This window comes from Bos indicus, chromosome 19 (assembly GCF_029378745.1).
Source record: "Bos indicus isolate NIAB-ARS_2022 breed Sahiwal x Tharparkar chromosome 19, NIAB-ARS_B.indTharparkar_mat_pri_1.0, whole genome shotgun sequence".
Taxonomy (NCBI): domain Eukaryota; kingdom Metazoa; phylum Chordata; class Mammalia; order Artiodactyla; family Bovidae; genus Bos; species Bos indicus.
In genome coordinates, this window is record NC_091778.1 from 43,021,411 (window position 1) to 43,161,779 (window position 140,369).

Genomic DNA, 140,369 nt, shown 5'->3' on the forward strand with positions numbered 1-140,369 from the left:
GGTAAAGAATCTACCTGCAATGCAGGAGATGTGGATTTGATCCCTGGGTTGGGAAGATCCCCTGGAGGAGAGCATGACAACCCACTCCAGTATTCTTACCTGGAGAATCCCATGGACAGAGGAGTTTGGTGGGCTACAGCCCACAGGGTCGCTAAGAGTCGGACAGAACTGAATCAACTTAGCTCACATGCATGCACGTGACTATGTCCAGCTCAGTGTCTAATCTCTCTATCTTAAGGCCCAAACAGTAGAGACTTCTCCAAAATCCCTTCCCAGCAGCCCTTAGGTTTGAATTGTTGGTTGAATAACTGGGATCATCTTTAAAATCGGCCAACTGTAAGGGCTATGCTTCGTCCTCTTGAATCTAGGCAAGACTGGGAGCACAGCAGAAGTGACACTGCATGCCTTTCTGTGCTGTGCTCCATCACTCAGTCATGTCTGACTCTTTGCCACCCTGTGGACTATAGCCCGCCAGGCTCCTCTGTCCATGAAATGTTCCAGGCAAGATACTGGAGAGGGTAGCCATTTCCTATTCCAGAGGATCTTCCCAAGCCAGTTTCGAACCCTCATCTCTTGCATCTCCTGCGTGGATTCTTTACAAATAGCACCGCCTGGGAAGCCCAGTCTAGGCAATGAAGCAAAACAGCTTCTTCCTGGTTCTTTCTTGTTTAGGACATATATCTTGGGAGCCCCGAGCCAGTGCATAAGAAGTCTGTCTCCTCTGAGGCTGCTCTGCTCCAGGGATCACACTAGGAGTCTCCATACAGAGATGTCAAGGAGCCTCTGCAGGGCCAGCCCCCAGGTTTGAGTCTTTTCAGCTCAGGGGCCAAACATGAGTGAGCAAGACTTCAGATGCTTCTAGCCCAAACCTGTGAGCCAGGATAATACCCAGCAAAGCAGAAGTATGCTGTTCCCACCAAGTCCCAAATCAACATTGTTCTTTTAAGGCTCTAAGCTTCAGGGAGGTTTGATACACAGCTATAGCATCTGAAACACAGGCTGAGGGGTCTGTCTGTCCCTAGTCAGAACCCTTGGAGAACATTGCCAGCTGCTGTCTTATGGAATAGTCCTCACCTTGCCTTAGAGCACTTGATCTGTGCCTTTATGTTTCACCATCTGTGAAATCTTCTGAAGCAAAACCCACCTCATTTTTGTCTTGTTTCCCTCTGTAACTAACTTATGATCTGCTGAGAGACTGTGGCAGATGGTTTGCAAAAACTTGCCCCAGGGACTTCCTTGGTAGTCCAGTGGGTAAGACTCTGTGTTCCCAAAGCAGGTTCGATCCCTGGTCAGAGAGCTAGACCCCACATGCTGCAACTAAAGATCCTGCATGCCACAATGAAGATTGAAGATCCTGCATGCCACCATTAAGACCCGGTGTGGCCAAAAAAATTAATTAATAAACATTTTTAAAAGCTGGCCCACTATTGCCCTCCCTCTACCCATACTCTTGCCATGTGATTTTCCAGCTTCTCTCATCAAGAGGAGTCTATTTCCCCTGCTTTTGAATCTGTGACTTGCTTTGGCCAACAGCCTAAGTGACCACTCAGAGCCTAAGCCTCAAGAGGCCTTGCACGTGTATCTCTGTGCATTCCCTTCGAACACTTGCTTGAGCCAACTGGCTGGAAGAGGAGAGTCATGTGACCCTTTCACTCCCAACCAGCATGCAGCCAAGCCCCAGAGGCAGAGCTGCCTAGCTGACTTGGGGCTGACCCCAGATGCTTAAAGGAAAACAGAATACCCCAGTCCAAACTGTCAACTGTGAAAGCACAGGCTGAGTAAATGATCGTGATTTTAAGCCACCAAATTACGGATTGCTTTGTTGCAAGTAGAAGGTAGCTGATAGGAAAGCTAACCAATACTCTACAGGTGGATTCCTTTGACTCTCCCTTCACCTCCTTTCTGCCCCTTATCAATCCCAAGGAACAAATGAGTCAAAGTCCAGGTTTTATTTGCAACAGGAAAGCTTTATTGGGAAATTGAGATAAGGCAGGGAATGGGGTCATCGCCAAACCAGACAGAGGGAGAGAGGTCTCCCCAACCCTCCCAGAGGAGGGAGCCAATGGACAGCCAGAGGCACACATGCCCAGTGAGCCCCATCCCAAATGGGTCTTGGGGCTTGTTTCCAGCTGTTCCCAGTGTTACAATGCAATGAGCAGGCTTTATCCAGAGTCTGCCCATCTGGGGGATGTCCAGCTGGAGTGGGGCCAGGAAAGTTTGCAGGGGCTCTAGTATCGTGTTTGGTGGCCTGTGAAGAGACAGAAGAGTGGTGAGAGTGAGAAGAGAGGACTTAAAACAAGAGACAGAGAGACTGGGACTTGGAGGAAAACAGGCAAATGGGGAGCAAAGAGACTGGAGCTCAAAGAGCTGGAGAATCCTGACATGGAGGGATCCTCCAGTCCTAGTGGCCCCCATCCGGTTCCCAAAGCTCTGCTGTAACAGCTGGCGGGTGCTCTCCCATTTCTGAGGATGGTGGCTCAGGAGGCAGCCCCGTCCTCCGTCCAGCAGTTTTTGTTAGTAGATCTCTTGCATGTTGAGGGGAAGATGGCCCCGGCCTCTGCCCGTAGATGCACATCCATGGCCCTGCAGTGCCACCCAACACACAAAACCACCCTCCAGAGAAGGGCGGCTCCCAGGTACCTCTGAGCTGAGCATTGCCAGTCATGTTACCCAGCCTTTTGCTACAATTTCATACTAGATTTTTGTTTTACAAGATTCAACATGTACAAGGGGAATCTCTCTGACCTAGAGACCACTTCATCTGTTTGACTCTTTCTTGCACTTAGACTATTATCTTTGATACATGCTCCTTTGGACAGTGTCATCATATAACTGGCTTGTACAACCCAGCCACTGACTACAACACTTGAGACTCTTTTCTGCCTGAACTGTTGCTGACCCAGGTGTCCCCATCCTCATGATGATGAAAAGTACTGGCTGTGGAGCCCCACAGAGCTGATCTCTCATTTATGAGTTGTTTGACCTTGAGCAAGAGATAAGGAACCTCATTTTCCTTATCTCTAAAACGGGGATAATAACAATACCCTCCACATAGGGTGTGGAGAGAAATAGACAAAATAATACTCCACCTCCAACTCATCTCCTAGGCTATTGAGACTCAAGTCTCATGTAGATGTGATCCCAGCCTCACTTAAGACTCTGTCCAAAATAATGATCAGATCAGAAACAAGGGCAAGTCTATGGCACTCACTGGAGATCTCCCTAAAGTCTCACTCTGTTTAGAATATGTATTCCCTAGAGAGGCTCAAAGATATTTAAAAAGGGTGGTACCTTGACAGCTGACACCTATGCCTCCCCCACCCCACAACCTTAGAGCTGTCCCTACCTTGTGTGTCACAGCCACCGGATTTTGAGGAGTAGGACTGGGACTGGGATGTCCTTCCACTTCCTTCTTCACAGCTGCCACCACTTCCTCCTCCAGAGCTACTTCCTCCACCAGAGCTGCCCCCACTTCCTCCTCCACAACTGCCTCCACTTCCTCCCCTGGATCCTCTTCCATAACTGCTTCCACCTCCACTTCTTTTGCTGTTTCCAAAGCCTGTCTGTCCACCTCCATGAGATTCACTGAGAAGCAAAGAAAGCACAGAGATAAAACAGGTGACCCATGTATATATATACATACACAAGGATGAACCTGGAGAGAAGACCTAAATTGAGTCCTCCTAAGTCTTCCTCCAGCAAGGCAGAGGACAGAGGCTGGGCTGGCACCACACCTGGGAGGGGAGGGACTTCCTCTCCCTGGAGCAGGGAGCGGTCCCTTCTCTCATTGTTACCATCCTCCTTTCTCAAAGCCCAAAGGCCCTGAGGTTCCCTCCTTGGGATGAAGAAATCCTCAGCCCATCAGACCCTTGTGTACAGGAACTTTCCCAACTGCTGTATCCAGAAGAACAGAAGTAGCATCAGGGGTTTAGAACTTCCTAGGAGTGCCACAAAAGCACGGGATACATACAAATCCTCCTGGCCACCCTCAAGGAGGCTGCAGTAGGTCTTGATTTCCTGCTCCAGCCGCATCTTGGTGCTGAGTAGAAGGCTGTATTCCTGATTCTGGCACTCAATCTCTGCCCGAATGTCAGTGAGCTGGCCCTCCAGGATACTGATCTGACCCTGGATCTGCTGCAATTGGCCAGAGTAGCGGTTCTCCGTGTCTTCCAAGGACTTTTCCAGGGCCGATTTCTAGGGGCAGAGAAGCCACTGAGAAGGATGCTACCTCATAGCTGGACTCCCCTTCCTGTCCCTGGGGATCATATGCAGCTTCCTGTGCCCCACCCAGGCAGAGGATCCAGAGCCTGGCTACCAACCATGCTGAACTGAGACTGCAGCTCGATCTCCAACTCTTGGACGGTGTGCCGAAGCTTGGTCACCTCCTTGTTGCTGGACTCCACCTCCTGGCTACAGGTCGTCACTTCTTGCTCAATCTGTCTCATCTGAAACACAAAAGCTCATTCAGCAGCTCACCGAATGGGGAAGGTTCTTCCCCACTGGTCAGCACCTTCACCTCCAGGACCAAGACTGAGCCAAAGCCAAAAACAAGTCATCTTGAGTTCTGGGTCCCTCCAGCCAGCCACGTTGTCAGTTTCTCTCAATTCTCTGTTTCTCAGTTTCTCTGTCAGTATGTCTCAGCAGGCTTTAAGACTCTTCACACTTTGCCCTTAAATCAATTTTTAACTTCATTTCAAAATGCCACCCAAACACATGCATACACATATACACACTACAAATCATGTCCTCATGTGTCACCCTCTACACTAGGTACTGGAGACCCAGGAGGAAGGGAGTCATCGGGAGCTCAGTGTAGTGCTAGGGGCACACTGGGTACCTCCACTAGAGCCTGAAACACACAGCCTTATGTAAGCTCTTCATGCTCTCCCTTTGTGCACACATGTAATAAACTCTGAACTTCTCCAGGGCAGTGATCCTCTGTGGCTCATCTCTGTGACATCAGCACTTCACATGAAACCTGGCACTGGGAAATTACTTGATGATTACACTTGTGGGCAGTAAATGCATGGGAAGGAGGATGACTGAGAAGCGCAAGTAGACTCAGAGATGGAGGGGTGGGTGGAAAGGACATGTAGACGGAGGGAGAGAAGGTTGAATCAGTGTCCCGCTCTGCTCACCTGAGTCTCGTATTGCTGCTCAATGTCGCTTCGGTTCTTAGCACTGAGCTTCTCATAGTCCTCGCGCATTTCATTGAGGATCTTAGTGAGATCCACGCCAGGGGTAGCATTCATCTCCACACTGACATCCCCGGTGCTCTGCCCACACAACTGGCTCATCTCCTACCGGGAAGAAGGGGATATGAGGTCAGGGCGGGATGGGATCCTCTCCATCACCTTTTAGCCCTCTCCTGCTCCTCCTGGGGTGCAAACAATGGGATGGGACACAGTTGAGAAGTCAAAGCCTAACCACCACCATAGGTTGGGCATGCATGTCCTCCTCGAGAGTAACGGAGCGGGTGTCTTCCATGCAATGGCCCAAGCTCCTATCCATCCCCGATTATCCCTGAACTTCTATTCCTCCCTCTCCCCAACGAGCCACAAGTAGCCAAGACCCTACTTCCTCATGATTCTTCTTGAGGGCCACCAGCTCCTCCTGCAGAGATTCACACTGCATCTCCAGGTCAGACTTCTGCATGGTTAGATCATCCAGCACCTTTCGCAGACCATTGATGTCAGCCTCCACTGCTTGTCGCAGGCTCTGCTCCATCTCAAACCTGCAGACCAGTCAGGGGCAGGGCATGAGTCAGAAGTCACCAGCCCCCACAGGGACCTCCAGAGCACTAGGGGCTGGAGGAAGGATGGACGACAGGAGAAGGAGGACAAGTAGGACTCACTTCACCCTGAAGTCATCCATGGTCATGCGACTGTTGTCAATGTCCACTAAAATCTTGTTGTTTTCCACCGTGATCTGCACAATCTAAAAAAGAGGAGATGGCACAGAACCTAGGCACTCCTGCTATGACCCTCTTCTGGGAGGCAAAAGCCTAGGCAAAGCCACAGGAGATGAGGAGCTCATCCAGGAAGATGCTCAAGAGGCAGGAGGGGCTTCCAAAGCTGGTATGTGGCGCAGACCCCTCACAGACTTCAGCAAGGATGTTCAGTGTAGCCTTCATTCATTCATTTAACAAATATTTTAATATCTACTGCAAAGGACACTGTGTAAGTTAGAGATCAATGAGATACAGCTCCTCAAGGAGCTTGGTTGACTGCCAAGACCAGAATATCCTAGAAGAGTTCAAGGAAAAGACAGCTGATTTATGGTTACAGGAGATTAAGAAAGGCTTCAGAGAGGAGGTGGCAATTGAAGTGATCTCTGAAGGATGACTGAGGAAGAGGTTTGGGATAGAATAAACAAGATATCCAGAGGCTGTTCATCAGAAGGTGTGAAGGCAAGGGAAACAGGTGGGAACAGCAAATTAGCTAGATTATGAGCTCCTCAAGGGCAGAGACCACGCCTGAGACATTACTATGCTTGCCCAGAGCAACACTGAGAGTACTCAACCTCTAAGTTGAGTGGATAGACAGACATGTGGCTGGCTGGATGGATGGATGGGTGGATAGATGGATCAATGGATAGATAGATGATGTCTACCCCCAGGTTCTAGAACCTCTCCATGCTTTGACCAGCTAGAATGCATATCTGGGTCCAAGCAAACTGGAAAAATCAAGACAGGTCCCTAGAAGAGCCCAGAAAAAGTAAGAAGGGGGAGAAAAGATGTCTAGTTTTCTTTACTAGAAAGCTCTGAACTCTCAGAGGCTGAGAGAAGAGACAGGCACAGATGGCCCTCTCTCATGCGCCATACGCCCGCCTGTTTTGGACAGCAGCACTCATCTCTTTTGTTTTCCCCAATATTACAGAAATTTTAAACCAACAGGTGCCTCAGAGCTAGTCTTCCCACTGTCTTTATTAAATGGATAGGAGAATAGGCCTAGAGAGGGCATCAGGCTTCCCAAGGTCACACAGTGAATTGGCAGCAGATCCAGGAACAAGTTGCCCCGTTGCTATGCTCCATGCTACCTCTGCTTGCCCCACATGAGCCAGGCCAAGAACTGTTTCTGATAAAAGTTCAAGTTTCCATGGAGTCTAAAATACAATACTATGAAACAGAAACAGGATCACAGACATAGAAAACAGACCCAGTGGTTGCCAAGGGGGGGAGGGGGATGAGGGAGGGATGGAGTGGGAGGCTGGGGTTAGCAGATGTAAGCTTTTATATATAGAAAGGATAAACAAAAAGGTCTTACTGGGTAGCACAAACTATATTCAATAGCCTATGATAAACCATGAAGGAAAAGAATATTTTAAAAAGGAATGTATATATGTATATATAACTGAATCCCTTTGCCATAGAGCAGTAATTAACACAACATTGTAAATCAGCTATATCTCAATTAAAAAATTCTTTTTGAAGTTAAAATTTGCAAAAGATGGATTCTCTGGCTATCATCTAAGTTAGAGTCCAGCATCTTGCCTTCGCAAGGGAAATAAAACATGTGAGTGAGTGAGTGTACATATAGGTGTGAGAGACAGACAGACAGAGTTTTGAGTTTCCCTGGCCTACCTGGTTCTTCAGATCTTCGATGGTGTCATAATAGCAAGAGTAATCCTTCTTGACATTCTTGGGCCCCTGCCTGTCATACCAGTCCCGGATCTTAGTCTCCAGGTCAGTATTTTCCTTCTCTAGTTTCTGCACCTTATCCAAGTAGGAGGCCAGCCGGCTGTTAAGATCCTGCATGGTGGTCTTCTCATCAGCAGGCAGGATGCCAGCGTCTCCGCCTCCAACAGCACCCCCAAAGCCTCCAACAGCACTGCCAATGCCACCCCCAAGGCCTCCAGTAAAACTCCCAACACTAAAACCGCCCCCAGACCCTCTGCCATAACTGGAGCTGAAGCTACCACTGCCTCCCCTCCCACAGGCCCCGGAGCTCCCCACGACATAGCTGCTGGTAGAGCTGAATCGGCTCCCTCCTCCTCCAGCTCCCAAAGAGCTGAAGCGGCTTGAGCTCTTGAAGCTGCCCCCACAACCCCCGCCGCCTCCGCCACTCCTGTGGCTCCTGCTGGACGAAGAGAACTGTCTGCAACTCATGGCGCTGCCCAAGGATGAAAGCAGTCGTAGCAGTGCTGTGGGCTCTGGAGCCAGGATGCAGAGCTGTCACAGAGGCTGCCTACTTATACCTCCAGTGGATGGTGGCACGCCTGGGTGTGCCCGCTGTCCGCCCCAGTCGCCCCCAGACAGACTCCAAAGGAGGTCCGGGATTCGGGAGGTGGCCGGGCTGCCCCAAGCCACCCCAGGCTCAGCGTCCTTTGGTGACTGCCTGAAGGCAGCCCAGCCTCTCTCCATTGTGTGGGGTAATTTGATGACGTTAGGATGTCCAGGGCACCATAAATCAGTTCTGCTGCCAAGTTCTGCTGCCAACCTAGATCCAAGAGTTTGATCTCCACTGCTTAACAGCAGTTCTGAGACTTAGTCCCTCTGTGATAGAAATCCCCAGAACAGTCACCTCTGCTATTGATGATCATCACACTTGGTGCCCACTGTGGGTGAGCTGGTGCCGGGGTACCAAGGAGTTATCATAGAGGATGGGGGAGCTACCTGTGTGGCTAGAAAGTCCCAGGCTTCAAGGAGCCCCAAGTTGATGGGGAGCCCAGTCCTTGCTCTCAAGGTCTCCAGTCTGATGGAAGAGATGAGTGGCATGGCGGAAACACTGAGACAGTGACAGGCAGTGTGCCCCCCAGCACTTGGAAGTGGTGAGCAGAGCTCACACAAAGGACTTGGGAGAACGGACTAAATTAACTAAGCAGTGCTAATACAACCTGACCTTCGAGCAAGAAGGCAAGTGGCTTGAGTGTCCTAGTCCTTTAGCAGGGCCAGCAATGGATAGGAAATTGACCAGTATGGGTGTCTAGCCTGTACTGAGCCCTGGGAAGGATACTGAGATGTGGGACTTATCCTGCCCTCCTGGAATGTACAAGGCCCTGCCCCTGGCAGAAAGTCAGAGCATATTCTGGTCAGCAAGGCCAGACAGAAGAGAGTAGGAGAGAAGGCGGCAGGCTCTGGGACCAGACTATCTGAGCTCAACCCCAGCTCTGCGCTCACTAGCTGTGTGACTCAGGAAAGTTACTTGACTACTCTGTGTCTCCATTCCCTCTTCTATAAAATGATGACATTAATAGTCAGCCCATCTCCTATTAAGAGACACAGGCCTAAAAATGATAGACTGCCTCTTCTCATTCAGCGCCCCCAAGTCCCTATCCACTCCGACCCCACCTGGACCTTTGCCACCAACTCCTGGCTCTTCTCAAACCTTCTGACTCCTTCTCCACACAAGAAGCAGAGTGGACTTTCCAACCCCTGTCTGACCATCACTGACCTCCCTTCACCCCCAAGATAGTGTTCACATTCCTGGTTTTCAAGGCTCGTCCTGATCTTTCATTCTCGCCCCATCTCTCCTGCTTCCCCAGGACTCCTAACTAAACTATACAATGCTCCCACACACCCTGCATGCTTTGGAGAATGCTCAGCTTGCAGATCCCTCCAGCTGAGGTGTTCCTCCCTGTCTTTTCCACCCAGAAAACTCCTGCTCGTCTTTGGTGACCCATCTGTGTGCCCTCTCCTCTGTGAAGCCTTCCTGGGTTCTCTCTCTCCGGTTTGCACTTTGCTCCATTACAGTTTCCACAATGTATCTCTGTGCTCCCCCCATCCCCACCCCACATGGATAATATAAACTCCTCTATGCCTCTGCTGCTTATCTTGAACTTGATCCTGTGCCTAGCACCAGGTCTGGCCCAAGTAGGATCCCAACAAATTGAATGAAGGGAAGATAACCAGCTCCAGGTAGGAGACGCTAAGAGCCTAAAGAAGAGCTAAAGGTAAGGAGATGCTAGCGTCATCAACAATGACCTCTAGAAGAGACAATGACCTCTGCGCTGCAGCTAAAAAGGCTTTCATAAACAACCAGTGTTCCCTGAAATGCTTTTAGGTAATGCATGGAGGCTGTGTTGAATAATAGTAAATCATTTGCTGGAAAAAAAAAAGATTTCCTTTCTCCATTTTCCAAACTTTTGCTCAGTCAAGGAGAAAACCTCAGACCCTAAGCCCTCTTCAATATCCTTCCCCTCTTGACAAGCATGCTGTTTAACAAAACCAAAGCCAGCCTTAGACCCAGAACTTTTAGGAAGCAACAGTATCTAGCTAGACATTAAGTATTTATTTGTATCATCTCCTTGATAAGTGATTCTGATTTTCATTTTTTGGCAGTAATATAGACTTTCCTTCATAATATGCATGCAGGCTAAGTCGCTTCAGTCATGTCTGACTCTTTACAACCCTAGGGACCATAGCCCACCAGGCTCCTCTATCCATGTAATTCTCCAGGCAAGAGTACTGGAGTGGGTAGCCATGCCCTTCTCCAGGGCATCTTCCTGACCAGGGATCAAGCCCAGGTCTCCTGCATTGCAGGTAGATCCCTTACCATCTGAGCCACCAGGGAAGCCCATTCCTTCATAATATATCTTTGTTGAAATGAAAGGTGAGCTTTGATGTACCAAAATGTACTAAATAAATGACTAGGACTAAATATGTTAAATGAAAGTTTAAACAGATAATACAAAAAGTATTGAAGGCATTTTGTGAATGCCTGACACCTGGGAAACTCTTAGACTAAGCTTGGTGGTGAGAGTGTTGGCTGTCAACCTTTCCCCAGGCTCCCACCAAGCTCTGCCAGTGAGCCCACCATCTACCTGCAAAATGACTGAAGACCTGGGAAGGCCGTATCCCAGGCCTGCTTCTATTGTCCTTTCTTCCTCCCCGCCCCCATCCCCATGCTGATGCTGCCACCCCGTGATGGAAGCCTCAGGTTCCAGGTGACCTAGCTGGATGGAGGAGAGTTTGGGCAGAACCAGGGGGAGCAGGCGAGGGGACAGCTGACAGCATAGTGCCTCTGGGGCCCTGCATGTCCATTCTCTGCAAATCCAGTCATGTTGGGGGATCCTAAGGACCCAGGCCTGTCTCTATCAGGGTAGCTGAGACCAGCCTGGCTGACCAGACGCTCCCAGCTGGGACATACCTTCTCAGCTGACTCAGTGAGAAATGGCCTCTTTCCAGCCCTGGTCCCAAGCTCACCAATCCCTGCCCTCAGCCACCACCTCAATTTTCTGTCCTCCAGACTTGCCCTGACTCTCGTTCAACTCAGAGTAGCAGGTCCCCATCCTTAGACTCTCACTGCAGCAGCCCAGGGAGACTGACCCTGGGGACCACTGCATAGCCGGCCCTCTCCCCACAGCCCCCTCCCAGGGCCAGCAAGATGAGGACTTGATGGTTTATTCGCTCTGGACTGCCTGTCTAACCTGAGTGTCCCCTAACTTTTGGATTTACCTGGCAGATTCTCTGCCTGCATGGAGAGAACCCTGGCCACGGCCTGCTCTCCTCTCTTCTTTGAGAGCTAAGAGGACCAGGGCCTTCCTCCCACAACTGGCCATCCCTGCACATCGGCTCCAGCACCTACTTCTCTCCCCCAGCCTGCCTCTGTTCTCAGTCCTGGCCCTCCCAACTGGGGCTCGGAGGGGCAGCGGGGTGGAGAGAGAAGGAGATGCCTCCCAGTCCAGCATGCCTATCCCTGGACCTTAGCCTCAGTTTCCCCATAAGAAGCTGCTCTGAGCAGAGTTGTCGGGGGCCAGAAAGACGGTATGTGTGAGGCCTTTACCTGGAGGGGCCGCTCCGTGAATGTCCCCGTGTGCAACTCTGCTCCTCACATCTGCCAAACCTCTCCACACTGGCCCTACCTCCAGTAAACAAAGAGGAGCTAGCAATGCTGGACAGCTCCTATGGCCCAGAAATGGAGTCCTACTCCTCGGCACCTGGGGACCATCCTTTGCCCTCTCCCGAGCTCTCTGAATGGCCCAAGGAACCAGACAGGGCCAGGTGGGGTCAGGGATAAGGAAGGCTGGCAGAGCCCTGGCCTGAGCGAGCCATTTCTTCCAGGCCATATGACATGGCTCACTCCTCTACCCTCTCAGGGCTCAGGGGCTGCCCTCTGGGTTCACCTCCAACACCTATCGTGGGAAACCTCCAAAGTGTGAACATGGAGCAGCACACAGGCAGCTCAGGACACCCTGGCACCTGAGACCCAGGCAGAGTCGGCTGCCTCTGCAGCCCCGTGGGCAAGGCTGAAGCCAACACCACAGTGCAGCCAGCAGCCACGGTGCCACACGTGCCCTCCGTACTCCAAGCAGAGCGTGGAGAAGAGGGGCTTCGAGGACTCAGGCAGACAAAGCCACAGACAAGGACCACACAGTTCCACCTACGAGGTGTCCCCAAAGGGCAGAGGAGATGGCGACTTAGGGGACAAGGGCAGCCTTCCTCTGACCACAGGGACCCCCCTGCTTGCCTGCGAACCACTGCTCACACCTCCCACTTGCTCCCCCCAACTTGCTGTCTGTCACTGGGCCCAGGTCAGGGCCCAGGAGGGCCCTGAGTCATCAAGTAGCTGGCTCCGGGGTGAAGGAGGGCAGGTGTGGTGCGTGGGTCCGCCCCTCCATTAGCCACCTAAGCAGGGCCAGGGCACCTGCACCTCTGTCAACGCTCAGACTTTACTCACACGTTAGGCACCTGCCACCACTCCACCCAGCCAGACTTCCCCTTCTCCAAGACCAGTGGGCATGGACAAGAACAGAGGATGGGATAGGCTCCTCCCCTGAGCCTGGACACCCCAGGTTTGTATCTGCAAGGACACGCCCAGCAGAAGACTTTTAAGGACACTGGCTTTGGAGCTGGACAGTTCTGAGTCCAAAGCCAGGTTCTTCCACTTACTTGGGGAAGCAGTCTCCCTTCTCCGGACCTCAAGTTCCGCTCTGTAAGTTTGGATTCATCCTTTACTGAGCACCTACTATGTGTCAGGTGTCCTATTGAGTGCTGGGGATGAGGTGATGAAGTCAGACAGAGTCCCTACCTCCATAGGCAGCTATGGGCTAAAGCAGACTCTCAAGAATAAATGTGCCATTCAAAACTGGGCTGAGTGCCGTCAGTAGGAAAATGGGGTGCACATAATGAGAATGTGGCCCAGTTGGGGAGACTGGGGAGCCTCTCCTTGAGGAAGAAACCCTTGAGTGAAGGGTGAGTGCAAGTGAGCCAGCAGAAGCATGTCCTGTGGGTGGGGATGGCCTGCGACGGGGCAGAGCATGTGCAAATGTCCTGAGGTGGGAAGGAGCAATGCGACTGCAGGGACAGAAGGCCAGTGTGGACAAAGAGTGGTGAGTTGTCAAGCAAAGGATTTGGATGGTAAAAATACTTCTGATGTCCCCAGGCTGCTGTGAGGCTCAAAAGCTAATACTGTAAAGCTCTGGGTGTGGATCTAGCACCCAGAGGGACATTCCCTGACTGTCAGTGGCAATGGGTCCACCCCCGACTTCCCCTTGGACTATGTGGATAACTTGAGCTCTCAGTCTTCTGACTCATAAGTCCTAGTCTGTTGAGTCCCCTTTCATCTGTGCTAAGTGGGCCTGGGAGAAGGGCACACAAAGGTTGGAGGAGCGTGGTTTCTTCTATGAAAGCACCTCCAGGCCTCCAGGTAAGGCTCCCGTTGCTTTCTTGCCCTGTTCATATTTAACCGTCAGTGTCATTTTACAAGGTAGGTGCTAATTTTACAGTCATTTTACAAGTGAGCAAACTAAGGTTCAGAGAGGGTATGTAACGTGGCTACAGTCACAAAGCTAAACCCGGAGGTGGAGCAGGTTTGTCCTGCAGTGAGTGGGAGCTAAGATGAGCTAAGATGAGCCCAGGGCTCCCTCTCTCCACCCCCAGCCTCCTCACTTTGTCTCTCTCCTTGTTCAGTCCATCTCAGTCCATCCTTAGGTTTCCCCACACCCAGAACAGTAAGCTTCAGTAAATACGCGTAACTGAGTGAATGAACAAGTGAGCCTCTCTGCCTATTCCTCGCCCAGGGCCTTCACTGTCTTGTCTTTTTCTGTTTTCCTTTTTCCCAGACTCCTCTCGCTCTCTCTTCCCACACACCATGCTTTCTGTCTACGTGAGTGTCTGTTTCTCTCCATCTCTCTGTGTCTTTTCACCCCGCCTTCATCCGAATACCTCAAAGGAAAAGGCTTTCTTTCCCAGTCCTACCCTACAGCTGCTAGCACTGCCCTGGGAAGCCCATCAGGAAAGTGCTGGCCCAGCAAAGGGCAGCTCTCAGGTTGGTGCTTGCCCCGTGTCTGTCTGAATCCGGGCATTGCCCTGGAAATCCCAAGTAGCCCCTTCTTTCTTTGTGGCACCATCCAATCTCAGTGAGGATCAGGTCAGAATATCGGGACCACCAGCCTCCTGGGCTTCAGGCTTCCTTAGGGCTGCCTCCTCCGATACCAGCCTGTAGGACTAGTTAGCTACCAAACCAGATTGTCTGTGGCTGTGAGGATAAGCCCTCCACCTGATCAAATAACCACAAGGAGATACGCCTCTTGTTGCCTGTAGTGGCTCCTGGACATGATTGAGGTCTTTTCACAACAAAAAGAGCCCCCCAGGGACTTTCTTGGTGGTCCAGTGGTTGAGGATCTGCCTTCCAATGGAGGGGACACAGGTTTGATCCCTGTCGGGGAACTGTTAATAGAATCAGGCATGCTGAGGGGAAACTGGATCCATGTGCCACAATCAGAGAAAAGCACACGCGCCGCAACTAGGATCCAATGCAGCCAAATAAGTAAATAAATATTTAGGGGGAAATAGCCTCCCCTACTAAAGCAGACCCAGAATTTCAAAATGGACCTTTTCCAATGGGAAAAAAAAAAAAAACCTGGAGTCAGCAAGGAGAAATTAATATTGGTGCCGTTGGGCTCTCAGAAAACAGAATAGGAATGAGCACAAGCCTGACGAGGGAGCAGGGCTGGGCTCGGCCACTCTCCGTCCTGTGACCTAGAGCAAGATGCTGTGCCCCAAAGAGGAGGAAGAGGTTGGAGGAGCCGGCTTTGCAGCCCTTCCCACACCGCCCTTGTGCTCTGAGGACAGAGAGATGTCCACTCCTTCCTAATTGCTCTGGGGTAAATGGAGCCAGAGAGGCCGCCTGGCGGCCCCAGGACTCTGAAAGGCAGTTCCTGCTCCCTCCACTAGATAGCGCTATGGAGTCGCTCTCCAAGTTCCCCATCAGCTAGACCTAGGGGGGCGGTGCGGGAGGCGGTCTTGCCTTCGTCAGAGTAAACGGCCCAGGTTTTCAGCTGGGCACCTGTGGTGCCAGGGCCTGTGGACGAGGGCAGTGGTCAACAGCTGGATCCAAAGTGTTGGCTCCACTTTTCCCAGTGGGGTATGGTGGGGTTGGGGGATGCACATCAGAGAAGAGTGGGCTCCATGTGGGACTCTGGGAAGGCTAAGGAGGGTGGGGCCACCTCAAAGCCCACTGCTTGACTTCCTCCCCTTCCACTTCTGAGCCTGCTCTCTGTCAAGCAAGCCCACGCTCTCCCGATTCCCTCCAAAGAGTAATGGCAGCCTCTCCGGAGATGAAGCTAGCCCCACCACCGCCAGGTCTAAGAGATCTCACATTCCTTGAAAGCAGACCTCCCTTGGGGGTGGAAACTAATCCGGCACTGTCTCAGAGGCAGCGATGTCCCAAGAATCTTCACACAGTCCTCGCCTATGACTACAGATATGTTTTGCTCTCTGTCCTCCCGATGTGGACCACTCCCCCGACTCCAGGCCAATTGAGCCCGTTGCACAGCTGGGAATACAGGTCTTCATGGTCCAGCCTCCCCAGAGGTGTCATCCAGCCACTCCCCACCAGGGTCTATCACTTTTAGGGCCATAAAACCATCTCTTCTCAGTCTCCAAGAAAGAGCCTTGAAACCTTCCTCCTCCCTGAACCGTTCCCTCATACCTCCAAAACTCTGTCGCTCACCTCCAGAATGGCCCATCCTCACCCAGAGATCACCCCAGATCAACCCTTTTAGAGCAACACTCAGGTAAAAAGACATCCTGGAGTTTATGGCCTCTCTTTCCTGAGGTGAAGATGAGGTCAAAGAAACCAACATTACTTCATTCCTTTTCCTAATAACTCACGCTCTTACACTTCCATTTTATAGAGCCCCAACCATGTGCCAACCACAATGCTAAACTCGTTTCTGCATGAGATCATTTAATCCTACATGGACTTAATGCAGTGAGGGTTTTCATTCCCCATTTTGCAAAAGAGGATCTTGCCCAGATTCTAGTCAGTGTCGGAGCTGCGACTGCAACTCAGGATGTCTGATTCTAGCCAAGGCTTTTAGCCCTCTTGCCTTCAAAGACCGCCTTTTCTTTAACCCAAATCCCACCCTGACTCCCCCTGGAAGCTTCATTCAGGCGGCCAGATGAATGAGTTGTTGAAACTGATACAGTGACTAGTTAACTTTTTCCTACCTTGGGGCAATGAACCCTACCCACCTCTGGAATCTCCGCTACTCACCCAGGCAAGGTCCTCCCCTTCCTCCTTCTTTTCCAGCCCTCCAAAGAGCGAGGAAAAGACACTCCCCTTCAGAGGAGGCTCCTGCAACCCTGCCTCTCGGTGCACATTCAGTCACTGGATTCCCATAAAAACTCCAAGAAGCAGAGTTCATGCTTCTTGGAGCATGGAGCTGATTCAGAACAGACCCAGGGTTTGAAATCAGTCCATCTGTTCCCAAAGCCTCTAAAAACACCCTCATTATGGAAAAGAGTCACCATGCACAGGAAGAAGTTCACACAGCCATGCTCTCAGCTGGCAATGTGCCAGGCACTGTGGTAGAGATCTGACATGGGAATTTTCACAACAAAGTCCTGGGGTAGGTACTGTCATTGTGCCCAACTCACTGATGTGAAAACTGAGGCTTGCAGACACTAATCCACTTGCTGTTTGTCAACTAAAGGCAGGCAGGATGAAGACCCAGCTCTGGAGGAAAGAGCAGGTGGAATGGAGGGAGACAAAACTCTCAGTAAAACATGAGTTCTTACTGGGTTCATGGACCTCCATTGATGAGCTTTAGGGGAACTGTGAATCTCATAAATTATATGCAAATGTATATATGCTTACTGGGGGTGGGAAGAGATCTATAGTTTTCAATATACATGCAAATCCCTAAAGACCAAACTGTTAAGAATCCTTAACCTAGCATAGTGCCTGGCATGCAAAAGGCACTCAATAATATCTGGTGAATGAATGAATAAGTAAATGGAGGGGTGAGTAAATGAATGAATGTTCCAGGAGACGCCACATATTAGCTGGTACACACATTATCTTCTGTGGTGGTGAAAGCAATCCTGGGAGCTGAGCCCAATCTGCCCCCAGGTTCTTTCTCCCAGTCCCAGAGGCCACAGCCAGGTGCTCTGAGAGCTCACAAGAGATGCCTCCCCCGCATTCTCCCCACCTCCACTCCTGACAATGACCAGGCAGAGACAGGAGTTGTGCAACTCAGCTAATGAAGCTTTATTGATTGCTGGAAGGGGCAAGGGTGAAACAGGGCTCACGAGTCAAGTGCTTGGGGGAGGCGGGGACAGGAGAAGGGATCCCCCAGGGAAATCTGTGTCCACTTGGGGGGTGCTTTCTAGGCATGAGCAGTGCAGAGAAGCCTTAGTTCTTGGTGCGAACAATCTGCTCGTGTGTGGACACCACCTTGCCATCGTGTACATCCACGACTTTGGTGCGAACCTGGCGACTGGAGGATACTAGGGAAAACAGAAGACAGGGCGTTACTAGTGGTGGGTGGCAATAGAGAAATCAGGAGCACAGAGGCCAAGGAGCCCAGGGCACTTAAATGAACTGTCTCCCTACTGCCCTGTCCCCTGATTACCACCTCACCCACTGCTCTTGCCCCAGCACTGATATTATCAACACATTTCTTTCAGACTAGAGCTCCCTAAGGTCAGGGAGTCTGTGTCCTCAGACTGGAGCATCCTAATAACTGAGATCAAAATGGTTCTGTCCAGATCCGTCCAAATGGACCAGGCTTGGTGGGAAGACCATGTGGGGCTCTGTCCATGGTGCTAACTATGGGACCCTAGCTCAACTCCTCCAGAAGCCCCTATCTAACATTCTAGAGCTGCTGGGAGACAGGCGGTGGTCCTGAGTTCAGACTGGATGAGGAGGAAGGCCTTACCATCTCTGGATGACTGAGAGCCAGAGGAGAACTGGGAAGAGGAGAGGCTGTGAAGACAGAAAGGGGCAAAGGTCATTAGACACCGCGGTGGAGCAGAGAGTGAACACAGGGGCAGGACAGGAGTTCCAGGCACTCACTGGGCGTCCTCGCCCTCCAGCAGGCGGCGGTAGGTGGCGATCTCCTGCTCCAGCCGGGTCTTCACGTCCAGCAGGATCTTGTACTCCTGGTTCTGCTGCTCCATCTCGCAACGCAGCTGGGCCAGCTGCTCTTCCACGCTGCTGATCAGCTCCTGGATCTGAGCCAACTGCATGCAGTAGCGGCCTTTGGTCTCTTCCAGGCTGTTCTCCAGAGATGCTTTCTGTGAGGGAAGGAAAGAAGATCAGGAATCAGGGAGGGCGGTCATTCCCTCCCAGCGAGACCCTGCGCACATACCCCCAGGCCCGGCCACGCCCCTACCATGCTGAGCTGGGACTGCAGCTCGATCTCCAGGTTTTGCAAGGTGCGCCGGAGCTCCGAGATTTCGCTCTTGCCGCTCTGCACCAGCTCGCTGTTGGTAGCCACCTCGCGGTTCAGTTCCTCTGTCTGAAGAAAAGAAAGCACCGTTTGCACGGGAAGTTCCAGGGAAAAGGGGTTCCTGGGTCCCTTCCACTCCGAATGCCACCCACCTTGCTGAAGAACCAGTCTTCGGCATCCTTGCGGTTCTTCTCCGCCATCTTCTCGTACTGGTCGCGCATCTCGTTCAGGATTCTGCTCAGGTCCACGCCGGGGGCGGCGTCCATCTCCACGTTGACGTCTCCGCCCACCTGGCCTCTCAGGGAGTTCATTTCCTACACAACCAAAGAACAATCCATTATGGTGGCCGATTAGAATTCCCCAGTCGGAGGTGTTCCTGGACTGAACGCTGTCTTCAGCCATCTGAATTGCGTCTCTTCCCTCCCAGCTAACCCTCTAAGTGGGCTTTTCCATTTAGCTCTCACCTCCTCGTGGTTCTTCCGGAGGTAGGCCAGCTCCTCCTTGAGGCTCTCGATCTGCATCTCCAGGTCGGCTCTGGCCAGGGTCAGCTCGTCCAGCACCCTACGCAGGCCGTTGATGTCGGCCTCCACACTCAAGCGCAGGTTCAGCTCCGTCTCGTACCTGGAATGACCCAAGAGAAATGAGACACCCACCCCAGTCACACTGGTGGTTCTGTTCTCTTCCCCCCTTCTGTCCATAGTTGGCCTTCTTGGGTGGTTTATGGAGCCAGTCTTGATTGGCATGGATAGACATAATACCCATTATTCCTCAGATATGAACATCTGGGGAGGGGGACAATGACAGGAGTAAATAGTTCATTGTGCTGTAGAATTCCTGGAGGGGAGATGCCAACCAATATGACTACCGCTTGCACTTCAGGAACAAGTTGGGAAGTGGGGAGTGCCTCTCCCTGAAGCAGTGGCTCCCTAATCTGACTGTGGATCAAAATCACCCAAGTAGCCTATTAAAAATAACTGAATCAGAATCCCAAGGGTGGGGCCCAAGAGTATTGTATTTTTACAAGCGCCCCAAGGGGGTTGCACACAGCCGTCCTGACACAGGCACGCTCTGTTCAGGGAACACTGCTCCCAAAACGCCCCACCCAGGGAAGACCGGGTGCTCTGAACCACCACTCAAACTCACTTGGTGCGGAAGTCATCAGCAGCCAGACGGGCATTGTCAATCTGCAGCACAACATTAGCGTTGTCCACAGTGGCTGTGAGGATCTGCAGATGGAAAGGGCACAGGTCATTGGTGGAAAGGACAGTGTTAGCCAGACCTGACTTCAGCCTGCATCAGGCCTTTACCTTCATGCTTTTCTTGAATCCCCATTACTCCCCACAAGCCTTTGCCATGGCAGCCTAAAGGATAATCCCTGTTGGTCCAGCCTGGCTCATGCTCATCAGAATGGGTAGAAAGAGCCTTGGCTTTAAAATAAATAGCCCTTGAGTTTGGGTCCTGCTTCTACCACTGACTTGTTACAAAACCTGAGATGGGTCTCAGAGCCTCAAGTTCCCTGCCATTGAGGAGAATGACCAGGTTCTCCAGACCCCCTTCCTGACTTGAATTCTCTCTCTGCACAAGCCAGGCCTGCCAAGACTCTGTAGACACATGCACTCCTTCTCAAGCCCTCGGAGCACAGGATCTTAAGTGGGGCTTTCCCACAAACTGAGGTCCAGCTGGCACAGAGGATTCAAACCAGAAGAAGCAAATGGGGGTGGGGGAAGGGTTGGTGGGGATAGATCGAACTCTGGATTGGCTAGAGTTCCCTCCCTCATCATCTGATTTCCCTAATCCCCTCAAAGCATCAGAGCCAGACATCAAGATCAGCAGACTCCTGGTGTGATATGGGAGCAAGGAACAAGAGTCAGATGACACAAGTCCCCCCAGCTCCCCTCCTGTGTGGGGCACGTGAGGTGGGTCACTGCTGATTGTCTCTGTGGGTTTTCCATGCCCTGTTGGCTGTGGGGAGGGGCTGCCTGTGCCAAGACTCATGGAGGCAGCCACCACAGCCCAGACTAATGAGCTAATGAGTGGTTTGGATGTCTAGCCTGGTCCCGTTACAGCCTCGCTCCTCCCCTGGGCTGGAGAAAAGGTTGCTGCCTCCCAAGCTGGCAGGTGGAGCACAAGGGCTCTAGCTTTGGCTCTGCCATTAATTTGCTATGTGACCTTGGACAGAGAGCCCAAAGCTTCAACTTCTTCTTCTGTAACTCATAAGGGTAGGAACCCCTGGTGTCTCATGGGTCTCGAGTCCAGAGAGGTATGAGCCAGGTGGGGAAAAGGAGACCATCTTTTCATAGACCAGCTCTATTGGGGTCATCTAGAGCCAGAAGAAGGGGCTGGAGGCTAGCCTGTCTAAGAATTCAAAGCAATCAATGCTCTGAGGCCTCCATTGCTCCTGAGTGAGGTGGCTAGAATGGCACCTCCTGCCGCCTGGCCCACACACCTTGTTCCTCAGGTCCTCGATGGTCTTGAAGTAGGGGCTGTAGTCCTTGATCTCAGCAGGCCGCTGCCTCTGGTACCAGTCACGGATTTTCACCTCCAGGTCAGCGTTGGCCTCTTCCAGGGCACGCACCTTGTCCAGGTAGGAGGCCAGGCGGTCATTCAGGTTCTGCATGGTCACCTTCTCACTGCCTGCCAGGAGCCCATCACCAACGCCAAAGCCACCACCAAAACCACCACCCACGCCACCACCGAAGCCACCACCAAAGCCGGCACCCAGGCCACCGCCATATCCTCCACCGAAGCCGCTGCCCAGGGCCCCGCCAAAGCTGCTGCTGCTGCTGAAACCACCACCATAGCCACCCCCTAGCCCACAGACACCCCCGGAGGAGTAGCGGGAGGAGGAGACAGACAGGCCTCCATAGGCGCTGGGGGCCCGGCAGGAGCCTCCAGCCAGGACGGAGGATATGCGGCTAGAGCCACCACCGATGCCCCCGGAGCTCTTGATGGAGCTGGAGGAGGTGTACTGGCGGCTGCAGGTGGTCATGGTGCCAAGGAGAGAGGTGAATGAGCAAGTGAGCGAGTCGGCAGGGAAGAGAAAGGTGCTGAGGTGTAGAAGGATGCCTGGTTTTATACTCCTGCGTAGGGGCGGGCCTGGCATTTTCCATTCCCCTTGGCTTTCATCACCCAGAGGCCAGTGCCAACTCCCAGGCAGATCCCTCCTCTCATCCACCTCATCATGTCTGTCTTATTTTACTGGAAACTCATTGTTCAGGGTGTTTGGGGTTTCTTGTCCCGCCAGATGTGATTCACAGGAGGAGGTGTGGGCCTGCAGGCTACGCTTTCCCTTCAGACCCTGGGAGCACATGTGCTGGGCTCAGCAAGACGGTGGGAGTAGGGCTTGTGTGCACCATAAACCTGGTGACTTGTTAGTTTCCCATTAATTCAGTGAGCCTCTGCCATCCACCTGGGGGAAGCCCACCACGCCAGGTGGCACCTGGCTGGAGGAACAACAGCATGGCAAGGTCACATGGGGCACAGAGATGCCACTCAGCATTACCATCTATAAAATGAGATGAGGCTTTGGGACCCTCCCAGGTCTGACCTTCTGGGCTGTGCCAAGGAGCCTGTCACACTCCTGAAACATGCCCTGCCAGTAGTCCAGTGGCTCAGGCTTCCACTCCAATGCCCCAGGTAAAGAGAAATCCAGGCAGCTCTCCTCAGCCCTTAGCACAGACCCTAAGGTCCTCCACACACCTGTGGGTATGCCCATGGCATTGGCTGCTTAGTCTGGCCAAAGGTGGGTGGGAGTCACAGAAGACATCGGGAAAGAGCATGGAGTCAAGTGGAGTCCTGACTCTGCTGTTTACTCCTGTGTGACCTAGGCCCTGACGCTCCTCCGAGTCTCGGTTTGCTCATCTGTAAAGTGGGCGTAAATACCACCTGCTCAGTCTGGCCATGGACTCTCGGTGGCCACTCTGCCTACTGCAGTCAGCTCAAGAAGACAACATGACAATCGATGTGAGAGGGTTTTATAAGTCGAGTGGGGCAGAGTCTGGGTAGCGTTGTTGTAGCCCAGCCTGGGCCCCAGAGCCGGTGGAGCAACACCCCTGGAACAGCAATGGGGGGCACCAGGGCACTCAGACCACCAGGGCAGCCCCATGGGAGGGTCTGGCTCAGGCACCATTGTCTGAGCCCCTTGTAGGGTTTTGGTGGGTGGAGGAGCACAGGCATCAGAAAGTGGAGTCAAGCATCCCCAATCCCTGAGGCTCCGAGGGTCAGGGGACATTTCCAGGGGTCCTTCAAGCTCTGCCTCATATGTCTGTATATCGGGACCTCAGCCATCTCAGGTCTCCCTGACAACCTCCAAAGTCACCCCTGAGGCCTCACCCCACCCTCCCACCACCCCTCAGTCCCACAGACCCCGGCAGGCATGTTGGGAGGAATGCGGTCGTGTCTGGGGCTGCCTGACACGTCCCATCTCCCCAGACAGGCCCCAACAGCCCCTGCTGGAAGCTCCAGGACTCCTCCTAGATCAACTGCTCCTGGAATGGAAGCAGAGCCTCCCTCTGCCCCCTCCCCAACTGCCACCAAAGCAGAAGTCAGGGAGCCGCCCTCCCCACCCCCACCCGTCGCCACTGGGGCTTAGAAGACAATGCTGAGACAGACACTTGAGGCTGTGGGCTCCCCAAATCTGCCATGCTGAGGACGCTCGAGGATGTGAGTAAGAGAGGGCTCCGCCCCACCCCAACCTCCCCTGACAGACACTCTTAATCTCCTTCCAGAGAATGGTCCCCCACCCCGGCCCAGCCCTACAATTTCCTCAGTGAAAGGCAGCAGGGATTTGGGCTGAAGGAGGAGATGCCTTTGTTAGAAGATGTTGCTCTTGGCTGTGCGGTGGAGGGGTAGGGGTGCTCTCCAGAGAAACATGCAGCGTTCGGAGGGACCCAGGGAGCACCAGTGAGTGCAGAGCCCAGCACCCGCTTCTTCCATGGTGCCCACCACGCCATCTCTTTCCACCGCCAGGAACCACGGACAGAATCCCTGGAGCATGGGACACAGGAAGAGCTCTTCTTCCCTCTCACTTGATTCAGTGGAACCCACAAGAGGCTCCCTCCTTGCCCCTCGCCAAAGGGGAATCCAAAAGACAAAGAGGGTGGGGAACCCATGACGCATACCTTCACGCACACAATCCAGGAAGAGATCTTTGCCAGCCCACTCCCAACCTCCAGGGACCCTGGAATCCCAGCATCAGAAACAGTTCTGACCGTTTCCCCCACCCATCACTAGACCCTGGCTCAGATCCTAAGGCCAGCCCTCTTCCCCCTGTAGACAGGGATCTAGGTGTAAATAGCCCGGCCTGGTGTTCCTGACATTTTGAAGAGGGGCAGCTTTCTGGAGCAGCAAGGGTTAATGTGATGGGTTAGGAGGTGGCATCATCTGTTGGAACTGGAGTACCCCCCACCTCTGGACTCCCACAAAACCCTGGTTTTGTGTGGCATGTGGCCATTACCTGAGCCTCCTCCAGCCTCCCCCCGGGGAAGAGGAGGTGGCGGTAAAGGAGGGTGGTGCCTCTTGCGGTTGGTGAGTCTCCCAGCACCAGCCAGTTGAGGGGAGACCGATGCCAATCCAAACTGGTGAAGGGGCAGGGCCAGGCAGCCCCCTACAGAACCAGCACTGTGTGCTGAGGACCCGGCTGCTCCTAAGGAAGGAGGAGAGCTCAGGACAGCCCAGTCTGAGGAAGGAGACACAGCCCTTGCTCTCAGAGCCCCAGTCTCAGTGAAGAGACAGTCTCTGCTCTTTGGAAACCCCCAGCCTGAGAGGGAAGAGAGGACACAGACCCGAATTACTGAAGCTACGAATAAATATCAGAAAAGTGCAGTTCATGTGTATTCGTTTCCTGGGGCTGCAGTAACACATTATCACAAACCTCATGGTTAAAAACAACCGAAAGTCTTCCCTCACAGTTCTGGAGTATGGAGTCTAAAATTAAAGTGCCACACTCTGTGTGGAAGTGCTGAGGGGGATCCTGCCTTGCCTCTTCCGGTTTCTGTCCGCTCCTTGCACTCCTTGGTTTATGGCAACGCAACTCCAGTCTCTGCCCTGTCTTCACGTAGCCATCATCTCTCTGAGTCTGCGTGTCCTTTTCTATCTTAGGACACTCACTGGACTTAGTGCCCACCCTAGGCTTCCCTGGTGGCTCAGAAGGTTAAGAGTCTGCCTGCAATGCAGGAGACCCGAGTTTGATCCCTGGGTCAGAAAGATCCTCTGGAGAAGGAAATGGTAACCCGCTTCAGGATTCTTGCCTGGAGAATTCCACGGGCAGAGGAGCCTGGTGGGCTGTAGTCCCTGGGGTCCCAAAAGAGTTGGACATGACTGAGCAACTAACACTCACTAATCCAGTATGATCTTCTCTCAGTTCTTACATCTGCAAAGAGCTTATTTCCAAATCAGCTCACATTCTGAGGTTCCAGGTGCACACAAAGTTCAGGGGGACAGTATTCCACCCACTAGCTATGTAACAGATCCAGAACTATCCATGTTGCAGAGGCAGTGGTGAAAACTTTCGGAGAGATGGTTATGATAAGATGTGGGCAGGGCCAATCTGGAAGGCTTCTGGAGGCAGCTTTAACAACATATAAAGGTGCCAGGCAGTGAGCATCGGGGAAGTACTGAATTCTCTTGTCTCTGATCCACACTTCCCATCACCCAGTTTCTCTGACTCCCTCACAAATAGACAGCTGCTCTGGGACAGAGATCTTTTATGACTTTTTATTTTTAGATTATCTTCAATTTTCATTAAAAGTTGCAAAAATTTTACAGAACCTATGTGTCCCCTTCACCCAGCTTCCCCTAGTATGAACAGATCACATAAACATTACACAATGATCAAAACCAGTACCTTAACATTGACCCAATAATGTTAATTAACCATGGACTTTTCTTGCATTTCACCAGTTTCTCCAGCGATGACCCTTTTTTGTTGCAGGAGCCAGTCCAGGATTCCGCTCACTAGTCATCATATGTCCTGCAGTTTTCGACAGCCCCTTCTGTCGTTCTTTGTCTTTTAAGACCTTAATGCTTTTAAAGAGTACCGGTCAGTTATTTTTATAAAATATCCCTCAGTTTGCATTTTTCTGATAATTTCTCAACATCAGATTGAGGCGATGCATTTTGACAAGAAGACCACAGATGTGTCATTATGACCTTCTCAGCGCATGATCTCAGGCATCAGAGACATGTGTTGATGTGTCTCAGGGCTGATGACACTAACCTTGCTCACTGGCTAAAGTGGGTTTGCTAGGCTTCGCCATGGTAGTATTGTTTTTCTCACTGAAACTAATAAATACTTGGAGGAAGATACTTTGAGACTATGCAATTTATCCTGTTTCTTTTTAAACGTCCACCCACTAGGTTTTGAATCCATCAGCAGAGGGAAAGAGCTTTTGACACCCACTGGCTCAAGAGCCTCATTTATCCAGACTTGAGGGACTGTGGCTTTTAGGAGACATTTGGAGGATTGTCCAGGCCCAAGAAAGAACTCTTTCCTCCTCTTTTGTCTAGCCCCATAGCTAACCTGGGCCCCTCAAACCCTCTGTGCCCTAAGGTATTCCCATACCTCTTCCTTGGAAGAGATACCAAGTCTTTCTCTAATCACTGATGTCTAGAGTCTTTTCTTAGCATTGCCCCCCACCAGCCATGGGGGAAAGAAAGGGACAGTCAGGGTCCTCCTCATGTCCCAGGTAGGAAGTCTGAGGTCCAGAGAAGCTCACAGTCAAATGACCAGTTGGAGCCCTCCTTGTGATTCTCAAATCACCTCCCACCCGGAGGGTCTGCCCAGAGCTGGGCTTCTCCTCTCCTCCTGGCAGAGTCCAGGTCCCCTGCCTTCCCTTCCCCATCTCTCCACACCCTCCCCTGCCCAAGCTCCTTCACTTTGCCCACCGCCTCTCCTCACCAAGTCCCAGCTACCTGTGTACAGCAAGGGTTATGTCTGCTAGAGCTGAGGGCTGCCACTTCTAGGAATGACAAGCTGGAACCTGAACTGATCTAGACCTCAGCATCTGTCACCAGAAAGGCAGAGCTGGCACAGGGGCCAGAAGCAGGCAGGCTGGCAGGCAGGATTGCAGGCGCAAGAGGCAATCAGGAGCCTGGAGCACCCGGCTTCCCTTTCCCCTTGAAAGCTCTGCCACCCGCTGGTTTCCCAGGCTAGCCTGCCCATCTAGGCTAAGCGTCCTGGGAGAAGCTGGGTTGACACTACCAATGGGCTGATTCAAGTGTCTCTGTGTCTGCAGGCCTGCCTGAGCCTGCCAGCTGCAAGAGTTGATAAATCTGAGACTGACCATCCCACGTTATAGATGCAGAAGTTTCAGAGGCTGAGGAAATTCTCAAGGGTTCACAGAAAGGAAGCTGCTCAGCCAAGATTCAATCCCAGCTTGCCTGGACTGTAAGTTTCACTTTTCAAAGACAAGCCCCCTCCTGCCAGAGAGTCTAAGATGGAAAGGGCCTCAGGTGTCATCTAGTCTCTTAACTTTACAGATGGGGAAACTGAAGTCCAGAGAGGGGAAAGGTCGGGTCCAAAGTCACACAGCAGAACCTGCTTTAAAAGTGCCAAGTGTTTAACAACTGTTACCCAGGAATCTGAGCTAGGCAGGGTGAGAATGTGTGGGGTGAAAAGAGCTGTGTCTGCACCCCAGAACCACATTCGGGTTGTTAAGAACATGAATGGTTAGGTGGTCAAAGGACAACAACAGAAGGATTCACTAACTTACTATTAGCTCCTTGTTCAAAAAAAACAAGGCTTACAATCTCTAGTCAATTACCTGTGATGCCCAGTGCAAACAGAGCTCCACCCCAACAGCCCAGTTGCCTCACAGACCCTTACATTCCCACCCATCTCCCAGCCTCTGCGTGAATTTCTGCTTCTGTCTTCTTTCTGCCCAAAGCCCTCATGCCTTTTTAAGGCCAAGCCTCAATCCGACAGGTAAATTTAAGCTATGATTTCTGTAAACCGCAGAGCATAAAGCAAATGTTCAGTGAAAGGGAGGGAAAAGAGAGAGGAGAACAAGGAAGGAAGGAAGAGAGGAAAGGGAAGATGGTAAGGAAATGTGGAAGGAAGAATAGATGGATGGTTGGACTGGCAGGTGAGTGGGTAGATGGATATACGGAAGATAATGGATAGATAAATAGAGTAAGGTGGATGAATGGTGAGTGGGTAGGTGGGTTGTCATGGGGATGAAGGATTGATGGAACACACAGAAAGGGAAGTCATCCCACCCATCCCAGGATGGGTAAGCATCCTAGAGGAATTCTTAATTTAGCTGTAACTTGACGATGAATAGATGCTAAACAAGCCTGCTTGCTCGGGGAAGCACCTGAGCAAAGACACAGAAGCGTGAGACATGGTTCTGCTGGAGAATGCAAGCTCTTAAGCACTGCGGGGGCCCACCGCTGAAGGCTGGATCTGCCTGAGGGAACTAAGAACAGAGGCCGAGAGACAAAGGCTGTGCTGAGGTGCTCTGACCACTTTGGGGGCACTGAAGTGTCCTAAGCAGGGCAGGGACACTCTCAGATGTGTTTTCAAGGGCCACTCTGGCATCCGCGCGAGACACACTTTGGGAGAGGGGGCAGCAAAGGAAAAGGGGGGAAGGAAGATGCCCCTCGCCCTTATCCAGATAAAAGATGGGTTGGCGGACCCCTCCTCTCCCAGGAAGTCTCACTCCATCACCTTGGATCACCTGGCTTTCCCCTTTCTCAGCCCGCCCAGTGTGTCTATAATCTGTGCACCCTCCCTTGTAGCTTCCTACAGTGCCTTAGGGGGCCACAAATTGTCTCTCCCATAGCAGTGTTCAGTGTGTTAATTTACTGTTAATTACTCTAGTCTGCCAGGGGAGACACAGCCATTGCCCTCGGGGACACCCAATCTGATGGAGGATCTAGCTCTGATGGAGTTTAGAGCTTACTCTGCTTCCTAGGCTGAGGGGAGCCCAAAGCTGAGGAGCCACCAGGGGGGGTGGGTAGCACATGGAAACCTTCTTGGAAAGGTTTGACTCAGGTTTAAAAGAAGGAAGATCCCTGAATGGGTGGAGTGGGAGACGGCATTCCCAGGCAGGGGCGTGGCTGTGGGAACTCCAGCGCCAGCAAAGTCAGCACCTGGGAATCACAATAGCTGTGTCAGGAGCCTTGAGCAACAGGTTGGGAGAGGGTAAGGGAAAGGGCAAGAGAGGAAGGGGTCCTGGGCAGTTCTCGCCTGGAGAGTGGAAGAAAGAAGCAATTTCCATCAGTCAGAAGTTGGGGACCAGATTCAATGCCATGCCACCCACACATAGGCTGAGACACCAAGGGGCCAGGGGGGGAGCAGGGCCTCACAGATTAGTCAGACCTGGGGTTCCAGCCTAGGATTCCCCCAATGACCAGCCATGCGACCTTGGTCAAGTCACTGCAGCCCTCTGAGCCTGCTTCCTATCAAATGGGTTTAATAACCTCCCTTGCAGATTTATTGAGAGGAGTTGACAATTCATGGCGAGTAGCCAGCATGGCATTTGGCACAGTGAACATGTTTAGCTTAAAAACTTCCCTTAAATTAAGCCCTAGAGGTTGACCAGGGGCTTCCCAGGTGGCTCAATGGCACAGAATCCACCTGCCAATGCAGGAGATGCAAGAGACTCGAGTTTGATCCCTGGATCAGGAAGATTCCCCTGGAGTAGGAAATGGCAACCAGCTCCAGTATTCTTGCCTGAAAATCCCATGGACAGAGGAGCCTGGCGGGCTACAGTCCATGGGGTCGCAAAAAGTCAGACACGACGGAGTGAATGAACACAGCACACAGAGGTTAATCAGTGGTGGGCAGGAGGTGAGCACAGATGGAAAATGGGTATCAAAATTCAGGCAAAGGCAGAGCAAAGAACAAAGAGGAGTCCAAGATAGAGCTAGGGCATCGGAGTGACAGAAAGAGAGAGGCCTCAGGAGAGATGCTGAGGCCAGCGGGCCGGGGTGATGAGCCGGTGAGTCTGTGAGGGCCTGGCCAGGGCGGAGTCTCTAGGAACCGGCAGACCCAGAAACCCTGCTGAGGAAGAGTCAGCAGGATGGCTTGGGTGTGAGGGGAGAAGGCAAGGCCCACATTCTGAGGTTGGAGGCCCAACAGCATCTCCCGCCTCCCTGTGACGTCCCCTACCCCAGTCCAGGAGTGAGGGGAGCAGGGGAGCAACAGCTCAGGGGTTCCAGTGAGGCCCCAAGACCAAGGAAGTCCCACCAGTCACTTGGCATCACCCAGCACCTGGTTCTTCTCCCAACCCTGGCTGTTGGTACAATGAGGGCAATATCTATCTGGCTACGCGGGCAAACACACACACACTCACACACATCCATTTCTGTGTCACTCACCTCCAAAAGAGGGAACGGGCAACTTATGAGATAAGACACGTGGATAACACAGCAAAGGAAACCATTTGCAGTTGTTGTTATTTAGTCACTAAATCGTGTCCAACTCTTTGCGACCCCAAGGACTGCAGCACACAGCTTCACTGTCCTTCATTATCTCCAGGAGTTTGCTCAAATTCGTGTCCATTGAGGCAGAAACCGTAAGCAAAATATAAAGGAAATCATGAACAAAACCGACAGACAACCCCTGGGCTGGGAGAAAATATTTGCCAATGATGCAACTGACAAGGGGTTCATTTCCAAAATATACAGACAGATCATACAGCTCAATATCAAAAAAAAAAAAAAAATCAAAACATGGGCAGAAGATCTAAATAGAAATTTCTCCAAAGAGGACACACAGATGGCCAATAAGCATATGAAAAGATGCTCAATGTCACTAATTATTAGAGAAATGCAAATCAAAACTGCATTGAGGTATCAACTCACACGAGTCAGAATGGCCATCATCAAAAAGTCTACAAATGAAAAAGGAATGCATTTGAGTCCGTTCTAACAAGGTGGATGAACCTAGAACCTATTATAGAGTGAAGTGAGTCAGAAAGAGAAAGATAAATACTGTATTCTAACGCATATATACAGAATCTAGAAAAATGGTACTTAAGAATTTACTTCCAGGGCAACAATGGAGAAACAGACATAGAGAACAGACGTGTGGGCATGAGGAGGGGGAGGAGAGGGTGAGATACATGGAAAGAGTAACATGGAAACTTACATTACCATATGTAAAATAGATAGCCAACGGGAATTTGCTGTATGGCTCAGGAAACTCAAACAGGGGCTCTGGATCAACCTAAATGGGTGGGATGGGGAGGGAGATGGGAGGGAGGTTCAAAAGGGAGGGGATATATGTATACCTATGGTTGATTTATGTTGAGATTTGATAGAAAACAGCAAAATTCTGTAAAGCAATTATCCTTCAATAAAAAAAATAAAATTTTTTTAAAGTCTACAAATAGTAAATACTGGAGAGGGTGTGGAGAAAAGGGAACCCTCCTACACCATTAATGGGAGTGTAAATTAATGCAGCTACTATGGAAAATAATATGGAAGTTCCTTTAAAAACTAAAAATAGTTGGCTTGCATAATGCATAATTATGCTGCACATAATCCAGCAATCCTACTCCTGGGCATATATCCAGAAAGGACAAAAACTGTAATCTGAAAAGATACATGCACCCCAGTGTTCACAGCAGCATTATTTACAATAGACAAGACACGGAAGCAACCTGAGACTCCATCAACAGAGGAATGGGTAAAAAAGATGTGGTGTATATCTATGCAATGAATACTACTCAGTCATAAAAAAGAATGACGTAATGCTATTTGCAGCAACAGGGATGGGACTTCACATATTAAGAGAAATAAATCAGGCAGAGAAAGACACATATCATATGTCTCTTACATGTGGAATCCAAAATATGATACAAATGAACTTATTTACAAAACAGAAACATATTCCCAGACATAGAGAACAAACTTACAGTTACCAATGGAGGGCTTCCCTGGTGGCTCTGGCAGTAAAGAATCTGCCTGCAATGCAGGAGACCTGGGTCTGATCTGTGGGTCGGGCAGACCCCCTGGAGAAGGGAATAGCTACCCACTTCAGTATTCTTGCCTGCAGAATTCCATGGACAGAGGAGCCTGCAGGCTACAGTCCATGGGGTCACAAAGAGTCAGATACAGCTGAGCGACTAACACTTTCTTTTCACTACCAAAGGGAAAGGGGAGGTGGAGGGATAAATTAGGAGTATGGGATTAACATAACATACATGCTACTATATACAAAATAAATAAGCAGCAAGGATTTACTATAGCACAGGGAACTATATTCAGTATCTTGGAATAACCTATAACAGAAATGAATCTGAAATATATATATATATATGTATATATATATACATGTATAACTCCACCTACTCTGCTATATATCTAAATATCATAAATCAACTATAGTTTAATTTAAAAAAGAAAAAGCCTATAACAGAAAACTTACCTCTTTAAAAAAAATAGTCATGTATAATAAAGCTTAAAATGTTCACCAAAGAAAAATAAATCAAGAATCAGGTAATAGAGTATATTGATGAATGTGTTGCAAAAGAAAGAAAATCAATTTGAATTAGTTTCAAAAGAGACAATTCATTGATTCCTCATTCTCTCTCTTTCTGACACACACACACACTCATACACACAGAAGGCTGGAACCACTGCTGAAGGCAGACCTAAATTCATCCTTCAGCCTCTTGGCTAGAGAGGATCAACTCAAATTTGGGGGAGGCGGGGAAAAACAAGGGAAGGCCATCTGCATGGCCTGATGTGACCAGTAGCCAGAATCCTACATGACCAACCCACTAGGCCTATTTGCCCCACTGCCTCACCCCTCAAGGAGTAAAGATCTGGGATCAGAAGAATTAAGGGACACAGGTTTGGTCCCAACGTTCACGATCTAAGCAGCCACTCCAGCTTGTGTCTACTGCAAAAGGGAAGTGGTGGTAACTGAAGGCAAGAGGCTGCTGTACCTAATGTCTAGTGCTAGGTTTCCCAGCAGATGAGACAAAAAGGGAAACATGATGAAATATGGAAGTCTCGCTAAGCAGGAGGCACATCTGACTGTAAAGAGAGAGAATCACTTCTGAGGTCTAAGAAGAATCTGTCTTCATGGAATCTGGAAGGCACCAAGAGCTTTCATCCACTGAGCCCTGTGCTAGGCACCACCACCAACATTCTCGCTTAATCCTAACCCTGTTGGGGAAGGCATTGCTGTGTCCTTGTTACAGACTTTGAGGCGGGAAGGCAAGGAAGTGCCCCTGGGCCTCAGTCCCCAGGCACTGAGCCCCTCCCAGCTGCCGATGAACATGCGGGTGTCCCAAAGGTGCCAAGATGCTCCATAAAGCCAAACCTTGGCAGCATCACAGCCTACCTCCTGCTGCCACCAAGCCCCAGCCACTTCTAGGCATTCAGCGGCCAGATTTGTCAACACCAGAGATTTCCTTTTGATGGTTAAATCTTTTCATATTTTACCTCCCCCAAAGAAATCTTTCTCTTTTTTTATTTTATCTTATTTTATTTTATTATTATTATTTTTTTTTTTTTGGCCACACCACTCGGCACATGGGATCCTAGTTCCCTGACCAGGGATCAAACCACACTCCCTGCTTTTGAAGCACGGAATCCACCACTGGACCACCATGGAATTCCCAACAGAAATCTTTCCTTATATTCACCCTGCAAAAGTCAAATGTATGTACCTATATGTGGTTCATGGCCCAGTGAGGTTGATGCCATTAAGCCCCATTTAGTAGAGAAGGAAATGGCAACCCACTCCAGTATTCTTGCCTGGAGAATCCCATGGACAGAGGAGCCTGGCAGGCTACACTCCATGAGGTCGCAAGAGTTGGACACGACTTAGTGACTAAACCACCACCACCACCATAATGGTTTAAAGACCTTTAACATTGTGAGTTATTCCAGCAAACAGGCTCAAGAAAAAAAATAGGTATGTGTCTTAGTCCATTTCAGTTGCTATGACAAAATTCCACAGACTAGGTAGCTTATAAACAGCAGAAATTTATTTCTCACTTCTGGAGGCTGGAAGGTCCAAGATCAAGGTGTCAGCCTAGTAGCATTCTGAGCATCAGAGGCTTTTGCCTGAGGGCCTTCTCTGGGCACAAGAGCCCATTCTGCCAGCCCACAGAGCAGGCCAAAGTGCTAGGGGATTAACAAACTCCCCCTGCCTGAGCGCACGCTCAACCTGAGACTGGAAAGTGAAAGTGGCTCAGTCGTGTCCGAGTCTTTGTGACCCCATGGACTATACAGTCCATGGAATTCTCCAGGCCAGAATACTGGAATGAGTAGCCTTCCCTTTCCAGGCAATCTTCCCAAACCAGGAATCGAACCTAGGTCTCCCACATTGCGAGCAGATTCTTTACCAGCTGAGCCACAAGGGAAGCCAATGGAACGGGGTATTAAATACCCCAGCTCCCTCGTCCTTTGGGAAGAGGGTGGCGTTCTGTGGGAGTTCCCTGGTGGGATTAAGCTCCAGTTGTCTTCAGTGTTCACATGCTTGATAACACACTCCTTATTAGCTTCCATCCCTCCCTGTCTCACTTCCCACTTCCTAACAGTGTTTCATGAGACATCACCCCAAATTCTTCTTACCTCTGAAATTTTTGTCTAAGGATCTGCTTCTAAAACCCAAACTGAGGCACCTGGGTTTTTGAGTTTTAACTATATAAGCCAGTGGTGTGCTGTTAAATGTTCACCCACCAGATATCCAGGGGAGAGGGGAAATATTAATATTATTTGTATAAAATGTTGTATAATTTGTGTACATATTATTGTGTATGATATATATAATATAATTTTACTAATATGTAATTATATAACTTCACAATATATTGTATAACACATGTGTGCTCAGTTGTGTCCAACTCTTTGCAACCCCGTGGACTCTAGTCCACCAAGCTCCTCCATCCATGGGATTCTCCAGGCAAAAATACTAGGGTGAGTTGTCATTTCCTCCTCCAGGGATCTTCCCACCCCAGGGATTGAACCCGTGTCTCCTGCATCTCCTGCACTGACAGGCAATTCTTTACCACTTAAGCCATCTGGGAAGCCTATGAATATCTATGTATTAAACAATATAGCATATATAATGTGTGTATGCATACTCAGTTGTTCAGTCATGTCTGACTCTTTGGACCCCATGAACTATAGTCTGCCAGGCTCCTCTGTACATGGGATTCTCCAGGCAAGAATACTGGATCCGGTTGCCCTGCAGAGGAAGATACCCTCCCCCAGAGGATCTTCCTGACCAAGGGATCGAACTGCATCTCCTGTGTCTCCTGCATTGCAGGCAGATTCTTACCACTAAGATACCAGGGAAGACCATTATATAATGCATAGAGCATACATTAGCATCATATAGTAGCATCACTGACTCAATGGACATGAGTTTGGGTAAACTCCGGGAGTTGGTGATGGACAGGGAGGCCTGGCATGCTGCGGTTCATGCGGTCGCAAAGAGTCGGACACGACTGAGCAACTGAACTGAACTGAACTGAGCACACAATTTGGGGGCCTCCCTGGTGGCTCAGCTGGTAAAGAATGTGCCTGCAATGAGGGAGACTTGGGTTCCATCCCTGGGTTGGGAAGATCCCCTGAAGAAGGGAACATCCCCTGGAGAAGAGAACGGCTACTCACTTCAGTATTCTGGCCTGCAGAACTCCAAAGAGTCGGACATGACTGAATGGCTTTCACTTTCACTTTTCAGCCCACAATTTACAAATAATAAGACAATCTCTTAATCTGTAGTTCCTCGGAGTCAAATGATTCCCACAGAATGCTTTCATCTATTTTGCCAAATTCTTGCAATCTCTGGTTGCTCCTGATAAGCAAGTGTTGTTCTGACATGAATGTTTACATCAGGGGATAGGATAAAAGTAAAATAACAAAGACCTAAGCTCCAACTTCCAGAGAAGGCAATGGCAACCCACTCCAGTACTCTTGCCTGGAAAATCCCATGGACAGAGGAGCCTGGTGGGCTGCAGTCCATGGGGATGCACAGAGTCGGACACGACTGAGCAACTTCACTTTCACTTTTCACTTTCCTGCATTGGAGAAGGAAATGGCAACCCACTCCAGTATTCTTGCCTGGAGAATCCCAGGGACGGGGGAGCCTGGTGGGCTGCTGTCTATGGGGTCACACAGAGTCAGACACAACTGAAGCGACTTAGCAGCAGCAGCAGCAGCAAGCTCTAACTTCAATCATTCAGCACTGATGTGAATGACTCTGCTAAGTGAAATATTAATAGCAGATTTCAAATACTGAAAAGATATTTTGTTATATTTTTTTGCTATTCACAGGCAATAACTACAGACATGAGACACTTTTCAGATTAATCTGCATTTTAACTATTTTTTTCTTCAAGTGTTAAGGCCTATACTTCCCTAAGTCTTTGCAATCACTGAAACACAACAATCAAGACCCAGTTTGTAGTGTGGGCCATTTGCAAGGTGTAAATGCCCCATCACCTTACCTAGAGGAGGAGAGGAGGAGGGAAGGTATCAGCCAAGGCCAGGCTGCCTAGAGGCACTTGGCCACACTGGTGAGGTGGGTAACATGGGGGATGGGGAGAACGGGGATCCACCCCACCAGAACACACCAGAGGCACCTCTAGGAGAAGGACAAGGAGTGCCATTCCCCACATAGGAGCTGTAAGTCAGCATCGCCTTTAAGGCCAGGACCACTCCTGATTGATCACCACAGCCCCCACCCTGCCCTCACTCTCAGCCCAGCACACCTGGCCCAGAGCAGCCTCTAAGTGGACATGGGATGAGTTCACTAGGCTCCTCCTGTGGGAACTCACCTCCTCTGCCAACCTGATCAAGTCAAACAACACCAGGGGTCCACTCGTCTGGGAGGTCAACCCCGAGGTAAAATGAGGGGACCCCATCCTGACATCCCACCTACCCCCTACACGCCCCTCAGCAAGTTGCTCAGCCTCCTTGAGCCTCAGTTTCCTCATCTGGAAAATGGAATGAGTGCCATACAGGGAGACAAAGAGGAGCCCTGGCAGAGAGCAGGCAGGGAGGAGGCGTTTGCTCCAGGTCAGTCTTAGAGGCCAGGACACAGTGCCTGCCCCAGCCTTGCTGCAAAAATCAAAGGAGGTAGACTTGTGGACACAGTGGAAGGTGAGAGTGGGTTGAATGGAGAAAGTAGCATCAACATATATACACTGTCATGTGTAAAATAGACAGATAGTGGGAATCTGCTGTATAACACAGGGAGCGCAGCTCGGTGCTCAGTGACAACCTAGAGGGGTGAGATTGGAGAGGGGAAGGAGAATCATGCTGGAGGGCATGCATGTATAATTACGGCTGATCTGCAGCATGCTGCTGCTGCTGCTGCTGCTAAGTCACTTCAGTCGTGTCCAACTCTGTGCGACCCCATAGACGGCAGCCCACCAGGCTCCCCCGTCCCTGGGATTCTCCAGGCAAGAACACTGGAGTGGGTGATCTGCGGCATAGTACAGCAGAAACCTGGCTTCCCAGGCGGTGCTAGTGGTAAAGATACTGCCTGCCAATTGCAGGAGACATAAGAAATGCTGGTTCAGTCCCTGGGTCAGAAAGATCCCCCTGGAGGAGGGCATGACAACCCACTCCAGCATTCTTGCCTGCAGAATTCCATGGACGGAAGAGCCTGGGGAGCTATAGTCCGTGGGGTAGCAAAGAATCGGACACGACTGAAGTGACTGAGCATGCAAGCCTGCATGACAGAAAACAACACAACCTTGTAAAGCGGTTTTCCTCCAATTAAAAAATAAATGAAAAAAAAAGAATCGAAGAAGGTAACAGCAGGTTACGAACGCTTCGAACACTGAGCAAGAGAAAGGGAGGTGCCTACTAAATCTCTTCGGTCGTGTCCGACTCTTTGCGACCCTATGGACGGTAGCCCCCCGATGCTTTTCTGTCCATGGGATTCTCCAGGCAAGAATATTGGAGTGGGTTGCCATGCTCTTCTCCAGGGGATCTTTCTGACCCAGGGATCAAACCTGCATCTCATGTCTCCTGCATTGGCAGGAGGGTTCTTTACCACTAGCGCCACCTGGGAAGCTCAAGAGAGAGGGAATGTGTTAGTTGCTCAGTAGTGTCCAACTCTTTGCAACCCCATGGACTGTAGCCTGCCAGTCTCCTCTGTCCATGGAATTTCCCTGGCAAGAATACTGGAGTGGGTTGCCATTTCCTTCTCCAGGGGATCTTCCAGACCCAGGGATCGAACCTGGGTCTCCTGTGTTGCAGGCAGACGCTTTACTGTCTGAGCCACCAGGGAAGCCCAAGAGAGAGGGAAGGAGCAAGCAAACATTTATTGGGTACCTACTGTGTACTTTGTCCACCTTTTATCTCCTTGATTCCTCTCATGAATCCCTTCAGGTGGATACCCTAGATTTTTAGAAGAGGAAACTGAAATTCAGAGATGAAGAGATCAGCTCAATGTCATGATCAAATTTCAATCCATGTTGTCCTCTTGCTTCCTTCCACTATTACACACTACCTTCTCCAAGGGACTATGATCTTACTTTAGGCTTGCTTTATTTTTCTTTTTGGTTATCACTTTTGATTTGTATAGCCCTATTGTTATCTAAATATAAAATTAATTTTAAAATTGATTATATGGTTTCACATGCCAAAACATGGATGAACCTGGAGGACATCATGCTAAGTAAAATAAGCCAGACCCAGAAAGGACAAATACTGTGTGATTCCATTCATATGAAGTACTTGTAATAGTCCGAATCATAAAAACAGAAGTAGAAAGCTGGTTACCAAGGCCTGGGAGGCGGGATGAGAGAGCACTTGTGTTCTGTAGGTAGAGTGTCAGTGTTGCAAGATGAAGTTCTTGCACAACATGTAAATATATTTCACATTACTGAACTCCACTTCAACATTTAAGAAGGTTTTTAAAACACATCATATAGCTATATGCACCCTTATGTTCAGAACAGCACTATTCACAGTGGCCGAGACACGGAAACAACCTAAATGTCCATCAACAGATAAATGGAGAAAGAGGATGTGGTACCTACATAATGGAACACTACTCAGACATTAAAAAAGAATGAAACAATGCCATTTGCAGCAGCATGATTGGACTTAGAGATTATCTTATTAAGTGAAGTAACTCAGGAAGAGAAAGATGACACATGATGTCACTTCTATGTGGAATCTAAAATATGACACAAATGAAGCAGAAAAAAATAGAGAAATATAGAACAGACTTGTGATTGCTAAGGTGGAGGGGGTAAGGGAGAGGGGTAGATTGGGAGTTTGGGATTAGCAGATGCAACGGATAGACAACAAGGTCCTGCTGTATAGCACAGGGAGCTATACTCAGCATCCTGTGATAAACCATAATAGGAAAGAATTTTTTTTTAATTTAAATTTTATTTTATTTTTAAACTTTACAATATTGTATTAGTTTTGAAACGTATATGTATATTATAACTGAATCACTTTGTTGTACAGTAGAAATTAACCCCACATTGTAGATCAACTATACTTCAATAAAATAACAAAAACACTTTCATATAGCAATATAAAATTGACAGTCCAGGATATTAGTGTGTGCAATCTGTTTTTAACTAGGAATTTAATGTGAAAGTGTTAGTCGCTCAGTCATGTCCAGCTGTTTGTGATCCCGTGGACTGTAGTCTGCCAAGCTCTTCTAACCATGGAATTATCCAGGCAAGAATACTGGAGTGAGTATCCATTCCCTTCTCCAGGGGATCTTTCCGAGACAGGGATTAAACCTGGGTCTCCTGCATTGCAGGAAGATTCTTTACTGTCTAGGCCACCAAGGAAGCCCATGGAATTTGATGTGATATTCAACAAATTAACTGATTTTTTGGTTTTTAAATTTTGTTTATTTTCTTTGTTAATAGGCACACATACACAATTTTATGTATATATATACATATATATAAATGTCTGCATTCTTTTTCTCCTTTCTTGTTTTTCTTAGATCCCCTTTTCCCTTCTACTCTTCCCCTCCACCCACATCAGCCTCCCACCCTACCCCCAGGGTAAACATGTTAATCACAGCATACGTTCCTGTTCAAATATTTTTGGTGCTCATATAATTGTACACATACACGTGTGTATTAAATAAATGGGGGACTGGCTTTTGTTTATTCACACAAGTGAGATTAATATCCTATATACGCTTTTCTACATTTGAGGAATCTCCCTTGCCATCCGACATCTGAACCCACCTGCCAAGGTAGGAGACGTAAAAAGATGTAAGTTTGGTCACTGGGTTGGGAAGATCCCCTGGAGGTGGAAATGGCAACCCACGCCCATATTCTTGCCTGGAGAATTCCACGGACGGAGGAGCCTGGCAGGCTGCAGTCCGTGGGGTCACGAAGAGTCAGACACAACTGAAGCGACTAAGCACGCATGCTCCTCTGCCATCTGACAAAGCTCCAAGTTATCGATCGTGATGGCTGCTGAATACTCCATAGTGTGAGTGGAGCACTGTTACAGAACCAGACTCTGATCCCCTGAGCACAGTAGAGTCAAGCTACTGACCCCAGGCTTTGGTGAAGGAAAGCACAGATTCATTGCAGGGCACCGTTCAAGGCATCTGGGACACCTAGCTAACGCTTTTGAGCTAGCTAATGCTCAAAAAGCCTGAACTCCCCAATGGGTTTCAGCAAAACATTTTTAAAGACCAGGTGAGGGAAGGGAGTCTCAGGGTATGTGATCTAGTGCACAGTTCTCTAACTGGTTGATGGTGAAGTAACAGAGTGGTGTCACTGGGGTTAAAATTATCAATCCTTAGGCTCCAGTAGGGCTTCCCTGGTGGCTCAGATGATAAAGAATCTGCCTGCAATGCAGGACCCCCAGATTCGATCCCTGGATTGGGAAGATCCCTTGGAGAAGGGTATGGCTGCTCACTCCAGTATTCTGGCCTGAAGAATCCTGTGGACAGAGGAGTGTAGCAGGTTGCAGTCCATGGAATCACAAAGAGTCAGATAAGACTGAGCGACTAACACTAGGCTTCAGGAGGTGCTCCTGATCATCAAGTAGTTAATTTCTTCCATTTGGTGGGGGTTTTCATATCTATAAGACAACACAGGAAATGTGCATCTGCTATCTATCTACTACTACTTCAGAGAGGAGCTAAAGGGGATATTAGTGAAGGACAGGGAAGCCTGGTGTGCTGCAGTCCATGGGGTCACAAAGAATCAGATATGACTTGAACAAGAACAAAAAGAGGATGTGGGGGAGGGGATCTGTCCCAGGAAGGCCCCATGAGGTCCTGCTTGGTCACGTCACTGTCTCCTTTACTGCACACTACCAGTGTCTGCCGGTTGGTTTTCCATTTTCAGTCACTGTAAATAATGCAGCAGTAAATAGCTTGCACATATGTCCTTTTATACTTTTATTTCTATTAACTTATTTATTTAATAATGAAGACCCTAAAATATTTGAAAATCATCTTTGCCATGTATTCACATATAAGGGCTTCCCTCGTAGCTCAGTTGGTAAACAGTCTGCCTGCAATGCAGGAGACCTGGGTTCGATTCATGGATCAGGAAGATCCCCTAGAGAAGGAAATGGCAACCTACACCAGTATTCTTGCCTGGAGAATCCCATGGACAGAGGAACCTGGCAGGCTACAGTCTATGGGGTCACAAGAATCAGACACAACCAAGTGACTAAGTGCAAACACACACACATACATAAGGAGGCCAGAAAGGCACCCAGGAGAATAAAAACCCTGGGAACAGAACAATGGACAAATGTTTCATTTTTTATATTTCCATTTATGTTGTCACATTATTCATAGGGCAGATAAAAACTGTGTTACTGAACACAAGTTCACTTGCCCTACACAAAGTGAAGACAAAACAAACCGAAACACTGAGTTTTGGAGCAGAAAAAGGTTCGTTGCAGGGTCACACAAGGCTAGTGGGTGGCTCATGCCCAAAAGGAACCCAAACTCTGATGGGTCTCAGCAAAGCATTTTTAAAGAAAAACTCAGGAAATATGCATGAGATACTATTATGTGGATACTTCAGAGAGAAGCTACAGCAGAGGAGATGAAGGGGGAGTCTCTCCCAAGAAGGCCCTATTAGGGTTTGCCCAGTTACAATTGGAAGGAAACGAACATATCTGATTTATGTGTAAAAATCCTATAATTGTAGGAAAGAAAGGGACCTTTGGGCCCCAGCAACAAGATAACAGGGAACCAAGTCAGAAACGGACTCTCCTTCTAAATAGCTCTTTATTCTTTAACACACCTTGATCTGCTCAAAGCCTTTCCGGAGTCCTGGACAGTTGGGGAAATGGGGACAGAGTTGTATCTGCCCTTACAGTGACCACACAGCTCATCACCAGAAGGGACAGCACATCAGAGAGAGACCAGATAAAAAGCTGCACTTGCTTGGTGCCTCAGCTCTCACAGACCTAACTCCACCTCTCCATGACTCAAAAAGATACTTGCTCTCTCTTCCATGACAGCCTTGGACCAACGTGATGAAAGGCATGTGGAGTCTGGAAAAGCCGGTCCCCAAGAATTTTGCTTTTGAGAAGGTTCCATGGAGACCAGAGAGGGCAGAGGCTTGTACACTAAACCCCCAGCTCAACTCCACAAATCTTGAGTGTCCCTTACATGCTAGGTGCGATCTAAGTTTGTAGGGGATGGGCAAAACCAAAAGCTTCATTTGTGTTTATGTTTCAGGAAGCTGCCAGAAGATCTTAAATAGCAAGCTACGCAATGGGAAGGCAAACAGAAGAAATCACTTATCTCAGATATCAGGAGTGACGCAGAGCTTTTAAGAGCTCTCAGAAACAATGGGCCCAAAGAAAGCAAACCCTTATGAGCTTACCACTAAGCCATTGACATCAGCAGATCCACTTTATGGGCTATCATTAATTCTCACACCAGTCATTGTTTTTAGCACTTTACACAATTATCTAAAACAATATTTCACCAACTTTGACTCTAACTCAAGCATTAATAATCTGAGGGTGTGAGGAAAAATATCATATGACATCTGTTACATGCGAAATCTCAAAAGAAATGATACAAAGGAACTAATTTGCAAAATAGAAACAGATTCACAGACTTACAGAAGGAATTTACAGTTGCCAAAGGGGAAGGATGGGGGGAAGGGATAGTTATGGAGTTTGGAATGGACAGATACATACTGCTATACTTAAAATGGATAACCAACAAGGACTTACTGTATAGCATAAGGACTCTGTTCAATGTTATATGGCAGCCTGGATGGGAGGGGAGTTCGGGGGAGAAGGGATACATGCATGTGTGTGGCTGAGTCTCTTTGTTGTTAACCTGAAACTATCACAATATTGTTAATAGGCTATATGGAGGCTATACTCCAATATAAAAGAAGTTTTAATAAAAGATAAAAAAAGAATCTGAGGGTGTGTTCAGAATAGACAGGTTCCAAGGAGCATTCAAGAGCGCTCAACCTCCTCACCTCAGGTGCCAGGATCTTAGGAAGCGGGAAGACCAGGCAAGAGCAAAATGCAGTCAGATTTGACATAGAGAGGGCTTCCCTATTAGCTCAGTTGGTGAAGAATCCACCTGCAATCAGGAGACCCCAGGTTGATTCCTGGGTCGGGAAGATCCGTTGGAGAAGAGATAGACTACCCACTCCAGTATTCTTGGGCTTCCCTCATGGCTCAGCTGGTAAAGAATCCGTCTGTGATGCAGGAGACCTGGGCTCAATCCCTGGGTTGGGAGGATCCCCTGGAGAAGGGAAAGGCTATCCACACCGGTATTCTGGCCTGGAGAATTCCATGGACTGCTTAGTCCATGGGGTCGCAGAGAGCTGAACACGACTGAGCAATTCTCACTTTATTCCACTTCACTTGACATAGAGAACAGACTGCTGGTTGCAGAGCAGGAGGAGAGGAGGGGGAGAGAAGGATCGGGAGTTTGGGGTTAGCAGATGTAAACTGGTGTATATAAGATGGATAAACAACAAGGACCTACTGTATAGCACAAGGAACTATATTCAATGTCCTATGATAAACCATAATGGAAAATAATATGAAAAAGAATATATGATGTAAGGAGCAGTGTGTTATTCACTCACTCATGTCTGACTCTTTGCAGCGGTAGCCGGCCAGATTCCTCTGTTCAGGGAATTCTCCAGGCAAGAATACTGAAGTAGGTGGTCATTCCCTTCTCCAGGGGATCTTCTCTTCCACATTTCAGGCAGATTTTTTACCATCTGAACCACCATGGAAGCCCCATATATGTGTGTAACTGAGTCACTTTGCTGTACAGCAGAAATTATCACATTGTAAATCAACTATTGGCACCCCACTCCAGTACTCTTGCCTGGAAAATCCCACTGACAGGGGAGCCTGGTAGGCTGCAGTCCATGGGGTCACGAAGAGTCGGACACGACTGAGAGACTTCACTTTCACTTTTCCCTTTCATGCATTGGAGAAGGAAATGGCAACCCACTCCAGTGTTCTTGCCTGGAGAATCCCAGGGACGGGGGAGCCTGGTGGGCCGCCGTCTATGGGGTCGCACAGAGTCGGACACGACTGAATCGACTTAGCAGCAGCAGCAGCAGCAAATCAACTATACCGCAACAAAATTTTATAAAATAAAAAATGCAGTCCAATTTGGGACTTGACTCTTAGCTTGAGAAATCCAGGCATTTCCAGGTGGAAAAGCTGCTTCCTTTATTGAAGGGGAAATTCACATTTCTGCTTTGATAATGTCTTTCTGTAAAAGGGGCTCATGATGAATATAACAAAACAGAAATAGACTCACAGATATATATAGTGGTTTCGGGGCAGGGGAGAGAGGGAAGGGAGAAAGGGCAAGATAGGAGTAGGGGATTAAGAGTTACAAACTAGGACTTCCCTGGGGTGATCCAGTGGTAAAGAATCTGATTACCAATGCAGAGGACACGAGTTCAATCCCTGGTCTGGGGACATCTCACATGCCTCAGGGCAGTTAAGCCAGTGCCCCACACCTACTGAGCCCACGCTCTACAGTAAGAGAAGCCACTGCAATGAGAAGCGCGGGCACTGCGACTAGAGAGTAGCCCCCACTCCCTGCAGCTAGAGAAAGCCTGCAGGCAGCAGCAAGCTGAAAATAAAAGAAATAAATACATGAAAATGCATTAAAGAGGTACAAACTACTATGTATAAAATAAATAGGCTACAGGGACATATTGTACAGCACAGGGAATATAGCCAATATTTTATAACTCTAAATGGAGTGTACCTATAAAAATATTTAATCACCATGTTGTACACCTAAAACTAATATAATGCTGAAAATCCATTGTACCTCAAAAAAATAAAAATATAAATTAAAACAGGGGCTCACGTTTTGTTTACACTGGACACAGCAATGAACAGGAGACACATGCCTCCTGCTCTTAGGCAGTTTTACTAACTAGCTAGGAGATCCTAAGAAAGTTTCCCCCCTGCACCTTGGTTAGTTGACATCTCAGTTTTCCGTCTGTCAAACGGGGGACTTTCTCAGGGAGCCTCCCGAGGGTCCACAGACGGGTGGTATTCATTCTGAAGACACCAACACAAACAGCTTTGTTAAAATTGCTCCCCACACCCAGGTAGAGGGTGTTCTGCACGCTCTGTTCTGACATCTCATTACTGAACAACTCGTGACCATGTGCTCCAGCTCTGTTTTTAACAACCCAGGCCAGGACTACATCTCTGGGTCAGAGTCCTTCCATAACAACAGTTTTAAAAGTGACAGACCCTTAAAATATCCACTACCTTCTCACCTAGTAATTATACTTCTGGGAATCTAGCCTAAAGAAATACTGCAAAAACAGATAGGAAAGCAAAGATTTATGCAGAAAGACGTTCATTGCTGCATTATATTAAATGCCAACCAGAAAGAAAAGTGGAAACACAAGCTGCAGGGCAACTAAGCCCGTGTGCCACAACTTCTGAGCCTGAGCTCCAGAGCTGGTGAGCCACATGAAGCCCAGGAGCCTGGAGTCTGTGCTCCGCAACAAAAGAGCCACTGCAGTGAGCAGCCTCCACTCACAACTAAAGAAGGCCCGGGCACAGCAGTGAAGACCCAGCACAGCCAAAATGAAAATAAATTAACTCTAAAAGAAGATTTTGAAGAGTAAACAAGTCAAAAAAGAATGGAGACAGCATTAAAATGTATTTGGTATGATTGTAGCCTTGTGTGTGTGTATATATACCTCCCAGAGGTATGGGGGTCACAAAGAGTCAGACACGACGGAGTGACTAACACTCCCACTTTTTTCACTTTCATAGTTTTGGCAATGAATTAGTCACAGGTACAAAGAAAACTTAAGCAAACTGAAAAAAGATACTTATTCTGAGGAAATTTAATATGGTATAAAACATGATTTGACTGTCAGGAAGATCTCCTGGAGAAGGTAATGGCAACCCACTCCAGTACTCTTGCCTGGAAAATCCCATGGATGGAGGAACCTGGTAGGCTACAGTCCATGGGGTCACAAAGAGTCGGACACGACTGAGCAGCTTCACTTCACAAAGTAAGCATTAAACATTTATCTAGTTAAAATTTATTGAGAGGGTAGAAAAGTGTGGAGAGGAAAAATGCTGTATAGAAAGCTGAGTCCCCTTCCTTTATAGCAGCAATTAAAAACTAAACTTGAGGGACTTCCCTGGTCCAGTGGTTAAGACTCCATACTCCCAATGGAGGGGGCCTGGGTTTGGGAACTGGTTCCTGGTTAAGGAACTAGATCCTACATGCTGCAAATATGTGTTTGCATGCTGCAACTAAAGATCCTGAATGCCACAACAATGACTGAAGATCCTGCATGCTGCAACTAAGACCCGGCACAGCCAAATAAACATTAAAAAAAAAACAACTAAATTTGAGAAATGGCCATACCACCCAAAGCAATCTACAGATTTAATAGGATCCCTATCAAATTACTTGTGACATTTTCCACAGAATTAGAACAAATAATCAGATTTCAGTGTCAATAAATAAAGTTTTATTGGAACACACACACACACAAAAAGAACAAATAATTCTAAAATTTATATGGAAGTAACAAAGACCTGGAAAGAGTCAAACATGACTGAGTGACTGAACAAGAAAGATCCAGAATTTCCAAAGCAATCCTGAGGAAAAAGAATAAAACTGGAGGCATAGCCCTCCCAAATCTCAGACAATGTTACAAAGCTTATGGTAATTGCACCGGGACAACCCTGAGGGATGGGATGGGGAGAGAGGTGGGAGGGGGTTCAGGATGGGGGACACATGTACACCCATAGCTGATTCATGTCAGTGTATGACAAAAACCATAACAATGTTGTAAAGTAATTAGCCTTCAAGTAAAATAAATAAATTAATTTATTTTTAAAAATAGTGTGGTATTGGCACAAAAACAGACATATGGATCCATGGAACAGAATAGAGAGCCCAGTAATAAAGCCACACACCTACCATCAATTAATCTTCGACAAAAGAGGAAACAATATACAATGGAGAAAAGACAGTCTCTTCAGCAAGGGGTGTTAGGAAAGCTGGACAACCATGTGTAAATCAATGAAGTTAGAAAACTCCCTCATATCACACACAAAAATAAACTCAAAAGGCTTTATCGACTTAAATATAAGACAAAACATTATAAAATCCCTAGAACAGAAAATAAACGAAAACATTCTCTGACATATATGATAGTAATGTTTTCTTAGGCAATAGAAATAAAAACAAAAATAAACAAATGGCACCCAATCAAACTTGTAAGCTTTGCATGGCAAAGAAAACCACAAACAAAATTAAAAAGCAACCTATGGAATGGGAAAAAACATTTACAAATGATGTGACTAACAAGGGCTTAATTTCTAAAATATATAAACAGCTCATACAACCCAATATCAAAAAAACAAACAAACCAATCAAAAAATGGGCAGAAGACCTACATGTATAATTTTCTAAAGAAGACATACAGATGGCCAACAGACATAGAAGTAGATGCTCAACGTTACTAATTCTTAGAGGAATGCAAATCAAAACTACAATGAGGTATCACCTCACACCAGTCAGAATGTCCATCATTTAAAAATCTACAAATAATTTTCATTTCGATATTTGGCAAAACTAATACAATATTGTAAAATTTAAAAATAAAATAAAATTTTAAAAAAACCTACAAATAATAAATGCTGGAGAAAGTGTGGAGAAAGAGGAACCCCCCACAATGTTGGTGGGAGTGCAAATTGGTGCAACCACTATGGAAAATAGTATGGATGTTTCTTAAAAAACTAAAAATATAATTGTCACATGCTCCAGCAATCCCATTCCTGGGCATATATCCGGAGAAAACTGTAATTCAAAAAGATAGATGCACCTCTATGTTCATAGCAGCGCTATTCACAACAGCCACGGCATGGAATCAACCTAAATGTTCATCAGCAGATGAATGGAAGAAGATTTGGTGCATATATATGATGGAACACTACTCGGCCATAAAAAAGAATGAAATAATGCTATTTGCAGAAAGATGGATGGACATAGAGATTATCATACTAAGTGAAGTAAGTCAGATAAATAAAGACAAGTACCATATGATATCACCTATATGTGGACTCTAAAAGACGACACAAACGAACTTATTTACAAACCAGAAACAGACTCACAGACATAGGGAACAAACTTATGGTCACCAAAGGGGAGCAGGGTGGAGGAGTATGAAATTCGTAAATACAAGCCACTGCCTATAACATAGATAAACAACGAGGTCGTTCTTACAGCACAGGGAACTGTATTCAATAACCTGTACTAAGCAATAATGGAAAAGCATGTGAAAAGAATGTATCAATACATATATGGGTATGTAGATATGAATCTCTTTACTGTACACCAGAAACTAATACAACATTGTAAATCAACTATCCTTCAACTTTTTAAAAAAGAAATCTAAAACAGAAAGATCAAGGAATTGTAGTATAACCTGTTATTTAGACATAAGGAGGCAAATGACAAGTTAAGAGCTAAAACTTGAAAGTGGGAGGTGGGAAAGGAGGTATGTGACACCTGGGGATATCAGCCTGGGGACCGCTCTTTTCATAAAAAATCTAATGATGATATGCAGACATAACTGTGATTTTTTTGGTTAGTTTTGGGGGTTTTTTTGGCCACATCTCATGGCCTGTGGGATCTTAGTTCCCCAACCAGGGATTGAAGGCCCAGGCCCCAGCAGTGAAAGTACTGAGTGCTAACCACTGGGCCGCCAGGGAATTCCCAGGTTTGATTTTTTTCATTAAAATTTTAAAATATGAGAGGCATTCATGGCAAGTGAGAGGATGGCACACCTCAACAGCCAGGTAGGGTGGATTCAAGGGGTAAGTATAGGGGGTGAGGGAGACACCTCGGTGGGTTGAGACAGGAGGGCCAAGTGTCCCAGGGGAGAGGGAACATCCAGAATGGTTGAACGAGAGGTCCTGATCACATCCTCATCTTTTATCTTACCCACATTATCATTAGAATGGTCACTGGGGGGACTTCCCTGGTGGTCCATTGGTTGGAAATCTGCCTTACAGTGTGGGGTATGTGGCTTTAATCCCTGGACAGGGAACTAAGATCTCACAAGACGAGGAGCAAGTGAGCCCATGCACAACTAAGACCCGACAAAGCCAAATAAATGAAAGTGAAAGTGTTCATCGATCAGTTGTGTCCCACTCTTTGCGACCCCGTGGACTGTAACCCAACAGACTCCTCAGTCCATGGAATTCTCCAGGCAGGAATACTGGAGTGGGTAGCCATTCGCTTCTCCAGGGGATCTTCCCAACCCAGGGATCGAACTCAGGTTCCCTGCATTGCAGGCAGATCTTTACCATCTGAACCACCAGGGAAGCCCAAATAAATAAATACTTTAAAAAAAAAAAAAAAGAACAAAAGGTCATTAGGTAGAGTGGGAGAGATGAACAGCAAGAGGCCTGTCCCAGGGAGAAAGGAAGGTGGCGGTGGTTGTGGGGATGAAGAGGAGGGCATGGGTGACAGATACTTCTAGGGGACTCATTGACACTCAATTCACTAGCTGAGGGGAATGAGGAAGAGAAGAAAGTTAATAGGAATGATGAGGGGAAGCAGATTGGAAGAAGAAACATCCAGTCCTAACCTTGGACACCACCCCCAAGACAGAAGTCTCATCCTCTACCATCCAATACCAAAATCCTGGTGCGCAAAGGTGAGGAGCCAAGGGGTAGAGTTAGGAGCTCATACGTGGGAGTCTTTGGGTTAAAATACCTAAAAAGATAGAGCTGTATAAAAGAAAGACAGTCTTGGCAGTCCAACAGACCTGAGCCACAGTCATGCCACTTAGTGTCTGTGTGACTTTACTCTCCAAGATGGGCCTGACTACACCCAGCTCACCGAGTTGCTGGGAGACAGTGGGAGGAAAGGGCTGCTGTAAAACCCTCACTCAGCACCCAGCAACATAAGCGAGCCAGCTCCCGGCCTGCGTCCCAACTCCCACTCCTACCCCACAACAGCCTGGAGGTCGTCTAGGAACACCATGCAAGCTCTTTCACTTGGCTCTTTCCTTCCTCCCTCAGGCTGTGCGGTCCCAGAAGATTCCTCGGAGGCACCTCCAACCCCATCTCATCACTTCAAGAATGGAGACCACACAGAATTGTTGCATTAACCAGAAATTCAGCTTTATTAGCCCACCACCAGCAAAGAGGGAGGGAAGGCAGCTGGGAGCCGCATAGGGGGAGCAGGAGCCAGACCCGGGCCTTCGGGCGGTGAGCCTGGCGGGAGGGCAGGCGGGAGGCTCCAGGAGAAGCCGCTGAGGGCTTGGAGCTCTGGGCCGGGCAGAAGCCGGATGAGCCCTCCTCCTTGAGGATGGACCGGGTCAGCCGACCAGAGGAGGACGGGAAGGAGGAGGTGAAGAGTGTGGGAGAGAGGAGAGGAAGTGAGAAGGGCCCTGGGAGGGCCGAGGGCTCAAGGGTGGCCGGGACCCTCAGGAGCCTTACCTTCTCAGGAAGCAGTTTTGGCCAGATTGTTTCTGGGAGGAGAGGCTGTGCGGGAGAAAAGGCAGAGCAGTCAGGTGTGCTGGGAGCAGCAGGGGCGGGGCTGAAGTGCCCAGGGGGTCTGGGCACTCACTGGGCGTCCTCGCCCTCCAGCAGGCGGCGGTAGGTGGCGATCTCCTGCTCCAGCCGGGTCTTCACGTCCAGCAGGATCTTGTACTCCTGGTTCTGCTGCTCCATCTCGAAGCGCAGCTGGGCCAGCTGCTCCTCCAAGCTGCAGATCTGCTCCTGGATCTGGGCCAGCTGCAGGCAGTAGCGGTTTTTGGTCTCCTCCAGGCTTTTCTCCAGGAATGCTTTCTGTGAATGGGAGGGAGAGAGAGAGTCAACAGAGGTGATCATTGTTGACCCCCTAGGTCTCTGGGCACGTGTCCTGAGAGGTGCATGGATTTTTACTTCAGCTGGGCTGCTGATGAGCCAGACAACGTGGAGAAAAGTTATTCCAGGGTTGGTTCTGGGCTTTAATTTCTCTGTCTATATAACGGGTGCAGTGATCCCTCCAACCCACTCCTGGGAAAAGAGGAGGAACCATGCGGTGGTAGGGTTCCATTACAGGGGGTGGTGCCATTGCTGGCGATTTGGAGACTGGGGCTGTGCCCTCCTGGTCCTTCTCACCATGCAGAGCTGGGACTGCAGCTCAACCTCCAGGCCCTGGAGCACCCGCCAGAGCTCATTCAGCTCACTGCGGCTGTTCTGCATCAGTTCGCTGTTAAAGGCCGCTTCTTTGTTCAGCTCCTCAGACTGAGACAGGAAAGAACAGAAGGTGTAGAGTGCTCCAGAGGCCCCCTGGCTGGGAAGTCTGGCAGGAGGGCTGAGGACCCATGTCCCACCTTGCTCAGGAACCAGGCCTCAGCGTCCCTGGGGTTCCTGTCTGCTATCTGCTCATACTGGTCACACATCTCATTCAGGATGCGGCTCAGGTCCACACTGGGGGCAGTGTCCATCTCCACGTTGACGTCCCCACCAGTCTGATTCCGCAAGGCAAGCATCTCCTAGGAAGGGATGTGAGGAGGTGCTCAGCTAACCCCTTCCCTGGCCCCAGGTGCATTTGCAACCCCACTGGACCTGCCTCCCTACACCAGCAGCAACCTTACCTCCTCGTGGTTCTTCTTCAGGTAGGCCAGCTCCTCCTTCAGGCCTTCGATCTGCATCTCCAGGTCAGTCCTGGCCAGGGTCAGTTCGTCCAGCACCCCGAGCAGGCCATTGATGTCAGCCTCCACACTCTGGCTCAGGGTCAGCTCATGCTCATACCTGGCAAGACAAAGGTCAAGGCCTCAAGGTCCATCATGAGGCTTCTGAGGCTCAAGACGTGCTCATCCTCCTGGCTGGACAACCCCACTGCTCGCCCTCTGCTCACTTGGTCCTGAAGTCATCAACCGCCAGCCTGGCATTGTCAATCTACAGAAGGGGCTGTGCATTCTCTATGGTGGCCTCGATAATCTGCAGAGGGGATGAAGGACAGGTCTGGTTAGCCAAGGCCCTGCTTCTCAGAAGTGAACAGCAAAGATGAGAGAAAGAAGCCTCCCCAGTCTTGAGAGCTGTCTAGCTGGTAGGTCAGGCTTTACACCCCCAGTCAGCCTCAGGTGCCTTCTCCACCGAGCTCAGTGTGTGGGGGTGATACAACCACATATCCCCCCACCACATCCTGGGCCCAAGCCTGAGAGAAGCTGAATCCAAAGAAATGCTTGCATGGAGTAAGAGACTCAGGGTGCCAGCCCAGCTCAGACACCCTGATGCTGAAAAAGGACCCTCTGCCACCAAGTCTAAGTGGCCTGTGGTCACTCCTCAAAAGCAGGCTTCAGTCTCCCTCTTTGTAAAATGGAGACACTAGCAAGTGTTTTTCTAAGGGCCACTGCAGCCATGATCTCTATCAACACTCCACCACCAGAGCCACCCACCTGGCAAACCCACCTTGTTCCTCAGATCCTCAATGGTCTTGAAATAGGGGCTATAGTCGCGGGCAGGCCTGGGCCCCTGACTCTGGTACCAGTCATGGATCTTCGTCTCCAGCTCCCTGTTGGCCTCCTCCAGGGCGTGTACCTTGTCCAGGTAGGAGGCCAGACGGTCATTCAGGCTCTGCATGGTGATCTTCTCATTGCCAGGGAGGAGGCTACCATCGCCACCACTGTACCCTACACCAAGGCCACCCCCATATCTTCCAACCAAGCTGCCACACAGAGCCCCTCCAAGGCTGCTGCTGAGGCCACCACCATAGCCGCCCCCCAGCCCGCAGACAGCCCCGGAGGAGTAGCGAGGGGAGCAGGATACGGACAGGCACCCATAGGCGCTGGAGGCCCGGCAGGAGCTTCCGGATAGGACAGAGGACACGCAGCTGGAGCCACCACCGATGCAGCTAGAGCCCTTCACGGAGCTGGAGGAGGTAAACTGGCGGCTGCAGGTGGTCATGGTGAGAAGCGAGAAGAGCAAGGTGCTCAGGGAGGCCAAGAGGATGCTGAGGCGGCCTCGAACACAGGAACATTTACATGCATGTGAGGAAGGCGGGGCTCCCCTCCGGATTTCATCACACCGGGTCCCATCCAACGCCCTCTCTGGATTATTCAGCCCAGGGTCGATGCACTTCACTCTGTTCTGCGCTGAGTTCCCACCCAGCTTTTTTTTTTTTTTGGGGGGGGCGGGGGAGGTGTGGAGCCAAGAGAAAACACACCAACTCGAGTTGGTGGTGACTCAGGCTAGGCGACAAGGATCTGGCTCCCGTCCTTAGAGCCTGAGGGGCCAGCAGTGCCCTGGCACAGGCGACTCTGGGGTGACTGCATCCCCGGGTAGTGAGTCAGGCCATGGAAGGACTCCCTGCCCCGTGGTGACAGCCTTGGATGAACGGCCTCAGTGATGCTGTCCAGGGGCTGTCTCAGGAGACAGCTGTGGGATCCTGGCTGTGGACAGGAGAGCTGGGTTCATGGCCCTGCTCTGCTGTGCTCGCTGTGTGAGCTTCTTCCTTCTATGAGCCTCAGTAAAGTGATAAGGCTGGACTGGGCAATCTCAGTTCTAGTTCTGAAAATTCTATGACTCTTTCCCTTACTGGATTCAACTTCAGTTTTGGGGGTTGCTTTTGAGTCCCCAGGACCTCCTGGAAGTGGTGTGTACCATGAAACCAGTACATGGCAGCTTGAATCCCTGCCCTGACAAGCTACATGGCATAGGCAATCCTTTGGTCTATGAGCCTCTGGGCCTCAGTTTGCTCATCTGTGAAAGGGGAGAGGACATACCACTAGCCACAAAGGAACATGCATGAAAGACCCCAGTGGCCACCCTTGCCCCCCTCCAGTCTCCCCTTCCTTCCTTTCAAGCCCAGCTACCCCTCACCTGCCCCTTCTCACCTACCTCTGTGCTCCGGCGCCTCCCTCCCTCCCCCTGGCCCTCCCCTCTGCCCCCTCGCACTCCCACCCTTTGAGCAGCACCCTCCACCAATGCCTTGCTTCACCTAATCGTGGGTACCCACCAAAAACTGCAGTGGGAAGGAGTTCCCACTCTGCTGCTGGTCCCACCTGTGACCCCAATCCCCCACCACAGGCTTCCAAGCCCTGACACTACATCCGAGGCTCAGATTCCAACAGTTTTCTCCAGACTGCCCAGATTCTAGGTTTAACTTGGCAATTCCATTTGCTCAGTCAAAGGAGACAGGGAAGGTGGGTCTCTGGTCACCTGCCACATTGACCAGGGCTCGGTATCATATGGAGGTATCGTATGTATCGTATGCCACACAGTCCTGTGAGGAGCCCTATTCCTGCCACCAGTTCACAGATGATGGACCTGGAAGGGGAAGTGGACTTCTCAAGACCCCGTCAGTGGGGAGCTAAAGCTCAAAACCCTGTCTGTCTGCTCGCCCAGCCCAAACCCTTTCCACCATTCTAAACCACTCTCTCTATACCCCTCCAATAAACACCATTGTCTTGAGTCAACTCTGTGAAGTGAGGAGGAGAGGGGGAGAGCCAGATAAATGGTGATTTGCCCAAAGTCACTGAGCTGCAGAGCCAGGATGAGACCCTGGTGTTTGGAATGTCTCCACATTCCCACAAATGCCCTGCGAGTGGGGACCAGGTGTGTCCACTATCATCTGCCTTCCCAAGGTGCCTTGAATGAGCTCTGCCCGGTGGGCATGACCTTGGCCCGGGGGCTAAAGGCAAGACTGGGAGTCTGGACTCCAACACAGAGGCCTCCCTGGGGTGCCCTGGGGGGTGGCCACTGTCCTTGCTCTGAAGTGCCTCTGTGGAGGTGAGAAGAGGCAAAGAGGGCTTGTCTCAGCCTGAGCCCTGCTGGGCGATACCACCATGAACCTTGGGGCAGGAAAGTCTGTCTCAGCATAATCAGGGCTTTGCTTCTGCCACATCACTCCCCTCACCTGTAGGCACAGGGCCCAGAGAGATGAGCAGAGCTGGTACCCAGCACACGTCTTCAGGGCCAGGCCTGGGAGAGGGAACTTACTGTTCCTTTCCCCCAACCCCCAAAATGGGCAAAAGGGACTTTGGAATCTTGGACAGATATCCCACCATCGCAGGCATCAGCATGGGCCTGGAGTTCAGGTCCAATCAGACTCATCACCTTCAGAACTGGAAACAGCATTCGAGGTCACCAAAGACCACCAAGCGCCAACCAGAAAGAGCAGAGAAGCAGAAACTAGACCCAGGTTCGGCACCCTGACTCAGGCCCACACTGACTCTCCCAGGGGTCTCTTCTTCTCTGTACCGCCCCCCAACCTGCCCTGCATGACCTCCACCTCCCTTCGCACCAGATCACTGCCCCTCCCCTCCACCCCAGCATCCCTCACCTCCCACCCCCATCCTGGATGAGTCGGAGGTGAGATTACACACCAGGTCCTGCCCTGGAGATTGGGGATCTGTGTGGGCTGAGAAGCTTCAGGAAGCTGCCAACCAACCCATCAGACCACTTCAGTCAACACCTCAGACTGAGCACCCACCACACATTTGGGGTGCGGAGGGGAGGAGAGTGATGTCGTCATGGTCTCTGAACTGGGAACTTATCATTTGACCCTGGAGAGAAAAATTAAGGTCAGGAATACAGCCTGGTACAGCACGAAACGTGGGACACTGGGCCTGTAGCATGCAGCTGGCATTTTCTTGGTGCCAGTGAGCCATACCTGCCCCAAGGTTGGCAAGAGCCAGAATTGACAGGCCTGGTCAGCGCAGAGCACAGACTCCCATCCCTTCCTCCACCCAGGTCTCTTTCCTCTCTCCTCGGTCCAGCCTCATCCCAGGTAGCAAGACACACCTGACTTGGCCAGGGAATATCATTGGCAATGCCATGCTTCGCAGGTGGTGTTAGTGATAAAGAACCCGCCTGCCAATGCAGAAGACATAAGAGACGCAGGTTCAGTCGCTGGGTTGGGAAGATTCCCCAGGAGGAGGGCATGACAACCCACTCCAATATCCATGCCTGGAGAATCCCATGGACAGAGGAACCAGGCGAGCTACAGCCCAATGGGTCACAAAGAGTCAGAAATGGACTGAAGCAACTTAGCACACAATGCCACAACTCAACTTGCAGGGATTCCCAAATCTGACTGATCATGAGAGTCCCCATACAGATTCCCGGGCCCTGCTCTGACCCACTTCAGCACTGGGCTGGATAAACCTGATGGTGAGGACGTTTTTACAAGATCCCAGGGGATTCCAGTGACCAGCCAGGCTGGGGAGCAAGAGGCGGCTGGGGGAGTGAGGGATGAGATTCCGGGCGCGGGGGACGGGGGGAGAGGAAGAGAGCTCCCAGCCCCTGCTGGCAGCCAGACCCACAGGCTTCAGGTCAGAATGAAGAAAGAGAGGAGCCCAAACAAGCCAGGAGCCCAAACAAGAGCAGGCTGGAGCTGGGCAAGCAGGGGCCAGATACTGGGCAAGTCACTCCTGCCCTCTGAGCCTCAGTTTCCTTCTCTGGGAAATGGGAATAGCAGCACTACTTCCCAGGCACATAGGGATGAAATAAATAAAGAAGCTTGCACAGAGTGGTGGCTATCACTGCATTTATCCACAGGTATTTATAAAACACATACTATGTGCCACACACTGTGTGGACACTCAGATGCAAAGAACAAGACAGAGAGGCTCTCAAAGCAGGACGTCTGGAGAAGCTAGAGGCAATGCTAACACTGAGTGTTCAGGCCACGATGGGGTGCAGGGGGCCTGCAGGGAGGGGGCAAGCTCTCTGGGAGGGAACAAATAGCCTGGATGCAGGCTCTGGCCCCATGACTGGTCCCAGGATCTGGGTGAGTCTGTGAGCAACTGATTTGCCTTTTGTGGTCATCCCCCCATGTTTCACGGCCCCCTTCCCCGGGGGCGGTTCTCACAGCCCCTCAGGATGGCTGCACAACCAAGAGGCCCTCAGGGGAGCCTGTGGCTGGATCAGGCTGGGTGACTGCCTGCGCTCTGCCAAGAGGCAGAACTGTCCTGGCTCTGTCCCTCTGTTCCCCTCAGCCCCCGACAGCCTGGGTGGTGCAGAAGACAGCAGTTCCCAAGGGTTGAGGGAGGTGTCAGGCCTGCCGCTGTGCCCGGCTCACCACCCACCTCCCTCCAGGTCGCTCAGGGTCCTCCCAGGCCAGGGCCTGGGTCTCTTCCTTCCCGCGTGCCCAGTGCAGACCCGGGCACAGAGCAACACAGTGCTGCGGACCGCGTGATTGCCGTGTCATTTCTCAGCAGAAGTGCTGCCAGGTCACCCTTCCAGGTGTGGGTGTGTGAGGGCAGAGACACAGGGACTGGCTACCACCGGCCCTGCCCCATCCTGGGAATCCCGTGCATGTGGCCCTCATAGGAAAGTGGGTGAGGCGGCACCAAGGGTAGGTACAGCTGGGCTCAGTGAAACATTCCGTGCAGCAGTGGGCAGGAGTGTGGGTGTGGACGGACTGTGAGTCCCTCAGGAGAAGCCCGCAGCTGTGTCCCCCGATCCCACTGCCTGCACACGCCCCAGCAGCCTAGGTCAGCTTGGCGTGCCTGGACAAAATCATACAGTGTGCCCAGGACCATGGGCCCTCACCCCCAGTCACTCCTCCCTGCTGCCCCCTCCTGCCCAGGCCTGGGCTGAGCATTCCTGGAAAGGGCTGGGCACTTCCTCTCTGGGCCCAGCACTCTGTCCCAAGGACCCCCAACCCCAGCACTGCAGCCACTGCCCTCCTGGGGCAGCCGGGAACATCTGGCCACTCCCCCACTGTGGCCTCCCGACCACCCGTTCACCCATTCAGTATATGGGCAGGGGCTTCTTCCCCCGCAGAAGGGTGAAGTCGGGGGCTGCCTCTGGCCAGCCCCACACTCTGACCCGCCCCACACTCTGACCCCTCCTCACTTGGCCCATCAGTAAGAGTGGACCTCCAGAGTCTGCGGGGCCCCGCCCAAGAGCCTGGCGTTGGGTAGTGGGTGGGGCTCTGGCCGCCCTTCCCAGCACAGCCCCGCCCCTCCTGCGCCAGCTCCACCCCTGACACACCAGGCTGCGGACCTGGGCTGAGTCACTGCTCCTCGGAACCTCAGTGTCCCCATCCGCACAATGGGGCGCCCCTTCGCGCTTCCTGAGACTGTTGTTCAGGTAAATGAGATCACCCCTCGATGAGCCTTCCGCGGCCCAGGGCTGGTTCTTCTGGTTGCAGCCGGATGTATGGTTGGGGGCCAGGTGGGTTCAGCGCCTCCTCCCTCCCGCCCTCCATCCCTACCGGGACTGCTGCCCAGGCAACGGACAGACGCCAGCCCACACTCCGAGCCTGCTGGAGTCCTGCGGTTGCTTCTGCAGACGCGTGCCCTGGACACCAGCCCGTGGAAGGGAACTCACTGTCCTCCGGGGTCAGGACCAGAAGGGCCGCAGGCCGGGGGCTCATCTAGCCCCTCCTTCACTGCTACTTCTGAGATCCAGAGGGTGCCTGGGATCTGCTCCAAGTCCTCACACCCCGCTGCCCACTTCATAGATAGCTCCCGTGCCACTGCCCCTCCTGCTCCTCCCGCCCCCTCTCCCTCTGGTCCCAAACCCCCACTGCTGGGGGCTCTGGCTGCTCCTGCCCGCTCCCTGCCTCTGGGCCGGCCCTCAGTCTCCAGGCATCTGGGAGAGCAGGTGTTTGGAGGGGTCTGTGTGACTCTGCAGCAGCAAAGAGTCCAGGCCTGTCTGTGAACTAGGAGGGGGGCATTCCTCCTCTCATTAATCCCTCCACCCACCCCGACTTCTTAAGAAAACCGGGAAATCAGACCCACCCAGCCCAGTGGTTTTCAGATTTACTCAAAGGAAGACTTCCGGGGCTCCTCCCCTGCTGGCTGAGCCAGAAGAGCTGGGCTGGAGGGTGTTAGAGCGGATAGGCAGGACGGCCCCTCCCTCTTCCCCAGGAGGCAGCTTCCCCTGACCTCCAAGCTGCTGGAACCAGGAGGGGACAAAGGGCCAGGGAAGGCGGTGCTGCTCCCAGGGTACCACCTCCCCTGAACGCCCCATCCTCAGCTGACCATTTGAGGAGACGTTCCTGGAAGAGGCCCCGCCCTCTCTCCCACACCTGCCTTTTCTGGAAGCGCAGGTCTCAGATTCCTGGAGTTGAGGCAATGGAAGCATCCGGTTCCACCCACCCACCTTCAGTCCTGGTGCGTCTCTCAGGAGGATCCTGATTCCTGTCCTGGCCTGCCTCTCTTCCCCAACTGCCCCCGCCCCCCGACCTTGTCCCCAACAACTGGCTGGACGTGTTATCCCTTGGGCCTCTGGCTCCTGAGATCTTCTTGTCCATTTAGGGATGAGAAAATGAGGCTCCATGAGGGGAAGGCACTGCCCAAGGTCATGGGCCCACTTATGGGGCAAGAAGAGGACACCTAAGATGTCCTCCTGACACGCTGACCTCACTCTGGGTCTGGCGCTGCCTGGACCACCCTCCCTGGGGTCACTGCCTGGACCACCCTCCCTGGGATCATCAGCACTTGGGAGGCACAAAGCAACACCCCCCCCACCCCAAGCTCTGCCTAGACCTAGTCTTCACCCCTGTTCTAAGATGACCTTTGTCCTCCAAGTCAACAACAGTGGGTGTCTGCAGACAGCTCCCCCAGCCCCCATTTCCCCCATACCCTTTACCCCTTCCTCACTAGAGTCCTCATTGGCCACAAATAGGAAGCATTCTGTATTTCAGTCAACAAGCTTTATTGGTCAGGGAGTGAGGACAGGAAAGGGACTGAAGCTGGGGGGCTGAGGCTGGGGAGGCTGGAGGCTGCGCAGCCAATGGGGAGCCCCAGGGGGCTGGTGGGGGAGAGAGTCCTCAGTGGCTGGTCTGGTGGACCTGCTCGCGGCTGGAGATGACCCTGCCATCCTGCACCTCCTCCACAATGGTGCGCACCTGGCGGGTGGTCACGGCTGCAGGAGACAGACACTCGGGGTGGGTGGGGGCCCAGAGATCCTGGCTCAGCCCCCAGCCCCCTGAGCAGAGCCAGCTCTTCCCACCACGGCCACCTGTGTCCAGGCCTCTGCTGGCCCCTCAACATCACACCCCTCACACGTGCCCCCTCTGACCCTACCACTCCCTCCCTCCCACCCTGTTCCCTGCTGGTGCCCCAGGGTGGGTCCCACCTCCCAAATAAATGGTTTGATTCTGACCCTCCTGCAAGAGGAAGATTGCGCAGGCCAGATGCTAGTCTGAAATGGAGTCTGATTCCATTTCTCTGCAGTCTCCAGGACATGGATTTTGCCCCCTTCAGACAAGGATCTCCAAGACAAGACCCTGGTCCCCATCACCTCCCTTAGACTAGAGACCCCAGGGCTGGGACTTTATCTTCCTCATCAGACTGGGATCTGGAGGACAAGGATCAAGTCCCTTTCTGCCACCAGACAAGAGACTCCAGACACAAGACTGCTTTTACTCATCTGTAAGGTCCCAAGAGCAAAGAGAGTGAGACCATGTGCCTATCTCCCCATCAGATGAGAGTCTCAGAGCTGGGACCACATCTCTTTTCTCAGCCTAGGATCTCCAAGGTAAGGGCCTTTTCCTGCCCCACCCCGGGGACACTCCCCCAGTAAGGTGCAGGTGGGTCGCCTGCCCCGTGAAGCCCCACCCTCAGTTAACCAAAATGCTTACGTTCTTTGGTCTTGTACTGGGTCAGGCTGCAAAAAAAAAAAAAAAGGTTAGATGTGGGTCTGAGACTCAGCTCTGCTCCAGGCCCCCAGCCCTGGCCCGGCTCCCCCACTCACTGGGCATCCTCGCCCTCCAGCAGGCGGCGGTAGGTGGCGATCTCCTGCTCCAGCCGGGTCTTCACGTCCAGCAGGATCTTGTACTCCTGGTTCTGCTGCTCCATCTCGCAGCGCAGCTGGGCCAGCTGCTCCTCCACACTGCCGATCAGCCCCTGGATCTGGGACAGCTGCACGCAGTAGCGGTTCTCTGTCTCAGCCAGGCTACCCTCCAGGGATGCTTTCTGCAGGGGAGCAGGAGAGGCCGGATCAGCAAGGGTGTGCAGGGCCCCCTCCATAGCCCTGGGCACCTCTCCACCAGGCTCGGCAGCGCCTTTACCATGCTGAGCTGGGACTGCAGTTCGATCTCCAGGGCCTGCAAGGTGCGCCGGAGCTCCGAGATCTCGCTCTTGCCGCTCTGCACCAGCTCGCTGTTGGTGGCCACCTCGCGGTTCAGTTCCTCCGTCTGCAGACAGGACACAGGACAGGGCAGCGTGAGCCTGGCTTCCCTTCTCCAAGGCGACCCCCATGGTCTCCATATGCTCAGCCCAGGGCCCACTCTGGACCCAGACAGACACCTGGAGCACCCAATCCCCCCAACTCCCCTCACCATGGCTACCTTCCTGACCTACCTAGGCCTCTCAGGCCTCCTTCCAAATCTGGCTGTGGGAGCAATGCCTTCTCATCAGCCTGCCACCTCCCCAAACCCAGAAGACTTTGAAAGGATGTTAAGTTTTATCTCTAATGCCTTCAAGAAGAAGGTACAAGAGTAGGAAATTTGAGAACCAGCCAGGACAGTAGCCAGGCCCATGGGACTGGTTCCTGACTTCTTGAGGGACAGATGGAAGCTCCTGGGGTCTTGACTCTCTGGCTTTATTCCTGAGGGGGCCTCCCCATGATCCCCTCAGATCCCAGTTTCAGGCAAGCTGAAGGCCTGTGAATGCAACAGGCAACCCTGACGCCCAGGGTCCGTGCAGCTCACCAGGGTTAAGTCACCCAAGGTGCCAGGCTCTGGGCTTACTGTGGAGACTCAGGCCCTGCACCCCATACCCTGGGAGAGGCCTCTGGTCTGCGGCAGCCCCCACCTTGCTAAAGAACCAGTCCTCGGCATCCTTGCGGTTCTTCTCCGCCATCTTCTCATACTGGTCGCGCATCTCGTTCAGGATGCGGCTCAGGTCCACACCGGGGGCGGCGTCCATCTCCACGTTGATCTCGCCACCCACCTGGCCTCGCAGGGCTTTCATCTCCTGTGGAGGAGGGCGTGGTGGGTGTGGGCATCCCCTGCTCTGACCTCTCACTCCCAACCTTCCCACGCAAGCTCTCCAGACCCCTCCCACAACGTCTCCTTTGTTCTGCTCACCCTCTACCCTCTGACCCTCCAAATGACTTTTGTTCACCTGGTCTGTGTGGGCTTTGCCTCCAATATCAGACTAGGGGTTCCCCCAGGATAGATTCTGTGCTGCCCCACTAGACTGAGGGCTCTCTGAAAATACAATCTTAATTCTTAGGCCTGAGCCCCCAAAACCTCCTATCTAATTTCCAAACTTCTACCTAGGGTCCAGATTGGAGGGTTTGAGCTGGGAATACTCCTCAATTATCTCCTGTCTGGTGAGGGAGGCCAGGACAGGCAAAAGAGGCTTCTGTGGGCCCCTGGGAGACTCCCCAGATGCAGGAAAAGTAGGGTGGTACATGGAGAAGGCTGCCCTGCATGGGGAACTGGGCTCTGCAGACAGGGCAACACTCGAAGCTAACCAGCCTGGACATCCCCTGCCTTCAGATGATGACGGGGGTGGAGTGAAAGCCAATCCCAGTCCTGGGGCCCTGAGACCACGAAGGGCAAGGCCCCACCCCCGCCCATCGTCCTGACTCCTCTCCGCTCTGCCTCCTGCCTCCCCTCCCTCTCTTCCATCACCTAACTAAGCCCAGCGACCTTCAGAATCTGCTACACAGTAGGAGTGCTCGCCCCAGTCACAGCAATGGCACAGCCTTGGCACGGCAATGGAGCCCTGCCACCCCCTCAGCATCTCTTTGACCTACTGCCCCGGCTGCCTCACCTCCTCGTGATTCTTGCGGAGGTAGGCCAGCTCCTCCTTGAGGTTCTCGATCTGCATCTCCAGGTCGGCTCTGGCCAGGGTCAGCTCGTCCAGCACCCTGCGCAGGCCGTTGATGTCGGCCTCCACGCTCACACGCAGGGCCTGCTCTGTCTCAAACCTGCCAAGAGAACCAGAGATTTCTGTCAAGATGCTTGGACTGGCCGGTGCAGGTTCTGGCCAGCACCCTTCCCTTAAATGATGAGGGGGTGTTTGTTCAGTTGCTAAATCATGTCCAACTCTTTGCCACCCCATGGACTGCAGCATGCCAGGCTTCCATGTCCTTCACCATCTCCCGGAGTTTCCTCAAACTCATGTCCATTGAGTCAATGATACCTTCCAACCATCTCATCCTCAGTCACCCCCTTCTTCTCCTGCCCTCAAATCTTTCCCAGCATCAGAGTCTTTTCCAGTGACAGGGTGGAGTGGAAGCCATTCGCAGCCCTGGGGCCCTGGGACCACGCAGGGCAAGGCCCCACCCCACCCGGCTTCCTGACTCCTCTCTTGTCTGCCTCCTGCCTCCCCTCTCTCTCTTCCATCACCTGACTAAGCCCAGTGACTTTCAGAATTTGCTGCTTTTGCAGCATCCTGGGCTAAGAGGTGAACTCCTTAACCCCCAGATTCTGGACCTTGCCATCAGCAACTGAGGAGGCCTGGGCTCCTCAGTAGGGAGCGCTGCCCCCAGCTTCTCCCCAGACCCTGACCAGGGCTCACTTGGTGCGGAAGTCATCAGCAGCCAGGCGGGCATTGTCGATCTGAAGCAGGAGGTTGGCATTGTCCACGGTGGCCGTGTGGATCTGGGAAGATGGGAGAGTGATCAGGTCCCTGGGTTGGAGTAACTTAACCCAGACCAGGATTCTGAGATGAGACTCTCCATCTGGGGGCCAGGATGTGGCTACCTTCTCCAGGAAGGCTCCCTTCTCAGACTGTCTCCCTGCTTTACTGCTCTACAGTTGGTGACAGAGGCGGGGCCAGCAGGAGTCTGATAGCTGATACTCTCCTCCTCCCCCCACAGAACCCCCTTGCCAGACTCTGCCTTAAACCAAAGCAGACAGCCAGCTGGGAGTGCCAGGCTGGGAATGCAGGAGAGCCAGAAAAGAGTAGGAAGATGCCCCAGGCAGAAGCTCTTCCCTAATCCTGGAAAGAGGATGGATGTGAGAAACTCCCTCCTATTACAATTCAGGATACAGTGCCCCTGAGAGGCTTCCCACAAGAGGAAAACTAAAGGCGCCCTCACCAAAATATACTTCCAAATCAGAAGTCATGACCCCTGCTAAGCCCTGACCCCAGGCTCCAGCAGGCAGCCCTGCCCCAAGTTTGCCAAGCCCGTCTTGAGGGCACAGCAGGAGAGATGGAGAAGCCAGAAAAATCCCCAAATAAGGCATAGAAGTGGCCTCCTGAGGTCCCACCCACTATCTCCTGCCTCGTCCTCCCAGCAGGTGCCAGCAGGAGCTCACCAGACCCCTGACACCACCTTAGCCCTAAATCCCCCTCTTGTTCCAAGGAAAGCCGTGTCTGAGTATCTGGCAGCCCCAGGAACCCAGCCCTCCTCACGCCTCCATCCCTCTTATCCTACAACCACATAAGGTGGTAAAAAGCTCCATGATGGGAAACAGGCTCCAGGAAGCCCCCAAGACCTACTTGTCCCTAGCCCAGGCTACTGTCCTGAAAAAGAAATCATAAGCCACACAATGGCCCCAAGGTGGGCTCCCAGAGGCCAAGCTGAAGCCAAGCTGTGCTTGGCTCCCCGAGACCCTGTGACAGCCCCCAGGCTGGGCTCCAGGCCTAGATCAAGGGCAGATGGTAGGGGAGGAAAGGCTGTGCCCCACCCAGGACCCCTCCCATCACAGCTCCTACCTTGTTCCGCAGGTCCTCGATGGTCTTGAAGTAGCAGCTGTAGTCAGGAGCTGGCCCTGGGGCCTGCTTCTGGTACCAATCACGGATCTTCAGCTCCAGCTCCGTGTTGGCCTCCTCCAGGGCGCGCACCTTGTCCAGGTAGGAGGCCAGGCGGTCATTGAGGTTCTGCATGGTGGCTTTCTCGCCTCCCACCAGCAGCCCGTCGACACCTCCAAAGCCACCTCCAAAGCCACCTCCATAGCCACCGCTGACATAGCCACCACTGCCATAGCCACCGCCAGAGCCAAAGCTGTAGCAGCTAGAGTAGCTGCTGCCTCCAAGGGCGCTGCCTAGGCCACCGGCAGACCCTAGCCTGCAGGAGCCACCACCCAGGCTGCCAGACACGCGGCAGGAGCGGGATGAGCCGCCCGCCAGGCCAGAGGAGCCCTTGATGGAGCCGGAGGAGAAGTGGCGGATGGTGGTGGTCATGGTGGTGGCAGCAGGTGGCGGGCAGACACGGAGAGAGAAGGCTGGAGAGGAGAGAAGCCCAAGATGCTGTTACTGCCGGGGCTAACCAGCCTCCTTTATAGGCCCTGACAAGTGGGTGTAGCGATTACAACAGGCTCACTCCTCTGTTTCCATTCCCCTGGGCTTTCATCACTGCTGGCTGCCCGCCAGCTCCCAGGTGGCTGTGGGCCCCCTCCCCTCCCACTGTCAGCTCTTTGCATCATTTCTCTGAACCCTCACGCTGGGCGTCTGCGTGTGTGTGTCTCTGGTCTCAGCCCCGTCACCTGTGATTCAGGCGGGCCCTCCAGCTACGCTTTCCCATGACCTAATACGGAGAAGAGGAATAAGAAGGACGTCACTGCCACGGGCCCTCCCAGGCAGCTGCCACCCCAGCCACACCTACTTGGACCCTGTGTCTGGTGGGAAAATGGGTTTGGAACCCAGGCTGTTCCCAGCCATACACCATGCCACACCTGGTGCTACCCCTGGGCGGCAGGGGAGGCAGCAAGCACCGAGACCCCATCTTGCCTTGGACCCAAATCCACTGGGCTCAGCATGCAGCAGCTAGGTCAAGGTTGATTACCATCCCATTTACAGAAGAGGAAGCTGGGGCTTATACAGGGAGGGTGTCCCTCTGCCCGACCTGACTCAGAACCCTTCTGGCAGGGTTTCATCCTTCATCCTTCACTGCACTCAGCCACAGCACCCTTCCGCCTCCCCGGGGGCCCCTGACACACTGGCCCCCCCTTCTGCAGAGCCCTGACGCCAGGGGAGCATGTAGGGGCCATGATTCCATCTGGCCAGTTTTCTGCTCCTGTCTCTCGCCCTGGAACGCCCTGGGACCCTAGCATCCTTTCTTGACCTTTCCCCATTTTCTCTTTCTCAACTGGGGAGTTCTGGGCTGGAGTGGGCAAAGAGGAGCTTAGCTGCAGGCTGGGGAAGTGGCAGTTTGGGAGGGGGCATCAAAATAAGAGGAACAGCCTCCCTACCCTTCCTGTGCCCCAAGAACCCTTGGATGGGGGGTATGTGGCTTCAGGTCCCAGCTGGCTAGAAATCTAAAGGACACTGCCCAAGAAGACGGTCTTCCTGGGAACCCTCAACCCCCACCAGTTGGGAGGGGTCCCCTGCAGCCACCCCCAGAGGCCCCACCCCATCCCCTGAGCTAGCCCCTCAGGATGGGCCGGGTGCCCGCCCCACAGCCCCACCCTGCCCTGCCCACCACCCTCAGTCCCAGGGTCCCGGCGGGCCCGCTGGGCGGAATGTGGTCGTGTCTCAGACTGCCGATGGCTTCCACTTCCCAGACAGGCCCAGACAGCCCCCACCAGCAGCTGAGAGAGATTCCCCAATAGCCCAGCAGCTGCCAAGCCACCAAAGCAAACAGGACGCCCCCCCACGCTCACACGCAGAGCGGCCACCCCGCCCCACACACCCCCAAGCCCAACAGAGCCCGTCTGCTTCCATGGGCTGGCCATGCCCCTGCCACACTCACACCCTTCAGTGCCCTGGACCACTTCTCCAGGAAACCCCCTGCCCAGCCCCTCTCCCTCTGATCTTGACCTTGTACCCAACCCCAGGCTAAGGCAGGGCGCTCTCTATAACAGGTGTGGCTCCTGGAAAGTCTATGGGGCCCTTCCAGGGGCCAGCCACAGATAATGGGGCACCCAGGGACTGACTCTCAAAAACTTCCCCAACCTGGTGGACTGTCCCATCCCTCCATCTTCAAGCATCCTGCCTCCCTCCTTTGGGCCCCAGGCCCAGATGGGCTGGGAGAACAGATTGGCAGGTGACAAGCAGCCCCAAACATTTAACAAACTCTCCTCACCCCGCCATCGCCAGCCCACAATGCCCAAACCAATGACCAGACCAAATCACAGGAGACATTGAACTTCAAGCAAAGCTTTAATTGCAGTCACTGGGACAAAGTCAGGAGACCCCCCTCAGCGAGGGGAGGCAGGAAGCAGACAGAGAAATGCAACAGCTCTTGGGTGGTGGCCCAGACGGGCTCTTGGGGCGTGGCAGTAGCGTGCTGGGAGATGGAGGCGATGGCTGCCCCTGGGCCCTGGAGGCTGGGCTGTTGCAGGTGGAAAGGGGCCTCAGTGGGTGGAGCGATGGACCTGCTCGCGGGAGGAGACCACCTTGCCGTCCTGGACTTCCTCCATGATGGTCCGCACCTGGCGGGTGGTCACCGTGCCTGCGGGCGGAGGGGGAGGGATACACACAGAACCTCAGGCTGGAGGCCCTCCCTGAGCCCCCCCCCACAGAAGGGGCCTCAGCCTCTCCCCACCCACCCTGGGCAGGACGGGGCAGGCTCTTACCTTCCCGGGTGGGCTGAGAGGCCAGGGACGAGGAGTACTGGGTGGACAGGCTGCAGGAAGAGGGGGAGCTGTCAGCCCAGGGGTGCCGGTGGGGAGTCCAGCCCCCTGGGAGGAGTAGCAGCTGGTGAGGCCGAGGGGAGCGAAGTCCCAGGAAATCGGAGAGAAATCACAGCGTGGGGTACACAGCAGAGAATGCCAACCACAGGGTCAGAGGGACAGGCCCAGTGGGCAGGAATAAGGAAAGCGGATACTCCAACAGGAGGCCCAGAGGCACTTTGCTGCCAACCAGGGATTTACAAGGAGAAGCTGAGAGAGTGGTTTTTTTTTTTTTCAGTATCCTGAAGGGCCCAATAAATAAACTTCATTAAAACAGGAGAGACTGCGGTTAGACTACAGATGGACTTGGCCACTGGCACAGAGCAAAACGCTGGAATGAGTGACTAAGCATGGAGACTCCAGGATATCCATGGCCCCTTTACACCAGGGCCTGAGCACCCTCCCAACTCCAAACCAGAGCGCCACCCATCCTGGACAATGGGATCACCAACCAGTCACTGGAACCAGAAACCCAGTGCCATTGTTACCCATTCCTTCATGCACTTACTCAAACATTTATTGAGTTCCGCCTACAAGCCACGCTCACCCCCGTGTTCAGGCATCCAGCCCTGCTGTTTTTAGCTAACACATCCTCTAGGTACACGACCTCCCCTCCCCTGTCCTCCACCTGCCTTATAGCAGGGCTTCTTCCCCGGTGACTCAGATGGTAAAGAATCTGCCTGCAATGCAGGAAACCTGGGTTCGATCCCTGGGTCAGGAATCCCCTAGAGGAGGGCATGGCCACCCACTCCAGGATTTTTGCCTGGAGAATTCAATGGCCAGAGGAGCCTGGAGGGCTATAGTCCATAGAGTCACAAAGAGTCTGGACATGACTGAGCGACTAACACGTTCCCTGGCCTTACTCCCTGCTCCAGCCTCCTGACAGGTCTCCCTGACCTCACCCTGGACCCTCAGACACATTTCTCTCTCTGTAGCCCAAGTGACTGTTCTAAGACATCTTGACAACCATACTTCTCTCTACACAAAAGGGCCCCGTTGGCTCCCCAGAGCCTATACCATCTAGTGGGCCCCCAGCCAGTGTTCTCTGCTTCATCTCCTGCAAGCCTCCACACCTCCTCCTGCTTCAGCTGGTGCCATCCCTCCCTGGGTGAAGCCACCCCAGCCCTCCAAGCACAGGCAGGGTGCCCTCCACTCACTGGGCGTCCTCGCCCTCTAGCAGGCGGCGGTAGGTAGAAATCTCCTGCTCCAGCCGGGTCTTCACGTCCAGCAGCACTTGGTACTCATGGTTCTGCCGCTCCATGTCACAGCGGAGCTCGCTCAGCTGAGCCTCAATGCTACTGATGAGTCCCTGCAGCTGGGCCAGCTGGGCTCCATAGCGTGCCTCAGTCTCTGCCAGGCTGCCCTCCAGCGACGCTTTCTGGGGGTCAAGGTGTAGGTGACTGGGGAAACCGAGCTGGGGCCCTTCCCCACGATGGAGCCCCCAGAAGTGGGTCCCCAGGTGGTGCAGGCCTGTGGGTGCTGCCAGCATGGCAGGGCAGGAGGTGGGGCAGAGTATGAAGAGGCAGGGCGGGGCAGGGAGCCTCTGGTTCTCCCAGTGGGGGTCCAGGAGGCAGGGCCCACCCTGGAGCGGTGGGCACAGGGCAGGGAGGGGACAGCGGCCCTACCATGCTGAGCTGGGACTGCAGCTCAATCTCCAGGTTCTGGACCGTGCGGCGCAGCTCCGTGATCTCCGTCCTGCTGCTCTGCAGGGCTTCGGTGTTGGTGGCCACCTCGCGGTTCAGCTCCTCCGTCTGGAAGGCAGGATGGGCCCCTGGGGCTTGAGGAAGCTGGCAGAGGTGAGGCAGAGGGCAGGGGCCATCCCCGAGCCCTGACCTCCCAGACCTGCCCTTCCCCCGCCCTAGAGGGCCTCAGGCCCACTGGTGCACACTGGCGCTTGCAGGATTCATCTTGTCCTGCGGTCCTTTGCTTCTTCCTTACTGGGTTGCAGGCACATGTAAGGGCAGGCCCTGGCCTTTGCTCTCTGTGTGCCCATCACAGTCTGGGTGCTGCCACTGCTCAATGTGTTGTTCTTACTGGGGGCAGGGGAGTCTGCATCCAAATACACACCTGCCTATGAGTTCCCAGGCTGGGAGAGTGTCTGGTGGGGTCAGGAGATCTGGCTCTGCTCCCCCTGCCCCCGTGAAGGGCTATGTGAGCTTGAGGCCTCTCTGAGCCTCATAGTCTCCCCCTGAACGTGATGGTTTGGTCCCAACTGGTTTCCAAAGGTCCTTCCAGCTGGGAATCCACATCTGCAAATTTTCCAGTCAGTGCTCAGCACAAAGCACAAGCACCCACACGTGTGCACACCTGCTCACGCGGGCCACCCACCTTGCTGAAGAACCAGTCCTCGGCATCCTTGCGGTTCTTCTCCGCCATCTTCTCGTACTGGTCGCGCATCTCGTTCAGGATGCGGCTCAGGTCCACGCCGGGGGCGGCGTCCATCTCCACGTTGACGTCCCCACCCACCTGGCCTCGCAGAGCATTCATCTCCTGGACAGAGAGGGGTACAGGGGCTCACTCAGGGCCATCCTGGGGAGCGTCCCTGGGGCTGCCTTCTCATTCTGGGAGAGATGATTGCAGAGGACAGACATAGATAGGCCAACAGCTCCTCACCCTGATGGCGGAGATGGATGTTGTCATGTCTCAAACGTGCATGGCTGTGGATGTCAACAATCTCCCCCAACACACACTTGGATGGTGGGCTTCGCCCAGCCCCAGTGCATGCTGGGGCAGGAGAGAAGGCAACTCCTGGTTATGCTGGGGGATGAGTCAGGACAACCTCACTCCCTGCCCTGACCCCTCACTTCGGGGCCCTACCACCAACCACGCAGCACGAGCACAGGGAAAGCAGCCCCTTGCTGGCACTGGGGGAGTCAGACCTCATTAGGAAATGTGAATCTGCTCAGGGATGCATCCCCAAAACCAGCCTCAAAATCAAGCAGAACCACTGGATGAACTCCTGCTGTTTGGGCATTAGGCTCTCTCAGCTCAGGCCACCCCAGAGGTCTGGTGAGAAGGAAGCCACACGGCTCATCAGTCCCCCTGCAGGGTCTTGGATCCCTACCCTTGGGTTAAGCCTTGGGGTCCCTAGGTGGTGGGAGAAGTGGCAGAGTGGTGACGTCAGAGCTGCTGCAGAAATGGCTCAGGGAGACCTGGGGAAGACCCACCCCTGTGCAGCCTTGGCTAAATTCCTTAACCTCTCTGAACCTCAGTCCCCTCGCTGGTAAAGGGAGGAACTCGCTCCTTTCTCCCAGCGACACTGTCGGTATCAGCTGAGATAATCGCATGAATCACTTGGAATGCGCTGGGCAGATGTTCCTTGTTGTTATGACTATCACTATTACAATTAATCATAATAATTAGCCGGTGAGTTCTTAGACCGATTGGCCTATTAGATAGTTAACTGCCACCACATAGCAGGCTGTCCCTGAGGGACAGGGAAGTATCTTTCCGGAGAGAGGGCCCTCCAGGCCTCAACCAGGGCCCCCTGAGGGTCTCCCAGGGTCAGAGCCAGGAACGCATCAGAGACAGGAATTGGACAGAGAACGTGGCCTTGGCCCAGGCAGATGTGGGAGCCCAGCCTTGCCTGTTTCCAGGCAAGTCTTTCCCGTATCCCCAAGCCAACCTCACCTCCTCGTGGTTCTTCCGGAGGTAGGCCAGCTCCTCCTTGAGGTTCTCGATCTGCATCTCCAGGTCGGCTCTGGCCAGGGTCAGCTCGTCCAGCACCCTGCGCAGGCCGTTGATGTCGGCCTCCACGCTCATGCGCAGGTTCAGCTCCGTCTCGTACCTGGAGCGAGGGGAAGCATGAGCCATGGAGTGCCGCGAGGACACCCTCATACGCACAGAGAGCTCTGTGGGGTGCAGAGCCAGACCGCACCAGCCCCCTGAGCCGCCCGGGAGGCCCCGACTCACTTGGTGCGGAAGTCATCAGCTGCCAGGCGGGCATTATCGATCTGCAGCACCAAGCTGGCGTTGTCAATGGTGGCCGCCAGGATCTGGGGGACATGGTGGGGCCAGTGAGCAAGCACGCTCGGCAGCCCTGGGAAGGCCTTGCAACACCCCTCTGACAACCCTTTGGATAGTGGGCTGGAGTGAGGGAGGTGAGGGCCCCTGTGGTCTCCTCACAAGGAGAGAAAGCATGATACCCAGGCATGCAGACCATGATGCCAGTAGAAAGACCCATATGCAATCCTCTCCCACCATGGGAGTCACTGCCTAAGCTGCCTGGACCTCACTCCATCTTCCCCAACTAAACTCACCTCTGGGCTCAGTTGCCACCTCCTCCAGGAAGCCCTTTTGCATTCCCTGAGTCCTTCCTCCCCATCATTCCTCCCCTCGGCCCATCTCTCTTACACAGTACTTCTCACAAATGCAATTTTTTCCCATGACTTTTTTATGTGTATTTTTCTTCTCTTCCACTGGTCTCTGTGCTCCAGAGGAACATGGCCTTGTCTCATGCCTGTCTCATTCTGTTTGGAATCCCCAGCCCTGGGCACAGTGCCTGGCCCAGAGTCAACCCCCAGGAAACATTAATTTAATTAAACAATTAATGAAATGGTTAATAAAGCTATGATGGGTCCCACATCAAACCTTAGGACAAGGTTTTCTTTTCCCGCAGGGTTATCTGGGAGGTTCAAACGACCACAGGGAAAGGGGGAGGCTCTGGAAGGAACAGAGCTGTCATTATTGCTAGAAACACAGGAGAGAGGCTCCCGTCAAGGGCCATGGGGGAGGGCAAGGCCCCTGCATGCTGCCCAGAGGAAGCAGAGAGGAAGTCTTGGCAGATGAGCTGGGTCGACTTTGGAGTTTTTTAAGACTGAGGGTTGAAGTGTACGGCTGTGAGAGGGGGAAGCCCCAGGAAACTCAGCCTGGACCTCAGAGCCCACTCGAGGCCCTAAGTTCTGAAAAAGCTCCCTGGGTCAGTCTCGGTTTTCAGACTGAACCCAGGAGCCAGTTTGAACTCGCCCCAGGACCTCAATGGGCTGGTCTGCAGCCTGCAGACCTGCCCCACCTACCACCTCCCACCTCCCACTCAGGAGACTGATGGGGCCCAGCAAGTGGGTGGTGGTGCAAACCGCCAAAGGGCAGTGACTCAGCGGCCTGGTGCGCAGCGTGCTGGGGTCTGGGGTGAAGAGCTGGCTGACCCCAGAGCCCAGGAACACTGACTCACCAGGGCTCCCCTGGGTTCCCCGCTGCCCAGACCAAGCCCAATATCTGATCTGGCACGCCCATCGGTGCGGCTTCCAGGGGGCAACTGCAGGAGTTCCCTTTCTGGCCTGGGTCCTTGGCAGGAGCAGGCAAAGCCCCTCACAGGGCCACAGGCCTGCTTCTCCACCAGGAAACTGAGCGGGCTGAGCCCAGGTCAGCCAGCACCCAGCCTAGACCTCCCCAAGCCTGGCTCCTGAACCTCTTTGACCTCTCTGCTGCCTCTGGAAACTGCAGCCCTTTAGGTCCTTCCAGCTAGAAGTTTTGTGCAAAAGACCCAGGTGCAACGTTCACAGGATGCCAAGGTCATGAGTTCATAGAGATCATAGTGTGTGTGTGTGTTGCCTCTTCCATCAGACTAAGTTAGAGAAATTTCTCCCCTTGGGAGCTTCCAGTCTGAGTGGGAAGACACAGCGCCTTTTCTCAGGGACCACCCTGCCCTCCTCCGCAAACTCAGCAAGGAGAGACAGATTCTGCCCTTAGGAAACCCCAGAGTGACCATCATGGAAGGACTGAGGAAGACCCACAGAGAAAACAACTGTGAGAATATGTCAAACTCAGTGAAATCAGCCCAATGAACAAAGCATAGACTGAACCTCAAAGTATAGAAAGGACCCCAAGGTCTGAGGACAAAAGTCAAGTGCCGTCCATCCAGGAGGACTGCCTGGAGGAGGTGAGGCAGGTAGCAGGGGAGCAAACTCAGAGGAGAATGGACTAGTGAGAAGGAGACTTCCAGCCTCATCTCCCAGCAGCCACACCAAATTTGTTCCACTTCTATGCCTTTGCCCACACTGATCTCTATACCTGGAACATCTGCTGCTGCCCTCAAGGTTCTGAAGACTTCCCTGACCATGCCTACATCACCCACACCAAATACCCTCCCCCAGGAAGAAGGAACTCCAAACAGCCTCCCTTCACAGGATGCCCTCCAGGCCTGGGGACCAGAGCTGGGTTCCAGGGCAAGTGAGAGCGTGAGTGAATGAATGAATGAATGATGGAAACCTAGGCTGGAGGAGAGATGTTGGCAAAGGTCCAAAGTTGGGATGCATGAGTCGGAAGTAGATACTGAGGACAGAGGGCAGGGAGTGCCCACCTTGCTCCGAAGCTCCTCGATGGTCTTGAAGTAGTGGCTGTAGTCTCGGGCGGGCCCGGGTCCCTGCTTCTTGTACCAGTCATGGATCTTCACCTCCAGGTCGGCATTGGCCTCCTCCAGGGCGCGCACCTTGTCCAGGTAGGAGGCCAGGCGGTCGTTGAGGTTCTGCATGGTCTCCTTCTCACTGCCTCCCAGCAAGTTGTCGACCGTGCCAAAGCTGGAGCCGAAGCCCCCGCCCAGGTTGCAGGTATAGCCCCCGCCATAGCCGCCCCCCAAGCCCATGGAGAAGCGGGACGAGGACATGGACATGTTGCCAGAGCCGCCGACTCCCAGGAGGCTGGGGGCCCGGCAAGCACCCCCAACACGGATGGAAGACATCCGAGAGAAACCCCCACTGGGCATACACAGGCCTTTGACAGAGCCGGAGGTGGAAAACTGGCGGATGCTGGTGGTGGTGGCGGCCATGATGTCCACAAGTCAAGCGCAGGGTCTGGTCTGGACAGAGACCCCGGGCAGCCCTTTATAGTCAGGCTAAAGGGGGGCTGGGCCCCTGGCCCTTGAAGTCGGAGCCAAAACCCCAGCCGTGTAATTTGCTTCTGTACAAGCCGCCCAGGGCCTGGGGCTCAGGCTGGACACCCGAGTGCCTCCCCCGGCCCCCTCCCCTGCCCAAGCCTGGCCTGGGCACGATAGCCTCTTAGCCGCCATTGTTAGAAACAAAGGTGGTGTTGGAGCCACAGCCCCGGGGGTAGGGTGATCCTCCATCCTCAGCCGCAATTAGGCAGCTGAGCTCATCCTTGGGGGAGTCCGGAGAACCCAACCCTGGGAGCTAGAAAGGGCCTGGGACAAGGCTCCACAGGCCCGGAGCCTGGGGCTGCTCTGGCCCCCCACCCAGCATCCTTGGATCCCAGGGAGAGGGTGGAGAGATCCAGGGGGACACCCTCCCCCACCTCTCACAGTGGGCCTGAGTCAGCCTCTGGCTTAGGGGAGCCCCCAGCTCTCCTGAGATTACTTCCAGCCTGTGCAGAAGACTCAGTCCCTGGCCAGGGGGCTGCCCTGAGAGGAACAGTCCCAGCTGCTGACCTGAGGGAACCCTGGATTCAAGCCTTTCAGGAAGTCAGTTCACTGCCTCGGTTGCCTCATTTGCAAAATGGGGTAACTCCTGCCTCCCAGGGTCTTTGTGGGAATGAGTCAGGCGGGGACTGAGGGAGAGAGGGAATCAGAGAGTTGGTCAGGGGGACTGCCACTGCTCACCCTAAAAGTACCTGTGGAAAGACGCCCCCAAAGGGCCCCCAGAGAAGGCGCTGAGCGCAGGAGAGGCAAGACCTGCCGGGCGGCCGCACCCTGGGGAAGGGCGGCCCCTGCGAGGAAAAAGCACAAGCCCACATCCTGGCGGCTGGCACCCGCCCGCTCCCAGCCAGGAGATTAGCAGCCTAATCTCGGCGGTGCTAATGATTTAGGTGCTGCCAGGACCCTGGCGTCTGTGTCTGCAAGGGGCCTGTCTGAATGGGAAGCTTCCAGGGGTGGAGGGAGGCACATGGGTGGCCTGGGCTCTGGGCCCACACACACGGGGACAGGGAGGGAGTCTGGGTTCCACGCAGATCAGAGCTGGTGTGCTGAGGTCAGACTGCTGGAAGGACTTCCTGCCTAGAAAGTGGGTGGCCTCGCACGCAAGGGTGTCTCCTTGTTGGAGAGTGGAGACTGCACGGGCTGCCGAGAGAAGACAACCAGAGTTTATTCTGCTCCCACCTTGACTGTAAAGTCTGGGGGTTCCCAGCGTTCCTGGGAGTGGGGAGCAGGGTCTCAAGGTCAAGACTAGGGGGCAAGGTCAGAACACCAGGGTTCTTCCACGATATCTGGGAGGACTTCCTGCTACTCCAGGACAGGCTGGGGAAGGGAACAAACAGAACCTGGGGTCACCTAAGTGGCTCAGAGGCCAGCCTTGCACCAGCCACTCACCCCCACAGAGAAAGAGCTTCCCCTCCGCTGGAGCCACCCTCCCAGGAACCCCCTTCCCCCAGCAGCTGACTGCCCTCCTCTGTCCAGACAGGCCTCCCTAAGTTCAGAGAAGTGAATATGAAGCAGAGCTAGCAGCCTGGAGAGGGGCAGGCCACAGGGCACCCGCCACCCACCCTCTGCCTCTCCAGAGCCTGCACCCCACCTCCAAACTACCCAGACGTTAGTCTTGAAGCCCAGTTTGAAGGGACAGAGAGTTTCCTAACCTTCTTTTCTCGAAAATCACCAAGGCCCCACCATCACCCCGTCACTCTACCCTCTCCCCTGCTGACATCAGGCTGTGCGCCAAGGGCAGGGCCTAGGTTTCCCCACACCAGTGACTCCCAGGCCCTGTGCCTCTGGTCTTTAGAGACTCTGCCACCTCTGGAGCCCCCCTCCACTTCTGTGCCCACCTCAGCCCAGAAAGGCCTCACTTGCGGAAGGACAGGCCCAGCTCAGCTCCTCTCCCCAGATGGAGGGGCAGAGACAGACCCCAGGAAGGTCTCCCTGGGTCTCTGGAGAGTGTGGCCATCCTTGGAAGGCCTAAGAAGACCAGACATGCTTCCTTCACGGCTCTGGACAGCCCTTGCCGGATTTCCCCAACGATGCTGTGAGGAAGCCGAGGCCCAGGGTTTCTGAGCAGCCAGCAGGCAGTAGGCAGGGCCTGAAGCCAGGGCCCGAACAGTGCCCACTCTCCGTGCCAGGGAAGGAAGGAAGGCCTGGCAGGAGCCAAGGTCCTCTCGGCCGTGACTCCTCCTGCCCGGGCCTGTCCTCCACCCCCAGCAGGGAGAGGCCCCTGACAGCCGGAGGGGCAGCACCAGGCCCACACCCCCCGCAGGTGTCAGCTTGGCCCAAAGGAGGAAGAGGAAGGGAACAGGAGGAGGCATCCAGCCCCAGAGGCCGCTGGGAGTCCAGCACAGCAGGAAGGGGACCGCCGGAAGAGACCCCGGGCAGACGGCTGAATCCCCCCAGGGTCCCCACGCCAGCCCCGGGCTTGACCAAACCTCCAGGCCCTGGGTTTCATCTCCAAAGGTTGCTGAAGAGCCCGTGCGTTCTCAGCATGAGTAGAACAGGCCTGTCTCGGACTTCAGCAGGACTAGGGTATCCGGAGAAGGCAATAGCACCCCACTCTAGTACTCTTGCCTTGAAAATCCCATGGACGGAGGAGCCTAGTAGACTGCAGTCCATGCTAAGGGTCGGACACGACTGAGCGACTTCACTTTCACTTTTCACTTTCATGCACTGGAGAAGGAAATGGCAACCCACTCCAGTGTTCTTGCCTGGAGAATGCCAGGGACGGGGGAGCCTGGTGGGCTGCCGTCTATGGGGTCGCACAGAATTGGACACGACTGAAGCGACTTAGCAGCAGCAGCAGCAGGGTATGCGGGGAGGGTCCCTGGGACTACACTCACCCTATGGTGTTGATGGAAGGTGCAAGGTGATCTGGGGGGCCCCGTATGCAGTTGATGTTCAATAGATGCATATCAGGACTTCACTGGTGGTCCAGTGGTCCACCTTCCAATGCAGGGGACACAGGTTCGATCCCTGGTCTGGGAACTAAGTTCCCACATTGATGTTGTGGTTCAGTTGCTAAGTTGTGTCCAACTCCATCCCATGGGGCAACTAAGCCAGCACGACACAACTTCTGAGCTCGAGCTCTAGAGCCTGTGCTCTGCAACAAGAGAAGCCACCGCAATGAGAAGCCCACGCACCGTAACTAGAGAGTCGCCCCTGCTTGCCACAACTAGAGAAAACCTGAGCACAGCAATGAAGACCCAGCACAACCAAAAATAAATTCTAAAAATAAAAGTAGATGCATATTGATGTTGACAAACATCTTGCCACAACAGCCCACCTGACCTTGGCTCCTACAGGGCCCCCAAGCATTAACTGTCACCCTCCTAGGACAGTGCCCACCCACCCAGAACCCAGAACACAGCATGTATGCAGCAGGTGCTCTGTAAGTGTTCGCTGAGTTGTTAGGAACGAGGACCCTAGACTGTGACTAGGGTGGAAGACAGGGACCCAGAAAGGGACTACATGGCCACCTACCCTCCCTCCAAGGAAAGAGTGAGGTTGGGAAAGTGAGAGGCCCAGGATGTGGGGGTGAATCCCAGCTGGGACCTTGGCTTGACTGATGAAGAGAACACCCCAAATCCTTAAGGGTTCTCAAAGCCCTTGCCCTACCCCCAGAGCCCGGCCACCAGGGCCTGTCAGCTTGCTTCCTCAAAGACCCTGAGCCCCTCTCACCTGTGGGGACCTCGCCCAGGATGGGCTACACAGGGTCACCAAGGATGCCCTACCCCTTACCTCACCCCGAGCACCTCCACCCCCTGGCCAGTAAGTGCACCCTCGCCCTGCGTGCTTGCCCTCAGGTGGAATCCTCTTCCCCTATTCTGGAGAAGAGGATAATCTTCTTCTCCTATTTCCTCAGCCTCTCTCCTGAGGCCCCAGGCCTGCCCTGCCCAGATCCACCCTCTAATGATTTGTGTCTGGTTCCAAAGAAGGCCCCACCCTCTGCCTCCCTGGCAGCCATGGGAGATGCAAACAATCTGGGCCCTCAGGAGGCATCCAATTAAGAGAGTCAGAGGCAGGGGGTTCCTCCAGTGCCCCCACACATACCAGAGAGCCCCAAGTGCTCCGTTCTCCCATAACTGGTTTCCAGGAAACATGCTCCCTGGGTGGACACCCGGGATACCGCATCTTTCTAGGCAAAGACACATCAGCTGTCCAGAGTCCCGTCCCAGCAAGGGCCAGAGGCCTCAGCGCCCAGAGCAGGAGGACAGGGCAAGGGAGGCCCCAAACCAGCAGGAATGGATGGGGAGGAGGTCCAGGAAGGGTAGCCAGAGTGGGGCACAGGTGGGAACCCTTGCTGCTTCTGAGGCTGGAAGAGTCCAGCTTGAGAGGACCAGCTTCAGCTTCTCCCCTCTGCCCCGCCTTTCTCTCCCCTATCCACCCCTCCCCTTCTTTGGCCTGAGGTAGCTAGCGGGGAGGATGAGAAGGCAACAGGTCAGGGGTGTCCCCTTTCAGGCCCGGGGCTCATCCCTTCTCCCCTTTGCCCTCAGGCTGAAGGGGACCTGAGGACCTGTGAGAACCAACTCAGAAATCCCAAAGGAACTCCAGACTGCCCACCCTCAAGACCCCAGCCTCCCAGGCCCCCAGGCCCTGGCCCACCTGCCCACTCGACTCTCCGTGCCCTGCGAGCCTGGTTGCTCCTGGATTAATTCACCCTCACTGGTCTCTGCTCTCCAACACTCTCAAGTGATTTCCTCCAGGGGATGTGTGGCCCAGGCTCCCTGAGAAAGAGGCTTCATCTCTCCCATCAGAGTGGATGTTTCCTAGGGTACACATTCTGTCTCCCCACTCAGACTGGGACCTCGCTCGGGGTGGGCACTGCGTCTCGCCCGTGTGATGCTCTGAGCTTGGCGTCTCCTTCCTCCCACCTAACACCACCAGCGGGAAGGGGGTCTCTTGGCTCTTCGATCACCTATGCCGCGTGCATCCTCAGTCGCTCAGTCATATCTGACTCTTTGCAACCCCATGAACTACAGCCCACCAGGCTCCTCTGTTCATGGGATTCTCCAAGCAAGAATACTGAAGTGGGTTGCCATTTCCTCCTCCCCGCCTCCAGGGGATCTTCCCAACCCAGGGATCGAACTCGTGTCTCCTGCCTCTAGTTCCTTGGCAGGCAGATTCTTTACCACTGGGCCTCCTCTGATCACCCAGCCCACCACAAGACGATCCACATGACTGACCAACAAGAAAGGGGAGAAGCACACCTGTGCAGAGGCCTGGGCCCCGTGGACTACTCTGTCCCACACGAGGCCCCCAGCTGCTCCTCCCCATTAAAACCTGCCCGAAGCTGGCAGCTTCACAGCCCCCTGGTCCTGCCTCTGCCTCAAAACCCAGGCCCTGGGCTTGTTGTTCAACATTTCAGGTGTGATTCACTTTCTCCAGTAAGGTTTTGTTGGAGAGGAATCACAGCCCCTAATCTTCTCAACCCCCATGATCACTATTCTGCCCCTTATGGAAAGAGCTCACTCAGGAGGCCAACTCCAAGGGCCTGGATCGATGCAGACTCTGCTGTGGACAAGTCACAACCCTTCTCTCAGCTTCACCTGCAAAATGAGGCTACTTGGTTTCCATGACAAACTCTTGGTGAGGCTGACATGAGACAGTGGCTGGCCTCAGGCCTTGTGCACACTAGGGATTTGGAAGAATCAGCGACTCCCAAGCTGGCTGGGTGAAGGCTCCCAGGGTAAGAGGTAACCCTTCCCTCTGCTAGGCAGATGTCCCCGTCCTAACCTCCAGAACTGTGTACCTTATATGGCAAAAGAGACTTTGCAGGTGTGATTAAGTTAAGGAATTTGCATTCCTTAACTGGAATTTTCTGGATTTTCTGGTTGAGCCCAATATAGCCATGTGCATGAGTGCTAAGTCACTTCAGTCATGTCCAACTCTTTGCGATCCCATGGACCATAGCCCACCAGGCCCCTCTGTCCATGGGATTTCCCAGGCAAGAATACCAGAGTGGGTTACTATTTCCTACTTCAGGGTGTCTTCCCTGACCCAGGGATCGAACCTGCGTGTCTTACATCTCCTGCGTTGGCAGGAGGGTTCTTTACCACTAGCACCACCTGGGAAGAGTCCTTAAATAGGGGTGGGGGCAGGGAGAAAGCTCAGAGCCAGAGAAGGAGATGTGACAACAGAAGCGGAGGGCAGAGAGAAGAAGCCATGAGCGAAGGAATGTAAGCAGACTCTAGAAGCAGAAAAGGCAAGGAACAGTTCTCCCTGAGTGCCTCCAGAAGGGGCTCAGCCCTGCTGACAGCTTGATTTAACCTTGCAAGATGCACTTCAGACCTCAGACTTCCAGAACTGTCAGATAACGTGAGTGTTGCTTTAAGCCCCTAAAGTTGTCATTTGGGACTTCCCTGGTGGTCCAGCAGTTGAGAATCTGCCTGCCAATGCAGGGGACACAGGTTCGATCCCTGATCCAGGAGGACTCTACATGCCGCAGGGCAACGAAGTTCATGCGCCACAACCACTGAAGCCCAGGCACCCTAGAGCCCACGTTCCGCAACAAGAGAAGGGACCAGAATGAGAAGCCCACGCACCACAACGAAGAGTAGCCCCTACTCGCCACAACTAGAGAAAACCCGGGCATGGCAACCAAGACCAGTGCAGCTGAAAATAAAATAAATAAATAATCATTTAAAAAATAAAGCTGTACTTTTTTTCCAATAACAATAGGAAATAATACCCTCTCCCTCACCTCTTTTAGTGCCAGAGTGCTAGTCGCTGTCACTCACGTTAGAATTATTATTTGGAGGTGGATCGGCTCCCCTTCTAGAATTACAATCCGTTACAGCCAAATGAGGGCTTCCCCGGTGGCTCAGCAGTAAAAGAATCTGCCTGCAATGCAAGAGACACAGAAGACTTGGGTTCGGTCCCTGAGTGGAGAAGATCCCCTGAGAAGAGCGTGGCAACCTACTCCAGTATTCCCACTTGGAGAATCCCATGGACAGAGGAGCCTGGCAGGCTACCGTCCATAGGGTCGCAAAGAGTCAGACACAACTGAAGCGACTGACCATGCACGCACAGCCAAAAGACAGCTTTCTGTTCATCTCTGAACCCACTCTAAGGTCTAACTTGGCACTTTATGCACAGGAAGTGCCCAATCGATGCTGGCTTGCTGGATGCAGACAGTAAGTGCCCGATGCTGGGCTTTTCCTCAGCACCCATTCATCGCATCCATGGTGGGGCCATCACTGGGCTGGGTGCCAAGAACTCAGCACTGAGTCAGCTAAGCCCTGCCCTTAACGAGCACAGGCAGGTGAGCAAGAAATGGACACGCGGTCCATCCCGGGGCCGAGTTATTGTGCGGTGATGAAGGTGTGTATGTTCAGGCACCTGGGAGGAGCAGGAGGGAGCGACTCATTCAGACCAGGCTGCTGCTGATGGTTTCACGGGGAGGGACCACAAAGCCGGGTTTCGAAGCCAGGGCAGGGCTTTGCCAGGCAAAGGAGACGAGGTGAGAACACATCCGAGCAGAGGTGGGTGGGGACCAGGAGACTCGCAGCTGGATCACTGTTCACTGGGAGCAACAGGAATGCCAAAGAAAGCAAACCTCAAAGGAAACACATTTGATTGGCTACTGTTGGTTGAGCATCTACTGTGTGCTGAGCTATCCCTAGGCTCTGGGGATATGGTGATGAACACAAAAGTCGTCTTTGCTTGTACGGAGCAGATACTGTAGTGGGAAAGATGGAAAATAATCAAACCAGAGAATGAGATGTTCTCCGTGGAAGCGTGAAAAGGGAAACTGAGTGCTTCCGGGGGCCAGGGCAGGAAGGCCTCTCCCGGGTGACATTTAAAGGCAAACTGAATTAAGGAAGGAGCCAGCACATGCAGGCAAAGGCATTCCAGGCCAAGGTAATAGCTGGTGGAAAGGCCCTGGGGCTGAACTAAGACACTCCTTTCAGCATGGTTGGGGGTGGGGGCGGTTAGCAGAGGAGAGGTGGGACTATGTAAGCTCAGAAAAGGGCAGGAGCCCCCACAGCATAGTGGTTCTCCTCCTTTACTCACAGGGCTGGTGAAGTAAAGTGAAGTGAAATCTCTCAGTCATGTCTGACTCTTTCCAACCCCAAGGACTATACCCTCCAGCCTCCTCTGTCCATGGAAATCTCCAGGCCAGAATACTGGACTGGGTAGCCATTCCCTTCTCCAGGGGATCTTCCCAAGCCAGGGATCAAACCCAGGTCTCCTGCATTGCAGGCAGATTCTTTTACCAGCTGAGCCACCAGGGAAGCCCTGATGAAAGCCAGGGCTGAGAACCATGCTCCAGAGTCTGGGGGACCAGAGCAAGGCATGTACATCCCGGTCAAGCAGTTTTTGTTTGTTTGACTGTGAACTTCCCAGAGCCTTCAACAAGCTAATGTGTGCTGTGACTCTCCAAGGAGAGGACAGCATTTCGCAAACCTAATCACCCATGAAGCCCCTTCCAGGAGGAGCAGGTGAAGGTAGGGTTCCTTGGAACCCATTTTGGGAATCTGTGGACCAACTCATAGGGCTTATTAGAGGGAGAAATGGCTAGAACGAAGGTTGGAAAGAGAGACCACCATGAAAGGTGTGCTCAAGAGTTTGGACTTGATTCTGTAGCAACAGAGTCATCCAAGCGTTGCTATGACGTTTCGTTTTGTTTTTGTCAATTTATAGAGATTTTAATCATACAAAGGGGTATGATCGATCTCTTCAATGCCTCCATCTCCCAGTTAATAATACCACAATCTTTCAGTTAATAATATCTCCTGGAGAGCCACCTCACTCTCTTTAATCCATTGTGACCGTGAGCTATAATTCATTCACTCCTGTCCCTCCCAACCTCCGCTCAGGCATCCAGGAATTTTTTCCTTCTCACGAACAATGATATAATAATAAACCTGCCTGAACATCTAGCCTGGTGAACTTTTACCAATATATCCTTAAGGGAATTTTAACAGTGGGATTATCGGATGAAGGGGTAAAGCCATGTTTTTCTTTTGATGGCTATTGCGAAATTTCCATTCAAGGTGAATGAAATTATATCTTTGCTTTAAAATACCCCAGTCTGCCCAACAAAAGGTGATGGAGGAGAGAGAAGGAACAAGAATGGCAGCATGTTCGTGGGCACAGAAAATAGACAGGTGCTTGCCAAGCAGGAGTGGGTTAGGGGAGGGATGAAGAAGGAGGTTGGGGTTCACAGATGTAAGCTCGTATATACAGATTGGATAAACAAAGTCCTACTGCCTAACAGAGAGAACTATATTCAATATCCTACGATAGGAACTTCTCTGGCAGGCCAGTGGTTAAGAATCCTCCTTCCAACGTAGGGACCATGGGTTCAATCCCTGATCGGGGAACCAACATTCCACATGTCACAGTGCAACTAAGCCTGGGTGCTGCAGCTACAGAAGCCCATGAACCGCAAGGAAGACCCAGTTCAGCCAAAAAAAAAAAAAAAAATCCTATGATAAACCATAATGGAAAAGAGTATTTTAAAAAGAATGTATATACACGTATAACTGAATCCTTTGCTGTACAGCAAAAATGAACACATTATAAATCAATTATATTTCAATTTTAAAATATTGAAAAAAGAAAAAAGGAATGGCAGCAAGTTGACGATTACTGAAGCTAAGTGATGGGCATATTATGAATATGAATATTCAGTCCTTAAAATTCACTGGAAGGACTGGTGCTGAAGCTGAAAGCTCCAATACTTTGGCCACCTGATGGGAAGAACTGACTCATTGGAAAAGACCCTGATGCTGGGAAAGATTGAAGGCGGGAGGAAAAGGGGACGACAGAGGATGAGATGGTTGGATGGCATCACTGACTCGATGGACATGAGTTTGAGCAAGCTCAGGGAGCTGGTGATGGACAGGGAAGCCTGGCGTGCTGTACTCCATGGGGTCGCAAAGAGTCGGACACGACTGAGCGACTGATCTGAACTGATGGGCATATGGGACTTTGTTCTGCCATCCTCTCTACTTTCATGTATATTTGAAATTGAAATTTGAATTTGAAATGTTTAAAAAAGGCCCCAAGCAGGCCCAGTGTCCTGTACATCATGGATCTTCACCTCCAAGTCTTCCTAAAAAGTCCTACACATTTTCACTTCCACCAACCATGAATGAGCATATTTCCCTCACCACGTCCATCAGCACTAGGTCTCATCAAACTTTGAAGTTTGTCTGTTGCTATTTTTCAAGTTTTGTCCTTTCAATGGTTGAAAAAGGTCTCTCTGTTGCTTCAATTTCCATTTCTTTAATCTTGAGTGAGACTGAACATCCTTCCCTAAATTGTTTTATTCTTGTTTTTTTATTTAATTTTTATTTTATATTGGACTATAGTTGATTTACAATGTTCTGTTAGTTTCAGTTGTACAGCAAAGTGATCCATTTATACACATACACATATCCATTCTTTTTCAGATTCTTTTCCCATATAGGTTATTACAGAATATTGAGTAGAGCTTCCAGTCCTATACAGTAGGTCCTTCTTGATGCTCTATCATATATATAGTAGTGTGTATATGTTCATTCCAAATTCCTATTTTATTCCCCCTACCACCACATATTCCCTTTGGCAACTGTAAGTTTGTTTTCAAAGTTTGTGAGTCTGTTTTCTAAATAAGTTCATTTGTATAATTTTTTTTAAAAAAAATATGTAACACTTCACGAATTTGCATGCATCCTTGCACAGGAGCCATGCTGATCTTCTCCATATTATTCCAGTTGTAGTATAAGCACTGCCAAAGAGAGCTCCCTTCCTGTTTTTTATGAGCTAGATGTTGCTACTCTTTACCTTTTTCCCCACTGTGGGATCTTGTCCTTGCTGACTGGTGTGAGCTTTGGTCAACGTGGGAAGAAGGCGTTTCCTACATGAGTTACAAATGTCTTTTCTCAGTTGGCCATTGTTCTTCCAACCTTGTTTACAGTGTTTTTTCCCCAAACAAATGATTTCCCCTAGGTCACATTCGCTAAAATTTTTCTCGTATGAGTCTGGGCATCAGGGAGTTTGAAGAAGGGCTCACTTTGGTGGTGATGTGAAAGCTGGAAGGGGGCCAAAGGCTGGCCCCCAGGCTGAAAGGATGGCCTGGGAGAGAGATGAGGAGGGTGAGATGGGACACAGTGGCTGAAAAGGAGATGGGGCTGAGTGGGGGAGGCATGGAGATGACTGCATTTTCGGGTTGAGCAGATGGGTGGTAATGATGCCACTGACTCTGTCAGAGAAGCCAGACAGAAAAGTAGGGCTCAGAGGAAGAAAACAATTCTCCTCGGAGTACTTACCACCCTGCATGGTCACATCTATTTCCTGTCTCCTCCTCTAGACTCAGGCAGGGACCCTGTGTCCTCCTCTCTGTCCCCAAAAACGGACATAGCAAATGATGCTTGATAACTGCAGAAATGAATGAATATGTGAATGACCTGAGCTCGAGGTGCCTCTGCTTGAGTGGACATGCCAGGGGGTGAAAGGAGGCGCACCACCACCACCAAGGGACTGATGGGTTGCCCCCTCGTCTGAGCCAGCCGGACCTGGCTGTGTCCACTCACCAGCCACACACAAGCCTGTCACGCTTTGCGGCAGAAGATAAGGGCTGCATTTGGTTCTGAGAATTCTAGCATCCACAGGTTTGCTGGATGTGGCCGCAGGGGGAGCCTGTTGGGCACCAGGTGAGGAAATCTTCCATCTAGAGGCAAGTGAGGGAAGCGCAGAGACTCCAGAGGCAGAGCCCTGGGACTGACTCCCTGGAGAACCTTCTAGAAAAGCTGGCTGGCCTGAAGGAAGACTTCCTGGGCAGGCTGGGAGACCAAGTTGCCTTTCTGGATTGATTCCAAGGTCGCCACCTGGAGACAAGAGATGTAAACACTGACGAGACAGCACCTGGCCAGGGAGCTGGGGACTTGTGGGGCTCCCACCTCACGTGGTTGTCTCTTCTCACCCCTCTGCTCCGTACCCCTAAGAGGGAAGCCAGAATGCTTCCGTTAGGACTACAGACCCCGGCGCTTTCCAAGAATGATCCGATCCTGGTTAAACCCGAGGCTCAATAGCCCGTCCACTGGAGCCTCAAATCTATAGCAGGAGCGCCCTCTGCTGGCTACCCTGGGTCGCTCATCTCTGCCGTACAGTCCCAAAAGGTGCTTGCTACCTGCAATTGCGGAAAAGACCATGAAACTCAAGACATCCTCTACCTGCACTTCACACCCGGCGCCTTCTCCAGGGACCTGGCCCCTCCTCACCATCTTCAGCTCCTCCTCCTCTAGTCCCACGAACCCCATAGAACCAGGGGCCCAGGCTGGGCCACTGTATCCCTTCCAGGCCAGTGGACACGAAATTCCTTGCTGAAGCTGAACTGTCCATTTCACTCTGCCTGTCCCTGAGTTCTTCATCTCCAAAAATTCCTTCTCTGCCTCAGGCACAAAGCTCTCCTCTCTTCCCTACACCTTCAGTTCAGTTCAGTTCAGTCGCTCAGTCGTGTCCGACTCTTTGCGACCCCATGAATCGCAGCACACCAGGCCTCCCTGTCCATCACCAACTCCTGGAGTTTACTCAGACTCACATCCATCAAGTCAGTGATACCATCCAGCCATCTCATCCTCTGTCGTCCCCTTCTCCTCCTGCTCCCAATCCTTCCCAGCATCAGAGTCTTTTCCAATGAGTCAACTCTTTGCATGAGGTGGCCAAAGTACTGGAGTTTCAGCTTTAGCATCATTTCTTCCAAAGAAATCCCAGGGCTGATCTTCAGAATGGACTAGTTGGATCTTCTTACAGTCCAAGGGACTCTCAAGAGTCTTCTCCAACACCACAGTTCAAAAACATCAATTCTTCAGCGCTCAGCTTTATTCACAGTCCAACTCTCACATCCCTCCACCTTAGGTTGTTCTATTAAATGGCTCACCCCAAAGTTACTCCTTGTCCAGACTCCCCCAGCCAAGTGAGAGGGTCCCTGAAGCAGGGCACTGTCCCCTCAGAAGGGACTACCCACTTCCTGCCTCTAGCTCCCTGGAGACAGCAGCTGCTGTGGGCTGGCTCCTGCTGAAGCGCCCCACACGGCATATGGCACCTGCTCCGTTCACAATAGGTTGACCCCGTGCAAAGCTTTGAGTGCCTGGTGTGTGCATCTGTGCCTGGACGGGTCCTGCGCGTGCGAACACAGCGAGTGTGTGTACCTCCGTGGGGTCTGCAGGGTGGCCTGTCTGGGACTCCAACCCGGGCTGCGGCGGCGCGGAGCAGGGGGAGGCCGATGTCCCTCGCCGCCAGGGGGCAGCACTGAGCCGCTCTGGCCCTGCCAGAAACTTGATGGTGAGAAGAGGCCTGTGTCTCCAGCCAAGGAATAATAACCCAAAATCCACGGTGCGGGTCGAGGTGGGACCGGAGAGACTGCCGTCACTGTTTCTAAACTCAGGTGGTGGATTCACAGGTGTTTATTGCCTTAATTTTTTTTTTTTTTTTTGCTTTGATTTTTAAATCCTACCTATGTCTTATAGATTATATTTTGAATCTATTTGGTAGTATTTTTTTTTTCTTTTTAGTAAAGACTGGCCTCTGAGCTCTCTCTAGAAGAGGGGAAGACGCCCTGCCCTCTCTGAGTCAACTTCGGAGGCAAACTTGAGCCAGGCAGCTCTTGGGGTTTCCCCAGACTCCTGGGAGGGTTCCCTGGGGTTGACCTCCACCCTGGGCAAGAGGAGCCAAGCTTCTCCCACCAACCACCCTAGATCCCCTGCCACCATCCTCCGAGATAAACTGCACACTCACACACGGTTCACACGCACATTCACACACCCGTATCACAGGCTCAGACTGACACACATAGACTGACATAGTCACAAGCTCATGCACTCACACATTTACACTCTCCCACATATTCACTCTCCCACTCACACAACTTCACACCACAGAGTCACACGCTCACACATGTTCGTAAACTCCTACACACTCAGGCACATCCACAGACACACACCCAGGCTCCCACCTTCACACATTACCCACAGCTTTCACATAGTCACACTCACACCTCTAGACTCACACATTCATGATCCACAGATGCACATGAACTCACACACTCATAGATCCATACACACTCACACACAATATATACACATTCATAGACCCCACACTTTTAATCAGCTCACATGCACATTCACAGACTCACATGCATTCACACTCATAGACTTACACACCCTCATGCCAACACACCCATGCACACTCACTCACATCCACACTCTCACTCATACATACAGACTCTCCCAGCCTCACACACTGATTCACATTCACTACTTACGCTCACATTTTTACCCACTTGTGGACACACTCATGTACGCTTTCACACTTGTGCACACTCACACAGCCTCTCTCTGCTTGTACTGTATTCACCCACTCACATAAAGCAGTCATTGCCAGGCACACTGCCCATTAACCTTGAGTCCCCACCCTGGGTGGGATCAGGAGCTTGCACCTTGATCTCAAGAGAGATTTCTGGAATCTTCCCAGGAGGCCCCAGTCACGTGGTAGAGGGATGTTTCCCCTCAGACTGGAGGGAGCAGAAGCAGGGCTTGGTGACAGCCCTTTGCAAGTCCGAGGGCCTCAGAGGACTTCCCCAAGCTGCCTGCACCCTTCAGTATCCACTCTCTACCCCCTCACCCCCGTGAGAGAGGGCCTGGGGACATGCCAGGGGCCACATGTGACAGCGTATTCCCCTGGTCTCAGGGAACTCTGTCCCGAGGGAGACACTGGACATCACAGGCTGGCTGAGCAGCTGGGGCTGTGGACACACCTCAGAGGGGCCTCCCATCGGCCCAAGAGGCAGGACAGCCAGGGGAGGGGTCTGAGCAGGGACTTGTCTACATGAGGGTCATAGGTAGACATTGGCCTTCCCAGGAGATGACTGGCACACGCAAAGGCCAGGACACACGGGGGCCTCGTACCCTCAGGGAAGTGAGATGTCCTAGATGGAGGGAGTCAGCTGGGGAGGCAGAGATGGGAGCTGAGCTTGGAGACGCTGGCAGGGGCCCACAAGGAACAGGCCGATGTGCCCTGCTGGGGAGCATGGCCACAGGGTGTCCTGATCAGCCGTGCAGGACAGGCGAGGACAAGGCCACTCCACAGAGGCTGACAGTATGTCCAGAAGCTCCGGGAGTGGCTGGCGCCCTCAGCCCCCATTCCAGCAGCAGAGCGGCGCAGAAACCCCATCCAGGGACTTCCCTGATGGCCCAGTGGCTAAGACTCCGAGCTTCCAATGCAGGGGGCGAGGGTGTAATCCCTGGTCAGGGAACCAAGATCCCACGTGCCGTATGGCCCAGCCAAAACAGTTTTTGAAAAAGAAACTCGATCCACTGGCTCAGGGAAGCCTCCACAGGTAGACTGTGCTTTTCTAAGTCATCACAACACATCCCCCGTGAGTGACAAGTCTGTCCGTCAGAGGGTCAGAAACAAACCCGCCAACCAAAAACCCAGGAACCTTCAGGAGCAGTTCAGCTTCTCCTAAGCAGCCTGGAGTGGGGGGGTGTGGGGGCACCCCATGGGGGGAACAGAGGCTGGGGGCCAGCAGAGCAGAGCTGGGGACAGCACAGGGAAGGCACGGGGTCCCGGCTCCCCAGCTCATGCCCATTCCTGCATGAGGGAGGGTGGGGCTACTCCAGGCCGCACATTCCAGCTGATGCCGCACCCTCCCAACCTGTTCTCACCTGTTCCCATGACTTCCCAGGCTGCGCTGGGGCCCAGTTCTCAGTGCCAACTCCCAGAATCCTTCAGGGCTCAGAATCCAACTAGAGGGACCCTGGTCTGAATGTGCACAAGTCCACCACCACTGGGACAACTGCCTCCCCCGATACAAACACATGCACACACATGCATGCACACATGTGCACACACTCATACACTGAACCATCCTTAGCTCAAAGACACCAGGACTCAGAGTGGCTTCCAGGAACTGAGGTACTTCTTTCCACTGCAAACAGCACCCTATTCTTACCCTGGGGCAAAGTGCTGCCCTCCGGCCACAAGGCCCTGGGCAGGGGAGGAAGAAAAGCAGCTGAAGTCCCTAGAGGGTCCCCAGGAATAGAGGCACCCAGAAAGCCAGCCCTAGGGCTCAGCCGAAGGCAGCTGGAAAGGCGAGTCCTGAGAGGTGCTCGGCGATGGGCTAGCTAGGGAGGGGGCTGCATGCGCCCACCTGCTCTCCCTCCCACGGCCCAGCCCCTGGCGGCCTGGCACTCAGCCTGCTGCCTCTCTGGGGGCACGGTTGACATCTCATCTCGTCCCCTGCCTCTCCTCCCACAGCCCTGGTGTCACCCTCCCCGGCCTTTCGTGCAGGACAGAATTCCCACGCCCACCCTGGGCCCAGGGCCAGAGCTGTTGGTTCCCACCAAAGCCTGGGAAGTGGTTTCTGCAGCCCAAGCTACACCGGGCCTGCCCGGGAAACAGCCCGGCCCTGCTTGCTGCAGGGACATGACGGAGGGTGCCAGCCCAGTCCCCACGGAACTGCTGAGGCCGCAGAACTGGGTGACGGGCAGGCCGCCATTCGCCGGAGTGCATGAAACTCTAGCTCTACCAGCCGCCCTCAAAGGAGACGGGGCAACTACGGTCAGGGTCCCCAGATCCCAGACTTAAGGTTATCTCTGCCAGCCCCAGCCAGGAGCCAGGCCTGACCCGCAGAGGTTGATGGGAAGCTGCAGAGCTTGGGGGGAGGGTCCCCCACACAGAAGGGGTAGGGTCCCAGGATAGCCCATCTCGGGTCTCAGTCTCAAGGTCACAGTTCACCCACCAAGAGCCCAGGGGCCTCGATAGAATAGGGGGCTCTGTCTTCCTGTGACAGGAGAAGCCAGAGAGAGGAAATGGACTGTGGGAGCATCTCACAGACAGTGACCTTGACCGACCCCCACATGAATCCCTCTCAGCCCCCTGTCATGCAGAGAGCCCAGCCAGGCTGTGGAGGAAACAGGGAAAGTGGCAAGCTGTTGGCAGGCCCCAGAGGCAGCCCCCATGGGCACAGGGCCCCACTCTGAGCCTCTGCCCCAGGCCCCACCTGGCACCCAGGTCTCCAAGCTGGTGAGGACAAAGGCCTCCTCCAGAGACTGGGGGGCTACAAACAGGAAGTGCCCCCCCACCCACTGCCTCCTGGCCTTGAAGGGGCCCTCACCACCTCCCCAGCTGTCAGAACACCCTTTGCTCTTCCCTCCAGTGCTTGCTGAGCCATGAGAGAGCCAAGGCCCAAACCACACACCGGTGTGAGCCTCAGCCTCCAGCTCTCCAAGCGCAGAGGCCAAGGGGGGCGTGAGGAGGGGCGAGCAGTGGGCACCCCAGCTGCCAAGGCCATGGTGGGGGCTGGGGCTCCAGCAGGCTTCCCCCAAGCCAGCCTGCACCCCTCCCAGCAGGGATATGCAAGGCAAGCAGTTCCCACGCCCCATTCTAGGCGGCTGCCAGGCAGGGTCCATACAAGGCCAAGGCCGCAGCGCTGAGCTGGCAGGCGGGGGCCGGGGCAGGGCCCAGAACACCTGGCTTGGCCAAACCCCGACGCACCCTGCTTGTGAGGAATGTGGACACCGCCCGGGCTGGCCCTGGGAAACCTGCCACCCCCCTGGCTCCCGCCCGGCCCTGACTAAGCCTGGGTGGGCCGTGGGCCGGGAAGATACAGTCTCAGCAGGAACCAGGCTCTCCGGCCCCACCCTTCCCTCCCCTGGCCCACCGGGGACTGAAGCAAGGGACAGGGCCTGAGAGAGGGGTGGAGAGCTGGGACAGCACCCACTGGGCCTCGGGACGAGGGGGACAGCAGGGATACCGTGGGACTTCCCCTCCCGGCTCTGCCCGTGGTCTGCCCACACCAGATTCCCCCAAGATGTCCGAGAGCTGGGCACTCTAAAAACAACAGTCTGGCCCGTAGGACCCAAGCCCTCTAGCATGGCCCCCTCGTGTCACTGAGCCTCAGTCTCCACGTCCACAGAAGGGGGCCAGGGCTGGTTACTCCCCCACAGGGCCGGGCAGAGGTGGGGGGAGAAGCTTCTGCTCAACCTGCAGGCATTGGAAAAGCAGTTTCAATTAAGCACAACTTTGACCAGGCCTGGTAACCAGGGGAAGGGCTCACCAGCTCTGGGAAGGTGCCCCAACCCAGGGAGGGGAAGCAAGAAGAGCCCCAGATTCCATCACTCCCTGAGTGTCAGAGGCATTTACCAAGGAGGCCTCGTGAGGTCCATGCTTCGAGCTGAGAGACTCCATCCATTCTCTGTCACCCAACATGGATGTTCCCAAATTCCCCAGAACAGAAGCTGGGCCCCCCGTCTCAGACCAGGCGCCCTCAAGGGCTGGGGCCTTGTTTCTCCCCTAACTGGGGGCTCCCCGGGGCGGACACCCTGTCTGCCTCTATCAGCCCACAGTCCCAAGCCCTGGGCCATGGAAACCAAAAGCCAGTGAAGTCCAGAAAAGCTGTCCTTCCCTCTTCAGTACCACCCAACTTCCTAGGTCCTGATCCCCTCTGCTCACCCAGTCGCCCCCAAACACGATGCTAGAACAGCCTCCCAGTGCCCCCTGCCCCAGCCTTGGGGGCTGGTGAACTTCCCATCCATCCCCTGCCAAGAAAGACGCCCTGCTGCCCTCCTCCCTACCAGGACAGAAGGGCCTTCTCATAACCACCCCCCTGAAACCTTCCCACAGCCCAGCTGGCCCAGGAGGGCTTTCTTGCTCAGACCCACACTCTTAAGAGTCCCTTGGACAGCAAAGAGATCAAACCAGTCAATCCTAAAGGAACTCAGTCCTGAATATTCATTGGAAGGACTGACGCTGAAGCTGAAAGCTCCAATACTTTGGCCACCTGATGGGAAGAGCTGATTCACTGGAAAAGACCCTGATGCTGCGAAAGATTGAAGGCAGGAGGAGAAGGGGACGACAGAGGATGAGAAAGTTGGATGGCATCACCGACTCGATGGACATGCGTTTGAGCAAGCTCTGGGAGATGGTGAAGGACATGGGAAGCCTGGAGCACTGCATGCAGTCCACGGGGTCACAAAGAGTCAGACCCGACTTAGTGACTGAACAATAACACTTTTTGCTGTGATCCACCTGGCCCGTTTCCGCATTCTGCTTGCTACCAAGTCTAAGGGGCTGGGGCCACACCATCCAAGGCTGCTGGGCAACAGCCCTGGCTCCCCTGAACTTGAGAAGGGAGGGAAGGGTCTCCAGGCTCAGGGGCCCTGCTGCCCCCTCCCCCTGCCTGTCTTCCCACCTTCCCCCCCACAGGCTTCTCCCCAGCCAGGCATGCAGGCCCAGGTTGGGGTGCGGCCTTGGCAGGACAAAGAGTCTCTATTGTTGGGTGTTGTGCCTCGGTTACCAAGGAGGGAGGCTGGGCTGGCTCCATGCCATGTTTGGGCCCCAGGCTGAACGCGTGGGTGGGGAGGGAAGGCAGAGGATTTGGGGTGTGGAGCTCAGGCCCTGCTCCCAGCGCCTGCGGGCAGGGAGGGCCCGCTGGGACTTGCAGCCACCTGGGCCAATTCAGACTTGCCCGCGCCCTAGCTTTCTGCTGGCTCTGGGACACGCCAGCCAGGTGGAGCCAGCTGGGGGCAGGGCAGGCTCCCCTGCTGCTCAGATGGGAGCAGCACCGCAGACACTGGCATGTCCTGATGCCCAGGACTGACTCTGTACCACCCAGCACTCGGGCCAGCCCTGGGAGAGGGTCTCAGGACTCTGGGTCAAGTCACCACCTCTCTTGGACCTCAGTTTCCCCATCTGTCAGAAACGGGCCTGAGTTGTCCCTGAGAAGGCTCCCTCGCTCTGTTTGCCCACCAGGAGCTGAGCCGGCTTGAGCCAGGGGTGCAGGAGCAGGGCTGTGGGCAGGGGGCTCACCGCTGGCTGGGAGGCCCTGTTTCCCAGGGCTCCCTGTACAACTGCTTAGGCCACTGCCTGGCCCAGGGCTGGCACCCCCGAGTGCCAGCGGGTGGCTGAGGACAGAAGCCCAGGGCTGTGCTCAGGAGCGCTGTCAGAGGGGAGGGGGCCTCCCTGGCCTCTAGTCCAAGGGCCGGGGCTACCCTTTCTCCCTCTCCCAGCAATGGCCAAGCAACAGCCCAAAGAATCCTGGCCTGACCTTCGGTGACTCCTCCCCAGCCCCTGCCCCGCAGACAAAGGGCAGCTTCGACCATTAGAACGTGGTTGAGCACTGGCCACGTGCTCATCAGGATTTCCGGGGCAGCAGAACGACACATGGTTTTGGAAATCCTGAAACCCATGCTCAGATGCGCATGACTGTGTGCCTGGCTCTGTGCTGGAGGTTGGGAGGCTGGACCGAGGCCCCACAGCCTGGCGCAGGAGACTGTGGGCATCGTGGACAGCCCATAGGGCCAGGGCAGGGCAGGTTTCGGGGGAAGCAGGAGGAGAAGCTGAGGATGGGGAGGGAGGGAAAGGGGCCTAAGGACGTGAATAGACAGCCGTGCCAAAAAGAACACAATGAGTGTGGCATTTGGAGGTGAGGGTGTGAAAGTGAGGCCAGGAGACCAGCAGGCAGGTGAGGAGCCGGTCTCCAAGGGCTTGTGACCAGGCTGAGATACTGAGAGTGGGGGGCATCGCAGGGGGAGGGGAAGGACCTGACCCCAGGAGGGAAGGACCCATGTCCCCACAAGCCGACACCTTCTGGGGGCCCTGACCCAGGCTCTGGACACTCCCCTGCCCCGGAAATCCCAAAACCTAGGCCTTTGCTTTGGATAAACACATGAGCTAATGCCCATCTAATCCAGACCTGTCCTCCAAAGCCTGAAGTTTGCAAAACAGAGAAAAGAGGCTTGTTCATGCAAGTGTGCCAGCTGCTGGGTGCAGTGCTGCTGGGAAGTGGGGGACATACACACAGGGCTGACCTAGCTGGAGGCAGAGGGTCCTGGGCAGGGATACCCACTAGGCTAGAGGGGGAGCCTCACTCAGACACCCCAGGGCTAGGGTCTGGGGTGTGGACGGTGCGGGGGGCTAGGGCCCCAGGGAGTGGAGGCCCCCAGCAGCAGCTGCTCTGCTTTGCTCCTGACACAAAGAATCCCAAAGAAGCCAGACATCTGCCCACTTAGGAAGCTGGAACTTAGGATTTGACTGAAAGGCCTCCCGATCTTTTAAATGTAGAAACTATTCCAAAATAACATTCTGGGCAGATCAAACACAGCATGGATGTGAGAGAGTTCCAGGGGCCTGAAGGACAATAGAACCCAATGGCCTCCTTGACCAAGGAGTCCACTGAGGCCCAGAGAGGGAATGGGCCTGCAGACAAGGATCAAGTTGGGCCAAACCCAGGCCCCTGACTCTCCCAAGCTCACCCTGGCACCCCCAGCCACCTCCCAGGAACAGCAGCACAGACCTTCCCACCACTCACCTCCCCCACCACACAGACCCCATGCCCCTGAGGGGGAGGAGCTGTGCCCCTCACTAACCACCCCCGAGCTGGCCTTGGCACCCTGCCCTGCTGGGTCCCAAGGCGTCCCATACTCTTCAGACCTCAGAGCTGCAGAATTGTTCTCCCACCTATAGACAAGGGAAACTGAAGCCAGAGAGGCCAGACCACTGCCCAGGTTTCCTCAATGACAAGTCCCAGGCAGTAGGGAGGGGGCTCTATGGCAGCCTGCAGGAACCTGTAACTTGGGCCCCACTGGGAGGGCTGACTTGCAGGGTGGGGAGAGCAGGGGTGAGTCAGAGGCAGCGCTGGGCAGGTTCAGAGTGGCCCGAGCACACTGCCAAGTCCAGAGAAATCAGAGACTCCCTGTGCCTGAAACGGGGGTTCCGCAGGGGCCTGGACACCCTGAAGGCGAGGCGTGAGCATACCAGACCGGAGGAGGTGCCGACCCCGGCTGGTGGGAGCAGCAGCAAGTGGGGTTCTGAGGACCAGAATGTCAGCGGCCCCCCACACCAGAGACCCCTCTCTCCCTTGTGGCACTTTCTGCCCTCCCCACCCTTAGCCCACTTCTAACCCTGGGCCACAGCCAGGTGTGTTAATGCTGGCCTTCTTGGGGGGCAGCAGTAAGAAGAAACACACCCCACACACATTGTCTGGTGCCCTAGGGCCTCGGAGGTCACCCCAAGGACGATGAGGAGTCAAGTTCATGCCGAGATGCTCAGCGCCTGCTCTGTGCAGGTCCCAGGCCAGGAGACACGGATGCATGGCCATGGGCCTGATGTCAGGGAGCCCCAGCCCACAGGGAGAGTGGAAACCAAAACCCCACGGAGCAGCCAGGGCCTTATCAGCTGCCAATGGGAAGAGGAGCATTCCTAGGCTAATATGCACAGGATTCTTCTGGACATTCAATCTGGTCTTTTTCAACTTAATGTACAGGGAAAAAATGCACATACAGAGCAGTTCATAAAATAATCCCTCCATGTGGTATTATAGCACATTAAAATTACCTTGTTAATATATAAAATGCAAAGAGAACTCAACGAAAATTTTCTTTTCTTAAAGACATGTAAAAAGCAAAGCTAGAGGATTTAGAATGCTAGAGATCCCAAAATACAGACTTTCTTTAAAGGCTTTTTTTTTAATGTGGATCATTTTTTAAGTCCTTGTGGAATTTGTTACAATATCACTTCTGTTTTATCTTTTGGTTTTTTGGCCATGGAGCATGTGGGATCTTAGTTCCTCGACCAGGGATCGAACCCACACCCTCTGCATTGGAAGGTGAAGTCTTAACCCCTGAACCTCCAGGGAAGACTCTAGACATATTTTTAATATAAATGATCTGAGGGACAGACATAGTGTAGATGCTTGGTCCAAAAAGTGAACTTTTCTAAATTATATTATTGCCATACTTCTTACATGGTAAATGTAAAATAAATATTGAGTAAATCAGTAAAAATTAAAAAAAGTAAAGAAATGAAAGAAAGAAAAATGCATGTACAATCTCTGTGCAGCTCAGTGAATTTTCACAAAGTGAAACCAGCACCTATATAACCAGCACCCAGATAACAAAACAATTTGAGCATCTCCCAGAGCCCCCCACCCTCCATCCCATGCTCTCTTCCAAGTACTAACCCCCCACCCCGGGTAAGCATTACTAACAGCAGAGACTCATAGGACTGCTTTTGTACTTCATATGATTGGGCTCATAATACAGCTCCTTTTATGTTTTCTTGCTCACTGCTGGAGAGAATCCTGCTGTCTGAACACACATGTGTGGGACTGTGACGGAGCATGGGAACGGGCATTCAAAGTGGGGGAACCTGGTGGGGAGGCGGGGTGAAGGTAAGGAGGTGAGCAACAGCCCTGGGGGAATTTGAGGGGGAGGATGAAGGCAGGGAGGTGAGAAACAGCCCGGCCCCCAGGCTTGCTCCCACAGCAAGTGTCCAGAGCTTGGAGAAACTCACAGGCAACCCTGTCTGATCCAAAGAGGGTCAGTGCTTTATGCCAGACCTGCTCCCAGGATGTGCCTCAGACAGGAGCTAGGCATGGGTCTGCAGCCCAAGGCCTCCCCAGCATCCTGGCCCTGTGTCCTGTCCACTGCTCCAGATTCCAGCCTGCTCCAACCCCACCTACCCCCGCCCCCCACTCCTCCACCGTGTAATCTGCAAGACGAAAGGCACCAGAGACAAGATAATCACATGCAAGTAATATGCAAATGAACTAGACTCCCTGTATCTACCTGGACAGTGACCAACAGGAGAGCCAGACCTCCAAACTCCAAGTGGACAGACCAACCCCTACCACTGACTCAGTCTTCCCACTAGCTCCTAGGATACACAAGCCCCACCCCCAAACCTTTACCCCAAAGCTCCAGTCTCCTGCTCTTCTCTTCACCTCCTAACTCAACTCTGAGTCATGGGGGACTGCAGTATGGTGGCCCTGAGGTGGGCTCAGCCCCTGCCTTCCAGGACACAAACACAACCAAGAACTGGCCTCGGGACAGCGATTCTCAGCCTTGAAATCACCTGGAGACTGGGGAACTCAGCAGTTCTGGGTGTGGCCCGAGACTCTGCATTTCTGGCCAGCTCCCAGGGGATGCTGAAGCTCCTGGTCCCAAGACACACTGCAAACAGCCAGTGGCATAGAAGTGTGTGCCATGCTGCCCCCAGGAACACAAAGCAGGGCTCAGAGAAACGCAGGCAGGAGAGCAGTTAGGAAGCAGCAGGCCAGGACCAAATCTCAGCCCTGACCTGACTTTCGGTGAGCACGTGTCTCCCCATCCCAGAGCTCAAGGTCCTGAGCTGAAAGGTGCCCACTGACGGGACTTGCCTGGTGGTCCAGTGGTTAAGACTCCACACTTCCAATGCAGGGGACCAGGTTCAAGTCCTGGTCAGGGAACTAAAAGCCCATATACAGCACCTAGAGAAGCTGTGTGCCCCCAAGAAAAGCCCACTCACTGTAACGAGGTCTAATAAATAGAACAATTGCCACCACCCCACCAGGTTCCCGAGGCTTCAGTGAGACAGGACTTGTTCCTGAAGCCTGGCACATTGCAAGTGCTTGATAACTGGAGACATTTAAAAAAATATACAAGGTTGACTAGGAAAGTGTCCAGGAAAGCTTTTGGGGGTGAAGGAAATATTCTCTATCTTGATAGGGTGGTGGCCCCTTGGGTAAATGCATTTATCAAAACTCATTAACTCTGCACTTAAGATGGGTGAATACTTCAGTACCTCAATTAAAGTTGAATTTTTACAGAGAGCAATGAGATTGGGCCTTGTAAGGTGATAAAGACAGAGATTTCATTAGAAGGAGGCAACTGCCCAGGTAGAGGCATGGAGGTGGGGAAAATGCAGCCAGGGCCACAGGGAGGAGGGGAGGAGAGGGATCCCCTTAACCGACCGCTTCTGCGAGTGGTTTAGGAGACCCAGGACCAAAACCGGGAGGAGAGTGTCCTGCCAAGTCCTCCCAGGGCTGCTGAGCACCCACTGTATGCCAGGCACTGGTTTGGGACTTTACCTAGATCAGGGGTCACCCTGCCCAAGAGCTAAGAATGGTTTTTTACATTTTTCAGACTTTTTTTTTTTTTTCAATAAAAGAACAACATATGAAAAGTGGATGAAATTCAAATTTTAATGTCCACAAGTATTTATTGGAACACGGCCACACCCATTTGTTCAAGGGTTATTTCACACTTGGAGACCAGAATTGAGTGATTATGGAAGAGACCAGATAGCCAGTAAAACCTAAAAAAAAGTTTACTTCTTAAGCCTATAAGGTAGAGGTTGCTGCTGCTGCTGCTGCTAAGTCACTTCAGTCGTGTCCGACTCTGTGCGACCCCATAGACGGGAGCCCACCAGGCTCCCCTGTCCCTGGGATTCTCCAGGCAAGAACACTGGAGTGGGTTGCCATTTCCTTCTCCAATACTGCACTATACGAAAGAGAAAGAACGAAGGTGCCACACAGCCTTCCTTCCTCCTTTGCTAAGCTTCTGACCTACGCCATCTCCAGGCAGGGCTGACCCCGTCTCCCTAGCCCTACTTAGTAAACCCGACCCTCCGCATCCGAGCACCCAGTAGAGCCTCAGCGCCCCTGCGGGCGGTCGGGGATGGGACGGAGCAAGCTGAGCCCCGACCTTTGTCGTCTACCGCCACCTGCTGGCCGTCTTTGGACGTGCATACAAGGGGTGGGGTCCGAGGGAGGGCGGGGCCGTGCGGACTCATGGCAACGAGCGAGGCCAGCCCGCAAACTCTTCCAGGCCGACTGAAGTCTTCAAACTTGTGTCCACTGACAACGTTTCAGGTCGTCCCTGATTATTTGATGGGTGAGAATACATATGGCAGTGCCCAACAGGGTGTCCAGATGCTTAAAAAACGTTAGGTGTTAATTGTGTCTTTGAGACTCGGGGATGGGGGACGGGCGTTGGGGGGAGGAGGGTGTGCCCTGAGCAAGGAACAAGAGCTGCACCCAGAGGGTGGCTGGAAGATACTTGAAAGATCATCAACTGACCCAAATCTCCTGACCATGCATTGGGCTTTGCTTGTTTGTTTCATTCTTTCTTACCTTCATTCATTCTTCATTAATTCTTTCAAGAAACCTTTCTTGAGCACCAAAGGAGGCACCCCGCTGCACTGAGAACAAGACATTCTGTCAGGTATATCTGACAGTCCAGCGGGGACGAGTATTACCCGTTAATTTCTGTAAGGCATGCGTGCTAAGTGCTAAGTCACTTCAGTCGTGTCTGACTCTGCAACCCTATGGCTGTAGCCCACCAGGCTCCTCTGTCCAGGCAAGAATACTGGAGTGGGTTGCCATTTCCCCCTCCAGGAGATCATCCCAACCCAGGTACTGAACCTGCATCTCTTGTGTCTCCTGCATTGGCAGGCATATTCTTTACTACTGAGCTACCTGGGAAAGATCAGTAAGGCATGAAGAGGCATATTTAGGGGGAATGGAGAAGCTTAAACCAGCAGAGCAGCACTCAACGCATTGGGGAAGGCTTGGAACGGCCTGAAGGTGGGTGAGTTAGCCAGACAAGAGGGAGTGTGCATGTGCAAAGGCCCAGAGGTGTGTGTGCCCAACAAGTTGCTGAAGGAAGGCCGGAAAGGCAGGAACACAGAGAACAGCCGGGAGAGGAGGCAAGACGAGGCTGGAGGGAGAAGGGAACTGTGCCAGGCTGAGCCTCCAATGCTGTGTGAATGTGCCGGGGGCTGCCGGCAGCCCCTGCAAGGCCCGCAAAGAGGCAAATCACTTCTGCTCCTCAGGTTCACCCTTCCATGACTGGGCAGTTCTGATTGCTGCAAAGTCATTCATTCTGGGATGAATCAGCCAGCTGTATGCTCCCCAGCCCACAGGCTCCTGTCCTGCTCAGGCCATGCATAGGCGGAGCCCCCAGAACAGCCTCTCACCCGCTCACACCCTCACTGGCTCTTCCCTGAGGGAGGCAGCCTCACAGGGCAGGTGGGGAAGGCTCCAGGTGCAAACCCCAGCTCGTCCCCTTAAAGGCTGTGTGACTTTGGGCACCTTACCTAACCTCTCTGAACCTCAATTCTCTCCTCTGTGTAAGAGGCATAACCTTGCTCACCTCTGAGTGGGCGCACTTACAGGAATGGAGGCAGGACGTGCTCCCCCTCCCGGGCGCTCCCCAAGCGCCCCGGGCTGACCTGTGACATGGGTGGTTGGCGTTGGTCATCAGGGCACACTCCTTGTTTGCCACTTCACTCCCACTACAGTGCCTGCCACTCAGTGGGTGTGCAATAGTGTGAACTGAATAAATAAATGAGTGAATGAATGATTACTGATTACAGGCAAACCCACAATTGCCACTTGGGACATAAGCCAGCACAATTACAAATGGTAACAATGCCCACAGCTCCCCAGCTTAGCCAGCAGTACCCTCACTCCCATCACATCCCAGGTGAGGGTTGCAGTTGTTGTTCAGTCACTTAGTCGTGTCCGACTCTTTGTGACCCCATGGACGGCAGCATGCCAGGCTTCACGTGCAGAGGCCCAGGAGACATCCATTAGGAAATCAGTCCTGAATATTCATTGGAAGGACTGACGCTGAAGCTGAAACCCCAATACTTCGGCCACCTGACGTGAAGAACTGACTGATTGGAAAAGACCTTGATGCTGGGAAAGACTAAAGGCAAGAGAAGGGGATGACAGAGGATAAGATGGTTGGATGGCATCCCCGACTCGACGGACATGAGTTTGAGCAAGCTCCGGGAGTTGGTGATGAACAGGGAAGCCTGGCGTGCTGCAGTCGCAGAGTCGGACACAACTGAGCGACTGAACTGAACTGAACTACGAAGCTGGAGGAAGCTCAAGGCTGGGCTCCGGGTGCTCGCGGCTCCCTCTGCTGGGCAGACCCGTCGTTGCGTGCCCCGGGAAGAGGTGGAAGGACACGCAGTCCCTACCCAACCCAGCTCTGCCTGAGAACTGCTGGGGGTAATCCCGCCCCTTTACCACACAACTCCTCGCCCCAGGGAAGCCCCAGGCTGTCCCTGACCCTCTCCAGACATCTTTGCCCTTCCCCTCAGGCAGACCCATTTCAGACATCCCTAAACTACACGGTCCTGCCCTTGCTTTCTCAGTTGGTCTCAGTGGTCAAATGTTGGAGCGGAAAGGACTCCCATCAGTTCAGTTCATTCAGTTCAGTCGCTCAGTCGTGTCCCACTCTTTGCGACCCCATGAATTGCAGCACGCCAGGCCTCCCTGTCCATCACCAACTCCCGGAGTTCACTCAAACTCACGTCCATCGAGTCGGTGATGCCATCCAGCCATCTCATCCTCTGTCGTCCCCTTCTCCTCCTACCCCCAATCCCTCCCAGCATCAGAGTCTTTTCCAATGAGTCCAGTAATAAACAGCAACAGCAATGAGGTCTTCCCTGGCTGTCCAGCAGTTAATACTCTGCCTTTCAATGCGGGGGCGGGGGTGGGATCCCTGGTGGGGGAACTAAGGTCCCACAAGCCTTGAGTGCAGCCAAAAGTTTAAAATAAAGTCCCCTCTGTTGCAACATCGTCCCTCTTCTGGCATCTTGCCCCTCTTCTGGGCCACACAGAATCAAGAAAAGCGGAGAATGTGGTGACTGTCAGATAATTAGTGCAATCATCATTTCACCTTCCGAAAAACTGGGGCAAGGGGTCTGAGAGAGAGCCGAAAGTGGAGTCTCCGTGGCCATTTGCCGCGAGCTGGACTTTGTGATCAGTTCGTTCCTAGTACACAGACACTTGCCCGAGGCCGCAGTGCAGACCTAGGACCAAACCTACCACTCCCTCCCCGGTGCTCCTTCCATCCTACCTGGGTCTCCCTTGGAAAACGGATCTTGGGAGGGGGAGGTACAGGAAACCCAGGCACACCCTCCCTATAGGCCTCCCACCGGTGCCCCCACCCCAGAACAGACGCCCCAAGTCCTAGAGAGACGACTCTCCTCCACACACTTCGAGGGAACCGGGTTACTTTTTAGGGCCTTGAGTGCAGGGAAGACCGGGGAACATGGGAGGGGAGGGAGCCTCACCTGTTCTGAAGCCTGGTCTATGTTGCCATCTTGTGTCCATAGAAGGAAGTGCGCCCGTTCCGCCGCTCGGAGCAAGTTCCGGAGTAGACCGGGCTGAGCACTGCGCTCCATCTCCTCCAGACACAGGAAGGAACAAGGTACAGCCCATTATCCTTTACAGTTCATTTACAGCTTACAGTCTGGCCTCGCGGCCTCCAAGTGACGTGACCCAAAACTCAACTCAGCACCGAATACTCACCAAAATAGAAGGTCAGCAAAAGTTTCCAAAAGATAGAGAAGCATCAGGAAAGTGATGTTGAAGCTGGGCAGGTAGGGGCTTCCCTGGTGGCTCAGGTGGTAAAGAATCCGCCTGCAATGCGGAAGACCCAGGTTCGATCCCTGGGTTAGGAAGATCCCCTGGAGGAGGCAACCCACTCCAGTATTCTTGCCTGAAGAATCCCCACAGACAGAGGAGCCTGGCGGGCTACGGTCCATGGGGTCACAGAGTCAAACACAACTGAGCGACTAAGCATAGCACAGCACAGGGACTTCCCTGGTGGCTCAGTGGTAAAGAATCGACCTGCCAGTGCAAGAGCCATGGGTTCCATCCCTGGCGGATCCCACCTGCCACAAGGATTGAGCCTGTGCTCTAGAGCCCGGGAGCCTCAACTACTGAGCCCATGTGCCACAGTCACTGGAATTTGAGCACCTTAGAGCCACTGCAATGAGAAATCTACAAACCACAATTGGAGAGTGGACCCCACTCACCGCAACTAGAGAAAGCCGACACAGCAACGAAGACCCAGTACAGCCAAAAAAATTATAAACAAACAAGAAAACTCTCTGAATTAAAAAAAAAAAAAAGAGGTGGGGTGGGCAGGTAGAACTGGAGGCAAGTGAAGATGAAAGAAGGCCCTCCACACCCTTTTCCTGTGCCCTTTTAAGGTTCGCAGTGCCTTAGGAGGCTAACACAGAAGGGTAAAGACAGTCTCCGTAAAATCCAGAGAAGAGACTGTGGAACTCCTCTTTGGATCCTGGCTGGAGTCACAGCTGACGGGGAAAAAAAAGAAGAAGAAGAAGTAGTCACTCCAGATAGAGAGACTAGCCTGAGCAAAGGCACGGAGTCAGGAAAGCATCGTTTCTAAGGAATCCAGTTTGTCCCAAGACTAGGTCAGGGGTTAAGGCGTTAAGGGCAAGATCATTTGGGAGCCTAATGGGCAAGGCTGAGTTTGTACTTAAATCCTTACGCAGTGGTCTTCGAGCAAGGGCAAGCTCCAGCACGTATGTCTCCAGGAAAGAGCAGTATAACTGCAGAGGAGGGGAGTGAACAGGAGAGCTGAAAACGGTTGAAGGACGTGCAGTGCTGAGGGTGGTACCCCTGGGAGCGCTGATGAGCCAGGGCCACCGGGAGAGATGAGGGCTTCAGCTTGAGTTGCTCTCCGTGAACATGTCCTTCACGCAACTAGGAATAATAAATCAGTAAAAATGGAAGCAGTAGCAGTCACGCAGGAGACTACATAGTAAACAAAGCACTTTAACTCATACATGCCTTCGACCAGTGTTTACTGAGCCTACTATGTGTCAGGCCCTGTGCTAAAGGGCTTGCGATCTATCAGTAACTGATGGTTGATTCCAGTGGAGGAGGTGGGCATTAACAGCACTGATAAATAGATAAAATACACCGTGTCCTAGAAGGTGCTAAGGGGAAAAAAAAAAAAGAGCGGTGATGCAGGAAAAGGAGTATGAGAAGAAAGGGTGGAGGGCTGCAGCTTAAAACAGGGTGATCATGTGACTCCCCTAGTGGTCCACTGGCTAAAACGCAGGGGGCAGGGGTTCGATCCCTGGTCAGGGACTAGATCCCACGTGCCACAACTAAAAGAAGTCACGTGCCACAGCTAAAAAGATACCGCATGCCGCAAGGCAGATGGAAGATCCTGCGTGCTGCAACTGAGGCCTGGCACAGCAAAATAAATAATAATAATAAATAAAACAGCATGGCTGGGAGAGGCCTCTGTACAAAGGAGATCAGATCAGATCCGTTGCTCAGTCGTGTCCGACTCTTTGTGACCCCATGAATCGCAGCACCCCAGGCCTCCCTGTCCATCACCAACTCCCGGAGTTCACTCAGACTCACGTCCATCGAGTCGGTGATCCCATCCAGCCATCTCATCCTCTGTTGTCCCCTTCTCCTCCTGACCCCAATCCCTCCCAGCATCAGAGTCTTTTCCAATGAGTCAACTCTTCACATGAGATGGCCGAAGTACTGGAGTTTCAGCTTTAGCATCATTCCTTCCAAAGAAATCCCAGGGCTGATCTCCTTCAGAATGGACTGGTTGGATCTCCTTGCAGTCCAAGGGACTCTCAAGAGTCTTCTCCAACACCACAGTTCAAAAGCATCAATTCTTCGGTGTTCAGCCTTCTTCACAGTCCAACTCTCACATCCATACATGACCACAGGAAAAACCATAGCCTTAACTAGACAAATCTTTTTTGGCAAAGTAACATCTCTGCTTTTGGATATGCTATCTAGGTTGGTCATAACTTTGCTTCCAAGAAGTAAGCGTCTTTTAATTTCATGGCTGCAGTCACCATCTGCAGTGATTTTGGAGCCCAGAAAAATAAAGTCTGACACTGTTTCCACTGTTTCCCCATCTATTTGCCATGAAGTGATGGGACCAGATGCCATGATCTTCGTTTTCTGAATGTTGAGCTTTAAGCCAACTTTTTCACTCTCCTCTTTTACTTTCATCAAGAGGCTTTTTAGTTCCTCTTCACTTTCTGCCATAAAGGTGGTGTCACCTGCATATCTGAGGTTATTGATATTTCTCCTGGCAATCTTGATTCCAGCTTGTGTTTCTTCCAGCCCAGCGTTTCTCATGATGTACTCTGCATATAAGTTAAATAAACAGGGTGACAATATACAGCCTTGACGAACTCCTTTTCCTATTTGGAACCAGTCTGTTGTTCCATGTCCAGTTCTAACTGTTGCTTCCTGACCTGCATACAAATTTCTCAAGAGGCAGATCAGGTGTTCTGGTATTCCCTTCTCTTTCAGAATTTTCCACAGTTTATTGTGATCCACACAGTCAAATGCTTTGGCATAGTCAATAAAGCAGAAATAGATGCTTTTCTGGAACTCTATTGCTTTTTCCATGATCCAGCGGATGTTGGCAATTTGATCTCTGGTTCCTCTGCCTTTTCTAAAACCAGCTTGAACATCAGGAATTTCATGGTTCACATATTGCTGAAGCCTGGCTTGGAGAATTTTGAGCATTACTTTACTAGCGTGTGAGATGAGTGCAATTGTGCAGTAGTTTGAGCATTCTTTGGCATTGCCTTTTTTGGGGATTGGAATGAAAACTGACCTTTTCCAGTCCTGTGGCCACTGCTGAGTTTTCCAAATTTGCTGGCATATTGAGTGCAGCACTTTCACAGCATCATCTTTCAGGATTTGGAATAGCTCAACTGGAATTCTATCACCTCCACTAGCTTTGTTCATAGTGATGCTTTCTAAGGCCCACTTGACTTCACATTCCAGGATGTCTGGCTCCAGGTCAGTGATCACACTATCGTGATTATCTGGGTCGTGAAGATCTTTTTTGTACAGTTCTTCTGTGTATTCTTGCCATCTCTTCTTAATATCTTCTGCTTCTGTTAGGTCCATACCATTTCTGTCCTTTATCGAGCCCATCTTTGCATGAAATGTTCCTTTGGTATCTCTAATTTTCTTGAAGAGATCCCTAGTCTTTCCCATTCTGTTGTTTTCCTCTATTTCTTTGCATTGATCACTGAAGAAGGCTTTCTTAGCTCTTCTTGCTATTCTTTGGAACTCTGCATTCAGATGTTTATATCTTTCCTTTTCTCCTTTGCTTTTCATTTCTCTTCTTTTCACAGCTATTTGTAAGGCCTCCCCAGACAGCCATTTTGCTTTTTTGCATTTCTTTTCCATGGGGATGGTCTTGATCCCTGTCTCCTGTACAATGTCATGAACCTCATTCCATAGTTCATCAGACACTCTATCTATCAGATCTACGCCCTTAAATCTATTTCTCACTTCTACTGTATAATCATAAGGGATTTGATTTAGGTCATACCTCAATGGTCTAGTGGTTTTCCCTACTTTCTCCAATTTAAGTCTGAATTTGGCAATAAGGAGTTCATGGTCTGAGCCACAGTCAGCTCCTGGTCTTGTTTTTGCTGACTGTATAGAGCTTCTCCATCTTTGGCTGCAAAGAATATAATCAATCTGATTTCAGTGTTGACCATCTGGTGATGTCCATGTATAGAGTCTTCTCTTGTGTTGTTGGAAGAGGGTGTTTGTTATGACCAGTGCATTTTCTTGGCAAAACTCTATTAGTCTTTGCCCTGCTTCATTCCGTATTCCAAGGCCAAATTTGCCTGTTACTCCAGGTGTTTCTTGACTTCCTACTTTTGCATTCCAGTCCCCTATAATGAAAAGGACATCTTTTTTGGGTGTTAGTTCTAAAGGGTCTTGTAGGTCTTCATAGAACCATTCAACTTTAGCTTCTTCAGCATTACTGATTGTGGCATAGACTTGGATTACTGTGATATTGAATGGTTTGCCTTGGAAACGAACAGAGATCATTCTGTCATTTTTGAGATTGCATCCAAGTACTGCATTTCGGACTGTTTTGTTGACCATGATGGCTACTCCATTTCTTCTGAGGCATTCCTGCCTGCAGTAGTAGATATAATGGTCATCTGAGTTAAATTCACCCATTCCAGTCCATTTCAGTTCGCTGATTCCTAGAATGTCAACATTCACTCTTGCCATCTCTTGTTTGACCACTTCCAATTTGCCTTGATTCATGGACCTGACATTCCAGGTTCCTATGCAATATTGCTCTTTACAGCATTGGACCTTGCTTCTATCACCAGTCACATTCACAGCTGGGTATTCTTTTTGCTTTGGCTCCATCCCTTCATTCTTTCTGGAGTTATTTCTCCACTAATCTCCAGTAGCATATTGGGCACCTACTGACCTGGGGAGTTTCTCTTTCAGTATCCTATCGTTTTGCCTTTTCATACTGTTACAAAGGAGGCATTTAAGCTAAATCTTGAGAGGAAGGAGAGCACGAAATCTTTTGAAGAAATGTGATACAAATGAACTTATTTTCAAAACAGACTCACAGATATAAAACAAATTTATGGTTACCAAAGGGGAAAGGGGGTTGGGGGAGGGATGAACTAGGAGGTTGGAATTAACATACACACGCTACTGTATTTACCATAGATAAGCAAGAAGAACATACTGCATAGCACAGAGAACTCTACTCAGTATTTTGTCATAATCTATAAGGAAAGAGAAACTGAAGAATTTATTTATATAACTGAATCACTGTGCTGTACACCTGAAACTAACAGATATTTTAAACCAACTATACTTCAATTTTTGAGAAGTTTTTTCTAAATTTACTTCTCCTTAAAAGGGCTATATCCCCCCTCCCTTCCCTTTTTCCTATTAAAATGATATTTAAATCTGACTTCTAAGCCACCTCGGGCTTCCCTGATAGCTCAGTTGGTAAAGAATCTGCCTACAGGAGACCCTGGTTCAATTCCTGGGTCAGGAAGATGCCCTGGCGAAGGGATAGGCTACCCACTCCAGTATTCTTGGGCTTCCCTTGTGGCTCAGAGTAAAGAATCCGCCAATGTGGTAGATCTGGGTTCAGTCCCTGCGTTGGGAAGATCCCCTGGAGAAAGGAAAGGCTACCCACTCCAGCATTCTGGCATGGAGAATTCCATGTACTACAGTCCATGGTACTTCCCTGGTGGCTCAGACGGTAAAGTGTCTACAATGCGGGAGACCTGGGTTTGATCTCTGGGTTGGGAAGATCCCCTGGAGAAGGAAATGGCAACCTACTCCAGTACTCTTGCCTGGAAAATCCCACGGACAGAGGATCTTGGTAGGCTACAGTTCATGGGGTCGCAAAGAGTTGGACACAACTAAGCGACTTCACTTCACTTCACTTCTAAGCCACCATGAAGTCACTCATTTTTTCCTGGTTACCTCCCCTGTATGGAATTATACATGTTAATAAATATTTTGTTTTTCTCTTTTAATCTGTCTTTTATTACAGGAATGTCAACCAGAAACTTAGAACGACAGAGGGAAAATTATGTTTTCCTCCCCTACAAGACTTTGGAGAAGAAAGCCATGTGACTGTCTGGGGAGAAGCTTCCAGATCCCAAAGTGGGAGCATTTCTGGCATGTTCTAGCCCAGCAAGGGAGCTGGGGTGGCTAGAGTGGAGGGCCGAGGGTCGTGGAGTTGATATGAGCTGGGAGAGGTGACCGGGATTGATACAGGCAGCCTCATAGAACATGTGAAGACCAGCTTTTACTTTTGAGCAGAAGAGCATTGCAACAGGACTTGCATTTTCAGGAGCTTTCTCAGGCTGCTGTGTGGGGACCAGACAGCAGGGATATGTGCACGGAGCCCAGAGTTTCCTAAAGACTGGATGTGGGCTGGGAGAGGGGAGACTAGTCAGGATGCTGTCTCCATGGGGATGGAGTTGCCACCAGCCAAGATAGGGTGGCTATGGCAGAGGTAATTTTGGTGGTAAGGGGAGATCTCAATCTAGGGCAGGCTGAGTTTGGGATGTTTATTAAACATCATAGGGAGGATAACAAGTGAATTAATTTCAATCCACTGGGTAACCATGTGTGTGTGCATTTGTATATGTGTGTGTTTTATTTTGGGAAGATACGCAAACCATAAAATTTATCATTTTAATCATTTTTAAATATATTGTTTGATGGCATTAAATAGATTCACATTGTTGTTTTACAACCATCTTTCATCAGCATTATCCTCATAACAATCCATCTCCAGTAACTTTCATCTTCCCAAACTGAAACTCTATACCCATTAAAAAATAACTCCACATTCTCCCTTCCCCCAGCCCCTGGCAACGGCCATTCTATTTCTACAAATTTGCCTATTCTGTGTACTTCATATACATGGAATCATCCAATATTTGTTCTTTTGTGTCTGGTTTATTTCATTTAGCATAATGTCTTCAAGGTTGATTCATGTTGTAACATGTGTCAGAATTTCATTCCTTTTTTAAGGCAGAGTAATATTCTATTATATAGATATTCCACATTTTGTTTATCCGTTCATCCACCAATGAACATTTGGGGTTTTTTCAGCTTTTGGCTAATTGTGAATAATGCTGCTATGAACATTGGTATACATCTATTCGTGACTCTCCTTTTAACGCTTGTGGATTGGTACCCAGAAGTGGAATTATGAGTCATATGGTGAGTCTATGTTTAGCTTCTGCTAAGAGGAACTGCTACCCTGTTTCCCAATCTTGTGTGATGTTTCCCACTTATCCACAGGAGGGACTGAGAATCAGAGAAGGGAAGGGACTTACAGGAGGTAGGGATCCCTGAGCCAAAGTTCTCTTGACTACTGTGATTCTAACACCCCTTCTAGAGAGAGACTCGGAAACAGAAACTCATGGAAGCTGAACTGAACCAAGGTGCAAACTTGGAAGCCATCTTCATAGAGCGGGTGGGGAAAGAGTTTGCCGTAGAAGAGAGGAATGTGAGACCCAAGAGAGCAGGAAGCAGGAGTTTGGGATGGGGCATGAGTCCAAAGAAGGAAGGGGAGCTAGTAGAGAAAGCAAAGGGAGAGCTGCCCCTTAATACAGTTCCAAGCCAGGCCCTCCAATCAGAGCTTACTAGCAGCTGTGTGACCTTGGGCAGGTTACTCACCCTTTCTAAGCCTTGGTCTCCCTGCCTATAAAACAGTGGTACTAAAAGTCCTTGCCCCATTGGGTTTATGTGACAACTAAATGTGATGAACCAGGATTTGTAAAGCCTGTGGCCAAGATATGAAAGAGTGTCACAGAGCCCAGGGAGAGAACAGTTAGAGAAGTCACTGGGAGAAAGGCGACAGGCCCGCCCTCAGAAGGGCTGCTGGAGGAAACATGAACCCATTTGTCTCTGGAGGGCAGTTTGGCAAAAACCTTAAAGATATGCTGATCTGTTCACCCAGAAAATCCACTTAGAGGAATTTATTCTCAGAAATCCTGAAAGACATGCAAGTTGAATTATCTGCAAGGATGTTGATCCAGTGCTGTTGATGAGAACAGAGGATTGGAGATGATGTCAATGTCCAAGTAAAGGAAACTGGTAGCATTATTTCTGCTTCATGCAGACAAAAATTACATAGCCACTAAAGATGCAGTTGATGTAGTTGTAGAATCAGAATTCTGTTTATCAGTCCAGAAAGAGGCTCATGTGCATACACATACATGTGTGGGCTTCCCTCGTAGCTCAGTGGTTAAAGAGTCTGACTGCAATGCAGGAGACTCGGGTTCAAGCCCTAGGCTGGGAAGAGCCCCTGGAGAAGGAAATAGCAACCCACTCCAGTATTCTTGCCTGGAGAATCCCATGGACAGAGGAGCCTGGCAGGCTACAGTCTATGGGGTCACAAGAGTCAAGACACAACTGAGCAACTAAGTATGCGCCTGTATATATGTTACTATTATATATATATATATATATATATATATATATATATATATATATATATAAGGTTATTGTCTTATTTAACTTATATGCAGAGTGAAAGTGAAGTGCAAAGTGAAGTTGCTCAGTCGTGCCCGACTCTTTGCGACCCCATGGACAGTAGCCTGCACCAAGCTCCTCCGTCCATGGGATTTTCAAGGCAAGACTACTGGAGTGGGTTGCCATTTCCTTCTCTAGGGAATTTTCCCAACCCAGGGATCGAACCCAAGTCTCTCACATTGTAGACAGACAATTTACCATCTGAGCCACCAGGGAAGTGCAGAGTACATCATGTGAAATGCCAGGCTGAACGAATCACAAGCTAGAATCAAGATTGCAAGATTGCCAGGAGAAATAGTAACCTCAGATCTGCAGATGATACCATTCTAATGGCAGAAAGTGAAGAAGAACTAAGGAGCCTCTTGATGAAGGTAAAAGAGGAGAGTGATAAAGCCGGCTTGAAACTCAACATTCAAAAAAACTAAGATCATGGCAACCAGCCCCATCACTTCATGGCAAACAGAAGGGGAAAAAGTGAAAGCGACAGAGTTTCTTTCTTTTCTTGGGCTCCATAATCACTGCAGACAGTGATTGCAACCATGAAATTAAAAGATGCTTGCTCCTTGGAGGGAAAGCTATGACAAACCTAGACAGCATATTAAAAAGCAGTGACATCACTTTGGTGACAAAGGTCCATATAGTCAAAACTATGGTTTTTCCAGTAGTCATGTATGGATGTGAGAGTTGGTCCATAAAGAAGGCTAGTTCAGTTCAGTTCAGTCGCTCAGTCATGTCCGACTCTTTGTGACCCCATGAATCGCAGCATGCCAGGCCTCCCTGTCCATCACCAACTCCCGGAGTTCACTCAGACTCACGTCCATCGAGTCAGTGATGCCATCCAGCCATCTCATCCTTTGTCATCCCCTTCTCCTCCTGCCCCCAATCCCTCCCAGCATCAGAGTCTTTTCCAATGAGTCATCTCTTCACATGAGGTGGCCAAAGTACTGGAGTTTCAGCTTTAGCATCATTCCTTCCAAAGAACACCCAGGGCTGAGCTCCTTTAGAATGGACTGGTTGGATCTCCTTGCAGTCCAAGGGACTCTCAAGAGTCTTCTCCAACACCACAGTTCAAAAGCATCAATTCTTCGGTGCTCAGCTTTCTTCACAGTCCAACTCTCACATCCATATTTGACTACTGGAAAAACCACAGCCTTGACTAGATGGACCTTTGTTGGCAAAGTAATGTCTCTGCTTTTGAATATGCTATCTAGGTTGGTCATAACTTTCCTTCCAAGGAGTAAGCATCTTTTAATTTCATGGCTGCAGTCACCATCTGCAGTGGTTTTGAGCCCAAAAAAATAAAGTCTGACACTGTTTCCACTGTTTCCCCATCTATTTCCCATGAAGTGATGGGACCGGATGCCATGATCTAGTTTTCTGAATGTTGAGCTTTAAGCCAACTTTTTCACTCTCCTCTTTCACTTTCATCAAGAGGCTTTTTAGTTCCTCTTCACTTTCTGCCATAAGGGTGGTGTCATCTGCATATCTGAGGTTATTGATATTTCTGCTGGCAATCTTGATTCCAGCTTGTGCTTCTTCCAGCCCAGTGTTTCTCATGATGTATTCTGCATAGAAGTTAAAGAAGGCTAAGCACTGAATAATTGATGCTTTCAAACTGTGGTGCTGGAGAAGACTCTTGAGAGTCCCTTAGATAGCAAGGAGATCAAACCAGTCAGTCCTAAAGGAAATCAACCCTGAATATTCTTTGGGAGGACTGATGCTAAAGCTGAAGCTCCAATACTTTGGCCACCTGATACAAAGTGTTGACTCATTGGAAAACAACACCCTGATGCTGGGAAAGTTTGAAGCAAAAGGAGAAGGAGGCAGCAGAGGATGAAATGGTTAGATAGATGGATGGTGATGGTAAGGATGACTGACTCAATGGACATGAATTTGAGCAAACTCCAGGAGATGGTGGAGGACAGAGGAGACTGGTGTGCTACAGCCCAGGGCATCACAAAGAGTCAGACACAACTGAGCAACTGAACAACAAAAACTGTTTTATTACAGGAGTTTTTTAACATGCACCAAAGTAGAAAAAAATTATATAAAAGATCCCCATGCACCCACCACTCAAAGTTAACTACTGTCAATTCACAAACCACCTTCATTTATATCCCCACCCACCTCCTCCCTCCTCACTACATATTATTTCAAATAAATTCCAGGAATCATAGCATTTCACCCTTAAATATTTCAGTATGTAGCTAGCAGCTAAGAACCCTTTTTATTTAACATAACCTCATACAATTATCACACCTAAAATAATTAATCAGTTCAGTTCAGTCGCTCAGTCATGTCCAACTCTTTGCGACCCCATGGATTGCAGCACAGCAGGCCTCCCTGTCCATCATCAACTCCTGGAGCTTGCTCAAACTCATGTCCATTGAGTCAGTGATGCCAACCAACCATCTCATCCTGTCGTCCCCTTCTCTTCCTGCCTTCAATCTTTCCCAGCATCAGGATCTTTTCCAATGAGTCAGTTCTTCGAAGCAGGTGGCCAAAGTATTGGAGTTTTTGCTTCAGCATCAGTCCTTGCAATGAATATTCAGGGTTGATTTCCTTTAGGACTGACTGGTTTGATCTCCTTGCTGTCCAAGGGACTCTCAAGAGTCTTCTCCAACACGACAGTTCAAAAGTATCAATTCTTCAGCACTCAGCTTTCTTTAAGGTCCAACTCTCACATCCATACATGACTACTGGAAAAGCCATAGCTTTGATTAGATGGACCTTTATTGGCAAAGTAATGTCTCTGCTTTTTAATATGCTGTCTAGGTTGGTCATAGCTTTTCTTTCAAGGAGCAAGTGTCTTTTCATTTCATGGCTGCAATCACCATCTGCAGTGATTTTGGAGCCCAAGAAAATAAAATCTCTCACTGTTTCCATTGTTTCCCCATCTATTTGCCATGAAGTGATGGGACCAGATGCCATGATCTTCATTTTTTGAATGTTGAGTTTCAAGCCAGCTTTTTCACTCTCCTCTTTCACTTTCATCAAGAGGCTTTTTAGTTCCTCTTCACTTTCTTCCATAACAGTGGTGTCATCTGCATATCTGAGGTTATTGATATTTCTCCCAGCAATCTTGATTCCAGCTTGTGCTTCATCCAGCCTGGCATTTCGCGTGTTATACTTTGCAATAAGTTAAATAAGCAGGGTGACAATATACAGCCTTGACGTACTCCTTTCCCAATTTGGAACCAGTCTGTTGTTCTAACTGTTGCTTCTTGACCTTAATTTTAATTATTAAAATAATGAATAATAATTCCTTAATAAAGAAACATGGTTTCTCTACTCACAAGACTTCTGACAATAAATGTGAGGATTTTCCATACCAAGCAATTCTGACACTAACTACCCATAGTTAGTACAGACCTCACAGATTAAAGGTTCAGTCCCCCTCTTCAGACATCAATCACAAGTGGTGGGTCCTAAGGGACCCACAGTTCTGTCCAACTCTGGTTACAAATTGGGGGTTCCCTCAACCTCCTCCTTGGGTTCGATAATTTTTTATAATGGCCCACAGAACTCAGGAAAACAGTTTACTACTCACTCATGTGTGTGTGTGTGTGTGTGTGTGTGTAAGTCACTTAGTTTGCAACACCATGGACTGTAGCCCACCAGGCTCCTCTGTCTGTGGAATCCTCCAGAAAAGAATACTGGAATGGGTAGCCATTCCCTTGTCCACGGGATCTTCCCAACCCAGGGGTCGACCCCGGGTCTCCCACATTGCAGGCAGATTCTTTACCATCTGAGCCACCAGGAAAGCCCTTACTATTACCGGTTAATTATACAGGATAGTATAACTGACAGAGATGAACAGACAGATGAAGAGGAATACAGAGCAAGGTGCAGAAGAGTCCCAAGTTCAGGGCCTTCTACTCCCAGGAATGAGTGCACCACCGTCCCAACACATGGGGTGTTCAGCAACCTGCACTCTGCTTCCTAAAGTTTTTATGAAACTTCCATTACATAGGTTTGATCGATTCAATCCTTTGGCCCCTGGTGACTAATTCCATCTCCAGCCCCTCCCCCTTCCCCAGAGGAGGCTAGAGATTGAGACTGAATGTTCTAACTCTCTAATCATGTGATTGGTTCCTCTGGCAACCAGCCCTCATCCGGAAGTTATCTAGGGCCCACAGCCACCAGGCATCACATTAACAGACAAAAAGACACTTATTGCTCCAAAGACTTGAGTCTTAGAAGCTCCTGTGTCAGGAACCAGAGACCAAGACCAAACATTCTAATAAAAAAATTATTCTAGCACCCCTATCATTCAGGAAATTACAAGGGTTTTAGGAGCTCTGTGTCAGGAACTAGGAGCAGAAACCAAATATATATTTATTTCATCACAGTACCACACAACATAATAGAATATCTGGTCAGGGACTTCCCTGGCACTCCAGCAGTTAAGACTCCACACTTCCAATCGTAGGTCCGATCCCTAGTCAGGGAACTAATTTCCCACAAGCCACCTGGTGCAGTCAAAAAAATAAATAAATAAAAGAAATCTGGTCAGTGTTTAAATTTCTCTCTAAAGAATCCACCTGCCAATGCAGGAGGTGTAAGAGACAAGGGTTCAATCCCTGGGTTGGGAAGATCCACTGGAGAAGGGCATGGCAACCCACTCCAGTATTCTTGCCTGGAGAATCCAATGGACAGAGGAGCCTGGCAGGCTACAGTCCATGAGGTCTCAAAGAGTTGGACACAACTGAAGTGGCTTCAGCCATACATGAACCGTGAACTTCCAGATGTTCAAGCTGGTTTTAGAAAAGGCAGAGGAACCAGAGATCAAATTGCCAACATCTGCTGGATCATCAAAGAAGCAAGAGAGCTCCAGAAAAACATCTATTTCTGCTTTATTGACTATGCCAAAGCCTTTGACTGTGTGGATCACAATAAACTGTGGGAAATTCTTCAAGAGATGGGAATACCAGACCACCTGACCTGCCTCTTGAGAAACCTATATGCAGATCAGGAAGCAACAGTTAGAACTAGACATGGAACAACAGACTGGTTCCAAATAGGAAAAGGAGTTCGTCAAGGCTGTATATTGTCACCCTGCTTATTTAACTTCTATGCAGAGTACATCATGAGACACACTGGGCTGGAAGAAGCACAAGCTGGAATCAAGATTGCTGGGAGAAATATCAATAACCTCAGATATGCAGATGACACCACCCTTATGGCAGAAAGTGAAGAGGAACTCAAAAGCCTCTTGATGAAAGTGAAAGAGGAGAGTGAAAAAGTTGGCTTAAAGCTCAACATTCAGAAAACTAGATCATGGCATCCGGTCCCATCACTTCATGGGAAATAGATGGGGAAACAGTGGAAACAGTGTCAGACTTTATTTTTGGGGGCTCAAAATCACTGCAGATGGTGATTGCAGCCATGAAATTAAAAGACGCTTACTCCTTGGAAGGAAAGTTATGACCAACCTAGATAGCATATCCAAAAGCAGAGATATTACTTTGCCAACAAAGGTCCATCTAGTCAAGGCTGTGGTTTTTCCAGTAGTCAAATATGGATGTGAGAGTTGGACTGTGATGAAAGCTGAGCACCGAAGAATTGATGCTTTTGAACTGTGGTGTTGGAGAAGACTCTTGAGAGTCCCTTGGACTGCAAGGAGATCCAACCAGTCCATTCTAAAGGAGCTCAGCCCTGGGTGTTCTTTGGAAGGAATGATGCTAAAGCTGAAACTCCAGTACTTTGGCCACCTCATGTGAAGAGATGACTCATTGGAAAAGACTCTGATGCTGGGAGGGATTGGGGGCAGGAGGAGAAGGGGATGACAGAGGATGAGATAGCTGGAAGGGATCACCGACTTGATGAACGTGAGTCTGAGTGAACTCCGGGAGTTGGTGATGGACAGGGAGGCCTGGGGTGCTGCAATTCATGGGGTCGCAAAGAGTGGGACACGACTGAGCAACTGAACTGAACTGAACTGAACTGCAGTGACTTAGCACACATGATTATAAATGACACTTTTTTTTCTTTTGCATTTGTGATCCATATAAGGTACACACAAAACAACTGGTTGTATAGATCTTAAGTCTTTCAAATGATAGGAACCTCCTCCCTGTATTTTATTTCCGCTCCCAATGAAAGTGTTGTAGAAAAGATGATTTGTCCTGTAGATCCAGACTGTTGGTCAACCTGATACCCAGTGTCTGGACTTTGCTGATTGCATTCTCATGGTATAATTTAACATGTCTTGCTGTTCTCTGTGTTGCTTGAAACTTGCTAGTTTGACCTAAAGTCTTGATCAGATTTAAGGTTGTCTCCTTCTCAGCAGGGACAATTTATAGGTGGTGCAGGAGAAATGTGTTTCTCTGTTGGCAACTTTAGCAACTGTGGATGATCAATGCCCAGATCTATTATTCATTCATTAAGAGCTGAAAAATAGCAACAGTCTAATTGTATCATTCCTTTTTTTCGTAAGTAACTTTACTTATTTAGGTTGGCTGTGCTAGGTCTTCGTTGCTGCCTGGGTTTTTCTCTAATTTCAGTGAGTGGGGGCCACTCTCTAGTTGTGGTGTGCAAGCTTCTCATTGCAGTGGCTTCTCCTGTTGGGGAGCACAGGCTCTGGGGTGTGAGGGCTTCAGTAGCTGAGCTCCCGGGCTCCAGAGCGCAGGCTCAACAGCTGTTGAACATGGGCTTAGTTGCTCCACAGGATGTGGGATCTTCCCAGACCAGGGATTGAACCCATGTCTCCGGCATTAGCAGGTGGATTCTTTACCACTGAGCCACTAGGGAAGCCTGCCTTCTTCACTTATTACCTAGAATACTTCTATAAAGAGAATTACATCCCTCCCCTACATCTACAATCAGTTTCCACACCGAAGGCACAGTTCTTCCAGGAAAGGCAAGCTCACAAAGTAATGATTTTCTAACATCCTCCAAAGGGGACTACTAAGGATTTTCTTTAATCACTACAAACTTGTGAATTTAAATATATCTAAAATGAACATATTCGATATGCTTCCATCTATTGCATTTATTGGGCTTCCCTGGTAGCTCAGTGGTAAAGAATCTGTCTGCAATGCAGGAGACTTGGATTCAGTCCTTGGTTTGGGAAGATCTCCTGAAGGAGGGCATGGCAACCCACTCCAGTATTCTGGAGAATTCCATGGACAGAGGAGCCTGGTGGGCTACAGTCCATGGGGTCACAAACAGTCGGACACAACTGAAGCGACTAAGTATCAACAACAGCATTGCATTTATTATTCTTATAATTATGTAAAATATAAACATGGTTCCCAAATCAAACATCCAAAACAAGATAAAAGTCAAGGAAATCCAGTTTCTATTAATATTCCCATCTTCTCTACTCTATATCCTATTTTCCTTCAGTTCAGTTCAGTTCAGTCGCTCAGTCATGTCCGATTGTTTGCGACCCCATGAATCGCAGCACGCCAGGCCTCCCTGTGCATCACCAACTCCTGGAGTTCACTCAGACTCACGTCCATTGAGTCAGTGATGCCATCCAGCCATCTCATCCTCTATCGTCCCCTTCTCCTCCTGCCCCTAATCCCTCCCAGCTTTACGTCACCTTCTTTTTTTTTTTTAGGATCAACGCACACACACATCCTTTTTCTTACTAAGACTAGGGTACCTCCTTCTCTATTATATGACAAAAACAAGTTATAAAAGAGTTTGTACAATTTGATCTCAAACAAAAATATTGTGTTTAAATGTATAATAATGGAAAAAAAACACACATCTTTGATGTTTCTAACTATATCTGCTCTCTAGGAGCCCTGCAATCCCACATGCCCTTTGCTTTGCCAAGTGGAGCTATGCCTTAACTGCATTCATGTCAAGCATGGGGCAGAGCTGAATTGCAAAATCAAGGGGGCAGGAGTTTAAGGCCTGGAACTGGGAATGGCTCAAAGTGGGAGATGAAAGAGCCAGAAAGAGCTGCATAAGACAGGCCAAGAGGGGCCTGCACAAGCTGACTTTCGAGCTAGACTGTCCTCACGCACTTTTGTCAAGGGTCACGGGGTAAAACTTACATCATTCACTAGTGTTTTAAGTAAGAATGGATTCTTTGGGGCAGATCTGAAGCTATGTTGAAGGCTGTGAAGAAAATAACAGGGCCCAAGGCAGAGGGACACTCAGAGCAGTGGACAGATTCATAAAAACCCATGCAAACAGATGGAAATGTGCCAAGATGGATCCTGGTCATCCCCAGGCAGTAACTGATTTAACAGGTGTTTTAAGAGTGGGGGTCATTTTTCTACTTTTTAAATTTGTATGCAATAAGAATATGTTATTTTATAATTCAGGGGGAAATCATCTTTATTTTAAAACAAAACAAAACATAGAGATGCTCAAAGAAATGAAGGAAGTGGGTTCATTCAAGGGCCACCACCCTGCCCTGGGCAAGGGTTCTATGCCTCCCCCAGCCCTGGGAAGAGAAGCCAGCAGTGACTTCAAGGAGTCTGTGGGGGGCATAGCCAGGGCAGCTGTACCCTCACAGTTAAGGGAACAGGTTCAGAACTTGAATGCAGCCCTGCAACTTACCAGCTGTGGGCTTGCAGAAATACCTCCAGCCTTCTAAGTTAGGCATCAGTTCAGTTCAGTCGCTCAGTCGTGTCCAACTCTTTGCAACCCCATGGACTGTGGCACACCAGGCTTCCCTATCCATCACCAACTCCCAGAGCTTACTCAAACTCACATCCATTGAGTTGATGATGCCATACAACCGTCTCATCCTCTGTCGTCCCCTTCTCCTCCTGCCTTCAGTCATTTCCAGCATCAGGGTCTTTTCCAATGAGTCAGTTCCTCTCATCAGATGGCCAAAGTGTTGGAGTTTTAGCTTCAGCATCAGTCCTTCCAATGAATATACAAGACTGATTTCCTTTAGGATGGACTGGTTGGATCTCCTTGCTGTCCAAGGGACTCTCAAGAGTCTTCTTCAACACCACAGTTCAAAAGCATCAATTCTTCAGTGCTCAACTTTCTTTATAGTCCAACTTTCACATCCATACATTCAGCATACTCATCTATAAAAGAGAAGAGCTATTTCCACTGGGTGAGATGTTGGGAGGATTGAACGAGACAGCAAATATAAAGTGCTAATGCCATGCCCATCCCTTGGAAGCAGATAGTAAATATTTCTGCAATGAGCCATGACCTCCCTGTAAAGTAACCAAAGTGCCACAGTTTCTCCCATGCAGATGCTCAGGCCAGTCTTGAAGCAAACCCAAAACCTCACTCTCCCCTAAAGAAAGCCCTCTCCTCAACCAATGAGCAATCACTATTTTACCAAGGATTTGCTTCTGCAGTGAGGAGGGGCAGGTGGGACACACACCATGCACAAAGTTTTCCTCCCAAAGGCCGCCTGAGACCCATCGGTTCTCCCAGCCCCTCCCTCTCCACCTCTCCTCACCGAACGCATGGCCCCCAGCCTTGATGGCGCACTTACTCCTTCCCTGGGGTTTCATCCTCAGCCCAACATCTCAACTCAATGAGGTTCCTCCACCTGTCCCCTAAGGTCCCTCAAGGATCTGAAATTGCTCTCCTTAGAAGGTTAACTGGGGGTTATAGATTTAAGCCAGTGGGTTTTTCCTGGTACATATAGGAAAGAACACTGAGGTTCAGAGAGATTATGCAAATCGTCTTGTATTAGGGAAGAACAAATCTGATCCCATACTGGGTCTATTTCTTTCAGTTTAACATCTACTTCTTCTTCATTGACTATGTTAAACCTTTGACTGTGTGGATTGTAACAAACTGTGAAAAATTCTTAAAGAGCTCAGAATACCAGACCGCTTTCCCTGCCCCCTGAGAAATCTGTATGCAGGTCAAGAAGCAACAGTTAGAACCGGACATGGAACAACAGACTGGTTTCAAATTGGGAAAGGAGTACATCAAGGCTGTATATTGTCACCCTGCTTATTTAACTTATATGCAGAGTATAACATGAGAAATGCCGAGCTGGATGAAGCACAAGCTGGAATCAAGATTGCTGGGAGAAATATCAATAACCTCAGATATGCAGATGACACCACCCTTATGGCAGAAAGTGAAGAGGAACTAAAAAGCCTCTTGATGAAAGTGAAAGAGGAAAGTGAAACAGCTAGCTTGAAACTCAACATTCAAAAAACGAAGATCATGGCATCTGGTCCCATCACTTCATGGCAAACAGAAGGGGACAATGGAAACAGTGAGAGACTATTTTCTTGGGCTCCAAAATCACTGAAGATGGTGACTGACAGCCAAGATGCTTACTCCTTGGAAGAAAAGCTATGACCAACCTAGACAGCATATTAAAAAGCAGAAACATCACTTTGTTGACAGAGGTCCATATAGTCAAAGCTATGGTTTTTCCAGTAGTCATGTATGGATGAGAGAGTTGGACTTTAAAGAAAGCTGAGTGCTGAAGAATTGATACTTTTGAACTTTGGTATTGGAGAAGACTCTTGAGAGTCCCTTGGACAGCAAGGAGATCAAACCAGTCAGTCCTAAAGGAAATCAACCCTGAATATTCATTGGAAGGACTGATGCTAAAGCTGAAGCTCCAACACTCTGGCCACCTGATGCAAAGAACTGATTCACTGAAAAAGACCCTGATGCTGGGAAAGATTGAAGGCAGGAGGAGAAGGGGATGACAGAGGATGAGATGGTTGGATGGCATCACCGACTTGATGGACGTGAATTTGAGCAAGCTCCAGGAGTTGGTGATGGACAGGGAAGTTTGCATGCTGCAGTCCATGGGGCCACAAAGAGTTGGACACGACTGAGTGACTGAACTGACCCTTTGTATTCTATTGCTTTTGCTACAAGAATGCTGCCTATAGCCTGAAATATACAGAATAGTCCATTCTCAAAGCTCTGACCTTTAAAGGTATAACAATTTTCCACTCATATAGAAATAAAAAGTTTCAGAACAGAGAATAACATTTGTCTTATTGAAGGTTTACAGGAACTTCAAAACCTGACCTACACAGACAGCTGCAGGAACAAAGAATTCTGGCAACAAGAAGTCTGCAGCAACTAACCACACCCTTTTGAACATAAGCCTGGATTCTAATTCCAGGAAGATGGTACTTTGGGACACTTGTCCACCATCTTTTCAGTCTGCAGGCTTTCCAAATAAAGTCGCTATTCCTTGTGCCAGCAACTGGTCTCTTGATTTATTAGCCTGCTGTGTAGTAAGCAGCATGACCTTGGACTTGGTAACAGTCTGAAGATACAGAATAGACAGGTAGCAGGACAGCCTTTCAAATGGTCCCTTGATTCAAACCCCTAATCTTGGGACTTCCCTGGTGGGTGGGTGGTGGAGAGTCTGCCTGCCAATGCAGGAGACGTGGATCTGATCCCTGATCCAGGAAGAGCGCATATGCTGCAGAGCAACTGAGCTCGTGCACCACGACTATTGAGCCTGCCCTCTAGAGCCTGTGCTCTGCAAAAAAGAGAAGCCACCACAATGAGAAGCCCGAGCAACGCAACTAGAGCGTGGCCCTCAATCACCACAACTAGAGAAATGGTCTTACAGCACAGCCGAAGATAAAAATAAATAAAAATTTAAAACAACAACAATCTTGTCAGCAGGGCCTCCTGTAGGGACTGAAATGATTCCCCTAGGCTTGGGCTGCAATACAGGAAGCTCTCAGTTCCTCAGGAACATCTGGGAAGAAAGAAAGGAACACACTCACGTGTACACTCACACTCAGATACCCATCCACAGGCACACACCAATAGCACGCACATGCACTCTCACCCCATTTATTCACATACACACATGCGTGCACACATACACACACGTCATCCCACTCATCTCTAAACCACAACTGAACTCTGGAGATTCCCCTGACCCCTCGGGGACAGGCGCCCAGCACAATCCTGGTCAAAGTAGGAGTTCAGACACTGTTTAAAGAAAGGAATTAAGGGTCAAAAAAGTTTTGTAAAGTCAGTTATGTGCTGTGATATCTGCCCTGTCCACAGCAGTACTGGCCACCCAGACTCAGTCTTCAAGCATGAAGTAACATCCCCCCTCACCAAGACCTGGGGTTGCACTCCCAGGCACTAGCCCCATCAAGGAAGTGACTAACCCCCTTAACAAGGGCAGAATCATCCAAGACTTCGCCTGGAAACCCGGCCCCTCTGATGGCCGTGCTGCCCAGCAAGAAGAGGGTCACCGCCACCCAGGCCAGCGATCTTGTCCAAACCCAGGTGCCTTACCTACGAAAGAGCTAATACCACCTGCTTTAATCCTGTGAGACAGGAGTGGGAAACTCTCAGGACAGCACCTAGTGGGTCGTGAGTGCTCAGTAATTGTTAGTTTCACAAAATTAAAAATGTATTGCCCAGGAATGAACACTAACGTAAACCATGGATTCCGGGTGATTGTGCTGTGTAGCTTCACTGATTATGACAGATGTACCCCTCTAGTGGGAATATCCATAGCGGAGAAGACAGCCATGCCTGCCTGGGGGCAGGAGGGAATTCTCTGCACCTTTCTCTCAATTTTGCTATAAACCTGAAACTGTGATAAAGAATAAAGTGTTTTTTTTCTACTTATTTCCTAGAATTCCTCTCAGGAAGAGTGTTATTAGGGGTTAAGAGGACAGCATCTAAGCTATTTGGGACAAAAGACAAGGCCAATGCCCCCAGTCCCCTGGGGCATGGTCAGGTGGCCATGAAAACAGTGAAAGTGTTAGTCACTCAGTGTCTGACTCTTTATGACCCCATGGACTGTAGCCCGCCAGGCTCCTCTGTCCCTGGAATTCTCCCAGCAAGAATACTGGAGTGGGTTGCCATTCCCTTCTCCAGGAGAATCTTCCCAACCCAGGGACTGAACCTGGGTCTCCCACACTGCGGGCAGATTCCTTGCTGTTTGAACCTCCAGGGAAGCCCTCAGGTGGCCATACTTGGTCACTAACTGCTGGGAGTGTCAGCTTGGGCTGAGCTTGGGTGTGAGACAAAAGGAGAGACCTTCACCTTCCGGGTGATAGAACCCTCAGCCCTGCCCAGGAGGAGACCCAGTTTGGACTTGGGGAAGGAAAAGATCCGTGACCAACTTTTCACATGACCGTCCCTGAGCTGTTTTCTAAACTGGGAGCAGGAAGCAATTGGTCAGCTCATCAGAGAAGACTGAGGAGGGACTAGAAGACCAGGAGAGAAGTCTAATGTTGGTAAGGAGAAAGCTGGGGGGAACAGCCAACTGTATGAGTATGGATTTGCCACTTGCTGGGCCAAGGAACCCTCTCTTCAGTCTGGAATCACCTAGAGCAGTACTTTCCAGGAGCAATATAATGCATGCCACCCATGTAACTTTAAATTTCCTAATAGCCACATTTTAGAAACAGGTGAAATTAATGATCTATTTAACACAATATATCCAAAATATTATTATTTCAATAAGTACTTATATAAAAGTTACTGAGATATTTTACTTTTTTTTTCAGCTAAGTTTTAAAAACTCCATGCATGTTTTACATTTAATAGCACATTAAGTATAAAATGGAGCTGCATTCAGACTGGTCCTGTTTCCAGGGTTCACGAGCCACAAGTGGGCCCCACATGGCCCTTCAAGAGTTGGATTTACTGTGGGAAGGTGAGTGGGTGCAGAGGAGAACAAAGGCCACCCAGAGAGGCCTGGTTCCTCCAGATGACCCGGCCTCAAGGCAGAGCTGCACAGGAGCTGAGTGCCTGGGGTAGGGTACGGAGGTGTGGAGTCATGTGACTTAGTTCAGGGGACACCCAGCTGTGCCCTGTCAACTCTCTCTGTGTTTCTTCCCCAGGATCTTAAGTACAAGCCACCCACTCTCTCCCAGTTGGTAGGAGAGATCTTCTCACATCCATAGGAAGGACTTGAAGTCCAAGGAAGACTTGCTGCTGGGTGAACACAGAGGTTTTCCTAAAGATGGCCCTTATGTGAATTACATTAATTTTTTTTGTATACATGTGGTCCCATGGGATCTTAGTTCTCCAACCAGGGATCAAACACACGCCCCCTGCATTGGTGCATTGGAAGTGCAGAGTCTTAACCACTGAACTGGCAGGGAAATCCCTACATTAGCTTTTTAAAAAATAAAAGGGCAGACTGCCAGACACACCCATGCAGTTCTCCCAGAGAGAGGCCAGGTCTGAACTGATTTCCACACCACACATCTGATGGTCTTTACTCCATCTGAAATGTCCACATACACACTGCCCCGCCCATGCCAGGGGACTCCTACTGCCACACTCAGGACACACCACCTTGTGTGCACCTGTGCCTGGCACTTCCTCCCTTCTGCCTGGGTCCCTGGCTCTTTGGGGACATCTTCCGAACCCTGGCAGGCTGTGAACTCTCTGACAATGGGCACCAGGCCTGGCCCTTCTTGGCTTCCTCCATGAGACCAGGCTACACTTAATCCTCCCCACAAGCAAGTCTGCAGTTGGCCTGCCCAGGGAAGGGGAGCCAGGGACTCTGGCCTGTAACTCCCTCCCTAAGCAAAGCTGCCTCCCCTCATCCCATCCCATCCTCTGCAGGATCCCAGGGGAGGGGGAAGGAGCAGAAGGCAGGATGGGGAAGGCAGATGCTCTGCCAGCAAAGAAGAACTGAGCAGGAGTCCCTGGCAAGGGACGTAGTTCGGGGGACTATGAGAGGAAACGTGACAAGAAGAAAGCCTGGTGGGACTTCCCTGGTGGTCCAGTGGTTAAGAACCCGCCTTCCAGTGTAGGGGACATGGGTTCAATCGCTGGTCGGGAAACTGAGACCCCACATGCCTAGTGGCAACTAAGCCCATACACCACAACTACTGACCCGTGTGCCTAGAGCCCGTGCTCCGGCAACAAGAGAAGCCACTACAGTGAGAAGTCCCCGTGCCGCAACGAACAGCAGCCCCCACTCACCGCGACTAGAGAAAGCCTGCAAGCAAAAAGCAATGAAGACCCCGCGCAGCCAAAAATAATAAACAAATAAAACACTTTTTAAAAATAAATTTTAAAAAAAGATCCAGCGCAGCCAAAAAGAAGAAGAAAACAGCCTGGCAGTGGGGCAGGGGGCGGGGGGAGGCAGCGAGGGCCGGGGGCGGGGCGGGGCAGCGCGGCGGGTTGGTTGGAGGGTAGTAAAGCATACTAGGCTCCAGGAATTTTTACCACCAGTCTCAAGATCGAGATCGTTTCCAATACCCCATAAAGGGTCCCTTGTGTCACTTCCCAGTACCCAACCCTGGGTGCAGGGAGGCTGAAGAGATGATCGAGGAAACGCACATCTCACAACAATCCCGTGCAATCTAGGTGGTCAGAGCCACAGCAAGCCCAGGTCTGCCTCCTTTTCCAAGTGACAAGAACAGCAGACTTCATTCACTGAGGAAGGGTGAGGGGGCATGATTCCCAACATGTACATACATAACCGGTAGCTCCCAAATAAGGAAAGCAAGAAAGAGAGCATTTATTTGACTTTCAAGCAAGTTAAATCCTGTGCCAGTTATCCCACCAGCTGCTCAGAAATCCGACCTGGGGTGTGACAGGGCCTCCAGTGATCCCTGGGGTTCCCTCTAGGTCAGAGTTTTCTTTAGCACCAGAGCTACGGGGAGGTCCATTGGACCAGATCAACCATCTACCCTGGTTACCATGGAGACACCTATTTCCCCAGAAGATGTGCTCCTTTCCTGGTGGGAGAGTCTGCTGCTTGCATGCCAAGTTCAGAGCCCTGGGGAACTTTAATCGAGGCTGAGGGTCCCCAGGTGTCCCACACAGCCATGCCCTTGCCACATTCCGAGCTCACCCCAGAGAGATGCCCATGTTTGCCTCATTCTGAGGAGCTCGCTCGCTCTTTCTCCCTTCTTTGGTGAGAATCTGGCATAATCTACTTAGTGATTTAATAATGTAACATTTTTACCCTATCATATATTCTCTTTGCTGCTGCTGCTGCTAAGTCACTTCAGTCGTGTCCGACTCTGTGTGACCCCATAGACAGCAGCCCATCAGGCTCTCCCGTCCCTGGGATTCTCCAGGCAAGAACCCTGGAGTGGGTTGCCATTTCCTTCTCCAATGCATGAAAAGTGAAAAGTAAAAGTGAAGTCACTCAGTCGTGTCCGACTCTTAGCGACCCCATGGACTGCAGCCTACCAGGCTCCTCCATCCATGGGATTTTCCAGGCAAGAGTACTGGAGTGGGGTGCCATTAATCCCCTCAAAAACTTAAGAGAAAACGTGTGAGTATCCCTCTGTACAGATGGAAAAAAATGGAGGCTGGGAGACTGAGTCACGCAGGCAGGAAGAGGTAGAGGTGATACTCAGATTCAGGTAGCCCATGCTCCGTGTCCTGCCAGGACTCAAAACTACGAGCACGGTAATAAATCAGTCAGTATTGTCAGCAGGCACAGATGTCACTTTCAGACAAATTCATCCTGGCTCCATCAGTACTCCACAAGCTCTCCGGGCTGGAAGCAATCTCCACACTGGACAGTGGATTCTTATAGACCTCTCCTTGGAAATGTTCCCAGCAGGGAGCACAGAGCTATGGACTGTAGACCTGGCAAAGGTCTTAGAAATTCCTGAGTCCTCCTTCGGGGGGATACAATGGAGTCCCAGCGAGGCGAGCAGGGCCTAGAAAGTCGGTAGTAACCAAGAACTTGGTGTCCTACCTGCTCCAGGCTTGGCCTCTGAACTGCAGCCTGCCCAGAGTGAAGCCTGTGTGTGTTTGTGGCAATAACTATTTACAGTCAACTGGACATCAGGTCCCTGCAACAAGAGCTGGGGAATGTGCTTATCTAGGGCCACCCTCCCTGCCCTGCACCAGGAGGCCAGATCCAGCAGCTTGCCATGGAGCCCAGCCTCTGAGAAGAACTTTTCCCAATGCTTCACCCCAGGACTCTCTAAAAGGGCAGCAGAGGCTACAGCCTGGAGCCAGGGGTCGGTCATCCCTACCACTGAGTACCTGTGAGACAGGCCAGGACCTGGGACCCTTTGCTGAAGTGCTTGCTCCTGGACAAATGTATCAAGCAACAAAACACAAAGAAACTCTAAGGAACTAAAAATAACTGTGTAAAAAAATAATAAAATAACTGAATGCAAGTACAACTGGGGCAAATTATGGACAAGATACAAAAAGACCAAAAACCTAACTGCCACTTCTGAAGAGCTGGGAGCAAAAGCAGGGTAGTGCTCAAGGCCCGGCACACATCACCACCAATGAAGTGGGCAAACCACCTAAGCCTCCCATCTGGCCCAACCCATGGATATGCCACTACCCTCTGTCCACACAAAGAACCAACTCACCCCTCCTCGGGGAGCAAAGAAGAGAACTTGTTGCTTGTTTTTGCTCTCCCATGCTGCAGCAGGGGCCCCAATAAAGCCTTGCCTAGATTTTTCATCTGGCCTCTTATCAGTTTCTACTGAGGGCCAAGAACCGTGATCAGTGACACCTACAATGCCTGTTTGTTCGACAATCACTGAGCACCCACTGTGTGAAGGCACCTACTGTGCATACACAGAAAAGGAGACAGGCATGTACCCAGCTCCTTTGAACTCACAGTCTAGCAGGGACATAAATAAGGGAACAGGAAGAGTCGGATCATGGGCACGCCACCTGTGCCATCACACAGAGCCCCGTACTCAGGAGAGCCCTGTGCTTGGCTTTGCTGTCACTGTCTTGAAATTCTGAACCGTTTTGGAACAAAAAGCCTCACGCTGTCATTTTGTACCGGGCTCAGCAATTTATGTAGCCAGTTCAAGGAAGAGGCAAGCAAAATGCACTAGCTAATGCCAGATAGAGGAAGTGGGGGCACAGAGTAAACTCCCTGCTGAGTCCTAGAGAATGAGTGGGAGACACCAAACAGAGAAGTAGAGGGAAGAAAAGGGAAGGGACCACATGTACAGACCCTGAGATAAGAAAGTTCAGGTGCCTCATAGAACACTGTAGAATGTGGGGCGTGATGATACACCATGAGGCGAAAGGGGAACTAAGACCAACAAAAGTCAAGATAATCTTGATGAAAAACAAAACAGGGGTGCGTCTATTGGACACGAAGACTTTTTGTAAAACTCCAATAATTGAGAGATTGTGGCTTGGGGATAAATAGACCAGTGAAACAGACGAGAGTCCAAAAATGAATCCACGCATAAATGGAAATACAATGATGATAGAGAAGGCAGGACAAATCAGGTATTAGTCAACGAACATTGCTGGGACAATTGGCTATCCACAAAGGGAAAAATACTAGAGCCCTGTCTCACACCACACACACACAAAATTCCAAGTGGTTTAAAGACCTAAATGTGAAAAGGCAAAGCTTTAAAACGTTTGGGGAAAAAAGAAACAGAATCTATCTTTATAAACTGGAGGCAGAGAAACAATTTCTTCTTTATAACATAGAAAGGACAGAAAAGATCAGCTGGACCACATTGCTACTTTAAAATTTCATATTACAAAATATACATGCTCACTGAGAAGGCCAGTTCTGACTCTTTCACTTTCTCTCCCGAAACCCCTTTCAAGCAGAGCCATGTCTCTGAGTACAGGTTCCCACGTGGAGGAAGGTTGTGCTCTTAGCTTCTCAGACTGGGATGGGTGTGAGACTGTGACACCCTTGACTTCTTGCCATGGTAACCCAACTCCTGACTTCAAGAAAGCCAAATTATTATTTAAAAGATTACTTCGTAAATACGGAATCAAAAACCTATCAAGTAAACCCAGCTTTTCCTCCCCAAGGGCTTTCCATGTTCTGGACTCTCATCTTGCCCCACAGTGGACTCTTTCCCACCCTCTAAGCTTCAAGGAGATCCAACCAGTCCACTCTAAAGGAGATCAGCCCTGGGATTTCTTTGGAAGGAATGATGCTAAAGCTGAAACTCTAGTACTTTGGCCACCTCATGCGAAGAGTTGACTCATTAGAAAAGACTCTGATGCTGAGAGGGATTGGGGGCAGGAGGAGAAGGGGACAACAGAGGATGAGATGGCTGATGGCATCACTGACTCGACGGACATGAGTCTGAGTGAACTCCGGGAGGTGGTGATGGACAGGGAGGCCTGGCGTGCTGCGATTCACGGGGTCACAAAGAGTCAGACACGACTGAGCGACTGATCTGAACTGAACTGAAACATAAACTGGGATGTCACCTCCTCAGAGGCCTTCTGAAGCCCTTGTCACTCTCTCATGTCACCTAATTCTTTCTTGGCACCTGTCACAATCTGTCATCTTATTTGTTTATTGTCTCTCTCCCCCCTACTAGACTCCACGGAGCTGAGCATCAAGAGACATAAACCAGCAGCCCTTGGGACTAGCACACATTTTATTTGGCTTGCAGAGTTTTCCCCAAAATTAAATTTATTGGCAATCTTTAGAAATCAAGAGATTTTATATAAACATCTGAATTTCCAAGTTGTCATGAAGAAGATCTAGCACAACAGGGTAGAGGTGTCTGGCGGTGCAGCCTCTGGTTTTCACCTCCTGGCCCCTACCACACCCCATTACATCACACTTGGCTGTCTGCACTCCTTTATCTTACCTGTCTGACCTCTGGCCGCCTTTAGAGTCTAAAACCTCGCTATGTCCCCCTGCAATTATGAACATTTCAATTAATAAGCTAAAAGTGCAAGAAAGGTTGACCTTTTTTTCTTTTTTGGTCCCCGGGGGGTGGGGAGTTGGAGACGGTGGGATGCAGGCTCTTATATCTCTGACAGGATCCAACCTGGGCCCCTGCATTGAGAACAGTGAAGTCTTAACCACTAGACCTCAAGGGAAGTCCCAGGTTGACTGTTTTGAAGGCAATAATTCAACTAAGCTCTGGGAAAGGTCAACCCCACACAATTTGTATGACACCAAGGACCCCCTTCTAAGTGCGAGAATTCTTCTTGGCCCCCAGAACCAACGTTACTCTCCCTTGAACTCCTGCTGATGATCTGGACATTCTTTCCTTGGACGATCTAAATGATAAGCTTAAAGTAGATTAATCCATTTTTAGATTAGATTCATCTAAATGATACATTAATCTAAGTAATAAGGTTTTGGTTACACTACTGTACATTAACATGCCGCCCTAAATCCGTCAAAGAGTAAATCTGTAAAGTAGGGAATTGGGTGGGTTCATACATAGTGGGAATTTGTCGTGTTTGGGACGGTCAGTATCTAAATCCTCTCTAAGGAGTGCCAAATCTACCCCCACGAAAAGACCGCCCGGCAACAGGGTCAAGAAGACAGAACCCTCCAGATCATAGTACGCAGGCGTGACCGAAACATCCGCCAGTTGTCTGCGCCGCTGTCACCCTCCTCCAGCACTGCGCAGGCGCTTAGACAGACCAACCTTTCCCTCCCCCTTCCATCTCTCCCCTAGTCGAGAGGACGCCCTCCCGCAGAACACAGTTCCTGCGCAAGCGCCGTCTCGCGTCCCTGCCCGAAGGCCAATTGGAAGCGGCGGCGGCTGGGCGCAGGGGGCACAACGCCGTGGGTGGGGCGTGGACGTGAGGGCAGCGCGCTGGCGTCACAGGGGCGGCTATATAAGTGAATACAGGCACCGCCCCTCCGCCCCAGTCACTGAGCCGCCGCCGAGGACTCAGCAGCCTCCCCCTTGAGCCCCCTCGCTTCCCGACGCTCCGTCCCCCCTGCCCGCCTTCTCCCGCCGCCGCCTTCCGCAGGCCGTTTCCACCGAGGAAAAGGAATCGTATCGTATGTCCGCTATCCAGAACCTCCACTCTTTCGGTAAGTCCCAGAAAGTCCCGAGGGGAAGAAGGCCCCGGTGGGGCGCTCCGGTCTCAAACAGGGCCAAGAAAGCTGCTAAACGTTGTAGGTCTTCGTAAACTTGGGCGGAGGGGAACTGTCTTGGTCCGCGGGCTGTAGGGCCACGGCCTGGGCCTTAGAGTTGGCCCCTGAGCGCGACCGGAAGGAGCGGGCGGGAGGTCAGCCCTTGGGCGGGCTTCGCGTCTCGGGTGGCGCATTTACTAATGGCTCCCGGGCCTCTTCGGGCCACACCCGCCCCTCCTGCCACCCCTGCGTCACGTCCGGTACGTCACCGCCGTTGTCACGGTGTCGGGAGGGAGAGGCGGTGCCAGCCTAAGTGACACCCGCGCGCGCCAATGGGGCGGGAAGTGTGGCCCCGCCTTAGAGCTCGGGTTCCGGCCGGTTGCATCAGCTGGGTGGGGCGCCGCCGGCCTGCCCTGGCTCCCCCGACACGTGATCGGCTTCCCAGGGCGGGCCTGGGGCAGGAAGCCCAGGCTTTCTCCCAGGCTGGGAAAGCTGGCCGTCCCGGACTGACCTGTTCGAGGAGAGCCAACAAAGAACATGTCTGATCCGACCAAGCCTTGACGATTTCAGTATCAGTTTCTGCACGCAGAAGAGATCAAGTGGAAGGGTGGCAGTGGCATCTGAGCTCAACATCACTAAACAAGCTTCACCTTTCTTCCCAGACCCCTTTGCTGATGCAAGTAAGGGTGATGATCTGCTTCCTGCTGGCACTGAGGATTATATCCATATAAGAATTCAACAGAGAAACGGCAGGAAGACCCTTACTACTGTCCAAGGGATCGCTGATGATTACGATAAAAAGAAACTAGTGAAGGCGTTTAAGAAGGTAGGTTTTTAATGAGATTTTAGGAAAGTCATATTTACCCTGCCTCCATGGAGCTGCTGAGTTGTATTATTTACTGAAAGGGGGTATTAACGGCATTCAAACTGTTGCTTGGCCTGACTTGTTTTACTTGTATTGTTCTTGCAGAAATTTGCCTGCAATGGTACTGTAATTGAGCATCCAGAATATGGAGAAGTAATTCAGCTACAGGGTGACCAGCGCAAGAACATATGCCAGTTCCTGGTAGAGGTGAGTTCTGTTGCTTTTTGTTGGTACATTTGTGCCTCTTCCCTGGTTAACTAATCTCAGATCTGCCTGGTCTATTCAGTTTTTTCTAGGGACATAGAAGTTTGTTTTATAAGGCTAAGCCAAACAGTTTTTGAAGTTCATAGTGTATTTCTGGAAAGGAGGGATTTGTCCACCTTAAAGTTTACTAGCTTGGATCTAGTTTAAGGACGTTGTGCACATAGACACTAAAACAGGATGTCTGGTTGGCTATTCTTAAGTGGCAAAATCTTATTACACCACTGATGCTAAACTGAGTGTACCCTGAGTTCAGTGCACCTTGGCTCTGGGACTTTTCTTGGCCAAGTGTAGAAGTAGGGAGAGAGGATTGTTGTCATCAGAAATGGAGGCTTTTACTCTGCTCCCTCTTAAAACTGCCCTTTTTTCCTTTGCAGATTGGACTGGCTAAGGACGACCAGCTGAAGGTTCATGGGTTTTAAGTGCTTTTGGCTCACTGAAGCTTAAGTGAGGATTTCCTTGCAATGAGTAGAATTTCCCTTCTGTCCCTTGTCACAAGTTTAAAAACCTCACAGCTTGTATAATGTAACCATTTGGGGTCTGCTTTTAACTTGGACTAGTGTAACTCCTTCATGCAATAAACTGAAAAGAGCCATGCTGTCTAGTCTTGAAGTCCCTCATTTAAACAGAGGTCAAGCAGTAGGCGCCTGGCAGTGTCCAGCCTGAAACAAAGCAATAACAGTGATGTTTCAGCCAAGTCCAGAGCCCCAAGATCACAGATGGCTATGTCTGGCCAGAAGCTCCTCGGCAGTCCCTCTGCAAAGTTCCCTGCCCTGAGAAAGTGTCACCACCTGAACAGTCCCCGATGAAGCGGAGAGCGGAGGATGGGTATGGCAGCTGTGCTGCTAGAGGGTGCCTTCGGTGGTCAGGGAAGGATCCCGTGACGTCTCCAATGTGACTGGGTGGGCAGAACTTAGAGCAGCCACCCTCCAGGAAGGTGATAGGACATCTGGCTTGCCACCAAGGTCTTCATGACCAGACATGTCCTAGCTAATTGATGTCCAAACTAGAATGTGAGGCCAACCTTCTATCAGTTAAACTTTTGACAAGGGAACAAATTTCAAACCAATGTTACCAGTCACGTAGCTGTAGAGCTTGCAGCTTACTGGCAACAGCTGCCCAATGCCGTGTGAAGTAAACTGGTTTTTTGGTTTTTTCCCCTCTTCAGTTTTAATGTTATGTAATGTATTTAAACCCTTATTTAAATAAAACTTGTTTTCAGAAACATTTGATTTGTAGATTCTGTTTAATATATAATCAATCTTATGCATGTGGAGGAACCACAGAAATGGCAAGAGAGGGTACATCTGGACCCACAGCTCCTTAACTGGGGCCTGACCCTCTTAGCCAAGAAAAAGTAGTGAGCTTGTCCCTCCAAGCACACTCCCCACCCCACCTTGTTAGCCGTTGTGTAAACATTTGGTCAGCGCTCTGTTGTCTCAGTCAGCGTCCTGAAAAGACCTGCTGAGAATGGTCGTGAAAAGTCAACTCTTGGCTACTTAGTCACCAGACCATCTTGTTAGCCTCCTGGATGTATGATGAATTGGAGTAGAGGCCACCTTGGAACCATGACAGTGAATGTGTCTGTGGAACCAACGTGACTTGGGTAGATCTCAGGAGATAACAGAATAATTGCATCTATTTGATGCTTAAGAGAAATGAGATGTGGAAATTTGCAAGGCTAGTAGGTGCTAACATGTTTTCTAGGACCCAGGGCTCCACTGCTCTTCCCACCAGATGACCTAAATGTTTTACAGAGGTTGCCTATTCAGTATATGTAAAGAATCATGGGACTCAAGATTCATCCTAGTTGGGCAGACAACCTGTGCTTGAATGCCGACCCCAGATAGGAGTGTGAGACTGGCATACAGCCACACAGCTTGTGACACTAGGCACAGGTCCAGGCCACCAGTGGCTTGGCTGAAGAGCTGCAGCATCTCAGGATTTGGAAATCTTTCCCACCACCCCCATCCAGACCCTATAAAGCTAGGGAAGGCTCCATAAAGGTGTCATCTGAAGCAGGGCATTCCAGGCAAGGAGGAGTCAAGACCCAGATGTGACGACCCAAAGTGTGTGAGGAAGCCACAGTAGGACCATTTAACTGGAACAAAGCCCATGCATAGACCCTGATGCAGTACTTCTTACTATGTGTCAGACTGGTGCTAAGTGACTCATTTAACAGTGGGGACTCAGTCCCATGGTGGGAAAGAGGGAATTGGAGAAGAGGGCTGGTTGGAAGGGCTGCGTGACCTGAGCCACAAGCCAAGGCTTTTTGATACTAATATGCAAAAGAATCAAGAGTAAAGAATGTCTCCCAGGGATCTTGCTGATGTTCCAGTAGTTAATAGTCCCTCCCACTGCAGGGAGCACAAGTTGATCCCCTTTCAGGGAACTGAGGTCCTGCATGCTGTGTGGCCCAGCCCCAAAAGTGAGTGATTAACAAGATGGTTAATGAAATTTATGGCCAAAAAGTCTCCCAGCTCTGCTCCTTGGTTCCTCTCTCCCACCCCCAGTTACTTCTCTGCCTCCTCTTTCCCCTCTCCCATCTCCTGCCCAGTCCCAGGCATCAGCCCCCAGTGCCAACCCTCTGAAACAGGGACAAAGACTACAGACTGGTCAGCTAAAATGAAAGCCTGTTGTATTTTTAATCTATAAATAGGTCAAAGAAACCCAGTATATTCCAGAACAAACATTGTACCAGAAGGTTCTCGAATTGCCCTTCCTTGTTTACTAACCTGGGTAGTTCCTCCTTGTGGTGGCATCAGGGTCAAAAACTTTACTATTAATCTGAAAAAGAGTGTATGTATAACCGAACCACTATACTGTACACCTGAAACTTACACATTGTAAATCAACTACAATAAAAGTTTTTTTAAAGGAATTAAAGTTTTAAGTCTATATAGGAAAAGAATCTGAAAAAGGTTGAATATATGTATATGTGTAACTGAATCACTATGTCTATACCTGGAACGAGCACATTGTCAATCAACTATATTCCAATAAGGTTTTTTTATTTTTTATTTTTATTTTTTTTCAGTAAGGTTTTTTTAAAAAGAAAACAACACTTTACTATTGACTGTTCACCATTACTTTGAAATTAAGAGCTCCCTGACTAATTTTAGCTTTTAAGGAGATAAGACATTATTTCAAAATTAGCTCATAAACTGAGACTTCGGCAGTTTCTTCTCTTATCTCCAATTTAGATTGATAAAATGCGTTGTTCTTGGGAGAACCTATTGAAAATTCAGATTCTAAGCCTCTCCCAGGATAGTTTGGCTGTATTGGGTATTAGCTAAACATTGCCCAGGTCCCAGCTACTTTTCAAGGGCCTAAAAAAAGGTCTAAGAACTGAAGGGAAAATGTATTATCTCCTAAACTTGACTCCAAAACTGCAAAATCGTAATGATTAACTGTTTAACACTAAAAGGTAACGTCGTCCGTACCTACAGTGTAATTCCTCTGTGGCTTCCCAGGTGGCGCTAGTGGTAAAGAATCTGCCTGTCAGTGCACGTAGATTTAAGAGATCAGGGCTCAATCCCTGGGTCAGGAAGATCTCCCTGAAGGAGGGCACAGCAACCCACTCCAGGATCTTTGCCTGCAGAACCCCATGGGCAGAGGAGACTGGCAGGCTACAGTCCATAGGGCCACAGAGTAGGACACGACTGAAATGATTTAACATGCATGCATGGAAGCATAATAAAGGTTCTCATGAAAGAATGATTTTTAAAGGAGTCCACGTGGCACCAGTGGTAAAGAACTCGCTTTGCGGGTAGGATCTGCAGGAGACATGGGTTCGATCCCTGAATTAGGAAGATCCCCTGGAGAAGGAAATGGCAACCCACTTCAGTGTTCTTGCCTGAAAAATTCTGGGGACAGAGGAGCCTGGCAGGCTATGGTCCATGGGATTGCAAAGAGTTGAACAGATTGGGCAGGTAGGCACCAGGCAGATTGTAAAATTTATAAACATCTTTTTTTAAATGTTACAGAAATACCTCCACCTCAAAAGTTAGAAAAATATTATTTTAATATCAACAACAAAAAAAAAGTTACAGAAAATGTATGTCTCTTTGGCCTATGGGTACCTTTTTATTCATTTGGTATGAGGTGTGATGGAGCCTCTGAGGATGTTACAGAAGCCTACAAACTCCAGGAAATGGCCCTGCCTTTAGGTCCAGAGATTCTGATCCAGAAGCTCTGATAGGGGGCCCAAGGACTGGCCTTTTAACCAGCATCAGCCAATTCCTATTGGGAGAGCCACAAACTCCACTTGAGGAAGCACTGCTGTGGCTAATGGGAAGCTATTGAGGAACCTGAGAATGCAGGTTAGAAGAAGCACAGCTAGAACCACAAATGGCACAATGGACTGGTTCAGATTGGGAAAGGAGTGCGTCAAGGCTGTATATTGTCACCCTGCTTATTTAACTTATATGCAGAGTACATCATGCGAAATGCCAGGCTGGATGAAGCACAAGCTAGAATCAAGATTGCCAAGAGAAATATCAATAACCTCAGATATGCAGATAACACCACCCTAATGGCAGAAAGCAAAGAAGAACTAAAGAGTCTCTTGATGAAGGTGAAAGAGGAGAGTGAAAAAGTTGGTTTAAAACTCAACATTCAAAAAACTAAGATGATGGCATTTGGTTCCATCACTTCATGGCAAACAGATGAGGAAAGAAGTGGAGACAGCGACAGACTTTATTTTCTTGGGCTCCAAAATGCAGATGGGGACTGCAGCCATGAAATTAAAAGATGCTTGCCCTTGGAAGAAAAGCTATGACAAACCTAAGCAGCATATTAAAAAGCAGAAACATCACTTTGCTGACAGAGGTCCATATAGTCAAAGCTATGGTTTTTCCAGTAGTCATGTACGGATGTGAGAGTTGGACCATAAAGAAGGCTGAGTGCCAACGAATAGATGCTTTCGAACTGTGATGCTGGAGAAGACTCTTGAGAGTCCCTTGGACAGCAAGGAGATCTTACCAGTCAATCCTAAAAGAAATCAACCCTGAATATTCATTGGAAGGACTGATGCTGAAGCTGAAGCTCCAGTACTTTGATCACCTGATGCTAAGAGCCAACTCATTGGAAAAGACCCTGATGCTAGGAAAGATTGAAGGCAGGAAGAGAAGAGGGCAACAGAGGATGAGATGGTTGGATGGCATCACCGACTCAATGGACATGAATTTGAGCAAACTCCAGGAGATGGTGAAGGACAGAGAAGTCTGGCATGATGCAAATGGGGTCACAAAGAGTTGGGTATGACTGAGCGACTGAACAACAATTGAGGAACTTTGAGCAGAAGAGAGACATCATCAGAGCTAAACTTGAGGGCAAATCAAGAATATTTTACTTAAGATGGTTGAAAAGGGGGTGACCAAGGATTACCAGCAGCTGAGAAACCAAACCCTGAGAGTTTGTGTATGATGTACATGAGTGCATTTTCTTCATAGCTTTGATCAGATTCTTTTAAAGGAAGCCATTACCCAAAATGGTTAAGAATCACTGGCCCATGATTTCTTTCTAAGGCTTGCAAAGCCCCAGGGATTATCAAAGGTTTTCCAGGCACATCCCTACAAGCAGTAACAGTGCCTATTTCAATATCGATTTTTTAATTAATGACTATTACAAATATTTTAAAATAACTCTAAAACTGAGTATAGTTTGAGCAGAAGGCGTGCACAGCGGCCAGACTGCACGGCGCTCGGAAGCTCGTGTGACTCACTCACTCCACAGTCACTATCACCAGCCATCCTCCAGCCGTAGTCATCTGGTTGGTTGCGAGGTTCAAATTGCCATTAATCTTTTAGACCTTTATGCTTAATTTATACCCAGAATGGACAACTGGTTGAAAACAGGAAGCATAGGGAGCACAGAGGTTGAAAAATGCTAATGTGGGAACGTGGATGCGATAGTCATTCTGTTCCGGTGTCAAGTCATTGATTCTCACTCCATTTCTGTGACAGAGTAGAAAACAAACACAAGAGCAAATCAGGGGCCGGGAGATTGCAACTTCCTTAGTTCCGTGGTCCACTGTGGAAACAGAACTAAAGCCCCAGTGCTCAGCATCATCTGGGAGCTTGTTAGACATGCAGAATTTCAAGCCCACTTCAGACTTACTAAAGTTAAAGAATCTGCCTGTATGCAGGGAACCCCGGTTTGATTCCAGGGTCAGGAAGATCCCCTGGAGAAGGGATAGGCTACCCACTCCAGTATTCTTGGCTTCCCTTGTGGCTCAGATAGTAAAGAATTTGCCTGCAATGTGGGAGACCTGGGTTTGATCCCTGGGTTGGGAAGATCCCCTGGAGAAGAGAAAGGCTACCCACTCCAGTATCCTGGCCTGGAGAATTCCATGGATTGTGTATAGTGCATGGGGTCACAAAGAGCTGGACATGACTGAGCGACTTTCAGACTTAAAATTAAGTCCATCTTCAGTTTTACAGTCTTCATTAACAGAGTTTAAGAAGCACCGGTTTGGACCATAAAAGTAGCAGCCTTCAGGGATTTCCCTGGTGGTCCTGTGGTTAGGACTCCACACTTTCACTGATGGAGATATGGGTTTGATCCTTGGTCTGGGAATGAACATCCTGTGAGTTGCATGCCAAAAAAAAACAAAAAAGATTTCCCCAATTAAAATTAGCAGACTTCATAGATTGATCTGCAAGCTAGTTAAGCAAAGACAGTAACATATGAATTTAAATATTTTTATAAGTGCATTTTCCATTGCAGTTTTAGATCTGCATTGAAATGCACAAA

General features: G+C 51.0%; 6 protein-coding genes, 1 long non-coding RNA gene and 2 other non-coding genes across 13 annotated transcripts; 3 read left to right on the plus strand and 6 right to left on the minus strand.

Moving 5' to 3' along the window:
• Window positions 1–1,946: 1,946 nt before the first annotated feature.
• On the minus strand, window positions 1,947–8,190 carry KRT9 (keratin 9). Its single transcript, XM_019982552.2, has 8 exons — window positions 7,583–8,190; window positions 5,855–5,937; window positions 5,578–5,734; window positions 5,139–5,300; window positions 4,320–4,445; window positions 3,971–4,194; window positions 3,347–3,585; window positions 1,947–2,248 (listed from the first exon to the last, which is right to left on the minus strand). Exons 1-8 carry the CDS (start codon window positions 8,105–8,107, stop codon window positions 2,229–2,231), a joined length of 1,536 nt encoding a protein of 511 aa, XP_019838111.2. The 5' UTR covers window positions 8,108–8,190; the 3' UTR covers window positions 1,947–2,228.
• Window positions 8,191–17,411: 9,221 nt separating this feature from the next.
• LOC109574298 (keratin, type I cytoskeletal 14) lies at window positions 17,412–21,658 on the minus strand. The gene is made up of 8 exons (XM_019982272.2): window positions 21,065–21,658; window positions 19,762–19,844; window positions 19,083–19,239; window positions 18,771–18,932; window positions 18,562–18,687; window positions 18,243–18,463; window positions 18,106–18,152; window positions 17,412–17,674 (listed from the first exon to the last, which is right to left on the minus strand). Exons 1-8 carry the CDS (start codon window positions 21,605–21,607, stop codon window positions 17,580–17,582), a joined length of 1,434 nt encoding a protein of 477 aa, XP_019837831.2. The 5' UTR covers window positions 21,608–21,658; the 3' UTR covers window positions 17,412–17,579.
• A 28,366-nt stretch (window positions 21,659–50,024) lies between these two features.
• On the minus strand, window positions 50,025–53,142 carry LOC109574299 (keratin, type I cytoskeletal 16-like). The gene is given in 6 exon segments (XM_070773465.1): window positions 50,025–50,862; window positions 51,178–51,303; window positions 51,393–51,554; window positions 51,657–51,813; window positions 51,920–52,002; window positions 52,474–53,142. Coding segments are annotated over 6 exon segments (1,248 nt in total). The 5' UTR covers window positions 52,969–53,142; the 3' UTR covers window positions 50,025–50,637.
• Window positions 53,143–59,656: 6,514 nt separating this feature from the next.
• Window positions 59,657–65,182, minus strand: LOC109574302 (keratin, type I cytoskeletal 17). Its single transcript, XM_019982275.2, has 8 exons — window positions 64,638–65,182; window positions 63,495–63,577; window positions 62,745–62,901; window positions 61,776–61,937; window positions 61,031–61,156; window positions 60,715–60,935; window positions 60,602–60,627; window positions 59,657–59,883 (listed from the first exon to the last, which is right to left on the minus strand). The coding sequence occupies exons 1-8, from the start codon at window positions 65,103–65,105 to the stop codon at window positions 59,789–59,791; spliced, it is 1,338 nt and encodes a 445-aa protein (XP_019837834.2). The 5' UTR covers window positions 65,106–65,182; the 3' UTR covers window positions 59,657–59,788.
• Window positions 65,183–67,003: 1,821 nt separating this feature from the next.
• LOC109574301 (keratin, type I cytoskeletal 42) lies at window positions 67,004–98,007 on the minus strand. Of its 5 annotated transcripts, XM_070773468.1 has the most exons (14): window positions 97,952–98,007; window positions 85,919–86,212; window positions 85,655–85,763; window positions 81,097–81,236; window positions 80,939–81,008; window positions 74,913–75,031; window positions 73,833–74,327; window positions 71,447–71,529; window positions 71,165–71,321; window positions 69,863–70,024; window positions 69,160–69,285; window positions 68,692–68,912; window positions 67,439–67,488; window positions 67,004–67,314 (listed from the first exon to the last, which is right to left on the minus strand). In XM_070773468.1, exons 7-14 carry the CDS (start codon window positions 74,295–74,297, stop codon window positions 67,217–67,219), a joined length of 1,362 nt encoding a protein of 453 aa, XP_070629569.1. In that variant the 5' UTR covers window positions 74,298–74,327; window positions 74,913–75,031; window positions 80,939–81,008; window positions 81,097–81,236; window positions 85,655–85,763; window positions 85,919–86,212; window positions 97,952–98,007; the 3' UTR covers window positions 67,004–67,216. The 5 variants fall into 5 exon arrangements, with proteins under 5 accessions (XP_070629569.1, XP_070629571.1, XP_070629568.1 ...); XM_070773470.1 differs by lacking the exon at window positions 74,913–75,031; XM_070773467.1 differs by having other exon boundaries at window positions 73,833–75,031.
• On the minus strand, window positions 85,024–85,127 carry LOC139177810 (U6 spliceosomal RNA). The gene has a single exon (XR_011562278.1). It is a non-coding gene; the product is annotated as a U6 spliceosomal RNA (small nuclear RNA).
• A 1,948-nt stretch (window positions 98,008–99,955) lies between the features above and the next one.
• On the plus strand, window positions 99,956–110,160 carry LOC109573517 (uncharacterized). Its single transcript, XR_002182931.2, has 3 exons — window positions 99,956–100,036; window positions 103,275–103,369; window positions 109,310–110,160. It is a non-coding gene; the product is annotated as an uncharacterized lncRNA (long non-coding RNA).
• On the plus strand, window positions 104,144–104,263 carry LOC139177866 (small nucleolar RNA SNORA26). The gene has a single exon (XR_011562331.1). It is a non-coding gene; the product is annotated as a small nucleolar RNA SNORA26 (small nucleolar RNA).
• Window positions 110,161–132,257: 22,097 nt separating the features above from the next.
• EIF1 (eukaryotic translation initiation factor 1) lies at window positions 132,258–134,840 on the plus strand. The gene is made up of 4 exons (XM_019981902.2): window positions 132,258–132,445; window positions 133,150–133,313; window positions 133,458–133,559; window positions 133,991–134,840. The coding sequence occupies exons 1-4, from the start codon at window positions 132,415–132,417 to the stop codon at window positions 134,033–134,035; spliced, it is 342 nt and encodes a 113-aa protein (XP_019837461.1). The 5' UTR covers window positions 132,258–132,414; the 3' UTR covers window positions 134,036–134,840.
• Window positions 134,841–140,369: the final 5,529 nt, after the last annotated feature.

Coding starts and splice junctions, on each gene's coding strand:
- KRT9 (XM_019982552.2), bottom strand. CDS start 8,107: ATGAGTTGCAGACAGTTCTCTTCGTCCAGCAGGAGCCACAGGAGTGGC. Junction 5,735..5,854: donor ATGGATGACTTCAGGGTGAA/GTGAGTCCTACT, acceptor ACTGGTCTGCAG/GTTTGAGATGGAGCAGAGCC. Junction 4,195..4,319: donor TGCAGTCTCAGTTCAGCATG/GTTGGTAGCCAG, acceptor CTCTGCCCCTAG/AAATCGGCCCTGGAAAAGTC.
- LOC109574298 (XM_019982272.2), bottom strand. CDS start 21,607: ATGACCACCTGCAGCCGCCAGTACACCTCCTCCAGCTCCATCAAGAGC. Junction 18,464..18,561: donor TGCAGTCCCAGCTCAGCATG/GTAGGGGCGTGG, acceptor CTTCCCTCACAG/AAAGCATCTCTGGAGAACAG. Junction 18,153..18,242: donor CTGGAGGGCGAGGACGCCCA/GTGAGTGCCTGG, acceptor CTGTCTTCACAG/CCTCTCCTCTTCCCAGTTCT.
- LOC109574302 (XM_019982275.2), bottom strand. CDS start 65,105: ATGACCACCACCATCCGCCACTTCTCCTCCGGCTCCATCAAGGGCTCC. Junction 62,902..63,494: donor GCTGATGACTTCCGCACCAA/GTGAGCCCTGGT, acceptor TTCTCTTGGCAG/GTTTGAGACAGAGCAGGCCC. Junction 60,628..60,714: donor CTGGAGGGCGAGGATGCCCA/GTGAGTGGGGGA, acceptor TTTTTTTTGCAG/CCTGACCCAGTACAAGACCA.
- LOC109574301 (XM_070773470.1), bottom strand. CDS start 74,297: ATGGCCGCCACCACCACCAGCATCCGCCAGTTTTCCACCTCCGGCTCT. Junction 70,025..71,164: donor TCCGGAAGAACCACGAGGAG/GTGAGGTTGGCT, acceptor CTCTCTGTCCAG/GAGATGAATGCTCTGCGAGG. Junction 67,489..68,691: donor CTAGAGGGCGAGGACGCCCA/GTGAGTGGAGGG, acceptor CTCTTCCTGCAG/CCTGTCCACCCAGTACTCCT.
- EIF1 (XM_019981902.2), top strand. CDS start 132,415: ATGTCCGCTATCCAGAACCTCCACTCTTTCG. Junction 132,446..133,149: donor CCAGAACCTCCACTCTTTCG/GTAAGTCCCAGA, acceptor CTTTCTTCCCAG/ACCCCTTTGCTGATGCAAGT. Junction 133,560..133,990: donor TATGCCAGTTCCTGGTAGAG/GTGAGTTCTGTT, acceptor TTTCCTTTGCAG/ATTGGACTGGCTAAGGACGA.